The sequence below is a fragment of the Macaca mulatta genome, chromosome 12 (assembly GCF_049350105.2).
Source record: "Macaca mulatta isolate MMU2019108-1 chromosome 12, T2T-MMU8v2.0, whole genome shotgun sequence".
In the NCBI taxonomy this organism is placed as follows: Eukaryota; Metazoa; Chordata; class Mammalia; order Primates; family Cercopithecidae; genus Macaca; species Macaca mulatta.
Genome location: NC_133417.1, coordinates 6,161,835 through 6,306,013, shown reverse-complemented (window position 1 = coordinate 6,306,013; position 144,179 = coordinate 6,161,835). Strand labels below are relative to the sequence as shown.

General features: G+C 43.3%; 1 non-coding gene and 2 pseudogenes across 3 annotated transcripts; all 3 read left to right on the top strand.

The window, feature by feature from the left end:
• The first annotated feature begins 22,984 nt into the window (after positions 1–22,984).
• Positions 22,985–87,786, top strand: LOC100426142 (putative POTE ankyrin domain family member M; annotated as a pseudogene). The gene is made up of 12 exons (XR_013401924.1): positions 22,985–23,490; positions 27,827–27,941; positions 28,101–28,274; positions 31,107–31,213; positions 32,549–32,686; positions 35,172–35,241; positions 66,812–66,981; positions 68,189–68,325; positions 70,671–70,797; positions 74,768–74,887; positions 79,472–79,597; positions 81,813–87,786. The product of XR_013401924.1 is annotated as a putative POTE ankyrin domain family member M (transcript).
• On the top strand, positions 33,951–34,057 carry LOC114671562 (U6 spliceosomal RNA). The gene has a single exon (XR_003721602.1). It is a non-coding gene; the product is annotated as a U6 spliceosomal RNA (small nuclear RNA).
• Positions 87,787–99,890: 12,104 nt separating the features above from the next.
• On the top strand, positions 99,891–134,363 carry LOC114671292 (large ribosomal subunit protein uL23 pseudogene; annotated as a pseudogene). Its single transcript, XR_013401925.1, has 2 exons — positions 99,891–101,198; positions 126,842–134,363. The product of XR_013401925.1 is annotated as a large ribosomal subunit protein uL23 pseudogene (transcript).
• Positions 134,364–144,179: the final 9,816 nt, after the last annotated feature.

The following is a 144,179-nucleotide window of genomic DNA, read 5'->3' as shown; positions in this document are numbered from 1 at the left end:
TTTTCCATAATTAAATACTTAGAATCATTTTTGCCTACTTACTTCAGCCCTTAGTGATATGTTTTAAAAAACGCTTATTTTTTTTTTTTTTTTTTGAGAGGGAGTCTCGCTCTGTCTCCCAGGCTGGAGTGCAGTGGCGCGATCTCCGCTCACTGCAAGCTCCGTCGCCTCCTGGGTTCACGCCATTCTCCTGCCTCAGCCTCCCGAGAAGCTGGGACTACAGGTGCCCGCCGCCACGCCTGGCTAATTTTTCTGTATTTTTAGTAGAGATGGGGTTTCACTGTGTTCGCCAAGGTGATCTCGATCTCCTGACCTTGTGATCCGCACGCCTCGGCCTCCCGAAGTGTTGGGATTACAGGCGTGAAGCCACTGCACCTGGCCAAAAACACTTACAATGTGTTACAATATATTTAGCAAATGTAGGGAATGACATTTTTACTTTCGTCAGCATTTTCACTAGCATTTATGTAGTAATGCTATCTCAAGTATTTTTAGTCATTTAAACGTTATCTAATAGATAACGCTTTTGATTCATTTCTATGTAAATATACTTGAGATATTCAGTAAATAGTATTTAATATATGTTTCTTTTATGTAATATAAAATTTTGATTTTTTTTTTTAAACAGTGCATCATATTTACTTGTTGGCTTTTTGATAACTTAGAAATAATATTCTGGATTAACTGTGACTCATGAGAGAGTTCGTGCAACTATAATGTTTCCAAATTTACTTGATTTTCAAGACTTACACTAGAACTGTGAGAACAAGGTATTAAGCATATGTATTAATATCACCTTTGGTCAACTCTTGGGTGGCCCCAATGGTAGTGTAGGAATTAACATAATTTTTCCTACTAAAAGTATTGGATTTGTTTTGAGAGACCACAGTTTAAAGTCATTGACATACAAAGTTGTTGGATTAAAAATTTTTAATACATTTGAAGTGGTTTTATAGAAAAATAATTATCTAATCTGGTTTACATTGATAGGTTGTTTTCTTGGATAAGAACTAGACGAAGAGAAAGGGAGAGTAGTGATAAATGTCCAGGTTTTCAAGTTGAAAAATAACAATCAGTGTATTACAACGGATGTGATGTCAAATTACAAATGCTGAAAATGTTATATGTAATCACGTAACCAGAGTAATTATATAAGGTAAAGAACTGAAAGGCATCCAAATAGGAAAGAGGCTGGAGTGCAGTGGCACCATTTCAGCTCACTGCAACCTCTGCCTCCTGGGTTCAAGCGATTCTTCTGCCTCAGCCTCCCAAGTAGCTGGGATTACAGGCGCGTGCCAGCACACCTGGCTAATTTTTGTATTTTTTTTAGTAGAGACAGGGTTTCATCATATAGGCCAGGCTGGTGTCTAACCTCTGACCTCGTGATCCACCTGCCTCACCCTCCCAAAGTACTGGGATTAGAGGTATGAGCCGCCGCGCCCAGCCAACATAGAGATAATCTTTAAGATTCCATCAAAAAAAAAAAAAAAAAAAAAAAGCTGTTAGCTGATAAACACATTCAAAGTTGAGAGTTACAAAATTAACATATAAATAGTATTATTGTTTCTATACACCAATGACAAACTATTAACTGAAAAACAATAAAGTACTTCCATTTATAATAGCATAACAAATATATAAGTTAAAAGACTAATTTTGAAGAAGGATGTGAAACATTTGTAAACTGAAAATTTATAGCACTGTTGAAAGAAATTGAAAGTGACATAAATAGAAAAAATCTCGTATTTATGCATTTGAAAAAATTAATACTGTCAAGATTTCAGTGCTACCCAAAGCAGTCTACAGATTAAATGCAAGCACTATCAAAATCCAGTTCCATTCTTCACAGAAGGAGAAAAATTAGTCCCAAAATCTGAATGGAACCGCAGAAGATGCTGAAAAACCAAAGCAATCTTGAGCAAAAAGGACAAAGCTAGAGGCATCAGACTACTTGATTTCAAATGATATTAAAAAGTTATAGTACTTAAAACAGCACAGCACTGGCATAAAAACAGACACCTAGACCAGTGTGAGGGAATACAGAACCTATGAATAAATCCATGTGTCTGTGGCCAATTGATTTTTGATAAAAGGACAAAGAATACACAATGGGGAAAGAAAACTCTCTTCAATAGATAATGTAGAGAAAAACTGACTATTCACATACAGAAGAATAAAATTGGATCGTTGTTTCACTCTTTATACCAACATCAAATAGCAATGGATGAAAGACTGAAATATAAACCTGAAACCATAAACCCGATGCAAGCAAAGATAGGAGAAAACCGTATGACAATGGCCTGAGCTATGATTTTCTGCAGGTGACCCCAAAAGTACAGGCAACAAAAGCAAAAACATACAAATGAGATTCCATAAAACTAAGATGCTTCTCTGCACAGCAGAAGAAACAGTAATAAAGAGACAACCCACAAATGGGAAGAGAGAATTTTTAAACCATACATCAGGTAAGGGTTTATATCAATAATATGTAAGGAACTCAACCCAGAAATGAGAAAGCAGGCTTACTAAATAAGCAAAGGACTTGAGTAGACATTTTCTAAAAACAGACATACAAAAAGCCAGGTTTTTATCAAAAATGTTGATAAAAGACAGCATTCCTAATTATCAGAGAAATACAAGTCAAAACCACAAAGATACCTCACAGATGTTACTGAGGCTATTATCAAAAAGATGTGGCCGGAAACGGTGGCTCACACCTGAAATCCCAGCACTTTGGGAATCTGAGGCAGGTGGGTTGCCTGAGGTCAGGAGTTCGAGACCAGCCTGGCCAACATGGTGAATCCCCGTCTCTATTAAAAATACAAAAAATTAGCTGGGCGTGGTGGCACACACCTGTAATTCCAGCTACTCGGGAGGCTGAGGCAGAAGAATTGCTTGAACCTGGGAGGTTGCAGTGAGCCAAGATCGTGCCACTGTCCTCCAGCCTGGGTGACAGAGCAAGACTCCATCTCAATAAATAAATTAAAAAAATAAAAATTAAAAAATGATGGAAGATAATTGTTGATTAGAATGTGGAGAAAACCTTTGTATACTGTTGGTAGGAATTGAAATTAGTACCACCATCTTGGAAAACAGTATGAAGCTTTTTTAAGACATTATAAATATATTTGTATTATGATTCATCAATGCCACTTCTGGATATGTGTCTAAAGAACTTAAAATCAGTATGTTAAAGAGACATCTACAATTTCATGTTCATTGCAGCATTATTCATAATAGCTATGATTTAGAAACAACCTAAGTGTTCATCAACTGAAGAATGGATAAATAGGTGAAAAATTGAAACCCTTATACACTGCTGATGAGACTTGAAAACAGTCTGACAGTTCTTCAGAAGGATAAATACAGAATTACCACATGACTCAGTAAATTCACTCATATGTATACACCAAAAAAAAAAAAAATGCCTACACAAAAAGTAGCATACACGTATTTATAGCAACAAGAGGTAGGAAACAATAGAAGTGTACATGAATTGTGGAGTGGATTAATAAAATGTGGTGTGTCCATAAAATACAATAGTATTTGGCAATAAAAAAAAGGTATTAATACATGTTCCAAAAAGGGTGAACATGTTGAAAACATAAGTGAAAGCAGTGAGTCACATGTAACTATATATTACTATGATTCCATTTATATGAAATGTCTAGAATAGGCAAATCCTTCCAGAATAGGCAAATTCTTAGGAAGTAGATGGATGGTTGCCTAGGGCTGGGAGGAGTTTAAAGGAAGAGTGGGGAAAATGGGGGAAAGATTGCTAATGGGTGCAAAGTTTCTTTTAAGGAGCATAAAAATGTTCTAAAATTATATTGTGGTGATTGTTTATCCACCCAGTTAATACACTAAAAAATTGAAGTTTACACTTTAAATGAGTGAATTAAATAATATGTAAATTCAATGAACCTATGAAAAAAGTTAAAAATATGATATGCATACACACATACACAAAAAATTCTTTTCATTGTATTTTTTTATTTCCATAGGTATTTGGGGAACAGGTGGTGTTTGATTATATGAGTAAGTTCTTTAGAGGTGAGATTTTGGTGCACCCAACACCTGTGTAGCATATGCTGTATCCAGTTTGTAGTCTTTTATTCCTCACCCACCTCCCACTCTTTCCCCCAAGTCCCCAAAGTCGATTGTAGTATTCTAATGCCTTTGCATCCTCATAGCTTAGCTCCCACTTGCGAGTGACAGCATACTGTGCTTGGTTTTCCATTCTTAAGTTACTTCACTTAGAATAGTAGTCTCCGATCTCATCCAGGTTGCTGTGAATGCCATTATTTTTTTCTTTTTTATGGCTGAATAGTATTCCATGGTGTGTGTGTGTGTGTGTGTGTGTGTGATGTCTATTACACACACACACATATATAATAATTTCTTAATCTACTCTTTGATTGATGGGCATTTGGGGTGGTTACATATTTTTGCAGTTGTGAATGGTGCTGCTGTAAACATGCGTGTGCCAAGTATCTTTTTCATATATTGACTTCTTTTTCTCTGGGGAGATACCCAGTAATGGAATTGCTGGATTAAATGGTAGTTCTGCTTTGAGTTCTTTAAGAAATTTCCACACAGTTTACCATAGTGGTTGTACTAGTTCACGTTCCCACCAGCAGTGTAAAAGTCTTCTTTTTTTCACCATATCCCCACCCACATTTATTATTTTTTGATGTTTTGATTATGGTCATTCTTGCCAGGAGTAAGGTGGCTTGGCATTGTGGTTTTAATTTCCGTCCCTGATCGTTAGTGACGGATGAGCATGTTTTCATGTTTGTTGGCCATTTTTATATCTTCTTTTGAGTCGTTAGCCCATTATTTGAAGGGATTGGTTTTTTTTTTTTGCTGAGTTTTTTGTAGATTGTGGATATTAGTCCTTTGTCAGATGTATAGATGGTGAAGATTTTCTCCCTTTCTGTGCGTTGTCTGTTTACTCTGCTAATTGTTTCTTTTGTTGTGTGGAAACTCTTCGGCTTAATTAAGTCTCACCTGTTCATCTTCATTTTGTCGTCGCACTTGCGTTCGTTCTTGGTCATGAAGTGTCTCCCTAAGCCAATGTGTAGAAGGGTTTTCCAATGTTATTTTCTAGAATTTTTATGGTTTCAGGTCTTAGATTGAAGTTGACTTTTGTGTAAGGTAAGAGATGGGGTTCCAGTTTGATTTTTTGGCACGCGGCTTGCCAGTTATCCAAGCACCATATGTTGAATAGGGTGGCTTTTCCCCACTTTATGTTTTTGTTTACTTTATCAAAAATCAGTTGACTAAGTATTTGGGTTTATTTCTGGGTTCTCTATTCTGTTTCATTGGTCTATGTGCCTATTTTTATACCAGTATCATGCTGTTTTGCTGACTGTGGCCTTGTAGTAGAGATTGAAGCCAGGTAATGTAATGCCTCCAGATTTGTTCTTTCGGCTTAGTCTTGCTTTGGTTATGTGGGCACTTTTTTGGTTTCATAGGAATTTTTGAATTATCTTTTCTAGTTCTGTGAAGAATGATGGTGATATTTTGGTGGAAATTGCTTTGAATTTGTAAATCGCTTTTGGCATTATGGTCATTTTTACAATGTTGATTTTACCCATCCGTGAGCATGAGAGGTGTTTCCACTTGTTTGTGTCATCTGTGATTTCTTTCAGCAGAGTTTCGTAGTTTTCCTCGCGGAGGTCTTTTACTTCCTCGCTAGGTATATTCCTATGTATTGTATTTTATTCTTGCAGCTGTTGTAAAGGGGTGAGTTCTCGAGCTGATTCTCAGCTTGCACATTGTTGGTGTACGGCAGATCTATTGATTTGGATACATTAATTTTGTGTCCTGAAGTTTTGCTGCAATTATCAGTTTTAGGAGCTTTTTGGAGGAGTGTTTAGGGTTTTCTAGGTATACAATCATAATCAACAGCAAACAGTGATGATTTGACTTCCTCTTTACCGATCTGGATGCCCTTTATTTCTTTCTCTCATTTGATTGCTCTGGTGGGACTGTCAGTGCTGTGTTGAATAAAAGTGGTGAGAGTGGGCATCCTTGTACTTACTGTTTCAGTTCTCAGAGGAAATGTTTTTAACTTTTCCCCATTTAGTATTATGCTGGCTGTGGGTTTGTCATAGATGGTTTTTATTACCTTAAGGTATGTCCCTTCTATGCATGTTTTGCTGAGGGTTTTAATTATAAACGGATGCTGGATTTTGTCAAATGCCTTTTCTGTGTCTATTGAGATGATTATGTGACTTTGCTTTTAATTCTGTTTATGTGATGTGTCACATTTATTGACTTGCCTGTGTTAAACCCGAAGAGCTAGGGTGTTCTCAGGAGCCGCCGGGTGCCACAGCAGCTATGGGATAACTTGAGGCCGCATCCTGTGGAAGAGACACCTCCTGTCCTGGCGCGGACGGCTGAGGACAGAGCTTTGGTGTGGCTTCTCCGCGGCCAGCGTCTTTGGGGAGTTTGGCTTCTTCGGGCAGTTCTTCCTTCGTGGTGAGTACAGAAGCTTTCATTTTCTGGAATGTTCTGTGCATTCCTGCTGGGTTCTCCTTTTCTTTTTTCTCTCTTGTCATCTTAGTATGAAGTTGACAGTAGTGCTCATTCCCTGGGGCTGTCGAGGTTGGAAAGAGGAGGAGGCTTTAGGGCTGTTTCTGAGGGAGACTCCCCGTGTAGAGGGAGAGAGAGGAAACTCTGGCTGTGAGAGGAAGGGGAAGCCCGGCCCAGGTGGGGTTTTGGGGCCAGGCCTCAGGTGGAAGGAAAGGATCCCGGCCACCTCTAGGATTTGCTGATTTTTAAATTGTTTTTATTTTTTTGGAGATAGGGTCTGGCCCTGTTGCCCATGCTGGAGTGCAGTGGCAGATCTCAGTTCACTGCAGCCTCCACTTTCTGGGCTCAAGGGATTCTCCAGCCTCAGCCTCCCCAGTAGCTGGGCCTGTGCCACCATGCCCAGCTATTTTTTTTTTTTTTTGTATTTTTGGTAGCCACGGGGTTTTGCCATGTTGCCCAGGCTTGTCTCAAACTTCTGAGCTCAAAGCAATCCTCCCGCCTTGGCTTCCCTAAGTGCTGTGATTACAGGCATGAACTACTGTGCCCGGTCTGCAGAATTTTGTTTTTCTTGTATTTTTGGTAGAGACAGGGTTTCGCCATGTTGCCCAGGCTGGTCTCAATCTTCTGAGCTCAAAGCAATCCTCCTGCCTTGGCTTCCCTAAGTGCTGTGATTACAGGCATGAACTACTGTGCCTGGTCTGCAGAATTTTGTTTTTCTTGTATTTTTGGTAGAGACAGGGTTTCGTCATGCTGCCCAGGCTGGTCTCAAACTTCTGAGCTCAAAGCAATCCTCCCGCTTCGGCTTCCCAAAGTGCCGGGGTTGCAGGCATGAACTACTGCGGGTGGTCTGCTGAATTTTTACATTTGTTTCACAGCCGTTGGGACATAGGGTGACTTTTCTCAGTGTCCCCGCAGCGTATGCCTAATTCTGTCCCTGCCTGGGGGGAAGCTCCCTTCCGTGTGGTTTAATGTCGTCCCTGCGGAAATGTCTATTCAGGTTCCGTGCTCAGTTTTGGATGGATCATTTTTTTGTTGTTGCTACTTGGTACTGTTAATGTGTTGCATATTTTCCATAACAACCCCGTTAGCCGATGTGTGATTCCTCAAAACGTTCCCCCAGCCTTTTTCTTTGGGTTCATTGTTTCCTTTTCCTTGCAGAAACTTCTCACTTTGATGTAGCCTGCATGTTGTTTTTATGGCCAGGCATGATGGTTCATGCCTGTAATCCAAGCACTTTGGGAGGCCAAGGTGGGCAGATCACTTGAGCCAAAGAATTTGAGACCAGCCTAGGCGACATGGCAAAACTTCATCTCTACAAAAAATACAAAAAATTAGGCGTGATGGTGTGTGCTTGTAGCTCCAGCTATTCAGGAGGCAGAGGTGGGAGGATCATTGTGCCAGAGAGGTCAGGGCTGCAGTGAGCCATGATCATGCCGCTGCACTCCAGCCTCAGTGACAGAGTCCCTGTCTCAAAACAATTTTTTAAATCTTTTTAGTAACGTTCATTTCGGTAAGAGTGAAATGACACCTGAGTGTGGCTTTGAAGTACTTTTTTTTTGATGAATAGTGATGTTGAGGACCTTTTCTCTTCCCTGTTAATTTTATGTCATCTTTGCAGATATCTCTAAGTTCTTTGCTCAGTATGAGTTTGGATTTGTATTTTTATGCTACTTAGTATTCCTTTTTTCTGTGTACGTGTTTGGTAACAACAGTTTATCACTTCTATGATTCCCTCAAATTTTCTAACAATTTTTTTTGAGACAGAGTCTCATTGTCTACCCAGGCTGGAACATAGCAGCGTATCAGCGATTGTGAGTCCTCCCACTTAGTTTCTATTTCTCAGGGTTCCTTAGACACACAGGGCCATTTCCATGTGATCATTAGCGTTGTATATTCACATTTCTTAAATTTTTGTGCGTAAAAAAGTATATAATTAGAGAGTATGCTGGAACTGTTTTTCCTCTGGGACTTTTTGGTACATGTATATATTTAGTAATGATCAAATTGGGGTACTTGGTATATCTGTTCTCATACAGTTGTTATTTCTCTGTTGTTATATCATTCAAATTGCTACCTTCTAGCTTTTTTGGAAAATGTACTATTTTGTTAACCAGAGTCACCCAGTTGCGGCATAGAACACAAGAATGTTTTTCCCAACTAACTGCAACTTTGTTTACATAGCCAATCCTCCCATTTCCTCCTTCCCCTCTCCTCGGAAAACCACTACTGTGCCTTTTATTTACTGAAGGCAGAGTTTTTGGATTCCATATAAGTGAGATGAATCTGCTTGTTTTTCTATGCCTGGCTTATTTTATTTAACATTCTATTTTCCAGGTTCATCCATGTGGCTCCAAATGAAAATCACATTATTTTGTTATGGGTGAAGAGTATTGCGTTGTGCAGATACACTGCAGTGTCTTTATCTCTTCATGTGTGGTTGGATAGGTTGATTCCATTATCTTCTGTATTGTGAATAGCGCTTCATGAGGCATGGGAAGGCAGATTTTTTTTTTTTGAGACGGAGTCTTGCTCTGTTGACCAGCCTGGAGTTCAGTGGCGCGATCTTGGCTCGCTGCAAGCTCTGCCTCCCGGGTCCACGCCATTCTCCTGCCTCAGCCTCTGGAGTAGCTGGGACCACAGGCGCCCGCCACCTCACCTGGCTATTTTTTTGTGTGTGTATATTTAGTAGAGATGGGGTTTCACCGTGTTAGCCAGGATGGTCTCAATCTCCTGACCTCATGATCCACCCGCCTTGGCCTCCCAAAGTGCTGGATTACAGCCGTGAGCCATTGTGCCAATAAGTTGGCAGATAATTTTTATGGTACGAGTTTCCTTTGCCTTAAATGCGTACCCAGCGTGAGGAACATCCCAACTTTTTTTCACAGTATATACACGCATTTACATTGACATCAATAGCATAGACGAGCTTCCCTTTCTGTAAGTCTACCCTGGTTGCTGCCGTCCAAAATTTTTATTGCTGTTTTGGTGATACTCATTCTCAGTGGAGTTTGATGGTATCTGATATCGGGGTGTGATTCTGACTTACATGTTTGGAGTGATTAGTGATGTGGAGAATCTTTAGTTTCACCTGTGGATCAGTTTCATGTCCTTTGCAGAAGAGGTTGTGCAGGTCCTTTGCATATTTTTAGCTTGTGTATTTTTAAAAATCTTTTCTCCACTTAGCAGCTTTAGTATTTGAATATGTTAGATAACAACCCCTTCCAAAACTCTGTTTTTCCAGTTTTCCCCCAATCATCCTTTCCGCCAAGGTGTAGGATGCTTTCTCTTTGGGGTCATTGTTTTCTCCCCCATGCAGAAGCTCTAAAGTGTTGGTCTCACAGATTTATATTTGGTTTTGTCAGCAGGGATTTCTGTGTCTCATGAGAGAGAGAGAGAGAGAGAGATGGCAAAGTCATTGTATTTTCTATGGGTATTTTCCCCTAAGTGTGAGACCATGTGGTATTTGGTTTTCTGTTCTTTCCTTAGTTCGCTTAGCATAGTGGCCTGCAGGTTCATCCTTCTTGCTGCTAAGAGCATGAATATTTTTTTAAGCTGTGTATCATTTTGCGGTATCTTTGTACAGCACTTTAAAACATCGAATCAACTGTTAAAGGGAACATAGGTTAATTTTTATTTTTTCTTGTGAATAGCACTTCTAAGAACATACCCATGCCTGTGTCATTTTGAAAGAAGGATTTATTTTTCTTTTATGTGTAGATACCCAGTTATGCGATTGCTCATTTGGATGGTAGTTCTGAGTTCTTTGAGGAACCTCTAAACCACTTCTCATAGCGTGAGAACTAGTTTTTATTCCCACCAAGAGAGTAGCAGTGTTTGCTTTCCTCCGCTGCCTTGCCACCATGTAAATGTTTGGACTTAGGACAAGTGGCCATTCTGACCGATGTGAGATGGTATCTCCATGTGCATGTGAGTTACATTTCTCTGATGATGAGTGATGTTGAGTTTTTTTCTTGTCTATTGGTCACTTGTACATATTGTTTTTACAAGTACGTGTACGTGTTCATGTCTTTTTGCCCATTGTTTGGGTTATTTGTTTTTCTGCCTCTTGGTTTTTTTAAGGTCATGTTAGAGTCTGGCTATTAGACCTTGGTCAGAAGTGTAGTTTGGGAACATTTTCTCCCATTCCGTAGGCTGTGTGTTTACTGTGCTGGTGATTTATTTTGCTATCTGGCAGTGTTTTAGTTTCTTTGGCCCAACTTGTCCATTTTAGTTTTTCTTGTCATTGCTTTTAGCAACTAAGTCATCTAAATTCTTTACCAAAGCCCGTGCTGAGAAAGGTATTTCCTAGGTTTTCTTGTAGGACTTGTATAGTTTGAGGTCTTCTACTGAAATCTTTCATCATTCGCTTTGAGTTAGTTTTTACATCTTGTGAGAGGTAAGGCTCCAGTGTTATTCATCTGCAAGTGGCTAGACACTATCCCGGTGCCATTCATTGCATAGTGAGCCCTTTCTACATCTGAATGTTGGTGTTTCAAAGGTCAGATGGTTGCAGGTATGTGGGGTTACTTCTGGGTTTCCTATTCTGTCTAGGTGGAGGTGGGTCTGTAGCTTTTCTGTGAAATTTGAAATTGGAGAGTGTGGTCCATCTGACACGGTCTGGATCTCCCAGCATGGCTTTGGAGTTTCAGACCATTCTGTGGTCCCATGGGAATTTTAGCATTCATTGTTTCTTTACATCACTTTCAAAGAACAAAATTGACCCCATCCTAAAGGTGTACAAGTAGAAGGTAGAGTGGAACATTTGGGTCCATGCATGTATCACATAGTGATGAAATCAGGGAAATATAGTGTCATTTTTTGCCTTGTAGAATGTTCCTGTCTTTGAGTGGAGGAGTGCCAGAACCCTTCTTTCTGGCTGTCTTGAAAACTATCCTCTGGTAAAGTTTTTTCTAGTTACCCTGCTGAGGAATAGAACAGCAGGTTTCATTCCTCTTATGGAACGTGTCACTTCGTGCCTATTTCCTATCCCCACCCATGCCCAGTTTTCTCTTCCAACCCTGGCAAGCACTGGTGCTTTGTAGGTCTACATGAGATAAAGGGTCTTAGATTCCTCATCAGTGAGGTAATGTGAGGGTTGTCTTCTCTGCCTGATGTGTTTCCTTGACCATAACGTCCTCCACGTTCCACCATGTTGCCGCAGATGACGTGATTTCAGTACCTGTTCTGGCTGAAAAGTATTTGTTTGTGAATGGATATTGTGGTTTCTGGATCCCATCCTCTGTGGGTGGACAGGCAGGTTGGTTCCTTATCTCGGCTATTGCGACTGGTTGTACAGTCAGCATGGGAAGGCGATTATGTCTTCCGTGTACTGATTTCATATGATTCCAACAGCAGCACAGCTCAGTGAAATGGTCGTCGTATGTTTAGTTTTCAGAGGAACCTCCAGATGGCCTCTGTAGTGTGAGTACTAATTTACCTGTTAACAGTTTTGAATAAGAGAGCTCTCTCCTCTCTGGAAATTCACAGCAGCGTTTGTGGTTTCCCTTCTTTTAAGATACCTGAAGTTCTTTGTAATACTCCTTCCACCGAGAGGGTCACGGTAACTGAGTCTTGTTCTGATTTTCATTTTCACGATTAGTGATATTAACTAGGTGTTACCACGTACATTTGTTTTCAGTTTTACATGTTCTTTGCAGAAAAGACTCTTTGATTTCTTTGCCCAATTTTGGTTTGCTAATTATCTTCTCTTTCTGCTGTTTTCTGCTAGTTAGTAGGGTTAGTTATTTACACCTTTTCCAGAAAAAGTCTCCTCTGCCGTGTTTTCCCCAATACCTTTCTTACCATTCTTTGGATGTTTGTTTCTTTTCGTTCGTTGTTTTCACTCTTTCTTGCCCCCAGGCCTTACAGTCTGAAGCAGATTCAGGGGTGTGCAGTGTTCTGGTTTCCACTACGTTGGTTACTGATGAAGTAAAGGAAATTCACCAGCATACTCATCTGTTGTGAGTTTTGCTTGTTTGTTGTTTATAATCTTTTCTTTCCCCTATATTTTTTCATTTTCCTTTTTGCAGACTGTAAGCATAGATCCGGGTTGACCGAGGTATTTGCGCACCATAGTCTTTCTTCTCAGAGAGTGACAGTTTCAAGTTTTGAGTGTAGGTCTTTCATTCATGTTGAATAGGTTATTGTGAATTTCACACAGTAAGGACCCTTGGTGGTTATTTGCCTAGGGATATCCAGTTCTCAGAACGCTGTATTGGACAGACTCTCCCTTTCTGTGCTACCTTTGTGGTTCTATTTAAACACGTGCTTATGCTGTATCAATTTGAATTTACTCCTGGGCACCCTCATGGTGTCCATTGGCCTGTGTTTCTCTGCTAATGCCTATCACAAATCATCTGGGTAACTAAAGCTTTGGGAAGTAATTTAAAATGGAAGAGTGTGACGGCACTCCACCGACTTTGTGTGTGTAGGAACTGCTTTGGGAATGTGGGGCACTTCACTGTCCCACAGGACTTTCAGAAATCTGTTGTGATCCTGTTTGGAAACAGAAATTTCACATGGTCTATGCCTTTACTTTAAGGGTGCAAGGGACCTTTGGACATACGGATCAGTGCTATTGTGATCAAATTGCAGGACCTCGCGTCTCTGTTTCAGGCTATAGTGAGGATTTCTTGGTGGAGAGAGCATCCTGATCACTCCTTCCCGCTATGTTGAATATGATGCTAGAAAACTCTTAAGCCTAGGCACCCTGCTATGCCGTAGAACACCAGAATTCTTGCCATTCATCTGAGCGTCACTTTGTAGCTGTTTCCAAGCCTCCCCTCAGCCTCTGGTAGCCACCATTGACGTTGCTACTCTATGAGATTCACTTCGTTAGATTCCACGTGCGTGAGTTCGTGCTGTGTTTGCGTTTGTCTTCCTCTGCCTGACTCATTTCCTTTAACCTAATGTCCTTCAGGTTTCTCCATCTTGCTGGAAGTGACCTGATGTCCAGAAATTGGATGGCTGAGGAGTATACCATTGTGCACGCATCCTTCATTTACTGCATTTCTTCCTCTGTGGATGGACAGGTAGGTTCCCTCCATACCCTGGTTATTGTCCAGAGTACTTCCTCAAACATGGGAAGGCAAATATCTCCTTAAGGTCCAAGTTTCCTTGGCTTTGCCGGCATACCCAATGTTGGGATGGCTGGAGGAACTGGTGGTTGTACTGCTGTTTCAGAAACAACCTGCTGTCTCTCCCAGTGGGTATACATACAGATTTTCATTTCTACCAATAATGTGTGAGACTTTCTCTGTCTGCAAATCTACACTGCCCTTATCTTCAAAAAGTTGTATTGCTGTTCCTGGTCATACTCGTTCTCTGGGGAGTTTGACAGTATCTGAGTGTGGTTGGGATTTACATTTGGGGGATGATTACTGATGTGGAGAAACTTTTATTATCCATGAGTCTGTTTCAGGTCTTTTCAGAAACGTCTATGCCAGTCCTTTGGGCATTTCTAGCATGTGTATTGGTTTTTATGGTTTTTTCCACTTAGGAAACCATTAGTTTCTTGAATATGTTAGAGAAGAAGCCCTTCCAGATCCACAGTTTTCTATAATTTTCTCCCAGTCTGTGGGATGTTTTCTGTTGGGTTCACTATTTTCTCTCCTTTGTTGAAGCTGTGTGAAGCTCTGAAGTTGTCCTTAGTCTCACATGGTTACATTAGTTTTTGTTAGCACGGATTTCTGTGTCCCTTTGAGAAGAAAAGTGAGATGGCGAAGCCATTATATTCTATGGGTATTTGGTTCCTATGTCTTCCTTTTCTGTTTGTAGCTTAGGTTCACAGGTTCAAGTTTCCCCACAATAGACACGCAACCTATGTGTTTTCCTTGGAGATTTTGGTTTCAGAATTACCCTTTGGTGTTCCGTGGATTTTGTGTTGCTTTGTGTGTCTTGTGTAGAGGAAGGGTTTATTTCAGTCCTTTGCACGTGACCCCCCCGTTTCCTCAACCATTGCGCCTTTGGTGTGCTTTTAGGGGAAAAACAAGAATCCCATGGGTTCAGTGTTTATAACTTTGGGTTGATTATTTGACTCCTTCATTGTGTCCATTCGCTTATCTTTCTGTGTTCATGCCGCTAATGGGTGGATTGGGTCACTGTAGGCTTTTTGTTTTGTTTTGTGTGTTTTCTTGTATTGTATTCCTTTTTTTCTATTTGTTTCCAAAGCTGGGTTTTCTAGAATGATAGCTACTTGGATTGTGATCGAGGGGTACGCCTGCAGGTTCGCTTCCCTGCGTGGCATACAGCAGACTTGGGGTCCCAACGTATCGGTCACCCAGGAGGTGAACACAGCATCAGTTGGGTCTTTCTTCCTCCAAGGCTTCCTGTTTCCCTCCCGTTTCTGTCTGTTAGTACCCAGTGTCTTTTGATTTCATCTTTATGTTCATGTGTATTCAGTGTTGAGTTTCTGCTTACAAGTGAAAATCTGCAGTGTTTGGTCAATTCTGTTCTTGCCTGAGTTCACTTAGCAGAGTGGCCTGCAGTTCCATCCATGTTGCTGCTGCGAGCATGATTTTGTTTCTGCGTTTGATTTTCCTTGGTGTCTTTTTAGTATTCTGTGGTGTATAGGTATCATGTTTAAAAACCTCTCATTTTCTGTTGGTAGGCATTTAGGTCAGGTCCATGTCTTTATTCCTGTGATGAGCACTCCTGTGAACATGCAGATGTCTGTGTCTTTTTGATAGACACATGCATTTTTCCCTTGGGTCGATACATAGGGTTGGATTGCTGGGCTGAAGGGTAGTTCTGCTTCCTTTCCCTCCTTGTTGTTGTTGAGAAATCTTCAAATTGCTCTCCACAGTTTGAGACCTAGTTTGCATTACTGCCAAGAGTGTAGCCGTGTTCGCTTTTATCTGCTGCTACACAACAAGTATGTTTTGAGTTTGGACAGATGGCCATTCTGACTGGTGTGTGACAGCACTGGTACCCTCCTCTCTAATGATTAGTGATGTTGAGCATTTTCCTGTGTCTGTTGGTCTTAAAGGTCTTCTTTTTGCTAGTGTGTTTCTGTCATTTGCGCATTTTTTACTTGGGTTATTTTTCTGCTTCTTGATTTAGGTAAGGTCCTCTAGATTCTGGCTGTTAGAAGTTGGTCAGATGCTTGGTTTGGGGACGTTTTCTCCCATCATACAGGCTGTGTCTTTACGGTCTTGGCAGTTTCTTTGCTGTGCAGCAGGTCTGTAGTTTCTTAGGCCAGACTTGTACTTTTTGGTTTTTCTTGCATTTCTTTTGGGTACTAAATCATCTTTAAGTGGTTTGCAAAAGCCTATGTTGAGAAAGGTGTTTGATAGGTTGTCTCTTAGGACTTTTATATTTGAAGTCTTCTGTGTCAATCTTTGGTTCATCTTGAGTTAACTTTCCATATGATGAGAAGCAGGGCTGTAGGGTTAATTCTCCTGCACGTGGCTAGTCGTGTATTCCAGCGCCATTCATCGCATAGTGAACCTTTTCTTTATTTCTCATGTCTGTGGTTTTGTCAAAAGTCAGATGGTGGTAGCTGTGCCAGGCTGCTTCTGCATTTTCTATTTTGTCTAGGTGAAAGCTAGGTGGTTTTTTTCTGTTATGATCTGTTCTGATTTCTTGGGTTCAAGAGCTGTTAGATAAATTTTAGGAACTGAAGAACCCACTTATATCCTCAAGGTTAGAAACCATCACCATCATGCTATTCTGTGATGCTATGGACACTTTTCCCTCAAGTCTCTCCTCTGGATTTATTTTGTGAAATTAGATTCTGAATCACATTTTGTTGCATAAACTGCTTGGGCAAAAAAGTTTTTTCTTTAAAAGCATTCTTAGTATACATGGGTTGAAGAACAACAAACATGGCTCCTCTTTCCACTAGTCACACCATTACACTCCCTTCCAGCCTCTTTGCTGCTACGTATAGCCATTCAAATGAGCCCTGGCCAAGTACATGTGGGTAGAAGTTAATGTTTGGTCCTTGCAAGCCTGACCTGTGATTCTATGTCGTGATTTAGAACATAAAAAAGAAGTGAGACTTGCTGAATGAGACAAAAAGCACTCTTGAACGCTTCCTCTGACAAGCTCCAAGGCACACTAGTTGTCTTGCACTCTTTTGGACAGCTACTCATTTGTTGGACGATAATTTGCCAACATGGGGACAATCCATAGCATTTTCCACATGCATCTTCTGCTGCAGTTGCTCATGGTTTTGATCAAAGCTAGACAGTGACTGCTCCAGGAGGCTCAGACCCCAGGCCAGCATAGAGTCCTGTGGTTGAAGACAGGCTGGACCATCAGAGGAAGAAAACAAGTAGGCCTTTCTTCTGGATTTTTACCTTCTCTTTTTTCAGGAAACCTGAAGCTGGTTATATTATTCAGACATGATTGAAAAGAGATTATTTTGAGTTGTTTTGGTGGCACCAAGAAATGCGCCAATGTGACAGCCGAAAAAGCAGAGAGACCAAGGCATTGAGAGTGGGAAAGCCACTGATGATTCTGGGTCTGGTAGGGTTTTCGAGATTTCCCAGCCCCAAAACAGCCAAGCAGCTCTGTCCTGGGTTGTGAGTGGGCTCAGCCCCTGTGCACACCCATGCTTGGATTCCGGCACATATGGCACCCACAGGAGGCAGCGCCCCCTCCAAGAGATGGTTGGCAGGACCCTGTCTCCACATGCGAAGGCAGCACCCACACGTCCTCTACTGCTCCCAGTGCCAGTTGCCCACAGAGGTTCACGATGAGACCCAACCTGTAGGCAGAGTTGCCACCCCAGCCTGAGGCAAAGTGGACCTTTTTCTGCCAGAGGGGTCTGCTTTCCCATTGGCCAAAATGGCCTCAAATGACAGGGACAGAAGGCAGCACAAGTGCCCATTAGAGTGTCTGACCCGCCCGGTTCTGCTGCCACACATCTCCGGGGACGTCCCAGCAGGCACCCAGACCTGGGCCACAGCTCACCCTACACTCAGAGGTGGGTAGCACAGCTGCCCGTGCAGGCCTCAGGGAGGAAAGGGAGAAATAGAGATGACAAAAGCAAGACACAATAAATGCAGCAAAAGCACACAAACACACACTGACACTCATCTGGGGCAGGCCATCCTCTCACCCATGACCAGCAGTGCAGGCAGCCGAGAGCCGGGCAGGAGTTGGTGCCGCCATCCCCTGAGTTAGGGCCTGGATCTAGGGCAGAATATAGAGTCAAGGGCCACTGACCTCAGGACCTGCAGGTTGCGGGGAGGGGATGCTGTGAGGAGAACTGTCCAGGTCACAGCTAAGTATGTCTTACTTCAGGAAAATATTTCAAACCGAAGTACATTTATGGAAGACTCCTGATTATATAAAAAAGTATGGTTTAGAAAATGTGAAAGCAATCACCGAACATATTCATATATTTTCATCTAAATTTAGATACAGAGTTTTTCTAAAACTGGGATCAGGCCAGGTGTGGTGGCTCAGGCCTGTAATCCTAGCCCTTTGGGAGCCTGAGGCAGGAGGATCGTTTGAGGCCAGGAGTGGAAGACCAGGCTGGGCAACATGGTGAGACCCCTCATCTCTACCAAAAATACAGAACTTAGCCAGGCATGGCAGCGCACCCCTGTAGTCCCAGCTGCTCAGAAGGCTGAGGCGGGAGGATTGCTTGAGCCTGCAAAGTTGAGGCTGCAGTTAGCCAAGATTGCACTGCTGCATTCCAGCCTGGGTGATACACCATCTCAAAAAATAATAACAGTAATTCCCGATTTTAATAACTGTTCTGGAGTTGTGTAAAAGAATACCCTTATTCTTAGGAAATGCACACTTTGGGGTAATTATGTCTATAGTTTACACTGAAATCATTAAAAAACATATGTTAACGGACAAAGTAAATGGGACAAAATGGAAAAAATTTCTCCAAATTTTAGAAATTGGTAAGTCTTGGTTAAGAGAAGGAGTCTTGGTACTATTCCTGTGACAACGTTTGAAATTATATAAAAATTTTAAGTTCCTAAAACTGGCTGTAGAACTGTATGCTCTGAGTGAGCGTTTATTTTGTAAAAGAGCGATTAAGACCAAAACTTTAATCAGTTGAAAATCTGATGAAATAAAAGTAGTAATATATTAGTGTTTTTGACATCAAATCATGGTAGAAGGGTGGTAACCTTTACAAGTTTTTCTCCAAGCACAGTACATGTCTGTGGATTTTTTAAGAATTCAACTTCCTGTAATTCTTACCTTCCTCCACCTAAAGTGACAGTTTACCAAATACTTTTGAGTAATGGTTAGATTGGGTTAGATTCTCAAGGCTTCCTCTTTAAAAGTCATACATTTAATTCGGGTAGTGAATTACTTGGCTGCTTTGTTCCTGTGAAAGAAGTATATAAAAATGTGCCCTTAGTAACACACAATGGGTTTCTCCTGACAGTTATTTCTAGTTATGCAGTTGTCTTACTATCTCAGCAAAGTCATTCTTAACTTCCTCCATGTCTCAGGTTGGAAATAGGAGCCAATCCAAGATCGATTAAAGACTTTAGGGCCAGGCGCGGTGGCTCATACCTGTAATCCCAACACTTTGGGAGGCCAAGGTGAGTGGATCATGAGGTCAAGAGATCGAGACCATCCTGGCCAACATGGTGAAACCCCGTCTCTACTAAAAATACAAAAATTAGCCAGGCATGGTGGTGGGCGCCTGTAGTCCCAGCTACTCAGGAGGCAGGAGAACCACTTGAACCTGAGAGGCAGAGGTTGCAGTGAGCAGAGCTTGCCCCACTGCTCTCCAGCCTGGAGACAGAGCCAGACTCCGTCTCAAAGAAAGAAAAAAAGACTTAAACGTCAGACCAGAAACTATAGAACTGCCAGAAAAAACAGGAAAAAGTTTTGAGAATATTGGCTTAGGCAAATAATTTATGAATGAGATCTCAAAAGCATAGGCACCAAAAGCAAGAACAGATAAGTGGGCTATAACTTCTGCACAGCAAAAGAAACAACACAGTGAAGAGACAGCCCCTGGAGTGGGAGAAAATACTTGCAAATTACTCATCTGACAGGGAACTAATACGCAGAGTATACAAGGAGCTCAGACTCCTGAAAAGTTAACAAAACAATGCCATTAAAAATTGGCAAAGGACGGGAATAGAGACATACAAATGGCTAAGATGTATATGAGAAAATGCTCAACGTCATTGATCAGGGAAATGTAAATCAAAACCACAGCGAGATATTATTTCACCTCACTTAGAATGGGTATTATTAATAAAACAAAAAGTAACAGATGCTGGTGGGAATGCAGAGAAATGGAAACTGCTACACTGTCAGTAGGAATGCGAATCAGTACAAGCAGGATGGAAACCAGTGTAGAGAATTCTTAAAAAAAAAAAAAAAGAAAAATAGAGCTACTGTATGGTCCAGCAGTCTCACTAGGGGGGAGGTATTCATCCGAAAGAAAAAGTTCAGTGTAACAAAGGGTAACTTGCATGCTTGTGTTTATCACAGCATTATTCACAATAGCAAAGATACAGAGTCAATGCAAGTATTCATCAACTGATGAATGGATAAGATGTGCTCAATATACACAGTAGAATATTTGGCATAACAAATGATGAAATCATGTCATTTTCAGAAATGGGTAGCTCTGGAAGTCATTAAGTAAAATAAGCCGGGTACAGAAGGACAAATACTGCAGGTTCTCACATGTGGGAGCTAAAACTTGATCTCATGGACACAGAGAATATGATGGCAGTTACCAGAGGCCAGGAAGATGGGGTGTGGAAGGGAGAATGAAGAGAAGTTGGCAATTGGGTACAGACCTGCAGTTAGAAGAAATAAGCTATAATGTTTGACAGCAGACTATGGTGACTAACAATATGTGCAAATATTCAAAGTAACCAGAATACACATTTTATGCATGTAACAAGCATTTGTATGTACCCTACAAAGAGGTAAAATATGTGTCAAGAAGATGGAGAGGTTATGCCCCAGCCTCGAGAGGGGCTCCTTGGATCTGCACAGCACATCCTGCCCACCTGCATCCTCTGCTGCACTGTGCTGGTCGTATCTGGGCCTTCATGCTCCGGTCCCCAAGGCAGGTGGTGCTGACTCAGGTGGCCACACTGTGGATCTGGGTGTTGGTGGCCCAGAGGGTGGGTGCTAGAAGCTTCCTGCTCTTCTTGTTCCACTGGGACCAGGTGGAGCCAAGCAGTGACAGGGTACCACCCTCTTGACCAGATCCTGGAACACAGGAGTGTCACCTGGCCCCTCCTCATCCCAACTTAGTGCCCAAAGTACCCCTGGGCCCGGCATGGCTGGGCTGGAACTCGGGGATGCAGCTCAAGCCTTGTGGCATCTCTGGGTTCTCTGTCCACTGAGGGTGCCCTGGGACCCAAAGCTGCCGGGAAGAGATTGGCTTATCCTCATGCCTGGCACCCCAGACTGTGCTTCCTGGTCCATCGCCCTGGTCACATTCCCCAGGGCAGCTCAGGGCTTTGTTTAGGGATTTACCGTAGTCAGGTGCCTAATAAGTGCTGCGACCTGCAAGGCCATGTGGGCAGATGGGAGGTGCTCTTCGGTGAGCACCCCCAGCAGCCAGCAGGGCAGTCCCCCACGCAGGCGTCTCGTGCTCCGCTTGTGTTTGACTGTTACAGCACTTCATGTCAGGGACAGCACCTCCCGTCCCTCCTGTCAGGAAGGACACAGACAGCAGGTGCCTGAGGGCAAGGCATTTGCCAGGTAACACAGGCTGTGAGTGCTGGAGCCAGGATTTGAACCCGAATCATGGCACTCTGTATGGGGCAATGGAAGATGTGGGGATGTCCATGCAGGAAGGAAGGGCAGCCCGGTCCCACTGAGCCCAGCTGGAGGAAACTGCTCAGCCCGCAGCTGGGGAGAGATCCCAGGAGGTCAGGCTTCCCCTTGCTTCCTGGCTCGGGATCACAGAGGGACAAGGGAAAAATTGTGTGTGTGTCTTTTTTCTTTTTGTTTCGTTCAAAATTTAGTTTATTATCAAGCAAGAGGAGCTTAACCCTGCATGTTAGACAAGACTTCAGTTACAAAACAGTCTTTTTTTTTTTTCACTTGTGACTGGCTTCCCCTCTACTTTTTTTGGCAAGTGCAGGTTGGTGTCCGGGCTCAGAATCCATTTTTCCTCCCACACCAAAGCACCTACTGGTTTGGGTGAAGCAGCCTGGTTGGAGCCTGGCTGCATAAGCAGGAGGGTTGAGGTGCCACTGCCCTGGTCCAGCTCAGATGCCAGCACCAGGGAGGCTCAGTGTCCTGTTCCCAGGATCTGCACAGGGGGGGACTTTCTGCATCTCCCCATCAGTGGGAGGTGCTCCTCCAAGCCTCCTCTTGCCAGCCTGGACACAGCAGCCTGCACCTTGACCCTATTGCATGCCCCCCAGGAGCAGAGCCCCCCAGGCCAGAAGCCCCACAGCTGTTGGCTCTGGCTTGGACACCGGGCAGGAGGCACCGGGGCAGGAGCTGGCCGTGATCCTGTGACCACAAGTGCCCCCTCACTGATGGTCTCATGTTCTGGATGCGGACCAAAGAGGAGCAAGTGTGGAAGGCGTCTCAGGCAGGTGCTGGGCTCGGTGGGTGTTTTGTGGTCCGCAATTTTGAGGCTATTTGCAGCCAGCTCTCTCAGCCCGAGTTCCGAGCTGCAGCCGCTGCCACGCACAACGGCACGGCCGGGAGTGTCTTGGGGGTTTTCTTCATAGGAGGCTGTCAGCATCCTCAGGTTCCAGGCGCTCAGGCCCAGTCCTGCTTCGAGGCTTTTTTCCCCCCACCGGAGGCTTCTCAATGGCCTGAAAGCTCGGCTGACTCCCGCGAAGTTTGCTGGGAACACAAGGCTGTCAGCGACATTCGTGGCGCCAAGACTTAACCATGCGGTTTGCACGGATCCGCCACTGTCTGTGCCACGTGCACTGGTGCCACCTGAGATGCACGCGCACGCCGCACGCGCGTAACGGTTTGGCTGGCCTTTACCGGCTTGGCTGGCTTGTAGCGGTTTGCACACGCACGCCGCACGCGCGACTGGTAACTGGCTGGTTTGTAGCGGCTTGCACGCGCAGGGCACACGTGTAACTGCTTGGCTGGCCTGTAGCGGCTTGCACGCGCAGGGCACACGCGCGTAGCGGCTTGACTTGGCTTTGCGTTCTTGGCTTGGCGTCGATTGCTGGGCCTGCTGTTCCTCCTTGGACCTCCTTGGATTGACGTTTTCTCCTTTGGGTTGTCGTTTCCTCCCTAGTTCCTTTGCTGGGCTTGACCTTTTCTCTGCTGGGTTTGGCATTCCCTTGGGTGGGCTGGGTGTTTTATTGCGGGGGGGGGGTTGGCCCTTCCTGGGGTGGGCGTGGGGTCGCCCCGGGTGGATGTGGGTTTTCCCTGGGTGGGGTGGGCTGGGCTCCCCTGCTGGCGTTGGCAGGTTTTGGCTGGGATTGATCTTTCTCTTCAAACAGATCGGAAACCCGGAGTTAACTGCTAGTTGGTGAAACTGGTTGGTAGACGGGATCTGCTCGCTACCATCAGCCTCCCCTGGCTGTTAAAAGCAGATGGTGGCTGAAGTTGGTTCCATGCCGGCTGCGTCCTCTGTGAAGAAGCCATTTGGTTTCAGGAGCACGATGGCCAAGTGGTGCTGCCATTGCCTCGGCCCTGCCGCAGGGGGAGCGGCAAGAGCAACGTGGTCGCTTCTGGAGACCAGGACGACTCCGCTGTGAAGACATTCAGGAGCAAGATGGCCAAGTGGTGCTGCCACTGCTTCCCCTGCTGCAGGGGGAGCGGCAAGAGCAACCTGGGCGCTTCTGGAGACCAGGATGACTCCGCTGTGAAGACAGTCAGGAGCAGCAAGAGCAACGTGGGCGCTTGGGAAGAATACGACGACAGCGCCTTCATGGAGCCGAGGTACCACGTCCCTCGAGAAGATCTGGACAAGCTCCACAGAGCTGCCTGGTGGGGTAAAGTCCCCAGAAAGGATCTCATCGTCATGCTCAGGGACACTGACGTGAACAAGATGGACAAGCAAAAGAGGTAACCGGGCCTGGGCTGGGAGGAGGAGGGACGTGGGGGGGTGATGGGGACAAACCCTCCTGGCCGGGGAGGAGGGGGGCTGCTTTCTTGTCTCCGCAGGCCCCACACCACCCTGGGTGTGGAAACCTCAGCGAGGTCAGAGGTCAGGGCACAGGTCCCTTTGTGAGCAGCAACACAAAACAAAACTTGAGCTGATTTCCAATCCAATTATAATTTCCCTCACAGAACACTAATAGATTGTTTTAAAGTGATTTAACTCGAAAAATTAAGTTGATGCAGCAGATAATTTTTAATGTACACATTTTAAAGCAATGTTCTATATATTATAGAAAAGTATATTGAGAACTAAGAACGAAGCCCCATAACATATCAACTTCAAGGCTAAATATTCTTCAAATAAAATCCAGTATGGATTTTTTATCAATGTACCCTATGTAAGTATGTTCTTTACTGAGGAACCTTAGAAGGAAACTGAAATGGGAAGCAGGTTCGTGTGCTTGAAAAGGAAGATTGAATTTTCTGAAGATGTAAGCTTTTTCTATTTATCACTTTTACCTATGCCAAATAAAAATAGGAAAGTTTTAGAGTTTTTACACATGCTGTCTTTTATTATTGTGATAAATTATTTTTTTGTAACAGAATGGAAAAAGACTTGCTTTTCCAGATATCAAAATGTGCGTGTGCTATTTCCACAAATTGTTCACTAACAGCTGAAAAGATCAGTGAGTAGAACAGAATAGGAAATCCAGAAATACCCAAATATATGTAAGAATTTAGCACTTGATAATGGTGATGTTTTGTATTATTTAAAAAAGGTGGATTGTTCATAATTCATTTTTGGAGAAAACTAGCTAGATTTTTATGTCACAAAAATAAGAGTATAGATTAAAAATTTTAAATACACAAAAGGAGAAACATACCAGAAGAAAACACAAATGCTTATATGTATATGCAGATATATATATATATAATTTTTTTTTTTTTTATGGAGTCTCACTCTGTTGCCCAGGCTGGAGTGTAGTGGTACGATCTTGGCTCACTGCAGTCTCTGCCTGTTAGGTTCAAGCAATTCTCTGCTTCAGCCTACTAAGTAGTTGGGATTACAGGCGCCTGCCACCACGCCTGGCTAATTTTTTTTTTATTTTTAGTAGAGATGGGGTTTCACCATCTTGGCCAGGCTGGTCTTGATTCCTGTCCTTGTGATCCATGCACCTTGGCCTCCCAAAGTGCTGGGATTACAGGCGTGAGTCACCGTGCCCGGCCTATATATGCAGATATAATAAAATAAGCTCATTAAAATAAGCATTTTAAAATTGGGCATAGTACTTTTTAGCGTAGCTACCAGTGACCTGCGTATGTAGGAAAACAGTGTTCCTGGTAGGAGAAGGAATTTAAGTTAGAGAAATGAAATACTGTTTTCTACTTAAGTTAGAAGAGGAATGAAAGGCTGGGTGCAGTGGCTCACGCCTGTTATCCCAGCACTTTAGGAGACTGAGGCAGGCGGATCACAAAGTCAGGAGTTTGAGACCAGCCTGGCCAGTGTGGTGAAACCCCATCTCTACTAAAAATACAGAAAATTAGCTGGGCATGGTGGCATGCACCTGTAATCCCAGCTACTCAGGAGGCTGAAGCAAAAGAATTGCTTGAATCAGGGAGGTGGAGGTTGCAGTGAGTCGAGATCACGCCACTACACTCCAGCCTGGGCGATGGAGTGAGAGTCCATCTCAAAAAAAAAAAAAAAAAAAGGAATGAAATACTGTTTTCTATCCACAAAGTTTGTGAGGATGAAGAATAGTGGTACGTATATAGTTGTTCAAAGTTTAAGTTGCTGCAGCTTTTCAAACAGACACTTTAGTGATAAGAACTACATTTAAAAAATGTATATGCTTTTTACTTATCAATTTCATTATACTGAAATACCTTTATGAAATAGATACATCTGTTTTTCTTAGTATTGCTTAAAACAGCAGTGTATTTAGAAGAATTCATAGATTTTATGAACAAATTTCGGTGCATCCATAAGATGGAATAATAAGTAACTATTGAGGGCGTCAGTAGATACAGAGATATGTTGACATGCAAAGATGTACTTTGCTATATCAAGTGAGAAAAAAATCTGTTATACATATACACAAACAATCTGCTCTTGTGTTAGCTGAAAATATGTAGAAAATATAATCAGACTTATGTCTGGGGATTCGTAAGTGAAGTTTTTCCCTTTCTCTTATCTGTGATTTCTGCAATGAACATCTGAAGTTTAGTTAAGGTTCATTAGTAATGAAATAATCCTTGGGAAGAGAAGGAATATGCTGCTTGCATAGATACAACTAATTTCTCACATTCTATTATTTATTTTTATTTCTGTGGATGACTGTCTTCTGTGAACTTTTATCCTCTTCAGATATAGAGGGATTCTGTTTACCTGTTCCTGTAGATTTTACTGTATATACATTTTATTATATAATTATCTTTTCATTATATATAGGTTAACATGTGTAAAAAGTATGATATTTTAGTTGAGTTGTATACTTGTGAAAATTAAAATAGCAAATACAAATGATTATTACTATTGCACATGTATTCTCCTACTCTACAGCAGTTTTCTTTAAAAATACTGAACTCCCAAGCTGCGTTTATCCATTCTTTCAATCCATTTAGTCATCAGACATAAGCCAGACACCTATTATGTGGCAGACATATTCTACTATCTCTCAGGATCCTTCCATCTTTGAAAACTTCATGTTTACCTGCTGGCATGAGCAAGCTGAGAGATTTAAAGTTGGAGCATTAGGACTTAATCTCAATTGAAGCTTTTCCTCCCTCCTTTCAAACAAAAGCATTTCTGAAGGTAGAAAATAGTAAAAGATAACCTTTAATTGCCTTTTTGAACATTTATAAGTCTTGGATAAAGACTATTTTAGTTGTTTTAAGAACTAAAATGTGGTAGATAACCAGCAGGGAATACTATGCAGCCATAAAAGAAAGAACGAGAGCATGTCCTTTGCAGGGACATGATGGTGTTGAAAGCCATTATCTTCAGCAAACTAACATAGGAAGAGAAAACCAAATACTGCGTGTTCTCACTTATAAATGGGAGCTAAATGATAACACACAGATACCTAGAGGGAAGGAACACACGCCGGGCGGCCTATCAGAGGTGGAGGGTGGGAGGAGGGAGAGAAGCAGGAAATAGAGTGAACGGATACTGGCTTAACGCCTGGGTAATGAAATCATCTGTCCAACCAACCCCCTTGGCGCACATTTACCTGTGTAACAAACCGGCACATCTGCACCTGTACCCCTGAATGTAAACGTTGAAAAAAGCTTCGCAAATAGTTTCATAAATCCATTTTAAAAAAAGAAAATTTATAACAGTCTTAAATCCTAATATGAAAGATTGGAAATATCTGATGTACATACATTGATAAATCTAAATATTGAAAAAAATGAGCCCATGGTATTTATTTGAATTTCCAGGTATTCTTTGGCTTAAAGTTTTTTGAAAACCAAAGTAAGAATTAGTTTATTTTAGAAATTTGTTTTTGTTTTCACCTCAGCCCTCTTATTCCATAGGTTTTTTAAGAACTAAAATCTATTTAAATGCTGGTCATCTGACTGGAACTGCCCCAGACCTGTTATAACATATTCTACTTAATGTAAGGCACCAGGGGTTGTATGATGCCCCATTATTTTATGTCTCAATAAGAGAATTATTTAAATGCCGCCAATTATAGTAAATCATGAATTATAAGTGGTATTTCAGTGGAGACAACATGGAGACAATGATCATCTTAGAATCACTGAAATACAATGTTACCTGTAGTCTTTAAAACGTACCTGAAAGTGTAGGTATAATTGTATCATTTCACTTAATTCAAAGGTCTTTAGGGTATTAGTAAAAATTATAATATCTAACAATTATTGAGCTGTTCTTTGTGTTAGGAACTATTCTATATCTTTTGCGTAGAGTCTCATTTAAGCATTACAGTGGTTTCCTGTGAGAAAGCTACTATTTTCATTCCCATTTTATTGATGAGGAAACTGAGACACCAAAAGGCTAAGCAACAGCTGGGAAGTGACAGAGCTTCAAGTAGGGTTCCAGCCCAAGCTGAATGTCATCCAAGGGCTGTGCTGTTTCTATTCAAATAGGCTGCTCTTTCATTAATACAGCGAGTAATGAGAGGTAATAAACAATGTGCTTTCTTCATGGGAAAATTAAATGTTTGTTTTGAAGGCAGAGTAATAGCAGGCTATTCAGTGTTTGCAATTACACGAATCATTGATGTGCCTGTAGCTAGTGCACAAAATTTCCTAAAAAGTTTTCTCACTCTCCTAGGACTGCTCTACATCTGGCCTCTGCCAATGGGAATTCAGAAGTAGTAAAACTCCTGCTGGACAGACAATGTCAACTTAATGTCCTTGACAACAAAAACAGGACAGCTCTGACAGAGGTATGCAGTAGTCAACTGTATCAGCGTGAGATGGGTTTGATTTCAATACATAGCATAAAAATGAGTTTTCTGCTCTAAATGTAACTAGCTGGTGAAAGCTGTGGAATGTTACTTGGAATTCCTAGCATTTATAATTTGTTTTTGGTCTAACACTGACAGGCCGTACAATGCCAAGAAGATGAATGTGCGTTAATGTTGCTAGAACATGGCACTGATCCAAATATTCCAGATGAGTATGGAAATACCGCTCTACACTATGCTATCTACAATGAAGATAAATTAATGGCCAAAGCACTGCTTTTACATGGTGCTGCTATTGAATCAAAAAACAAGGTATAGATCCACCAGTTTTCTTTTCAAAATACTGAAATGCATTCATTTTAACAGTGACCTGTGTAAGGGCCAGTTTTCCGTATTTGGAAGCTCAAGCATAACCTGAATGAAAACATTTTGAAATGACTTAATTATCTAAGATTTTATTTTAAATGTTGTTACTTTCAAAGAAGCATTTGAGGGTACAGTTTTTTTTAATGCACTTGTGGTAAATACTTTTTTTGAAAACACTGAATTGGTAAAAGGTAATACTATTTTTCAATTTTTCCCTCCTAGGTTTTTTTTTTTCCCCCTAATGAATGTAAAATTGCAAAATTTGCCCTGAAATAGGTTTTACACGAAAACTCCAAGAACACTTAAACATGTTTCAGTGAATAGAAATCCTGCTGCTTTGGCAAATTCCTAAAAAACAGTAATAGATTTGAGGTGATGCACCTCTCAGTGGCAAGGCTTAAGATATTTCTGATTGCTCATGAGGCGGAAGTGGAAAGGGAAAAAGAGCAATCAGAAATACCAAGGCCAGTTTGGAAATTAGGTAATAGAGGGAAAAGACCATGAAGAGGTTGTGTGTGTGTGTGTGTCTGTGTCTGTGTGTGTGTCTATCTGTGTGTGGTTCATTTATTTGTTTCCTTTGTATGGTGAGACAAGGTTCTCTTCAATTTTAGAGAATGACAGTTTTCATTTTGGGAGGGGGGGTTAGTGAGTTGTGAACTGCCTAGAGATCAATTTTAGGAGGCCTCTGAAGAACCAGATTGGCAGTGAATTGGTGGTCATGTAATGGGAAACCCTTGAGCAGAGGGAATAACAAGTAATTAACTGACTTAGTATCCTATTCTGGTAGAAATGGCCAATTAGAGTCTCAACTCTGCTTTCAAATCTAGCATGTCTGGATGGGAAGGTGGGAGATAAGGAGCTTTCAGTAACAAGATCAAGTTGGATTTTGAGTTTACTAGACCTTGTTCTTCTCTTACCGGGGAAAATTATGTGGTATTTTCAGCAAATGAGTCTGTCTCCTACTCTTTCCTCTTTTTGGCCAAATCTTCAAATGAGAAAGGGAATTGGTCACGTGGGTGAGAAATGAGACTGAAGTAACTGTCTGTTGTATTAGCTTCCAGCTAGAATTTTGCATCCCAGTAACCTGAGGAAAATTTTTAAATAATCAATAAGTCTCGGCTTTTTCCTGAAGATTTTGATAGAGTAAGTCCAGTAAAGCCTAGATATGTATGTTTAAAAATGTTTCCTTGAAGCCAGGCATAGTGGTGCATGGCTGTAGTCCCAGCTGCTAGGGAGGCTGAGGGGGAGGATTGCTTGAGCTCAGGAGTTCGAGTCTAGCCTGGTTAACATAATGAGACCCTGTCTCTAACATCAACAATAACAACAACAAGAGTTTTCTCAAAATCTGGATACACAGCTGCTTAAGAACCACTGAATACATAAATGTAATATGTAAATTCTTATATCTCAGAAACTTAAGATATCTGTAGAAGAGTTGGAGTTGGATATGTGCTGATTTCTTTAAATCTTTCCTATCCAATTACATTAATCTGACTCTTTTTTTTTTTTTTTTTTTTTTTTGAGATGTGGTCTCACTCTGTTTCCCAGTCTGGAGTGCAGTGGTGCAATCACAGCTCACTGCAGCCCTGACCTCCCCAAACTCACTCAGATGGTCCTCCAACCTCAGTGTTTGTATTTCTTTTTTTTTTTTTTTTTAGTAGAGATGAGGTTTTTGCCATGTTTCTCAGGCTGGTCTTAAACTCCTGGGCTCAAGTGATTCACTTGCCTCAGCCTCCCAAAATGCTAGGATTATGGGTGTGAGCCACCATTCCTGGCCTAGTCTGACTTTTATCTCTGTGGTGAGACATTAAAATGAATATTATTGGCAGTATCTATCAGCTTACAGAGTAATACCCTTTCCTTCCTACCGTCAGTTATTCGCTGCCATTCAGAAGGTCTTTAGAAATGTGCAGTGAGTAGTCTTTGAGTCGGTAGAGGATGATCCTCTCGGGATTTTGTGTCTCTTTGTTATCATTCAAGTGCTTAGGTCAGTAAGCCGTTGTTAAGAGCAGAGTTTTCTCAATTAGAATTGTAGCAAATTGTAAACTGTTTTTTTGTCAATTGAAGCTGTATTATGGACTATCCAGTGTGTCTCATAAGTATGTAGAGCTTTGGCATAATCAGCATGGCAGTTTTAAACACTAGAAACCATGGAGTTATTAAGAATACAGATAGGAATTCTGTAATTTAGTTTCAGTAGTCCTATGAACTGATTATCTATTAACAATCTGGAAAAATTAAATACAGATAGATTTTAAATAAGTAAATGTTGGGAAATTTTTTCAAATGGGCAGTATGAGTATTAATAGCAATTTTTATTACCCGTTGGAGCTTGAACTTTTGGTAAAACGTGAAACTAAAGAAATTTTTTACATGCAAATTATTGCTTTATACACAACAATTTTTCTTAGGGTAGAGGATATAGAGACAAAAGATACAGCCCCTGCCCTCAAGAAGCTCTTTGTTTAGGTGGGAAAAATGTTATCATCCAATAATAGCATGCCGAATGCTGGGTTAGAAGCAAAGAGTCTTGGAAGCAGTGAATGTTGAAAGTGAGTTTTTGAGATGATCAGCGTTGATGTGGTGAGGCAGAGAAGGGGTGTTTCCAAGGGAAGGAGCAGCACGTGGGAAAGCACAGAAGATTGAGGAGGAAGCAGCTACATGTTACTTACTTTGTATGCGTGTAAGTCCGTAGGATCTTATATAAAGTTTCCGCTTCAGTTGAGGAGTATGTACTTTTTTGAATTGCATTCGTTTTTGCTTTATATTGTTTTACAGCATGACCTCACACCGCTGTTACTTGGCGTACATGAACAAAAACAGCAAGTGGTGAAATTTTTAATCAAGAAAAAAGCTAATTTAAATGCACTTGATGGATATGGAAGGTATAGTTATTAGTTTTAATCTGTGTGTTGTTAACTAGATTGATAGCAGTCACTCAAGTCATAAATATTAAATTAATAAGATTAATGTGTACTTATTGGGACATAGTGGTCAGTATCAACACAAATCTGTCAGGTAGAAAAACAGTTATTTGGACTGGGCAACATAAAGAACAGTTTTTGTAGGATTCATCTTCTCTTATTGTATTGACTGATGTTCTTTGTTGTATGATGTTTTGGTTACATGATCTTATGTTAGCTGGAGGGATTTTGTATTGATTTTATGAAGTGTGAACTTTAACTTTCAGTTTACTTTATGACTCAGTATTGAACTTCTTAACCCTTTCTACCAGTTTTTAACCTCTGTGTCTTATATGCTTTTCCACTAAATATGCTATATTAAACATAAGTAGGGGTTGAAAATTCTTTTGTCTTTTCAATGACTCTGCTTTAAGTTGCTTTCTTTGAAGAATATTAATGTTAGCTTATCCCTACATGACAATTAATTGCTATTCCCACATACTATGGGTTCAACAGCTTTCTTATTTTATTTCCAGTGTATTTTGATGTTTTTGTTTTTAATTGGTATGGAAAGAGGGAGTGAAAATAGTTTTAAGTGGATACACTTTTCCTTTCATGAAGGCAAGCTGTAGGTGGGTGATAAAAGAGAAAAGAGCTAGGCTTTGGATTCACACAAGACTGAGTTTAATTCCTAGCTTTCTTACCTGCTAGGTGTGTGACCTTGGGAATGTTACTTACCACCAAATATATTGTCATATATGAAAAGTAGGAGAATATATCCTTCAAAGTTGACTGTGCATAATAAGTAAGAGAGATATATATGGCACTTAATTCAGTGCCTAGTACATGCTTATTGGCATCATTAACTGACACTCCTGTGACTACTCTTCTTACTATTATTATTATTACTGCTTTCAGCATGCAGAGAGCTCTTGTTCATGTTACCCCCTAGCTGATTTTCTATTACAGCGTATCAGTCTAGGGAAGCTGTGATGAAATCTTCACTTAAATCTTTGTCCACTTCAGATAAGTGGTCCTAACATTGTTTCTTGCCCATCAAAGGACTTTAAATTAGTAGCTTCTACTATGCAACGCCCCAGTGAGATAAGAGGTTTCCTTTTTGTCCCTTCCTTTTAACCTTGGTGGTATTTTACAAAGATGAACACTTGAGCACCCAAGATGCTATGTCTTTTGGTACATGTAAATGTTTAATTCTGCACGGAGAGACAAGATGTTAAATTGGTAAAATATATCAAATTAGCTTTAAAAATAACTTTATTGCAGTTCCTAAGGGAGAAATTATCTCTGTCATTTTAGAACTGCTCTCATACTTGCTGTATGTTGTGGATCAGCAAGTCTAGTCAGCCTTCTACTTGAGCAAAATATTGATGTATCTTCTCAAGATCTGTCTGGACAGACGGCCAGAGAGTATGCTGTTTCTAGTCATCATAATGTGTAAGTGTTTACATTAAAAGGGGAGTTAATGCTAAATTGAGGTTTAAAATAATTGTAACAATTGCATCTTACGTATCAGGTGAGATGTCATAGTTCGGTTCAGATAGTTTTAGAATGACAGTGAGTTAGTTCCTTGCATCAGCCAGAACTCACAAAAAAAGCAAGACAAGTTAGAAGTACCAGTGGGTGGAGGATTCTTTATCTCAGGACTTTTAAGACCTTTATCCTTAGAGATCCCAACATTGTTCATTTCATCCAAGTATAACACCTATGCATGGGATAAAAAATGGTGTCACATCTTTGATTTTTCTGATTAGTTATTTGGGTCTTGAAATGTCCAGTTTAGCAGAAAGTCTTGTACTGTCTTCTGGGGACTGTCTCCTATATACTCCATGAATTTTTCAAGAACCGAAGGGGTTCACTAAATCCAAGGAAGACAGTCCCTTTTATCAAGTCAGAAGGAGGAGGAAAAAAAGGACATTCCAGTCATTCTGTTGTTTCCATTGTTTCTGTCGCTGCATTGTTGCCACTCAAACTGGTCCTGCTGCCTGGTAATGGTTGACCTTTGACACCAAGATGCCCTTACTGATTCAGATCCCTCAAGCCTTCCTGGAAATTCATACGGTGACTTTCAAGTTACAATGTATTTTAGTTCCCATACCTATGCTTATATGCTCAGCCATTGTTCCCAAAGCACCAGCACCCTGCTCTGGCTGCTGGGCATCCTGACTTTATCCGCAGACAAAGTGAGCAGATTGACCCTTCCCCCCATATTCAGAACCTAATGTGGAACCCACATCTTAGCCAAGAATTAGCTGAGACCTTCACGGTCAGAGATCCTTTGAGGCAGTTGTTGGTCTTTTCTCTAGCAGATATCAGGTGGGCTTGTTCTGAAGGGTCAGAGGGGTTCAAATAACGTCAGAGAAAGAGATCAGTGTTTGTTTCTTCTTCTTTGCTACCAGGTCTGTGCTGTGAGGCACCTTTATATCCTGTATAGAACCTTAGGCAGGAGAAAGTCTCATATGAACCTTCCACGAGCAGGGGCTCCCGGTTGTGGTTGGCCCTTGAGTGATCTGTTTTACATGATAATGAAAATCGTCCAAGTTACTTCTATCTCTAGCTCAAGATTTTAAAATATTTTCAAATTCTACCTCACAGGAAGCCATTGAAGAGAATTCTCAGAATCTCAAGTAGGTTAGTTGGACTTAACAGAGCCAAGCCTCGTCCATGACTCATCATTAATCATGTGTAAAAGTAGGGCTTTGTGCTTGCTTCGGTGGCACATATCCTAAAATTAGAACAATACAGAGAAAATTAGCGTGGCTTCTGCATAAGGAGGCAGCACAAATTTTTGAAGCATTCCATGTTCTGTGCAGTCACTGGAAGGTCATTTGACTATTTGCTGACTAGCTGTAAGGAAACACTGTGAAGCAAAGCAAAAGATGGGTGCCACCAAAATACTGAAATTGTGATTTGTGCTGCAAAAATAGTCATGTAAGATGGTCTATGAGATGACTTAGAGCTGAATAACATGTTCGGTGCAAAATTATATTGTTAGCATGTATGTCGAAAACTAGAAAATGTCAACTTGCAACTTCTTCATGGAAACTAAAAAAAATAAAAGAGTTTTGGTCTCCCCTGCCAGCTGGCATTGAACATCAATATAAAGCATTATCCTAACAAACATCTGGCTCAGAGTTGGAGTCTGTAGAGAAGGATCATTGGTCCAAGCCAGGTCTTAACATCCATTGGTTTTTCTGCCCTTGGTGTGATTGGTCAACTCCATAATAGTGGACAATCACATTAGCTACTTTAATGAGATATTTATGAATAAATTTAGTTACAAACTATGACATAGTTGAGATGCCCTGAATTATAAGCCATAAGGAGTAGGACAACTGAAAAGCAAAATTAGGACTTAATAACATTTTCTGAAAACTACATTTGCATATTAGAACCTATGAACAAAATACACATTGGGTTTTATTTGGGATTCCAAGATAATTTTAGTCATAAAGTTTAGGAACAGATTATTCCATTGCTTTACTATTTCTCTGAGCATTTAAAAAATATCTTGTTAAATCTTTATAACAACCTAGTAAAATATGAAATAAGGCAGCAAAGTCCTCACTTTGTTGAAGAAGGCATTGAGCCTAAGAGAAGCAAATTGTCCAAGAACAAATAGCTGTTCATTATGGAGCTAGGACTTATGCAGAGCTGGGACGCTTTCTATTATGTCATGATAATGTAAGCTAATTTACTGGGTCACCATGCCCTTGATTTCTGAGCATTTCACCTTACATTGTTTTCTTCTTTAATTAGAAACTTAAAGAGAAGTTTGTAGAATGTACTCATAAGTGAATGGGATGATACTGTTAAGTTCTGATATTATGATAATAGAAATACTCTAAGAATTTTACATTTGGTAAGTATTTTTTATATCAGTATTAAAATAGTAACTTGGTTTATTGCATTTTATACATAGAATTTGCCAATTATTTTCGACTACAAAGAAAAACGGATGCTAAAAATCTCTTCTGAAAACAGCAATCCAGGTAAGACTTGTGATAGTGAATTACTTTGGGTCAGTTGTCCCCAACCTTTTTGGCACCAGGGACTGGTTTTGTGGAAGACAATCTTTCCATGGGCTGAGGGAAGGTGGGAGTGGTTTCAGGATTATTCAATCATGTTACATTTATTGTGCTACTTTATTTATATTATTATTACATTGTAATATATAATGAAATAATTATACAACTTAGCATCATGTAGAATCCATGGAAGCTCTGAGCTTATTTTTCTGCAACTAGACGGTCTCATCTGGGGGCAAAGTGAGGCAGTGACAGATCATCAGGCATTAGATTCTCATACGAAGCACAGAATGTAGATCCCTCAGACGGGCAGTTCACAACAGGGTTCATGCTCCAATGAGTATCTAATTCTCTGACTGGTCTGACTGGTGGCAGAGTTCAGGCGGTAATATGAGCCTTGGGATGTGGCTATAAACACAGGCGAAGCTTCCCTGGCTTGCCTGCTGCTCACCTCCTCCTGTGTGGTGTGGCTCATAATAGTCCATGGATGGGTCCCAGTCTGTGGCCTGGGAGTTGTGGACCCTTGCTCTGGGTGGTCCTACCATAGATAAAAAAGTGAAAGTAAGCAATTTTTTTTTTTTTTTGAGACGGAGTCTTGCTCTGTCGCCCAAGCTGGAGTGCAGTGGCGCGATCCTGGCTCACTGCAAGCTCCGCCTCCTGGGTTCACGCCATTCTCCTGCCCCAGCAATTTTTGATCACAAGAATGCTGAAGCACAAGTCGTGTTACATACGCTTGTCCCAACAAGGTTTTACTGTTACTGACTTCGTTCCTCCTCATTTGAAGTTGGAAAGAGATACATTTACTTTGTTGGAACAAGATGTGTTCTACCTGCTGGTTAATTGTCGTGATAACAGTAATTTTGTTAGAACAAGATGCTCTGCTACCATTTGCCAAAAGATTGCCATAATAAATTTACAAATTGCCCCACTCTAGGCTCAGCAGATTATAATAAAAGTAGAAAAATGTTTCACAATAACAAAAATGCTAGTATGCTACTGGGTTGTGGACACCTGATACATTGTATAATCCAAACTGTAGGAGGACACCTTTAGCTATCTATTTATCACAGAGCTTCTGTAAGTTAGGTTTCATAAGTTGCAGGAGACAAAGATGGAACAGATGTAGTTTTGATCTTTAAGGTGCTCATGATAGAGCTGTCTCCATTTCTGTGCCTTTTCAACAGAATTTTCAAAGAACCCATTTCTATTTATGTTTTCACTTGTCCACTTAACAAATAACTATCAAATATCTTTTAGATACTAACCATTTTTGTAATGCTACAGAACACAAACAAAAATACAGACAGGAGCTTGTTATTATCATTGTCGTTTTTATTATTTTACTACTTTGTTCGGTGCTTACTGTGTGCTAGATGCCCACTGGAAGCTTATAATTATGATTTATTATATATTGATTATGTGCCAGACATATGTGATGAGGAATAAAAGTTTTGGGGAAAAAACAGGTGTGATTTAAGGTAAACATACAGAGTGAGAAGAATTTTTCTAGGTAAAGAAGCAGAAGAAGAATAATGTTTGGCAGAAGGAACATGCAACGAGTTGGTGTGTTTGCCAGAAGGAACGTCTAACGAGATTGCCTGTTTGGCAGGAAGAGCAGCAAGTGCAAAAGACAAGATGCTTGAGTGAACTTTGCAGGGTTTCTGAGCAGTTCACTTTTGCTAGTACCAAAAGTGTGAGATACCAGAGGTTGGGAATGAGGTGAATACTTAGCTAAGGCAAATTTATGGTAGACTTTTTAATACTGTAGAAATGAGTAGGGCTTATCCTGTGGGCCATGGGAAATTTACCAGATAGAATGCTTTGGACTGCAAATACTGATGAGCAGTGGCTAAAACAGTAGGAACCAGAGTTGTTTTGGTTGTTCGGTGATATCTTAGGTATCCCACTTGTTCCTCTTTCAGCTGTGCTGTTGGCAGTGTTTTATTCATGTCTCCTTTCAGGGTTGGCTAATCGCAGCAGCTCCAAACATCTTGTTCTCACGGCACAACATCACAAGAGCTGCTTTTCTTCACATGTGTCTTTTAAACAGGGAGAAAACTTAGAAGCATGCAAGGGGCTTCCTGTAACATTTCATTGGCTGGGTCACACCACATGCTCATTCCCAAATCAGGCACTGGGAAGGCAAATATGTGATTAGCTTAGAATAAACATTTCTGTTTCTGAGGCTGAGGAGGGGGATTGGGATAATAAATATCCCAATAGACTTGTGTTTCTTCTGCAAGAAAGAATAAGGCGTGGCTATTGCGAGGGAGCCCACAGTGTTTGCTGCAGAGGCTCATTGGAGACATTTGAGCAGGGGAATCGCAAGATTAAATTTGAGTACTAAGGCATTCTGGTCGTGGTATAAAATGGGTTAGCAAGCTTTTTCTGTAAAGGACCAGGTGGGTAATATTTGAGGTTATGTGGTCTCTGTCATATCTACTTACCCTGCTGTTGTTTGCTGTTGTAGTGTGAAAGCCATGATGATTCTATGTAAGCAAACAGGCATGATAGAGCTCCTATAAAACTTTATTTACAAAGCCATAAGGCAGATTATATTTGGCCTGTGGCCTATAGTTTGCTGGAATTGATGGAAGGGAACCAGGTAAAGAAACCAGGAGACAAAGGAAGCTTTTGCAGTAGTGAACTATAGTTTTCTTCTCACACATTCTTGGACTAGTATCAGTGTATTAGAAGGTTTTCACCCATCCATGGTGAAATAAATAAAGTTCAGAATCTCAGTTACTCATTTTAATATGTTGGCCTTTTTTTAGTGTTATGCTTTTTTCATTTGCTTAATTTTTTTCATGTAAAAAACGCATTAATAGTTGGCATTTTCTTTTAAATAAAAACCATTTTGTAAATGTTTATGTTCCCAGTGGTAGTGGGAATATAAAGCAGAGGCAGAAAAGAGGTATAGTCAATATGATTTAGTGATAATTGAATGAGAAAGGTTTGGGGCACAGAGAGAAGTGTTCACTTCTGATTTTCCAGTGACTAGCACAAGACAGTTTGAAACGTGATTTTTTTCTCTTGGGCGCCCCCCCCCCCAAAAAAAAAAAAAAGGCTTTTTTACCTTCTCATCCTTGGAGCCATTGGCATTAGCTATGGGCCTGATAGTTTAAGAAAACTTTATTCTCCAAAGTAACATTTTGATAAATAGTGTAATTCTTTATTACAGCAAAACCATTGCTTAAGTGGGCAAAACTCTAGAGGATAGGAAAAGACACTCTTGAAATAAGGTGGTGATGCCCTGAAATTCAGCAAACTGCAGGGGCACGTGTTGTTCTACTGTTATGCCCAGACTGTTTGTTCCCCAAAGAAGACCACCAGAGTCCAGAGTCAAAGCCAAGCGGCAAGGATCTTTACTACAAGTTCGAACCTGGTCCCTCCATTCCACAGTGTAAAAGAGGGCCTCGAACAATGCGAGCGTTTGCTTTTTATAGCCCGAGAGTTACAGGGTAACAAAGGAATTCTTTTGATTCCCGCGCTTTCAGTAAAACCTTGAACGGCCGTCTCCTTATCGGAGACTTTCCAGCTGGTGGTTGTACTGGGCTCAGGGAGTTTGAGAGATACATGGCGATATGTGGTGGGATGGGAGGATGGGATGTGTTTGTATTGGGCTCAGGAAGTTTGAGAGATACATGGCGATATGTGGTGGGATGGGAGGATGGGATGTGTTTGTACTGGGCTCAGGGAGTTTGAGAGATACATGGCGATATGTGGTGGGATGGGAGGATGGGATGTGTTTGTACTGGGCTCAGGGAGTTTGAGAGATACATGGCGATATGTGGTGGGATGGGAGGATGGGATGTGTTTGTACTGGGCTCAGGGAGTTTGAGAGATATATGGCGATATGTGGTGGGATGGGAGGATGGGATGTGTTTGTACTGGGCTCACGGAGTTTTCACCTGGGGCTGAGGAATGTGCCCAGCTCCTTTCATTCTCCCCTTCTTTTCAGGCATCTCTAGAGCCAATCTTGGGTCTTATAAGTCTGATTCTGTCTCAGTGTTTACAGGTTGGTATTGGGCTGTGAGAACCATGAGTTGTACGGTGTCAAATCTCTCTCTAACAAACTGTAAAATTCTGTTAACAACACAAGGTCCTACGGTAAGCAGAAATAGTAGACTTAGCAGGGGTCCAAGGAAGGGGGCTAACAGAGAAAACATAGAGGAATTCCACCATTGGTCTGCAGCTGAAGCAAACTGCTGTGTTTTTACTTCAGTGCTTAACTTGCGTAACTGTTGGACCCGGTCCTCTACAAGCCCTGATTCATTTATGTAGAAACAACAGTCTTCTTTTAGAAACATACAAGTACCACCTTTTTCTGCAGTGAGTAGGTCTAGGGCCCTCCGGTTCTGCAAGGTTACCTGTGCTAGGGACGTGAGCTGCCGCTGGAGGGAGGCAAGGGACTCAGCCGACTCCTCCATAGCAACGGCAAATTGTTGGTACAACTTGTTACTTTCTATGAGGGTGTGACCTAGGGCTCCCCCCGCCAGTCCGGCCGCAATGAAGGATGCGGTGAGGGAGATTCCTGCAATGAGGGGGAGAAATATGGCTCGTGCAGGTCTCGGTCTAGGGTCTGGGTGAATAACAGCACTAGTCCAGTTACCGGTATACCCTAGGAACTCGCCAGCAGTTAGTAGAGTCAACCGGGGAACTAATGTGACAGGGAGACACAGTAGGTTGTTAACAGAGGGACTAGGTAGGTTCTTAGATAATGTTCCATTACACCAGAAGAATATGCCTGACGGAGCCTTTAAGGTGATATTAGGGGGCGTTGCAGTGATGCTGCAGAGGCTGGAACTGGTTCCTGAGAAACAGTAGGGAAACTTCTCCTGACTGGGGTTTAGGTATAAGGGCACGTTAGGGATAGGGGCATATGAGAGGTTTCGGAGGTTGTTAGCTTGGGCAGAGGTAGAGGATTCTCATGGCAGAGGGACAGCGGTTAGCCGTGGATGCCCTAGAGTGGCACACAGAAAGCAGCCAGACAGGCTGTGAAGTCCTGTAAGGTTAGCAAGTTCTAGTCCTTCTTGTAATAACTTTTTTTTTTTTTTTTTTTGAGACGGAGTCTCGCTCTGTCGCCCAGGCTGGAGTGCAGTGGCCGGATCTCAGCTCACTGCAAGCTCCACCTCCTGGGTTTACGCCATTCTCCTGCCTCAGCCTCCCGAGTAGCTGGGACTACAGGCGCCCGCCACCTCACCCGGCTAGTTTTTTTGTATTTTTTAGTAGAGACGGGGTTTCTCCGTATTAGCCAGGATAGTCTCGATCTCCTGACCTAGTGATCCGCCCATCTCGGCCTCCCAAAGTGCTGGGATTACAGGCTTGAGCCACCATGCCCAGCCCTTCTTGTAATAACTTTAACCAGGAGAGAGGACGTAAGTCTTGTGTTAGTCTGTTTTCCTGTCGTTGGATATTCCCGTGGACCAGGGGCAGTACTTGCACTAGGCCTCGCCACAGATAGAGGTGACTGCTAGGCCATGTGGAGGAGGGGGAGTAGTATACAGCCCCATGTTGAGGCGTGGTGCAGCGGGAGTTCCAGAGGTCTCTAACTATCCATGTATATGAAAAGCCTCTATCCCGTCTACGATGGAAGGGCCACTTAGGGTCTAACTGTTTTCTCTCTCCCCAATAACGGGGTCTGTGGATGTTACAATAGTTATAAGGACAGCCGGCATTTTGGTGCCACCAGTAGTGTTTACAGTTGTATTTAGTCTGATCAAACTCAAAGCATATTATTGGTGTCATAGGTTTGGCTATTTGAAAACCATTAAAATTTAGTAGAATTGGGCTGTTGCACCCTGAGGAGGGGCAATCAGCACTGACCAATAATTTCCCGGGCTTATGAGGTTGCCCAGGGTGGGTTCGGTTTTCATAAAGCCAGAATCTCCAGACAAAGGGATTAAGAGCTGGTTTTGTGATTTCTCCAGCGGCCACTAGGGCGACTAACGTTAGGGTTAGACTACCTAACTGCATGTTTGTAGTGAGCTATGCTGCCGGCGCAGGGTGAGTTTTAAGGGGTTGTTTCTAGCTCTGTCCACAGTCCACGTGTCCGGTGCTTCAGCCGCCGCCGTGATTGGTCCCAGGAGGTCGGAGGTTGGGTCCACTGGCTTGACGTGGGTGTAGTGGATCCACGACGTGATGCCTTCTACCTTCAGGGCGGTGGGTGTGGTTAGGAGTACCTGGAGTGGTCCTTTCCACCTGGGTTCTAGGGTCTCTTGTTGGTGTCGCTTGACACCGACAGGACCCAGTCTCCCGGCTGGTACGGATGGGGTGTCGGCGGGGGACTGGTCTCATATAGTTCCTTCAGCTTGGGCCAGATTTCTTGATGAATTTTCTGCAAGGCTTGTAGGGAAAATAAGAGTTCAGAGACATTTTCTGTTTCAGACTTGAGCAGATCATCTTTTAGGCTGGGAACTAAGGGTGGGGGTCTGCCATACATAATTTCATAAGGGGTAAGGCCCAGTCTGTAAGGGGTATTACGGGCCCAGAACAGAGCATAGGGGAGAAGGACCACCTAATTAGCACCAGTCTCTATAGTTAATTTAGTTAAGGTTTCCTTTAAGGTCCGATTCATCCTTTCTACCTGTCCTGAACTCTGGGGCCTGTAAGCACAGTGTAGTTTCCAATTTGCCCCAAGGATGGAAGCCAAATCTTGACTTACCTTAGCGACGAAGGCCGGCCTATTATCTGACCTTATCTGGACGGGGAAGCCATACCTGGGGAGGATATCTTCCAGGATTTTCTTTGCTACAACCTGAGCAGTTTCCTTTTTGGTGGGGAATGCTTCAGTCTACCCTGAAAAAGTATCTACAAAGACAAGTAAGTACCGATACCCGTATTTTCCTGGCTTTATCTCAGTAAAATCTACTTCCCAGTAGATACCGGGCCTGGTTCCTCTGAGCCTTGTTCCCGTTGCGGCCTGGGATTGGGGGTAGGCGTTGTTAAGCTGGCAGACTTTGCAACTTGTCACGATGTTGCTGGCCATCTCGGCTGTATGTCTGAATTTGAGCTTAGAGCATCTGATCAGGTCTATCATCCGCCGAGCACCCAGGTGGGTGGTTCGGTGGATGTGTTGTAACACTTCGTTGTCCTAATTTTTCTGGTAGGATGGTTTGGTTATTAGTATCAGTCCACCACCTATTCTGGATCTGTTTTAGGGGAAGCTTGTCAATCCACTGGAGATCTTGTTCTGAATAATCAGGGAAATATGGCAAGTCCCGGGGACCCGGGTCAGGGAGCTGGAGTGCAAGGAGTTGGCTGGGAGCCTTCGCCACCTTTCTTGCAGTTTGGTCCGCCAGAAAGTTGCCTTGAGCAGTTGAAGTAGTTAGTTTCTGATGCCCTGGGCAATGCACAATGGCTAACTTTTCTGGCCTCCATAGGGCTGTTAGCAGGGCTAGGATTTCTTGCTTGTTTTTTATGTCTTTTCCTTCAGCTGTCAGTAACCCCTGCTCACTGTAAATGGCCCCATGTATATGCGCCGTTGCAAAAGCATATCGGTTGTCTGTATATACCGTCAGCTTCTTCCCCGCCCCTAAGGTAAGAGCTTGAGTGAGCGCTATCAGTTCGGCCTTCTGGGCCGATGTCCCCGGGGGCAGGGGTTCCGCCCAGATTACTTCAGTCTCTGAAGTTACTGCCGCTCCAGCGTACCTCTGGCCCTGATGCATGAAGCTGCTCCTATCAGTGAACCAAACGAGGTCGGTGTCAGGAAGTGGGCGGTCCTGCAGGTCTTCTCGAACTCTGTGCACCTGAGCTAGTATCTCGGTGCAGTCGTGGAGTGGGGCGTCCAGGTCCGGGTTGGGCAGCAGCGAGGCAGGGTTTAAGGTCGTTGGGGGCAGAAATGTTATCCTGAGAGGATTTAGTAGTAGTCCTTGGTAGTGGGTGAGTCGGGCGTTACTCATCCAGCGATTAGGTGGCTGTTTGAGTACACCTTCGATGGCATGTGGAGTAACGACCCGCAATTCTTGCCCCATGACAAGTTTATCAGCATCCTGCACCATCAGAGCCGTGGCTGCAATCATTCGGAGACAGGGAGGCCACCCGGCAGCCACTGGGTCTAACTTCTTTGACAGGTAGGCAACTGGCCTCCGCCAGGGGCCTAAGTTCTGTGTTATTACCGCCTTGGCAACACCTTTATTCTCATCTACGTATAAGTGGAAGGGCTTGGTAACATCAGGTAGTCCCAGTGCAGGTGCGGAGAGTTGGGCGGTTTTAATCTGTTGGAAAGCCGACTCGGCTTCGTCTGTCTACTTAAATGGCTGCTGCCCCTGTGTTGCCTGATATAAGGGTTTAGCCAGTTCCGCGAACCCAAGTATCCATAGTCTGCAAAACCCCGCCGACCCCAGGAATTCCCTCACTTGTTGGGTGGATTGCGGCCTGGGGATCTGCAGAACAGTTTGTTTCCGGGCGTCTGTTAACCAGCGCTGCCCTTCTTTAAGCAGGTACCCTAGATATGTTACCTCTGGCTTACAGATTTGAGCTTTCTTTGCCGAGGCTCGGTAGCCTAGATTTCCCAGAGCTTGTAAGAGACCCTTGGTCCCTTGGATGCAAGCTTCTTGGGTCTCAGCAGCAATCAGGAGGTCATCAACATACTGTAGTAAGGTTATTTCAGGGTGTTTGCGTTGGTACTCACCCAGGTCTTCATGGAGGGCCTCATCGAACAGGGTAGGAGAGTTTTTGAATCCTTGCGGCAGTCTGGTCCATGTCAGTTGGCCACTTATGCCCCTATCAGGGTCATTCCACTCGAAGGCGAAGAGCTTTTGGCTCTGAGGGGCTAAAGGCAAACTGAAGAAAGCATCTTTTAAATCTAAAACAGTGTACCATTGATGTTTAGGGTTTAGGATACTCAGGAGGGTATATGGGTTAGGCACAGTTGGATGTATGTCCACAACCCTCTTATTGATTTCTCTTAAGTCTTGTACAGGTCTGTATTCTCCACTATTAGGTTTTCGTACCGGCAACAATGGAGTATTCCAGGGTGAGTGACATGGGCGAAGGACCCCTTGGTCAAGGAGCCAGCGGATATGTGGGGCAATTCCTTTCTTGGCCTCTAGGGGCATCGGGTATTGGCGTACCCGCACGGGGTCTGCCCCAGGCTTAAGTTCAACAAATAAGGCAGGACGGTGTTTTGCTAGACCTAAGCCCCTCGTTTCTGCCCAAGCTTCTGGATATTGCTGGAGCCAGGTTGCTATGTCCTGGTCAGGGGCCGTTTGCTCCTGGTGGAGCCGGTACTCATCTTCTAGGGTTATAGTCAGGACGGACACGGGTCGATTGTGGGAGTTGGTCACGACGGGTCCCTCAGGGAGGAAATGGATCTGTGCTCCTATTTTAGTTAGCAGGTGTCTCCCTAATAGGGGACAGGGGCTCTCAGGGATGACCAGGAAAGAATGGGTTACATTCTTGGCTCCGAGGTTTACTGTTCTTTGTGTTGTCCATGGGTATGTATTAACTCCTGTGGCCCTTTGTACCCACGAGGACTTGGAGGATAATTTCCTATTAGTTTTAACTAAGACTGAGTGCTGTGCTCCTGTATCGACCAAGAACTGGACCGGGGACCCCTCCACTTGCAAAGTTACCCTAGGTTCGGGGAGGGGATCCGAACCCCGTCTTCCCTAGTCTTCATCTTGAGTGACTAGTACGGGTGTAGACCTAGGAGGTCCCTGTCCTCGTTGTTTCTTTTTGGGGCAGTCTCTTACCCAGTGGCCAGCCTCCTTGCAGTAGGCACATTGGTCTTTTTTCAGATTATCATGGCTGGGGGGCCGCCTGGGTTGGGTGTACTCTGGCTGTAGATGCTCTTTCTGTACCACTGCTGCCAGGACCTTGGTCATTTTTTCAGTGGCCTTAAATTGCCTTTCCTCTGGAGTATCTCTGTTATTGTAAACCCGCTGGGCTATCTGAAGGAGGTCTTGAATCAGCTTTCCTTCTAAGTCTTCTAATTTCTGGAGTTTTCTTTTAATATCTGGGGCTGCCTGATTTACGAAAGACATTACAACAGCTGCCTGACTTCCTGGAGCCTCTGGATCTATGGGGGTGTACTGTCTAAAGGCTTCCATTAATCTTTCTAAGTAGGTAGCTGGGCTCTCTGTCTTTCCCTGTAGAATAGAATATACTTTAGCCAAATTAGTGGGCTTGCGAGCAGCTGCCCGGAGACCTGCCATTAGAGTCTGGCGATAAAGGTGTAGCTGTCCCCTACCTTCTGCCGTGTTGTAGTCCCACGCTGGCCTGGTCAGAGGAAAGGTCGCGTTTATGAGGTCAGGGTTGGCAGTCGGTTGACCGTCGTCCCCCGGGACCAGCTTTCTAGCTTCTACCTGTATTCTCTCTCGCTCTTCTGTGGTAAACAAGATTCGGAGGAGCTGCTGACAATCATCCCAAGTGGGCTGGTGGGTGAACATGACACTATCCAGTAAAGCCAGTAAATCTTTGGGGTTGTCTGAAAACCGAGCACTCTGAGTCTTCTAGTTATACAGATCGCTGGTGGAGAATGGCCAGTACTGGAGCCTGGGGATTCCTGTGTCATCTGGGGGTCCTATTTCCCAAAGGGGTAAAGCCACCGTGGAGTCAGGGGGCTGGGGGGGGCTAGTCCGCGAAGTGCACCCTCGCGTCCGCCCCGCCGGCCCTTCAAAGTTACTTTCCCTTTCAGCGGACCCGTGAGTGCCAGCCGCCTTCCCTCCGCCTGCTCCTTCCCACGACACAGCCCGGGGGGCCAGGGCCTGGGGCCTGGAGGGATACGGAGGGGGTTCTGTGAACAGTGGGTCCCTGCTATCAGGTAGAACAGGATGGGGGCGGGCAGTTGGTTGCTTGGATTTTAGTGGTCGAGCAACCAGTGCCTTACAGGGTTCAGAGTCTAATTGGAAAGGGGACAGCCAAGGAGGCGGGTTTTCAACAAGGTCCTGCCATGTGAGGATGTATGGGATTTGATCTAAGTGGCCTGCATGCCCAGGTAGGAAAATCTTGGATTTTACCCTAGTTATGACAGCAAGCCGGAAGGTCCCTTCAGGTGGCCACCCCACATCAAAGGCAGGCCATTCGGAGCGACACAGAGTAATTAGCTTTCCTTTCCTGATTTCTATACCAAGATCATGGCCCCTTGCTCTAACTTCTTTGAAATTACTTGTAAGGAGAGATAGAGGAGTGCTCTGGGTATTACCCATCCTGTAATGATTTGTAGTCTTTTCCTGTAAAGGAATGTGGGTTAGAATCCCTGTAAAGGAAATCTGATCTGACTTATTAATGATATCTAGTCGCAGGCGCGCTTTGGCAGCCTGAAGCCGGAAGCCCGGGGACCGGGGCCGCTCAGATCGCGAGCGCGCGCCGGAAGCCGGGAGCCCGGGTCAGAGTTAGCTGCCCGGGTCGCGATTGCCCTCGGGTGACCCAGATCAAAGACAGCTTTCAGATCGCAAGCGCGCACCGGAAGCCCGGGTCAGAGTTAGCTGCCTGGGTCGCGATCGCGCTCGGGCGACCCAGATCAAAGACAGCTTTCAGATTGCAAGCGCGCACCGGAAGCCCGGGTCAGAGTCAGCTGCTGCCCGGATCGCAAACGCGCTCCCGCAGCTCAGATGGCAATTTAGATCAGAAGAGAGCCAGGGGACGTCTCCCACCGGTCTCCACTGGCCATCCTATAGTGCGTCCGCCAGGACTGTGCCAGCTCCAGTTTCAGACCTCGCGAGTCACAGATTCAGATTCAGAACAGACACACAGACACAGACAGACAAACGGAGACGAGCCAGCTCAGCTATCAGTAGATCGATCCTAGCAGATCCGTTGACCAGGGGTCTGGTGGGCTTGGGGAATCCCGGACGGGCCCGCAGATGTTATGCCCAGACTGTTTGTTCCCCAAAGAAGACCACCAGAGTCCAGAGTCAAAGCCAAGCGGCAAGGATCTTTACTACAAGTTCGAGCCTGGTCCCTCCATTCCACAGTATACAAGAGGGCCTCGAACAATGCGAGCGTTTGCTTTTTATAGCCCGAGAGTTACAGGGGAACAAAGGAATTCTTTTGATTCCCGCGCTTTCAGTAACCTTGAACGGCCGTCTCCTTATCGGAGACTTTCCAGGTGGTGTTTGTACTGGGCTCAGGGAGTTTGAAAGATACATGGCGATATGTGGTGGGATGGGAGGATGGGATGTGTTTGTACTGGGCTCAGGGAGTTTTCACCTGGGGCTGAGGAATGTGCCCAGCTCCTTTCACTACTACCCCAGGTCAGAGTGTGTCAGTCATTGCTCAATGCCACTCACAGACCACCAACTTCAGAATATCTAGGTGTAAAGGTCTGTACAATAGTCGTAACATAATAATGTAAACAATTTTACGTTATTAATTATTTATATTATACAGTTACACAATGTAAACACTATTAAAACATGTTTGTCTTCAAAGAATGGCCTTAGTTTCTGTGGGCAGTGTCTCCTCATGGAAAGGTAGTGCATTCCTGCTAAATCACGGACAAAACGGGCCCCCAGGAGCTCTCCAGGCTGCAGCAGCAGCTTCTCATCTATGTCCTTCACTGCATGATGTTGTTGTTGACTTTGAAAGCTCCTTTTCGTCTAGTTTTATCAACAGAGCTGGTATTTCATGAGGATCTACTGCATGCCAGGGCTCCTGTGGCACTGCGGTCTTGTTGGTTGCCAAAAGGCAGACCACAGGCCATCTTGAACATAAAGTGCAGAAAGCAGGCAGGATTACCACCCATGGGCCTCGGCCTTCTGTGGCCCTGGCCAGATTTAGAATTTGGGATAAAGCAGGACAAGCTCACTCGGAGCAGCGTGTCGGTGGCTGGGGCCTGTGCATTGCAGGCAAAGCCATGGTGGCTCAAGGAGCAACCAGCCACTTCTGCTAGGCTGGGCCTGGGGTCCGGAGGGTGGTGGCCCTCTGCATGGGGCCTGCAAGCCTGTATTTTCCTTCTGCAGTGCCCTAGCAGAGGTTTTCCAAGAGGCTCTGTGTTTAATTTAAGAGACCAGAATAACTAAAACACGAAACTGAATTGAATAAGAAAGTGGCAGCCTTTAATTGCAAATATGCACACACACACAGGCGAGGTTCTCCGGTCCTCAAGTGTGGGGCCAGAGAAGTCGCGCCGGCTCCTGCCGGTGGCGGACTTTTATGCGTTGCTACCGGAAAGGGGAGGGCAGTGGGCGGGATAGGGGCGTCTCCATAGGCGTGGTCGGATAAGTTTCGGTTTCTTCAGATTGATATCACGTGGCGCATGCTCAGTTGATCCGCACTTTCCCAGGCATGGGCAAGTTGGTGGTGAAGAACCTGGAAGCAACAGGGACTGCACCATTTTGCTCACCTTTTTCCATTTTGTCCCTTTTCCCTCACCCAAACACTCTGCCTCTGCAGCATGCTTCTTCCTGGGAATGGTGGGAGGTGGTTTTCCAGGGTGGACGCCTCACCAGTGGTTAAGCACTGTCTTCTTGATGCTGACCTCGTGATAGTGAGTTCTCATGAGATCTGGTTTTATAGCAGGGTGTGGCACCTTCTTCCTCTCAGTCTGCTCCTTCTCCTGCCACGTGAAACATCTCCTTGCCCCTTGGCCTTCTGGTGTGATCAGGAGGCACCTGAGTCCTCCCAGAAGCAGAAGCCACTGTGTTTCCTTTGCAGCCTGCAGAACCGTGAGCCCATTAAACTTTCTTTATGATCACACAGACAGTTAGTACTGTAAACTCAAGCCATGAAATGCCTTCAAGGCCTTTTCCCCATTGTCTTGGCAATCAGTGCTCAGCTTCTTTTCATGCAAATATCTGAAGCCTGCGTGAATTTTTTCCCTGAAATTGGACTTTTCTTTTACCACATTGCCAGGCTGTGACAAAGATAGCTGACAGTGTAGAAGCAGGCTCAGAAGCGGATAAAAGACAGAGGTCGGGAGAGTTGGGAGAGCTTAGAAGACAGCAAGGTGAGGAAAAGTTTGGAGCACTGTAGAGAATTGTGAAATGCTTGTGATGAGAAGGCTGACAGAAGGATGGACAGTGAAGGCCAGACTTAAAAGGTCTCAGATGAAAATGAGGAATTTCCTGTGAACAGGAGCCAAGGTTCCATTTGATTGGCCTGACAGAGAACATGGCTGCACAGTGACCCTGCCCTGGAGATCTGTGAAACTATGAACTTGCGGGTGATGATTTAGGATGTATCTTGTGGAATGAACATCTAGGCAGCATAGCTCAAGAGGTGTCCTGTCTGCATCGAACAGCCTGTGTTATGTGTGAGCCTAAGGAATGACCTCAAGTTGGAACTTCTATTTAAAGGAGAAGCGGAGCTCAAAAGTTTGGAAAATTTGCAGCCTGGCCAAGTGGTCAAAAAGAAAAGCTATTTTCTTTTTGAAAATAGGATAGCTAACAGCTAATAGCTAATAAAATAGAAAATAGCTAATGGGGAAAATTCAAGAAGGCTCAGGGTATTTGCATAAAAAGGAGCTTAGTGCAAGCAGCCAAGACAAAGGGTAAAAGGCCTTGAAGGCATTTCAGAGACCTTTGCAGTGGCCCTTGCTGTCACAGGTCCGGGGGCCTAGCAGAGATGAATGGTTTCCTGGGCCAGCTGCATGGCCCGGCTTCTGTGTGCATCCTCAGGACGCTGCTGTCTTCATCCCTGCAGCTCGAGCTCCAGCCATGACTGAAAGATGCACAGATAGAGCTTGGATCACTGCTTCAGAGGTGGCTCCAAGCCTTGATGGCTTCCACATAGTGTTAAGCCATTAGGTGCACAGAGCAAGAGACCAGAGGCTCGGGAGCCTCCATCTAGACTCCAGAGGATGTAGAGAAAAACCTGGGTGTGCAGGCAGGAGCTTTTCCAAGACCAGAGCCTCATGGAAAACCTCTACTAGGGCAGCAAAGAAGGGACATAGAGGGTTGAAGCCCCCACACAGGGAGGCTCCATTCTCCAAACCCCAGATTCATAGACCCACCAACAGCTTGCACCCTGAGTGTGGAAAAGGCACAGGCACTCAACATCAGCCCTGTCCATGAGAGGCAGCCTTGGGTGCTGAACACTGCAAAGCCACAGGCGCAGATCTGCCCAAGGCCTTGGGAGCCCAGCCCCAACACCCCTGTGCCCCGGATGTGGGACAAGGATTCAGAAAGGATGATTTTGGAGCTGTCGGATTGAGTGACTGGCCTCCTGGGTAATGGATGTTCATGTATCCTGTGAGTCCCATCTGTGTTTTGTTTTTCTTTCTGGCAATTTTTTTTTTTCTGTTGCCTGGAATGCTTATCCATTGGCTGTACAATCATTGTACCTTGGAGGTTAACTAACTTGCTTTATAATTCAGAAACTCAGGGGCAGAAAGGACTGTAGCCTTGTCTCAGATGAGACTTTGAGGTTTGGACATTTCAGTAAATGCTGGAATTATTTAAGATTTGGGGGACTGTAGGGAAGGCATCATTGTATTTTGCAGTGTGAGAAAGATAGGAGATTTGGGAGACCAGGGACAGAATAATATGATTTGGCTCTGTGTCCCTACCAAAACTCCTGTGGAATTGTAACGGGAAAAGTTAAATGTGGGGACTGGTGGATGGTGATTTAATCATGGTGGACAGTGGAGGTTGGAAGGTGGGGGTGGTCAGGAGCATTGCAGGGATTGTGGTGGGGTTTGGGGGAAAGGCAGGGGTGGGAGGCAGATCCTTCACAAATGGTTAAACACCATCTTTTTAATGCTGTCTGATAGTTTGCTTCATGATTTAGGGTCTTTGAGATTCAATGAATACTGGCCTGCTGGGTTTTGGATGTACATTGGGCCTGTGGTCCCATTTGTATTATTTTTCTGGGAAATTTCTTCCCTTTGGATTGAGAAAACTTACCCAATGTCTGTACCATCACTGTACCTTAAAAGAACTCCATTTGAAATTCAGGGACTCATAGGCAGAAGAGACTGTAGCCTTGTATCAGATAAGACTTTGAACTTTTTACATTTGAGTTAATGCTGGAATGAGTTAAGGCTTTTGGAAACATTTGAAGAGGCATGACTGTATTTTACTCTGTGAGAGTGACATGAGATTCAGGGGGAGAGGATCAAGGGCAGAATAATATGGTTTGGCTATATTTCCCTAGAAAAACTCATGTGGAATTGCAATCCAGAATGTTGGAGGTGGAGCCTGGTGGGAGGTGATTTAATCGTGGATGGGAGGGGGGTGGGATTGGAGGGAAAAAGGGGTGGGTAGGGTGGTGAGCAGTAAGCTGGCTGTAGGGTGGTGGGAGGGTGGGGTAGTAGGAAGGAGGAGTAGCCTGCTGCAGAGGCAGAGGCTCGTGGAAAACCTCTCCTAGGACAGTGCACCTGTGGCTTTGCAGGGTGAAGCCCCATGGCTGCTCTCATGGGCTGGGCTGATGTTGAGTGCCACTAGCTTTTCCATACTGAAGGTGTGAGCTGTTGGTGGGGCTATGAACCTGGGGTTTGGAGGATGGTGGCCTCCTGCATAGGGGTTCCAAGCCCATGTTTTTCTTCTGCACTGGCATAGTACAGGTTTTCCAAGAGGCTCTGCCTCTGCCTCAGGCTTCTGCCTGGAAACAGTAGGGGGTGGAGGTGGGTTGGGGGTCGGATCCTTCACCAGTGATTAAGCACCATCTTCTTGATGCTCACCTTGTGATAGTGAGTTGTCATGAACTTCCTCATGGTGTTAAGCCACTGGTTGGATGGAGCATGAGACTAGAGGGTTGGGAGCCTCTGCATAGACATTGGAGGATGTATGGATATGTCTGGGTGTCCAGGCAGAAGCCTTCCAAAAAGGCAGCACCTCATAAGAAACCTCCACCAGGGCAGTGCAGAAGGAAAATACGGAGTTGGAGCCCCCACACTGGAGGCCACCATCATGCAGACCCCAGATTCATAGACCCCACAACAGCTTGTACCGTCAGTGGGGAAAAGCTACAGGCACTCAACACCAGCCCAGCCCATGAAGGCAGCCCTGGGGCATAAACCCTGCAAAGCCACAGGTGCAGAGCTGCCCAAGGCCTTGGGAGCCCAGCCCTTACTTCCGTGTGCCCTGGATGTGGGACAAGGTTTCAAAAAGGGTAATTTTGGAGTTGTAGGATTGAATGACTGGCCTTCCGGGTTTGGAGTTTCATGGGGCCTGTAAGTCCTTTCTGTGTTTTGTTCTTACTGGCAAAATTACTGCTTTTGGCTGGGAATGCTTACGCATTGCCTGTATAAGCATTGTACCTTGGAAGTAGTTAACTTGCTTTATATTTCAGAGGTTCATGAGTCTAAAGATCTGCAGCCTTGTGTTGGATAAGACTTTAAGCTTTGAACATTTGTATAAATGATGAAATGATGTAAGACTTTGGGGGATTGTAGGGAAGGTGTTATTGTAGTTGGCAATGTGAGAAGGACATGAGATTTGGGCCAAGGACAGAATAATAAAATTTAGCTCTGTGTCCCTACCAAAACTCATGTGGAATTGTAATGGGGAATGTTAAAGGTGGGGCCTGGTGGAAGATGATTAAATCATGGTGGAGAGTGGGGGTTGGAAGGTGGGGGATAGGGAGAATGGGGGGATTATGTTGGGGGTGAGGGGTGAAAAATGATGGTGGCAGGTGGATCCTTCACAAATGATTAAACACAATCTCCTTATTTCTGTCCTTGTGATAATGAGTTCTCTTCATGATTTTGGAGCTGTGAGACTGAATGGATACTGGCCTCTTGGGTTTTGGACTTGCATTGGGCCTGTGGTCCCATCTGTGTTATTTTGCTGGGAAGTTTCTTCCCGTTGGATTGAGAAAGCTTACCCAATGGTTGTACCATCTTGTATCTTGAAAGAAAAGAATACCCTTTTAAATTCAGGGACTCATAGGCAAATGGGACTGTAGGCTTGTCTCAGATGAGACATTGAACTTTTTACATTTGAGTTAATGCTGGAATGAGTTAGGACTTTTGGCAACTTTTGAAAAGGTATGATTGTATTTTGCTCTGTAAGAAGGACATGAGATTCGGAGGCTTCAGGGTCAGAATAATATGGATTGGCTGTGTTTCCCTACAAAATCTCATGTGAATTGTAATCCTGAATGTTGGAGATGGGGCTTGGCGGTAGGTGATTTAATCGTGGATGGAAGGGGGTTGGGGTTGGAAGGAAAAAATGTGAGTAGTATCAGTAGGAGTGGGTTGTCGGTAGGGTGGTGAGAGGGTGGTGGGTAGTAGGAAGGGGGAGTAGCCTGCTGCAGAGGCACAGCCTCATGGAAAACCTCTACTAGGGCAGTGCTGGCTTTGCAGGCTTTAGCCCCCATGGCTGCTCTCATGGGCTGAGCTGGTGTTGAGTGCCTGTAGCTTTTCCATACTGAGGGTGCAGACTGTTGGTGGGCTTATGAGTCTGGGGTCTGGAAGATGGTGGCCTCCTGTGTGGGGGCTCCAAGCCCATATTTTCCTTCCGCACTGCCATAGTAGAAGTTTCCCAAGAGGCTCTGCCTCTGCAGGAGGCTTCTGCCTGGAAACAGTAGGCGGTGGTGTGCGTGGTGGATCCTTCACCAATGGTTAATCTTCTTGGTGCTGATCTCCTGATAGTGAGTTCTCATGTGATCCGGTTGTATAACGGGCTGTGGCACCTCTTTCCTCTCTCTGTCTTGCTCGTACTTCTGCCATATGAAACAGTTCATTGCCGCTTGGCCTTCTGGTGTGGTTAGGAGGGTCCTGATGAGCGTGCACCTGCTCAGTGGACCTAGTCAGTTGGGACTTGGTCAGTGAGGCTTATTTAGTGGCAGCGTGGTCAGCAGGGGTCTGCTTACAGAGGGTCTCAGGGGGATCTAGTAGTGGGGGTTTTGGTGAGTGGGGACCTATTGACAGCCAGTTGTTTGGTGTCTGGTCAGTGCAAACCTGGGCTGTGGGGCTTGACCAGTGGAGACCTGATTAGCTGGGGCTTAGTGGTAGCCTGGTCAGCATGGGCTGGGTCACTTGTGAGCAGGTCAAGGGGTGCTATTCAGTGGAGGACTGGTCACATGGGACCTAGTCAGCAGGGCCTGGGGGGTGTGTCCTCATCAGTGAGGCCCTTGCCAGTGGGGCCCTGGTCAGGGCAACCTGGTCAGTGGGACCTAATCAGAGGGGGCCTGGTCAGAGAGGACTTGGTCAGTGGTGGCTTTTGTAGCACCGGTCTATGGGGTGACCTGGTCATCAGGGACCTGAGAAGTCAGTGCCTGTTTGTGGGGCCTACTTATTAGGGTTCCAGTCGGGGCATCTGGTCACCTCAAGCCTGGTTAGGAGGGGCCTGATCAGTGGCAGCCTGTTCCCTAGAGGCCTGGTCAGTGGGGCCTCATCTGTGGGGTCAGGTAGTGGGGTCATGATCGGTGGAACCTGGTAAGTGAGGCCTTGTCAGTAATGACCTAGTCAGTGAGAACTTGTCAGTGAGGACCTGGTCAGTGAGGCCTTGTCAGTAATGACCTAGTCAGTGAGAACTTGTCAGTGAGGACCTGGTCAGTGAGGCTTTGTCAGTAAGGAGTTTGTCAGTGAGGCCTGGTCAGTAAGGACCCAGTCAGTGAGGCCTTGTCAGTGAGGCCTTATCAGTAAGGTCCTGGTCAGTGAGGCCTTGTCAGTGAGGTCCTGGTCAGTGGGGTCCTGGTCATTGTGTGCCTGGTAGCAGGGGTATGGTTAGTGGGGCCTGGTGATGGGGGGTCTAATCAGTGAGGTTGTGGTCAGGGAAGACCTGATGTGTGGAGTCTAGTTAGCAGGAACCTGGTCAGTGGGGACTGCTGAGCACTGCTTGGAGAAGCCAGGTGTATTGTGTGTTATCAAGGGCCCTGTGGACAGCTGGGATGGTCCAGTGGTGCCCAACAGCCCAGTCAAAAGTGGACAAAGAAGGTGTGCGGATGGACCTGGGAGATCTTGCTCAGAGATTCTGACAGGACAAAGGTAAAGAAAGGGCCAGAGTGGCCGGAGAGATGGTCACAGTCTATGGGCTGCACAGGATGACGGAAGCCAGGGAACAGGCAGTGTGGGCAGCTGGGGTGCAGGGAGAGGCAGGTGCATGCTGGGAGGTCAGACCCTGTGAGGGCTGTGAGGGGTCAGGTGGGGTGGGCTCCAGGTGCACCCTCAGTGCACTGGGTGGGTCTCACCCCAGGCTCCCTGAACCCCAGCCAGGTGATATGGTCACTCCCTGGGGGACTGCTCTCAGGCCCCGGCTACCCACCCTGGGCAGTGCTGTCCCATGTCAGGACTGTCAGGACTGGACTTTCTCAGATCCTGTGGAGAGCACAGCCTCCAGCCTAGGAGGGGCGGCCCCATGGTGCAGCCTGAGCTCTCCATGGGCCTGGAGCATCCCCTGCCAGCCTTGTGCTCCCTCTTCTCCCAGATCTCACTTTTCCAGTGTCAGCCAGCAGGGAGGCCCCATCCTCCCTTCCCTGTGTGTCTCCTGGGCTGAAACTTGTGGCAGATTGGGTCAGGGATGGGCTTCCCTCAGGCCTATTTGGGGAGGGGACTGGCTCCCAGCCTGGTGCAGGTCCTCAGCTCTGCCTTGGTTGCCTTAGAGTAAGATGGACCAGTCAGTGCCCTGAAGGTGAAGATAAGCGACTGTGCTGCTGTTGGGAGGCTGGTCTAGGGATGGAGGACTTAACAGGTCCTCCCAGTCTGTCAGGCCTGGGCAGCACTGTCTTGTCTTAGGACTCAGGCCAGTCCTGAGATGAGGCAGTGCTGCCCAGGGTGGGTGGCCGGGACCTGACAGAAGTCTCCCAGGGAGTGACCACATCACACATCCAGGGTCCAGGGAGCCTGGACTGTGACATGCCCAGTGCACTGAAGGTGCACCTGGAGCCCACTCCACCTGATGCCTCCACAGCCCTCACAGGGTCTGACCTCCCAGCATGTTCTTGCCTCTTCCTGCACCCCAGCTGCCCACCTTGCCTGTTCCCTGAGTTCTTCCATCCTGTCCAGCAGGATGGGATGGACAGGGGGACAGCCTGTGTGCACATTTCATGGCAAGTGGGAATGGCACACCATCTCTGGGAGGCACCATGGTTCCTGCCAAATCTGACCCCAGGACTCTGTCCTTGAGGTGGTTTTACCAAACTCCAAACCCAGAACTGTGGTTGTGGCTCAGGGGTCAGCATCTGCTAGTGCCAAGACACTACTGGGAGGCTGGGACTTGACCAAAGCCCATGGTGTCTCTGACCTGAGGACAGGGTGTCTTGGGACTATAAGGCCAGGCAACCAATGGCCATTGGGTCATAGGGGTTCAGCCCCAATGTTTGTCCTTCCCTGGCTCCTTCTGATTCAGTGCCATCAGGGCCCTGGAGCCCAAGACTCAGCATCCAAGGTCCCCTCCAGGAATCCTGTTGGCTCAGCATACTTTATCGCGTGTCATCTGAGAGCAAACGTGTAAAATCGGATGCACAGAAAAATGACTCAAAGTGCTTACTGACTAGAAGAAATCTAGGAGCAGCAAGGTGGTAATGGGGAAAGGGAGGGACCTCCATGACCAGTGTCTGCAGAGCCAGGGGTACAGGCGCCCAGTGCTGTGGCCTGGCACCAGCTGCCTCTCAGAGGGTGGGTGGCACACTGTCCTTACCCAGAGGACAGCAGGCCTGGTCACCAGCTTTTCTACCTGTTCCTGTAAGCATCACATTGCTGGAGGACAATTTCATCCCAGAGCTTGGACCATCCCTAACTCAGGGGTTAGGGGTTGTCTCTTGGTGACGTAAATGAAAAACCAGGTCCAGATCAGAGTTCCTGACGTTGAACACTCATCCATTCTTTGAATCATGGGAGGGGAGGCCTGGTACTAGGTAGACCTAACCTCTTTGAGGAACCACAGAGCCCAAGGCTGGAAACCTCCAGCATCCTCCATCCCCGATCCTCCCTGGGACCCCTGTGGCCTGTCTCACTGAGCACTCTTCCGTCCGTAGATGTCTCGGCTGCTCTATGAGGGAGTTCCTTTTCAGGTGTGGGGCTGGGCATGGCCACTCCTGCTGGATGTCCAGATGGTGGAAACCAAGGACCTAGGGAAATACTAGGTACAGCCTTTCCACGCTCATCCAGCGCAGGACAGACAGGCCAGGCGGTGTCAGGAGCCCAGGTCTCCAGCTGGAGGGAACGTCAACCCTGCAGTGGGAACAGGGGCCCATTGTACATCCTAGGCACAGACACCACATGTAAGCTGGGCTTGGTACCTACTCCTCAGATTCAGAAAGAAGCCAAACAAGGAGCTTTGTGCAGAATGAAGCCTCCTTCCTTCCAGAAGCACTGCTGACTGTTTGGCGGTTGCCATTTGTGGCAGTGAGCCTTTTGTTTATTCTGAGGTTGGGCTAGTTTCTCCTCTTGGCCCTGACCTACAGATTATAAAGCAGAACAGCAAGAGGTCCGCAGGAAACATCCACAGATGGCATTGGAAATAAGTCACCTTCTGAGAAGCATGTCATGTTTTGGGAGGGCTAAGGCATCAAGTAAGGCCTATGGGGTTGGAGGATCCCTGGGCAGGTGGGGCAATCCACAGCCTTGGGGTCTTCGCATGGGAATCGGGAGGTCCCGAGGCAGAGGCAGTGGTCCCACAGGAGGAGTCACAGAGCCACCAAGGGCTCTCCTGGCCCAGGGAGCAGTCAATACCATGAACTGAACACCTGCTGAGCTCAAAGTCCTGGTCCAGACTGGGGCATGTGGGGCCAGGAGGGAACTCGGAGTGGGAGACAGAGAGACAAGTGTGCTCAGAGGGCACCCGTTTCTGGAAGTAGTGTGGTCCAGAGATTTTGGCTGGGAAGGGCTTCCAGGGTTTCATATGTGTTGTGGAGCTGCTTCCTCTCTCCAGCCTCACCCTGCAGGAATGCCAGTGAATATGTTGCCGCCATCTTGGAGCTCAGTGCCCTCATAGCGTAATGACACCAGCAGATCTGCCTGTGCACGGACTTCGTATACTATCTCATTCCTTAGGAGCAGTGCTTCTGTAGGGCCTCTGACTTAGTGCACAACTTCAGACACCATCATCCTGGAGCAGCACTGCACCCTCACTAGCCATGGTGTTGATGACTTCCTGAAGGCCAAGGCCACGTTCAAGGCTTCGGACTTCATTGATGCACTTGTGCTGAGCAGGGCGGGCTTCTCCGGGACCTTAATTCAGGAGGTAGAATGGAGCTTGGGATCAAGCATCTGGTGAAAGAACTTGCACGTGATCTGGAAGGCTCTGAGGAGCCATGGAAGGTGCTGGATAAAGGAGTGACAGATTGGTTTTAGAGATGACTGTAGAAGGCTGCTTAGGAGTGAACAAAAGCCAGGAGACCAGGGAGGGAGCTTGTGGGGCAGGTCTGGAGATGGCAAGGGAGGGATCCTGCTTGGATGAAAGGTCTTCAGGCACTGTCTCAGGTTACACTCAGGTGCCCTCAGAGCTAGTATGTTCAGAGTCTTGCCTCCAGGATGAAAATGGGAAGGAGTTGTCAGACGGGGACATAGAAATGGAGGCTGGCATATTCATGAGTGCCGGTGGTGGTCCCGGTGCGGGACTACTGTGGCAACAAGGATCTTTCCTTTCAGGGATGATGTGGATGGACCCTACATCACTCCATTCTGCCCTTCCTTTCGCTCCTCCCATTCTCCCAAAAGCCTCAGTGCATGGGCGCTGTTCATCCTGTGGTGCTGAAGCAGCCAAGAGTCACAAGCCTGCCTGGCTGCCTCTGGGTATGACAGCAGAGCCAGTGGCCTCTACTGGATCCTGTACAACTTCACAAAACACCCAGACACCGGGAGTGCTGCCAGCACGTGGTGCAACAGTTCTGAGGGATCACAGTCTTGAAGACATTGAATGGTGGGTGCAGGGCCTCATGGCCTGTTCCCCAGTCCGTCTCATTGGCTCTGGTCCAGGTGGTGAAGGGGGAACATGTTTTTGTCCGTTCTGCCATGATTGCCCGGGAGGAAAAGGAGCAGAGCCCAGAAGCAGTAAAATGAATTAGTAAAGTCAGTTTTCTTTTCTGAACTACATCTCTGCCATCTGTAAGTTGAAGGGAATTCCTTCTACCCCACGAGGCTGCTTGGGGAATGACTGACAGTGTGTGTAGAGCAGGTGCCACCCAGCAGGCATTTGGTGTCCAGACCACTCCTCTTCCCTCTTGATTTTCTGACTGCATTTGCATTTTGTTCCCAAGACCTTCACTCCCCTTAATTTTGCTCTTCCGTCTGATTCCCACCTTATCTTCTATCCCATGGATTCACCAGGATCTAAGTGAGTAACAGTCATGTATGCATGTATGTGTATGTACATATTCCCTGTGCTGGTGTTGGAGTGTGGTGTGTGTGTGTGTGTGTGAGAGAGAGAGAAAGAATGTGTGTGTGTGAGAAAGAATGTGTGTGTGCGTGAGAGAGAGAGGGAGAGAGCAAGAGAGGGAGAAAGAGTGTGTGTGTGTGTGTGTGTTTGTGTGTGTGTGTGTTGGAGTCACTGAGGGACTGAAATTCTCCACACCAGGCTGTAGTCCTGCTCATTGCTGGAGGTGCTGTCAGGGCCCTTGCCACTGACCCTCCAGGTCTCATTCTTGCAGTGCAGGCAGGGTATTCTGGAGGAATCATGCCCTTGGAAGAAGCCCTGAGAAGTGACTGGTAGGTATGAGTGGATAAATACCCGAACTCCCTTGCTCCGGGTGGGATGACTCTGAGACACATGTTCTATGCTGTGTCTCAGAGGTACCCGGCAGGGCTGAGTCCTGACTGCCCACGGTGGAAACATTCTTGATGAAGGTCCCTTTAACTGCTGCATTCCATTCCTGTCTCAGTTCCCCACTCCTGTACTGGTGTTTCCTGCAATTAGTACCGGAAGAACTGGCAGTATAATTGCTGTCCTAGAGTCACCTCCAGATAAAATTTTTATACTTGAATCTTTGCCTCAGGATCTACTTCCAGGAAACTCAAACTAAGATACACATTTTTATTTTGGCTCCTCCAATCTTCATAGACCTGTCATTGTGCTGTTTTTACCAAAAATGATCATGAGGATCAGAGAGGGAAAGTCACTTGGCCAAAGTCACACAGCTGAACAGTGGTGGAGTTCAACTTTGACAATGGACTGTCTGACCCCAAGTTGTATACTTGCTTCTCTCCCAAGAGACTCCTCTCTTATCAGGCTCAAATGAATGAAAGGAGGATGTTAAAGGTAGGATCTCTGAAGCCTGTGCCAGAAGAACCCCAGCTCATTGCTGGCACCTGTGTTCTCATTCTTACTTCATTAAGAGTAAAGTTAAGTTTATTGAGTTCATTAAGTATCTTTAGTGAGAACTGGGACCAAACAGATTTTCTGACTCTAAAAGAGGTATTTTTACAGGAACAGATGTATACCTACAAGTATAAAGACAAGCATACACATATTTCTTTACTGCTCATAATTCATGTCAGTTAGTCCTTATTAGAATGTGGGATGTATAAATGTAAGAGAATTTTCATGTTAAAATTGACAGATACATATTTAAATAGTCCTAAAGGAATTTAATTACTTTTCTTTTATATGAGAAACTATATAACTTCATTGATAATACATACAATAACCCTTTGTTTTTCACGTTGAAAATACAATGTATTCTGCAAATAACTAAAGCCTAATTTTGTATTAGCATTTTAAATTCTCAATCTTTATTATTATTATTATACTTTTAAGTTCTGGGACACGTGGAGAATGTGCAGGTTTGTTACATAGGTATACACAGAACAGGGTAGTTTGCTGCACCCATCAACCTGTCATCGACATTCGGTGCTACATTAGGATGTGGAGAAATAGGAACGCTTTCATGCTGTTGGTGGGAGTGTGAATGAGTTCAACCATTGTGGAAGACAGTGTGGCGATTCCTCAAGGATCTAGAACCAGAAATACAATTTGACCCAGCAATCCCATTACTGGGTATATACCCAAAGGATTATAAATCATTCTACTAAAAGACACATGTACACGTATGTTTACTGCAGCACTATTCACAATAGCAAAGACTGGGAACCAACCCAAATGCCCATCAGTGATAAAGTGGATAAAGAAAATGTGGCACATATACACCATGGAATACTCTGCAGCCATACAAAAGCATGAGTTCATGTCCTTTGCAGGGACATGGATGAAGCTGGAAACCATCATTCTCAGCAAACTAACACAGGAACAGAAAACCAAACACCACATGTTCTCACTCATAAGTGGGAGTTGAACAATGAGAACAAATGGACACAGGGAGGGGAACATCACACACTAACCTGTCAGTGGGTGGGGCGCTAGGGGAGGGATAGCATTAGGCGATTTAATAATTTTAAAATTCAATTCTGTTGAAATGTTTACTCCAAGAAGCCATGTGTTTTTGAGAGCTAATCCTGATATGTTCAAATCTTAATGACTTAAGTTGATGGAGCGAACTTCTTTTTAATTAGTAATTCCCTAATTTGCCTGACTGTTGGAATTCCCAGGGCATGTTGAAAACACAGATTATCCAGACTCTTATCTCTGCAGATGTATTTAGTGGTTCTAAAATGGCACCAAGGGACCTGGATTTTTCCCAGGGTCGCTGTGTAATTCACACTCACGAACAGGCAAGTTTGGGAAATAGTGCCTTAAGGAGATTTTTCACTGAGCAGTCTTCATTTGAAGTGAAGATCATTTATCTTCTAATACCCATGATTCCTCTTTGTGGTGCTGTCTTTATCGCCTGCTGTCTTTCAGTTCCTAGAAGCTTTAATTGAATGACAGATCCTAGTATATCTGTACCTACTAAAAACCACACTTCTGAAGCGACATGGCCACCAGAAGGCACAGCTAGTCTGCCATGTAAAAAAGGAAAGGTCCATGTGCCCTGATGGTGCAGGGGTGAGAGGCAGGGGAATGGAGACCCCCACAGCCAGCAGCAGTGGCCCTCATCACAGCCCTCTGGGAGATATGAAAGGAGGTCAGACGGTGGACAGTAGTCTTGCCTTCGTGCTATAGAACACGTTGTTAACACCAAAAAAAGCTGATCTCCTCCAGGGGAATGTTGAAAGCTGATGCTAGCACTTGTGCTCTTTGGTTGTTTGTTTGAGATTGAGTCTTACTCTTGTTGCCCAGGCTGTAGTGCAATGCATGATCTCGGCTCACTGCAACCTCTGCCTCCTGGGTTCAAGCAATTCTCCTGCCTCAGCTGGGATTACAGGTGCCCACCACCATGCATGACTAATTTTTTATTTTTAGTAGAGATGGGATTTCGCCATGTTGGCCAGGCTGGTCTCCATCTCCTGACCTCGGCCAAAGTGTTGGGATTACAGGCGTGAGCCATTGTGCCCGGCCTGTGATTTAATTTAATCATTGCACAGCTTCAAAATGACAGCTAAGTAGCTGACATAAAAATGAAAATTCTGCGTACTTTGATGTTAGCAGGCTTCATATACAAACCAGAATGTGATTAAATTTTTTCTTAAACTGAATAATTTTCACATTGGCAGGCCATTCAGCATCTGGCTTATGTTTGGGCCAGGCTGGGTGCTTCATAAAAGTCTGGAGGGAAATACAGAGGCCAATTCTTCATAAGCATTAGACTCAGAAATACCTTGCTTCCCAGTGAAAAGTTTAAATTGACTTTCACGCCACCTTCATCAAACTGAGGTTGGTCAACACTTACCACCACTGCCACTGGACACTTCGACTTCCAATTTTGCTACCTGCTCTACAAAGTTACCCCCTTCCTTCCTTTCCCGCATTCTCCCTACAACCTCTTCTTTTGAGTTCATCCACTCTCTCTCATCATTGTCCATCTCTGCTTCCCAAAACCTTATATAGTACAGAAATTGACCAATCAAGATTACCATGTCAAAGAGCATCCATTTACTGAATAAGGCAGCTGGCTCCTGGGGGCAGAAAAGTGATTAGACACAGATAAAAATCATAATCCCTACTCTCCTGGACTCACTGTCCAATGGGGAGACAGACACATAAGCAAATGCAACTTGATAACTACAAGAGTCAAGTGAATTACATAATCCCGACTGGAGAAAGAGCTAATGTTATTATAAGACAGTGTGTCCAGTATTTACTCTATAACAGATTTCCTGATTAACGTCTAGGCTTGCCAACTTGTTGCGTAAGAAAATTGGAACGTGGGGGAGGGGAAATACGTATGCTTGTTAGTATTTCAATCCGTAAATGCATAAATAATGTAACTATTAATGATATCATGTTGATTCAATAAGTTTGAACCAAAATTGAGAGTCATCTTTAGAAGAAACTGTGTATGTGTCTATGTGTGTACACATGTAGATATACACATATTGCTTTCTGAAATTTTCAATGACTTTATGCTTCTTCTGAAGCAATTCAAGTTTAGAATTTGAGACCCATGGGTCATAGTATCTTCCTGAGTGTACTGAAGAACATTTAGATTAATTTCAGACGTGTATTTTGGTTTACATAGTGTTTTTTATCCCTGCAAATTTATTTACTGTTTTTAAAATAAATTGAGAATAACAGCAGCAACCCTGAATTGAGTGAAAGTCGTGAGAAGGGCATTGTCCAACCAGTGCATGTGCATGTTTACACTAATCTCCTGTCTGAACCTCGGAAGTGGCTGAATGAGCCTAGCAGATGATCTCTTTGGCTGTATTACAAATGATAATTTATTTTTATTTGTTTCATTCATTCATTCATTCACTCATTCATTTTGAGACGGTCTCACTCTTGTCACCCGGGCTGGAGTATGGTGACATAATTATGGCTCCCTGCAGCCTTCAACTCCCAGGCTTAAGCAATCCTCCTGCCTCAGCCTCCTGAGTAACTGGGACTACAGGTGCATACCACCATGCCCAGCTAATTTTTAAAACTTTTTTTGTAGAGACTGGGTATTATGCTTCCCAGGCAGGTCTCAAACTCTTGGACTCAAGCGATCCTCCTTCCTTGGCCTCTCAAACTGCTGGGATTACAGGTTTGAGCTACTACATGTGGCCAGAAATGACATTTTAAAGCCAACTATTACCTATGCAGATATATGATGCTCTCCGGTTGTTTTATTTAAAAATAGGAATGCCTTAGGTTTATTGGCTCATTTTGTTTTATCAAAGAGTTTAAATGCAGTTGTGAATATTTCTGTTTACCCTCATAATAGCCTGAGAATTTACAATGAATATAATTATTGCCATTTTCACAAGTAGAATTAGAATGAAAAGATAAAACAGTGGAATACAGGTGTAGCTAAGAGTAGCAGAGGTAAGCCATCTATAGAATATTAAAATTTCTTCCATGTGCATTGTTGGAAATCTATAAAACCAAAATTTTTTCGTGCCTGTAATCCCAGCACTTTGGGAGGCCAAGGTGGGCAGCTTACCTAAGGTCAGGAGTTCGAGACTAGCCTGGCCAACATGGTGAAACCCCGTCTCTACTAAAAGTACAAAAATTAGCTGGGTGTGCTGGTGGGCGCCTGTAATCCCAGCTACTCAGGAGGCTGAGGCAGGAGAATTGCTTGAACATGGGAAGTGGAGATCGCAGTGAGACGAGATTTTACCACTGTGCTCCAGCCTGGGCGACAAGACTGAGGCTTCGTTTCAAAACAGCAACAACAACAACAACAAACAACAAGAACAACAACAACAAAATCCAACATTTGCTAATACAAGCCAACTCACTAAGCTTTATGAGGCTCTCGTCCCTGCAAGTATTATCCTTTCCATGTACCCCAACATTAATGACAGCAACTGATACTAGCCATGTGACATACAATCCCAGCACATTGTTGGGCTCTGATGTTTTCTAGAAATTTTTTCTTTAAAGCTGTATTGAAATGAAGCTGTATTCCCTCAAGACCTGGTTTTTATAAACTCTTTTTGCAGTTGAGGGAAAACAGTCTTAGGTCAGTCAATCCACTGTTGACCTAGAAATGGATTGAGGTAGGATTATTGTGAAGATGGAGAGGTGTCTGCAGCATCCTACACTCTTCCCCAGCCACTAGGTGACCATATAATTAAAATATCCTTGATATTTCTGTGTAGTTTAAGTTGTTCTTAATTCTAGAACCTCTCAATCTTCCTCTCTCCAATTTAAATGAAAAGGCATTGGAGTATCCAGAACACACTCAGCACTCAGAAGCAAAGCAAGAACAATGGAAACATAACGGTCAATGCCCAGGTTCTCCCCCAGGATCAAATGAGGATTAATATTGAGAGTTGATTCTGAATAAGTCTTAACCTCATGAACATCTTAGTTGTTCAAAAATTTGTCATGTCAGCAAGGTGGTAACACTGAAGATTTTGTAGAGTCGAAATAGTATAGTTATGTTCTGTTGTATAAAATAGAAATGTACCACATTGATCAGAAAAAGCACACTAGCATATTCCAACAGCTTAATTTTTAAAAAGCTATGTTATATTAATAATTTAACCACATAGATCTGAGCTAGGATAAATGTTACATATTTAATTGACAATAGTTGTTTTGCACTCTCAGAGAGCTGTAGATAGATTTTGGGATTATCAATGAAATGGTTCTGACTTTTTTTTTTTTTTGAGATGGAGTCTTGCTCTGTCACCAGGCTGGAGTGCAGTGGCACAATCTCAGCTCACTGCAACCTCTGTTCCCTGGTTCAAGTGATTCTCCTGCCTCAGCCTCCTGAATAGCTGGGATTACGGGCGCACACCACCATGCCCAGCTAATTTTTGTATTTTTAATAGAGAAGGGGTTTAACCATGTTGGCTAGAATGGTCTCAATCTTCTGACCTCGTGATCTGCCCGCCGCGGCCTCCCAAAGTGCTGGGATTACAGGTGTGAGCCACTGTGCCCAGCTGGTTCTGACATATTTTTAAGAAAGATTAGGCTGATGCTATGGTAACTCAAGTTATTCATGATACATGTCATCTTGTAAGTAGGAGTATTCAATATTCATGATTTTGAAGCTGTTCCAGAGTGCTATAATCACCCCACTTGACAGACTTCAGAATTCGCTGAAAACCTCTGGAAATAATTAGCAAGTTATTATCATAGGCTGTAAACAGACCTTCAAAATGCATTACATAGTATTGGTAAAACAGATTGTCAGTCTGCCAAAAGTAGTCACTTTGATTTGATTTGCCTTGAATGAAATTTTTAAAATGTAAAGCTAAAGTCTTCAGGATCACTGCACTGGGTTTCTGTGGGATAACACTGAACAGGGCTGCCGCTGAAACACCTTGGATGAGAGCCTCAAGCTCCCTGAACACAGCATCCAGCACACTACTGGGAGAATGACTGGGACTCAAAAATGTGTGCAATGAATGTACTTATGAGCTTGTTGGAGAGGAAGTAAAGAGGTTGTATGTAATTACCTCAAATTAGTACTACTACAGAATAATCAGTACTGGTAAAGTAAAAGCGCTAAAGTAGTACTAATAAAGTAGTACTAATAGCCCTACACTAGTAGTAGTAATAAAGTGGCATTGCTATTGAATCTATCCGTCTACCTACCTACCTGTCTGGATGGGAGGACACAGGATTTGACTGATAAGATTGGGCTTAGCAGTGAAAAGAGCTCATGCATACTTTGAGCAGGTATGCACTCAAACTTGGTATCATGTGACTGTTCTGAATTCGAGAACCATGGCTAAAGGGTGGAAGTTTTGTTTGACTGTGTCTCACATTTTCCTTTTGGTCTATTGTCTAACACATGTTGCTAGAATTCTTTTTACTCTACCTTTTATGTACAGACAATGCTGTTACTGACGAGATCACACCCAAGCAGATCGGAGATTGGCCCAATACTTACACCTACACCAAGGCCTTGGGAGAAATGATGGTGCAGCAGGAGAGCAGGAGCCTAACCATCGCCATCATAAGGCCCTCCATTGTGGGAGCAACGTGGCATAAGCCTTTCCCAGTAAGCCCACTTACCTGGATTCTGTGTTTTGCTTTCAAACTAAGGTTTTTCTAGCCCAATTATTTTCTGATGTCTTTCTTCTTCTTCTCCTCAGGATTTATAGCTAAGTGCAGCCAATCAAATATGAACCCATTATACTAGGGCAAAATTCGGCTTTGGGATCATGAGGGTCTTCTGGCAGTTACCCTGACTATCTTAGAGTTGGATGGAGATCTTAAATTAGCTTCTAACTACTCTAGTCTCAAAATTCCCATGGGTGATGTTTTTATATCTTGGCTTTCCCACTATAGCTTAAACAGACCAGAATGTTCTTGATGGCCAACTTGATAGTATTGCAACTAACTGCCAGGGTAAACAAGAGTTACAAAGCTCACAGAAGGATCTCAGTTTGGGAATAGTAATTTTTTTTAACCTCAGTATACTGCTGTGTCCTTCTGAAAGTACTTTGGGGGCAGATAAATTCCAGCTCCACCACTTACTGGCAATGCAACATTTTTGAGTTGTTCTTTCCATAAAACAGGACAGATAATACTTTGGAGAGTTGGTTTAATGAGACAATGTATGAGGAGAGGAGTGCTCAGACTCTAGTAAAAGGCGGGTCCCTACTAAAAAGGCTCAATTAATATTAGTCCCTTCTTCTCCTCCCATATCTCTTGTCTCCCATTATACACATTTTGACTTTTATACTGTAAGGTAAAGGGACATAATAAGGTCAGCTGAATGGCTTGGGGCTTAGGAAACAAACTCAAAAAGACATTTCCCTCTAACTACTCTTAAGCATAATCTTTCCTGTAACATCTTTAAGCAAGTCAACACACATTACTACCAATCATGTTTTCAATGTTCTCCTAAGGAGGCTAAAATCAGGACTGAGGTGGAGAAGTATGGTTGGTGAATTGCTTAGCAGATCATGATATAAGGACAAAGTCCACTGTAGCCCTTAAGATGTCACAAAACGCTGCAAAACCATTCATGGCTCCTGCTATGAACAACAATCCTGGCCAAATTTTAATTATTGGACAAAATGCAGAAAATAGCCAATGCTTTGGCATTGATCTTTGGGATCTTAATAATACTGAATTAGATAGTTCTATTAGCTGGGGTCTCAGTGCCCTTGTTTGAAATTTATTGAGATTAGACTGCAGATGTTCCAAGATAACAACAATTTTCTAAAATGTGTAACCAATGGAAATCATCTTTCTTTTAGGGTTGAGTTGATAATCTAAATGGACCGAGCCGAGTCATTATTGCGGTATGTATAGGGATGAAGAAATAACTCTGAAACGTAGTGGAGGAATAGTAACAGAATTCTTAGTGCTGGCTTAGCTTCATTGATCCAAAAAGGTAAATGCTACTTTACTATCAATTGAAGCATATTATTTCAACGATTCTGGTTATAATATGAAAGCAGGATGAAACTATTTTTTTTCTTTTAGAATTTTTTTTATCACGAAAACATGTAAAGTGCTATCAATTACTATTTGAGAGTTCTATTTTGAAAAGTCTTTGAGAATTAAGGATTTCTCTTTTGTTTTAAAAAAAGAACTTTTTTAAACTTAAAAATAAAACCAGCAAAAGTCTTATAAAAATGAAGCAAGTAGCCCAAAAAATGGTTAGGGTTAGGGTTAGGGTTAGGGCTAGGGTTAGGGTTAGGGCTAGGGGCGAGGACTAGGGCTAGGGGCGAGGACTAGGGCTAGGGGCTAGGGTGATTGCAGATTCGGCTGCTCAGGGTATATAGTGTTGTGTTTATTAGCTTTCAACAATGCTAATCCCGAGTGCCAGGCTGCTCTGCGACCTTTTAGAGGGAAAGCACATTTAGTTGATGATTATATCAAGGCCTTTGATGGTATCAGAGGTAATCTGCTTAAAACTACTTTGTTGGCACAGACAATGGCAGGACTGAGAGTGGATAAAGGAAATATTCTTTTTCCCGGAGCTTATATTAACTGTGGGAAGCATGGTCATACTAAAACAGAATGTAGAAAAAATCAGCCCACCAGATAGGGGAAGAAAGAAAACTGCTGATACTGAAATATGTCCAGATTGTGAAAAAGGAAAACATTGGGCTAATCAGTGTCACAAGATAGGAACCCGATTTTGGGAGGTGCTATGAGGAGACCGTCCCAGGCCCCATTCCAAACGAGGGCATTTCCAGCTCAGACCATTCCCTCATCGCTGTACAATGTCTGTCCCCCACCACAGCCGGTAGTGCCGCAGTAGATTTATGCTGCACAAAAGCTCTGAGCCTTGTGCATGGGGAACTCCCGCAAAAAGTTCCAATAGGGTTCTGTGGACCCTTGCGACTGGGGATGATAGGATTACTTCTAGGAAGGTCTAGTTTAAATTTAAAAGGAGTACAAATACATACAGGAGTCATTGATTTAGGTTACAGTGGGGAAATTCGAACTGTTATATCTACGTCTGTTCCCTGGAAACAGAGCCAGGAGAGCGTATAGCACAGCTCCTGATTATGCCATATGTGGAAGTGGGGAAAAGTGAAATTAAATGAACAGGAAGATTTGGAAGCACAAATAAACAAGGCACAGCAGCTTATTGGGTGAATCAAATTACTGTTAAATGTCTTACCTGTGAAATAACTATTCAGGGAAAGAAATTTAAAGATGTGGTAGATACAGGAGCAGACACTTCAATCATTTCTCTGTAACATTGGTGATCCGCGTGGCCAATTCAATTTAACATAGTTTAATTTAACATAGTTGGAGTCAGTAAATCCCCTGAAGTATATCGAAGTAGTTACGTTTTGCATTGTGAAGGGTCTGATGTACAACTTGGGACTATTCAGCCGGTTATAACTTCTATACCTATAAATTTATGGGGGAGAGATTTATTACAACAATAGGGAGCACAAGTTCTAATTCCAGAACAATTATATAGCCCCCAAAGTCAACATATGATGCATTAAATAGGGTATGTCCCTGGTATGGGACTAGGAAAAAATTTGCAAGGTTTGAAAGAACTGCTTCAGTGGAAAGACAAAGTTCCCGTCAAGGTTTAGGATATCATTTTTGATGGTGCCCATCATTAAGCCTCCAGAACCTATACCTTTAAAATGCTATCTATCCAAATTGGCTAGAACAATGGCTGCTGAGTAAAGAGAAACTGCAGGCTTTAGAGGACTTGGTTACTAAACAATTTTCGATAATCATTTTCCTAAAACAAAACTGTTTCGATTTTTGAAATTAACGAATTGGATTCTCACTAAAATAACTAAATTTAAACCAATTGAAGGTGTGAGAATGTTTTTACAGATGGGTCTAGTAATGTTAAAGCTTCTTATTCTGGCTCAAAATGTAAAGATTTTCAGACGCTCTATACTTCAGCTCAAAAAGCAGAGCTTTTAGCTGTAATTGAGGTATTGAATGATTTTGATATGCCTATTAATGTGGTTTCTGTTCTTCATATGTGGTTCATTCCACAGAATTAAATGAAAATGCTCAGTTACAATTTCATACAGATGAACAACTGATGACTTTATTTATCCAATTGCAAACAGCAGTTAGGAGTAGAATGCCCCCTTTTTACATCACTCACATTAGGGCTCATACACCTCTTCTAGGACCTTTGATTGCAGGGAATCAAATGGCTGATCGCCTAGTTGCTACTGCCATATCTAATGCTAGACAGTTTCACAATTTAACCCATGTTAATACCTCTGGTCTCAAATGCAGATGCAGCATTACGTGGAAAGAAGCTAAAGCTGGGCGGTTCCAAGATGGCCGAATAGGAATAGCTCTAGGCTACAACTCCCAGTGTGAGCGACACAGAAGACGGGTGATTTCTGCATTTCCAACTGAGGTACTGGGTTCATCTCACTGGGGCGCATTGGATAGTGGATGCTGGACAGTGGGTGCAGTCTACCGAGCGAGAGCCAAAGCAGGGTGAGGTGTTGCCTCACCCAGGAAGTGCAAGGGGTAAGGGAATTCCCTTTTCTAGCCAAGGGAAACCCTGACACACAACACCTGGAAATTTGGGTCACTCCCACCCTAATACTGTGCTTTTCCAAGGGTTTTAACAAGCTGCACACTAGGAGATTATATCCCGCACCTATCTTGGAGGGTTCCATGCCCACAGAGCTTCGCTCATTGATAGCACAGCAGTCTGAGATCTAACTGCAAGATGGCAGTGAGGCTGGGGGAACAGTGCCCACCATTGCTGAGGCTTGAGTAGGTAAACAAAGCGACCGGGGAGCTCGAACTGGGTGGAGCCCACTGTAGCTCAAGAAGGCCTGTCTGCCTCTGTAGACTCCACCTCTGGGGATAGGGTATAGCCAAACAAAAGTCTACAGAAAGCTCTGCAGATTTAAATGTCCCTGTCTGACAGCTTTGAAGAGAGTAGTGGTTCTCCCAGCACGGAGTTTGAAATCTGAGAACGGACAGACTGCTTCCTCAAGTGGGTCCTTGACCCCGAGTAGCCTCACTGGGAGGCATTCCCCAGTAGGGGCCGACTGACTCCTCACACAGCCAGGTGCCCCCCTGAGATGAAGCATCCAGAGGAGCGATCAGGTAGCAACATTTGCTGTTCAGCAATATTCACCATTCTGCAGCCTCCGTGGCTGATACCCAGGCAAACAGGGTCTGGAGTGGACCTCCAGCAAACTCCAACAGACCTGCAGCTGAGGATCCTGTTAGAAGGAAAACTAACAAACAGAAAGGACATCCACACCAAAGCCCCATCTGTACATCACCATCATCAAAGACCAAAGGTAGATAAAACCGCCAAGATGGGGGAAAAACAGAGCAGAAAAGCTGAAAATTCTAAAAATCAGAGCACCTCTCCCCCTCCAAAGGATTGCAGCTCCTCACCAGCAATGGAACAAAGCTAGATGGAGAATGACTTTGATGAGTTGAGAGAAGAAGGCTTCAGATGATCAAACTTCTCCGAGCTAAAGGAGGAAGTTCGAACCCATTGCAAAGAAGCTTAAAACCTTGAAAAAAGATTAAACGAATGGTTAACTAGAATAACCAATGTAGAGAAGTCCTTAAATGACCTGATAGAGCTGAAAACCATGGCATGAGAACTACGTGACAAATGCACAAACTTCAATAACCGATTCGATCAACTGGAAGAAAGGGTATCAGTGATTGAAGATCAAATGAATGAAATGAAGTGAGAAGAGAAGTTTAGAGGAAAAAGAGTAAAAAGAAATGAATAAAGCCTCCAAGAAATATGGGAGTATATGAAAAGACCAAATCTATGTCTGATTGGTATACCTGAAAGTGACGGGGAGAATGGAACCAAGTTGGAAAGCACTTTGCAGGATATTATCCAGGAGAACCTCCCCAACCTAGCAAGGCAGGCCAACATTCAAATTCAGGAAATACAGAGAACGCCACAAAGATACTCCTCAAGAAGAGCAACTCCAAGACACATAATTGTCAGATTCACCAGAGTTGAAATGAAGGAAAAAATGTTAAGGGCAGCCAGAGAGCAAGGTCGGGTTACCCACAAAGGGAAGCCCATCAGACTAACAGCGGATCTCTCAGCAGAAACTCTACAAGCCAGAAGAGAGTGGGGGCCAATATTTAACATTCTTTTTTTTTTTTTTTTGAGACGGAGTCTCACTCTGTCACCCAGGCTGGAGTGTAATGGCCGGATCTCAGCTCACTGCAGCTCCGCCTCCCGGGTTCACGCCATTCTCCTGCCTCAGCCTCCTGAGTAGCTGGGACTACAGGCGCCTGCCACCTCGCCCGGCTAGTTTTTTGTATTTTTTAGTAGAGACGGGGTTTCACCGTGTTAACCAGGCTGGTCTCAAACTCCTGACCTGGTGATCCACCCGTCTCGGCCTCCCAAAGTGCTGGGATTACAGGCTTGAGCCACCGCGCCCGGCCAACATTCTTAAAGAAAAGAATTTTCAACCCAGAATTTCATATCCAGCCAAGCTAAGTTTTAAGTGAAGGAGAAATAAAATCCTTTACAGACAAATGCTGAGAGATTTTGTCACCACCAGGCCTGCCCTACAAGAGCTCCTGAAGGAAGCACTAAACATGAAAAGGAACAACTGGTACCACCCCCTGTAAAAACATGCCAAAATGTAAAGACTGTCAATGCTAGGAAGAAATTGCATCAACTAATGAGCAAAATAACCAGCTAACATCATAATGACAGCATCAAATTCACACAACAATATTAACCTTCAATGTAAATGGGTTTAATGCTCCAATTAAAAGACACAGACTGGCAAATTGGATAAAGTGTCAAGACCCATCAGTATGCTCTATTCAGGAGACCCATCTTATGTGCAGAGACACACATAGGCTCAGAATAAAGGGATGGAGGAAGATCTATCAAGCAAAAGAAAAACAAAAAAAGGGGTTGCAATCCTAGTCTCTGATAAAACAAACTTTAAACCAACAAAGATCAAAAGAGACAAGGCCATTACATATGGTAAAAGGAACAATTCAATAAGAAGAGCTAACTCTCCTAAATATATATGCACCCAATACAGGAACATCCAGATTCATAATTCCTAAACAGTATAATTGTGAATTAGTGATGAACATATTTTTGAAAGTTATTTAAGAGATTCAAGCAAGCACCCAGGTTTGAGAGCCATTGACACAAGGCAATCCTGTCACTCACAGATGAAGCTGTTAAGACATCCAGATCAGTCAGACCTGACAGTCACTGCACACTGGCGGATGTGCCAGGGGTACTGCTGGTTGTTATGACCACCATCTTTTCTCATTGGTCAGTGGCCATCCTTTGTCCATAATGATGGTTAGTGTCTATGATCAAAATTTCAAATACAATTATATTTTGCAGCTAATAAGTGGTAACATTGAATTAGCACTAAGAATCTTCCTGCCATGAAGTCAGTTGTGTGTTGTCTGCGTTCCCTGACCCTCACCTTTTGTGTAAAGTTTTCTTTATTACCTGATGAATAGAACAAAACTTGTTTGTGCTCATTAAACAGGTAATTCATGTTTTTAAAAGATAAGCATTATCTTTCCTTTATCACTTCTAATAATTCAACTCTGTAGTCCTGATCAGTGTGGCTTACAAACTGGAAGACAAAAGACATTTTTAAAAACCTAATAGCTAAGTTACTTTTTGAAGCTATTAATATTGCTAAAATTATTGCTATAGAAAAGAGAAAAAAACATGCTGAACAGAACTCTGTGCTTAGAGATTTCTCCTGAAAAAATCACATGTTATTTCTTCTCACCTCCATATGCAAAAAAAAAGAGAGAGGAAAAAAAAAAAAGCTATGTGCTCATGCGAAAATTTTAGTAGGTGGGTTAGAATAGTCAGAGTGCATTCATAAAAACTGAACTGAAAATATTTGGACAACAGCACCAATGACTATCGTGAATGCCAACATGCATCCCTAACAACCCCGTGCTGTTACTCTCCAAACTTTCTATGTCTTGCAAAGTATTAGAACTTCCTATCTGAAGCCATACCACTCAGAGGGACTGCAAAATATATAAAGACATCTCCTTTAGGATGTCCTTAGAGAATTCAAGGGAAAAAAGTTAAATAATTTAATAAGTGCTTTTGGGTACATCTATTTAGCAGTAGGGGGTAAGATTAGAGATAGATCGTAAAGATAATAGTACGGTTAGGGTTAGGAGTAGGGTCTGGGTCAGAGTCAGGGCCGGAAGTATGGTTAGAGGTGGGGTCATGGTCAGGGTCAAGATCAGAGTCAGGGTCAAAGTCAGGGTCAGAATTAGGGACCAGGGTAGGGATCAGGGTTTAGGGTCAGGGTTAAAGTCTAGAGACAGGATTGGGGTTAGGATTAGAACCAGAGCTTTGTTCTCCTCAGGACCCACCCAAGAAGAGGCCGTGGCTTTGGAGCACCTGTTAGTGTGTTCACAGTGAAGACCAGAGTTTTGTTGTCCTCAAGACTGACCTGGGGAGATGTGGCTGCGGGCTAGTGAGGAAGGTGAGGCAAAAGCTTCCTGTCTGTTACCCGGGTGCTAAAGGGAGATCTGCCATGGGCTTTACTTCACACGTTATATTCTGCAAGTCTTGTTTTACAAAAGCATCCCTTCCTCGAGGCTTTGGTTGCTCATCATCACAGCGTGTCATAACACATTATAAGATTTGGTTGTGCTTCAGCAGGGAGATCTTGGTATAGAGAAAGGAGAAATGCTTAGAGCCACTATCAGGACAGTTGGGATAAAAGCTGGAGATGGGCAGAGGCTGGAGGAAACATGTGCACCCCCTGTAAACACTTTTATTCATGTTTTCATTGCTCATTTTTCTTACAGTGTTAAATTAGTAAAAATAGTATTGAAAAATTGAAAAGTAGGCATATTAAAACTTGCAACATTATTATTATTATTATTATTATTATTATTATTATTATTTTGAGATGGAGTCTCGCTCTGTCGCCTGGGCTGAAGTGCAGTGGCCGGATCTCAGCTCACTGCAAGTTTTGCCTTCCGGGTTTACGCCATTCTCCTGCCTCAGCCTCCCGAGTAGCTGGGACTACAGGCGCCTGCCACCTCGCCCGGCTAGTTTTTTTTTTGTATTTTTTAGTAGAGATGGGGTTTCACCGTGTTAGCCAGGATGGTCTCGATCTCCTGACCTCGTGATCCGCCTGTCTCGGCCTTCCAAAGTGCTGGGATTACAGGCTTGAGCCACCGCGCCCGGCCAACTTGCAACATTATTTAAGTTTAAATATGTTATTTGTACCTCATCAACATTTTTTATTTTGTTGAGAAAGTCTAAGGTTAATTGGCAGCATATTTTTAATAGTATATAGAATAATATCTGTTTTATAAACATTGATATCCTACATTACATGTGTGAACCCTGAAAATCTGAGACCGGTCTGAGATTTTTTAGGAAGTTCATTTTGCCAAGTTTGAGGATGCGCCCCTGATGCCTCCGCAGGAGGTCCCGACAACATGGGCCCAAGGTGGTCGGGGCCCAGCTTGGTTTTACACACTTTAGGGAGACATGAAACATCAATCAGTATGTGAAAGATGTACCTTGGTTCAGTCCAGAAAGGTGAGACAACTTGAAGAGAAGGCCAGACAGGGAGCTTCCAGGTCATAGGTAGGTAAGAGACAAATGGTTTCATTCTTTTGAGTTGCTGGTTACCCTCTCCCGATGAGGCACTCAGATACGCATTTCTCTCGGTGAGCAGACGGGTGACTTTGGACAGATTGGGAGGCAGGTTTGCCCCCAGCAGCCCCAGCTTGACTTTTCGTTTTAGCTTAGTGATTTTGGGTCCCCAAGGTTGATTTTCCTTTCATAAGGTCTTACATGTTTTCCTATGAGCATTGAGTATTCATTGTGTATTTTATTACACAAGGCACGGATTTTTAAAAAATCATCAACTTCATGACTAGCTCTATAGACATAACTACATAGAGGTTCAACTAAATTTGGAAACATTCCAGAGTTTTGGTTTCTAATACTTCTTTGTGATTCTTTAAAAGGTAAAGTATTTTTTTTCCCATAAAGCATAGTAACATCTGAAATCACCCGTAGAGTGTCCTGCCATTTTTTTTCTCTAGTTTCCCCATTTTCTGCAAAGCCTCATTGAGGAAATTGACTTTGAATATCCTTTTACACTCTTCTGTTTTAGAAAGCTTTGTGGTAAAACATTGAATCTTCATGGTCACAAGTTCTGCTCACATTCTTTCTTTCTTTGAATATTTTTTTTCCCAGTGGCCAATATTTGATTCTGTTGTATTACGGCTAAAAGGTAGGCATGGAACAAAATAAAGACAAGAAGTCTTTGGAAGAAGTGATCCAGTCACAATGAATCAATTTGCCTTTGGAACATATATTTAGAAAGTCACTCTTTTGAAAATTATTTAGTCATGAATTGAAACAGAGTCTGGTAGGTTTGTTTTTTTTCCTGGTCTAAGGTGAACAGCATTTTAGAGAATGAACCCAGGACATAACCACAGCACAAGAAAAAAAATGATAAGTTTACACATATGTGTTACCACTGTAACAGAAAACATGTAAAGAACATTTATTTTGATTTATATATCAGTCTGCATTATTTAAATTTTTTTGTGTCGCAAATGCTCTTATTTAAAAAACAGGACTAGTTAACAGTGTCAATTACTAGCAATTCATGGTATAAATAATTAAAGAAGTGTTTGAAAAATATAACAATGTTTTAAATACAGTTGTATTTTATAGCAGTTTTTGACTTACACAGAAATTGCAAAAAAGAAAAATTGCAGAGATTTCCCTTGTAGCTTCAACCTACTTTCCTCTCTTATTAACATCTTCTGTCAGTGTGTCTCACATGGCTTATTCATATCTTACATAATGTCTCACAGTTAATGAGCAAATACTGATAGACTAGCATTAACTAAAATTCATATTTCATTTGGATTCCCTTAGTTCCATCTTACCCTGACCCATCCAGGACCCCTCATGACATGTAGTCATCACGTAGGTGGCTCCTGGATGTGACAGTGTGTCCGGCTTTCCATCTCATGATGACCTTGACAGTATTGAGGAGGATTGGTCAGGAATTTTGTAGAATGTGTCCCCCATTGTGATTAAACATGGAATTTTTCTTATAATTATACTGAGATTCTGGGTCTGGAAGAAGTAGATCACAGAGGTGAAGTGCTACTCTTGTCACTTCATTTTCTCAAGGTGAACTGTTGCCTTTGATGTTCACTTGGATTGTTCGGCAGAGCTAGATTTCTCCACTGTGCATTATTTTTCCTCCTTGTCCCTACTACTGCACGTGTTCTTTCAGAGCAAGTCACTATGCGGAGCCCACACAGAGTGAGGAGCTCCACCTTCTTGATGGCTGTCTACCTCAATTATTTGGAATTCTTTTGCAAAGGAGATTTCTATTCAACTCCATTTGCTTATTCACCTATGTATACAAACACAGACACCTAGATAATTACTTAAAGCTTTAGTTACTATTCAGCACTACAGCATTATGTTGCACAATTCATTCCTGTGTTGGTCATGGGTAGCTCTTTTTATTGGCTCCTGTTTTCTTTTAATAAAAGAATTAATTTTTATTTATTTTTATTACGTATTTTAATTTTTTTCGTACATACTTTCTGATACTTCAAGATTATCCTGGCTCATATATTTACTGTCCCATTTCCAGTACCAGACATTTCTTCAAAGAGCCTGATTCCTTTGAAAATGGTAGGAAAACTTACATCTGACTGCTGAATGAGCACATTGTATCTTGTCCATCCTTAGCAATGCTAGGAAGTATATGTGTGCATCTAACAGACCTATACACCCCTAATTTTAAAGGTTTCTATGTAGAACTGTATGTATCTATATTAAACCAAGTGTAAGTTTATGTTGATGTTTCAACCTCTGATCTACTATCACATGAATCATTCTAGCCTTCTCCCCTTGCTAATTTGTAACCTCCCATTTCAACAGTGAGAGACCTGGTTCCTACCATCTGCAACTTATGTAAGTCATTCTTTTATTCCAGATACAGATACTGTGGTTTTACAATTGTTCACAATTACTCCTGTTGGAAAGAACTTTATAAAATGGAATCCAGTGATGAAGTGTAGTCCATTTGCCTTCAGCCTACAGAATCTATTCATTTTTGAAGTGATTAGGTCAACACCATTTTCCCTACGCCTTCATCGAGTTTTTTCCTACATTTGTGTCTTAGTCCGTTTTGTGCTTCTGTAACAGAATACCTGAGGCTGGGTAATTTATAAGTAAAAAAGGTCCATTTGGCTCACAATACTGGTGGCTGGAATGTCTGAGATTGGGCAGTTGCATCTGGTGGAGTCTCAGTCTTTTTCACCTCATGGTGGAAAGTGGAAGGGGAGCAAGGGGTGCACCAGAGATCACATAGCAAGAGCGACAGCAAGAGAGACGCCAAGGAACCCAGACTCTTGTTAACTACCTACTCCTGCAGGAATTAATCCATTCCTGTGAGAGCAGAACTCACTCATCCCCATGGAGGACATTAACCTATTCATGAGGGATCCATCCTCATGACCCAAACACCTTCCACTAGGCCCCACCGCCCCACACTGCCACATTGGGGGTCAAATTTCAACACGAGTTTTTGCAGGGACAAACCACATCCAAACCATAGTAATTTGTAGCATAGTTAAATTATTTTTCACATAATGTATTCTGTCCTGGGATACTCCACATCCTGAATAATTTTATTTAATTTGAATAGAGTTTGGCTTACCCATTTGGCTGTAAAATTCTGCGTGTTTTGACAAATGCGTAGTGGCAGGTATCCACTATTAAAGTATCATACGGAGTGCTTCAAATCCCCACCCCATGGAGCACATGGCTTCCCATCTGTGTAGTTTGCCTTCTCCAGAATCTCATTAAATGAAGTCACACTGTGTGTATTCTCCTCAGATTGTCTTCTTCCAGTTAGCAATGTGCATGCAAGATTCACTCATGTCTTTGTGTGAGTTGATAGCTTGTTCCTTTCTACGGCTAAATAATATTCCATTGCATGAATGTACCACAGTTGGTTATGCATTTTGGGGAGCAAAACCTTCCTCTTCTAACTTTGTTCCAGGGTTGGAGACCTTCAAATTAACTGACAATAGATACATTAATAGGAGAGGCAGTATTTGGCTTCTTATTCCACAAGTATCATTGTGGGACAAAATTCATCAGATGGCAGGATCCAGTTTACAAACAGGTAAAACTAGCCCAAAGACAAGAAACTAGACTAGAATCTGATAACCCACAAGGGATATAGATTTCTTTTTATTTAAATTTTTTATTATACTTTAAGTTCTAGGGTACATGTGCACAACGTGCAGGTTTGTTACGTAGGTATACATGTGCCATCTTGGTTTGCTGCACCCATCTACTTGCCATTTACGTTACGTATAGTTTTCCTCAAAAAAGTTTTTTTTGAGACAGGGTCTGGCTCTGGGCCCAGGCTGGAGTGCAAAGGTGTAATCTCAGCTCACTGCAACTTCTACCTCCTGGGTGCAAGCCATCTTCCCTCCTCAGCCTCCTGATTAGCTGGGACTACAGGCACCTGCCATCATGCCCATCTAATTTTTCTATTTTTAGTAGACATGAGGTTTCACCATGTTGCCCAGGCTAGTCTTGAACTCCTGGCCTCCCAAAGTGCTGGAATTATAGGCATGTGCCCCCACGCCTGTCCGACTTAGTTTTCCATTGAAACATAAAATTTATCTCTGTAGTAACCATCTATTTTTGATCATAGATAATCAAAGTAAGATTATTCTTGTTTCAAAAATAAGTCTAGCCTTGTTAGATTGTGCCTGATCATTTATGTAAGTTTAGTAAGAACAAGAGCTGACCACGTAGATACTTAGAAGCTTCCTTGCTGCAAGTTTTCATACAGAATCTCAGATTGGACTTTTAAAGGCCTTATTGAGGCTAAAAGCCAAGCCAAGAACGTACTATCAAATTTCAGCTGCAGACTTTATAGCTTTGTGTGAATTCCTCTCTACTTGAGGCCCTCAAAATAGCCCCAAATTCCTGGGCCTACAAGGAAATGACCTTCCTTACTAATCTGTAAGGCTGTGAACCCCATAATCTAGGTATCAGACTGGCTTTTTTCAGAGTGCTTTGTAAGCGTTGACTCCATAAAAGTCAACCTTAGTTCCTTACAATTGCTGGTCATAACCGGTCTGAGGTACATTTCCTAAATATGGTATTTCAGTAAAAGCCTTGATAATATAGCCAAAGTTTCCAATTATGTCCTGTTACAAGGTGAACAGATTCTTTTTTTTTTTTTTTTTTTTTTTTTTGAGCCGGAGTCTCACTCTGTAGCCCAGGCTGGAGTGCAGTGGCCGGATCTCAGCTCACTGCAAGCTCCGCCTCCCGAGTTCAGGCCATTCTCCTGCCTCAGCCTCCCGAGTACCTGGGAATACAGGCGCCCACCACCTCGCCCGGCTAGTTTTTTGTATTTTTTTTTAGTAGAGACGGGGTTTCACCGTATTAGCCAGGATGGTCTCGATCTCCTGACCTCGTGATCCGCCCGTCTCGGCCTCCCAAAGTGCTGGGATTCAGGCTTGAGCCACCGTGCCCGGCCAAGATGAACAGATTCTTACTGGACTTTTGCTAACAACTATATTGTCATGAAAGTAAGAGTATTCAGTAAGAATTTCAAAATTCTAGAGAAATCAGGTGGGGAAAAAAAGATAAATGCTCCTTTTCTGTTTACAAAAGCATAATCTACTAAAATTGTTGTGAGTTAGCTTGAGAGTGGCCAGGTGTGGTGTGTAATCCCTGCACTTTGGGAGTCCGAGATAGGCGGATCACGAGGTCAGGAGATCAAGACCATCCTGGCTAACAAGGTGAAACCCCGTCTCTACTAAAAAATACAAGAAATTAGCCGGCGTGGTGGCAGGCGCCTATAGTCCCAGCTACTCGGGAGGCTGAGGCAGGAGAATGGTGTAAACCCGGGAGGCGGAGCTTGCAGTGAGCTGAGAACGGGCCTCTGCACTCCAGCCTGGGCGACAGAGCGAGACTCCGTCTCAAAAACAAAAACAAAAACAAAAAAAAAACAAAAAAACGAGTTAACTTAAGAGAAAGAGATTTCTTTTTTTTCTTTTTCTTTTTTTTTGAGACTGAGTGTTGCTCCGTCTCAATTTCTCAGTGTGGTAGGCAAAAACATGTTTATTAACAGGCCAGAATACCTAGTTTCTCTGTAAAAATAAGAAGCCAAAAGTATATAAACTTGGATTACTTATGTTCAGTAATTAATTTTGTAGTACTGTATCTTATTTATAAATGATTAGATATTTAATGGAAATATTTTACTTAGCTTAACTTTAAGGTTAAAAATTACCAAAAGTATTTTGGAAACTACTATTAGGCAGATTTACTGTAAAAAACTTATTATTGAAATAATGTTTTTCGCTTTTCACAAGATGGCACCAAAAATTAAGGAAGCTCCTGCCCCTCCTAAAGCCCAAGCCAAAACAGAGGCTTTAAAGGCCAAGAAGGCAGTGTTGAAATGTGTCCACAGCCTCCCAAAAAAAGAAGATCTGCACCTCACCCACTTTCCAGCGTCGCAAGACACTGCGACTCCGGAGGCAGCTCAGATATCCTGGGAAGAGCGCCCCCAGAGTAACAAGCTTGACCACCATGCTATCATCAAGTTTCCACTGACCACTGAGTCAGCCATGAAGAAGATAGAAGACAACAACATGCTTGTGTTCACTGTCGATGTTAAAGCCAACAAGCATCGGATCAAACAGACTGTGAAGAATCTCTGGGATGTGGATGTGGCCATGGTCAACATCCTGATTCGGACTGATGGAGAGAAGGAGGCATATGTTCAACTGGCTTCTGATTACGATGCTTTGGATGTTGCCAACAAACTTGGGATCATCTAAACTGAGTCCAGCTGGCTCATTCTAAGTAGATGTATATCTTTTCACCATAAAGGAAATAATGTTTTTCATAAGAATGACAACTTAAAATCTTAAAGCTTGTAGATTTGATTCTAATTATCTAGTAAGTATAATATTAGCTTCTTGTAAGCACTCAAGCAGAATAGAAACTTGTTTGTTGGCCGGGCATGGTGACTCACACCTGTAATCCCAGCACTTTGGGAGGCCGAGGCAGGCGGATCACGAGGTCAGGAGATCAAGACCATCCTGGCTAACACTGTGGAACCCTGTCTCTACTAAAAATACAAAATTAGCTGGGCGTGGTGGCAGGTGCCTGTAGTCCTGGTTACTCGGGAGGCTGAGGCAGGAGAATGGCCTGAACCCAGGAGGCGGAACTTGCAGTGAGCCGAGATCGCACCACTGTACCCCAGCCTGGGTGACAGAGACTACATCTCAAAAAAAAAAAAAAAAAAACTTGTTTTATATTTAATGTAACTCCTCTGAAGACATAGTTGTTTTATTACACAAAAAATGTGAAATATATCTTATTTAACTAAGTTGTATCCAAATCGTGTTAACTTGAAAAACATTTGGATCGGTTCTTACATTTCTAGGAGTTTGGGGAATATTTATTTATCAATGATTATTTTTTTTCCAATCTAAGTTAGAATAGAACACTTTTAGAGGATTTTATAAATGAATTTTGCAGTGCTAGAGTTAAGAAAAGTCACATATACAGAACATACATTAATAGACATACAAACACAAATAGAGATCTCATAGCTTTCATCTTGAAATTTTAGCCACGAATCAGGCATAAATATTCTGATGGTTAATTTTAGGTGTCTGCTTGATTGGATTAAGAAATACTGACATAGCTGGTAAAGCACAGTTTCTGGGCATAAGTGTGAGGGTGTTTCTGGAAGACACTGAGATATTATGGAAGATCCACCCTGACCCAATGTGGATGGGCACTGATATGGTTTGACTGTGTCGCCAGCCAGATCTCATCTTGAATTGTAGTTCCTATAATCCTTACATGTTGTGGGAGGGACCTGGTGGGGATGATTGAATCATGGTGGTGGTTACTGCCATGCTGCTCTCATGATAGTGAGCGAGTTCTCATGATCTGATGGTTTTATAAGAGGGCTTAGAACTTCTTGCTGCAGCCATGTGAAGAAAGACATCTTTGCTTCCCCTTCCGTCATGATTGTGAGGCCCCTCCAGCCATGTGGAACTCTCAGTCCATTAAACCTCTTTGTTCTTTATAAATTGCTCAAAGTCAGGTACTTCTTCATAGCAGTATAAAAATAGACTAATACAGGCACCATCCAACTGCTTGAGAGCCCAGATAGAACAAAAAGGAAGAGGAAAGGTGAATTACCTCTTTCTGAAACTGAAACATCCTTCTCTTGCCTTTGACATCAGAACTTCAGGATCTCAGGCCTTTGGCCTCAGAATGAGAGTTACACCATTGGCTTAACTGATTCTGAGTCCTTTGGACATGGACTGAGCAATGCTACCAGCTTTCCTGGTTCCCCAACTTGGAGACAGCCTATCGTGGACTTTCTCAGCCTTCATAATTATGTGAACCTTCTCTCATCTGTCTGTCTACATATATCCTACGGATTGTACCTTTCTGGGGAACCCTGATTAATGTGATGACAATAATACAAAATTTACTAGTTTATGTAGAAGACTTGGTTTTTGTCTTTACAAACATTTTATGTTTGTATTATAACTGTGTTTCTGGAAAATGGAACAAGTTTTTATCTTCTTCATATGAGGGCTAAAGCTTTTTTTCACCAATGTTTTTGGAGATTTTTAAGATATTCAAGATTTTCTTTTGACATACAATCTTATGAAGCTGAGAATTAAATTTTATTTTTTCTATTTTATTTTTCAGCCTCAAGTGTTTGCTTTTGCAGATCCCTGAGCACATTGAGAGCCTCCAAGGCATGGAGTGGGGTGCCTAAAGTTTCCGTGATTATAGGGAGTTGAGAGACTCAATTAGGAAAGGCAAGGTCTAAAGGAGGCAATTTGGAAGATCAAAATTTTCTCAAAAGAACTATTAAAGTTGTAAATAATTCTTGGTAAAGTCATGCAAACAGGAAAGGAAGTAGAATTAGTTCCATATTGGTGGAACACACAGCAGAGGTTTGAGAAGGGAGAATTTAGTCAACTGAGAAGTTCCCATGAAAGGAGCAAGACCAAGATCACAGAGACACCATGAAACAAAAAGCCAGGAATAACTTCCAACCCAGGAGGAGAACACAGAGGCCTCAAAACCAAAGCTAGGATAAGAAACTTCTAGCCTAAGAGTTACCTTTCAGACAAAGAAGCCTGAGATTTCAACCCAGCTTCAGAGTACTCAAAATGTTACTGAAACTGTAGGCTTTTTAATGACTTAGCCATGCATGCAAAAGGCATTCCCTACGGTGGCACAGAAGATGGAGCCCCCATATCCAAAGATAGCCAAAGAGAAAGAAAGACCCCTGTTGTCAGAGTCAGTGGGCAAAGGCAACAGAGAAAGAGACAGGGGTCCTTATGGGATGAGAGCCTTGCAGATTTAGACTTATACAAACTCCTGAGAACTGGCAGCATGACAACCATAAATGGGGTACCAACATTTCTACTCATTGGATTACAAGTTCTCAGGCATCCAAAATGATTAACAAAATGGAGATATCTAGGGCTTCTGTGGGAGAGTATGGAAGGTCTTTTTGAACTTTTTAATACTGTCAACTGGAGAATGATGAGCTTCATAAATTCGGAAAGCAGAGATTTCATTGTGTTTTTTTTTTTTTTTTTTTTTTTTTGAGTCGGAGTTTCACTCTTGTTGCCAAGGCTGGAGTGCAGTGGAGTGATCTTGGCTCACTGCAGGCTGCACCTCCCAAGTTCAAGCGATTATCCTGCCTCATCCTCCCAAGTAGCTGGGACTACAGGCATGCACCACCATGCCCAGCTAATTTTTGTATCTTTAGTAGAGACGGAGTTTCACCATGTTGGCCAGGATGATCTTGATCTCTTGGTCTCAGGTGATCCTGCTTCCCAAAGTGCTTTGATTACAGGCATGAGCCACTGCACCCAGTGAGAGATTTATTTCCTGTAAAGGGTTGCAGCCTGCAGGATAGTCCTGACAGGCTAGGAAGCATAGCCTCCAGCCAGAAATCAGAAACAGACACTTCAAGGGAGAGGTAAAGGAAATAGTAATTTATACTGAGTGGCATGGCCAAATACACATATTTAATAAGCTCTAGGAGGAGTCATGCATATTTATGAAAGGAGAAATGCATGCATGCGCAGTTTAGCTTCTTGCTCCTTCATGGGTCTAATGTACAAAAAAATGGCAGTGTTAACATGATCCCAGGGTGGAGTGTTCAGCCCTCTGACATTAAAAGTTGAAGCAGAGGATATGAAAACTCGCTCTGTGCATCCTGTGTACGCTGTCCAGAACCTCTCCGTCATGGGTGGTCTCTTATTAGGCAAGAGAGGAGAGGCAGCTTCAGGCACTTGGTTGAAATCAGTGGTGGAGTCTTTTGAAAGGCTTGTTTCTGTTAAATCCTTAGGGAAGAAAGCCTTATCATGGTTAGCAAAGGAGGGAATATAATGAGGTATATCTGACTCCTGTCATCCTATCCTGCCCAACTTGTAAGAGGGGAGGAAAAGTAATTTTCTCTCTACCTTTACGGAATTCTAAGATGGGACCCTCTGTAAATCCGAGAACTCAGTTTTGAAAGTCACTCTGGGATCCCCTCAGCCAAGACTGGGTCTGTTCAGTCAGTTGGGAGCTTAGGATTTCATTTTCAATTGTCAGTGCTAATGGGAATGTGTAGGCTGTCTTCCCGGCAGCTGAATTTGAAAGAAACTTCTTGGATGGGGTTAATGGCAGCTGTATTTTCTGGGAGCTCTGCTTTAGATAAAGTAAGTTCCGGTAAGGTTTCTTTATCTTCAGTATCTCAAATGTTTTCATTTAAATAATCTTTATAACAACTTTGTTTTGTTTTGTTTTGTTTTTTGAGACAGAGTCTTGCTCTGTTACCCAGCCTGGAGTGCAGTGGTGCGATCTTGGCTCACTGCAAGCTCCGCCTCCCAGGTTTATGCCATTCTCCTGCCTCAGCCTCCTGAGTAGCTGGGACTACAGGTGCTCGCCACCAAACCTGGCTAATTTTTTTTTTGTATTTTTTTTTTAGTAGAGATGAGGTTTCACCATGTTAGCCAGTATGGTCTCGATCTCCTGACCTTGTGATCCACCTGCCTTGGCCTCCCAAAGTGCTGGGATTACAAGCATGAGCTACCGTGCCTGGTCCCTGTGACAACTCTTGGTGTCTGAGTGGGTTCCCACACAGTCATCTGCTGTCAGACTTTCTGATTCCTTTTTTTCCTTTGGTCATTATGAATAGGGCTTCTGTACATAATTGCATGGTAGCTTTTGTTTGGAAATAATATCAAATTAGCTGTCAAAATAGTTTTGAATGTGATTTTTGGATTGTAAGGTGAGACTTGTTTAGCTTTGGGAAAAACTGCCCAACTTGTAATAGGAGAGGAAAAATAATTTTCTCTCTACCTTTACGGAATTCTTAGATGGGACCCTCTGTAACAAATTACAGATTAAAATGAGAAAAATGTAGACAAGTTTAAAAACATGTATACCTTATGGATACATGGGAGATATTCAAGGAAAAATGAGTAAATCCCCAACAGGTGGCTTTCAATTCAAGTGTAAATGCTATCTTCAACTTAAAGAAAGAAGAGTTGAGGCTCAGTAGTGGGGAGGTAACAAGCAAAAGCACAGTAGACAAGGGTAAGCTTTCTTATACAGATTTAACTCCATGCATTCTCTGTTGATAAGACTCTTTAGTGATTTAGTCATCTTTCCCTTCTCGGTTGGTGCCGAGAGAGAGAGAGAGAGAGATCTTTTAAATGGAGATTTCATTTATAGATGTAAATTTTCCTTACACAAGGGTAACTTCTACTCTGTTTTCAGAACTTCCTTTTTTAGCATTTTTTCAGAGTAATCAGCTCAGAATAGTTCTTAAGCCAAAGGGGCATATTTTGGGGTGGCATATTCTGGTTTCCTACCATCACATTTTGGGGTGGCATATTCTGGTCTTACACACTGTCTTCCACCAGCAATGAAAAGAGTTCTTGTTTTCCCTCCAACAATTTGTCATTTTTTTAGAGTTTAGCAGTTCTTACAGATATAGACCAGCTGTGCTATCTCATTGTGGTTTTCAGTTCTCTAATATGTTGAGCATCTTTTTGTATGTTTACTTGCCATCTGTAGATCATCTTTGGTGAGGTGTCTGTTCAGAACTGTGTGCATTTTTAGTTGAGCTGTTTAACTTATTGCTTAGTTTTAAGAATTTTGTATATATTTTGAATACAAATTCTTAGATTTGTATTTTGCAAATTTTTTTTTCAATATGTGGCTTGTCTTTTTGTTCCATTAACAAGGTCTTTTCCAGAGTATAAACTTTATATATTTAAAAATCCACATTGTCATTTCTTCTGCGTATATCAACCTTTTGTGTCATTTGTTAAAATTCATTACCAAACCCAAAGGCACATAGCTTTTCTTCCATAGTTTCTTCTAGAAATTGTATAGTTTTGCATTTTTAGTGTAAGGATGATTTTGAGTGATTATTTGTGTAAGTTGTAAAGTTTTCATCTCCATGCATATCATTTCCTATGGTTTCCAATAATCGTTCCCTCACTATTTTTGGGAAAGACACAGGATAGTGGGCTCTGTTAGAGCAGATAGATGGCTAGACATGAACAGGAGGGGAAGCTCCTGGAAAAGGGAAAGTCTGGGAAGGCTCACCTGGAGGGACCACCAAAAATTCACATTTAGTGGCATCTGTAATGCTAGAGTGGATAGCCACTTGTCAATTGTGGGTAGGAGGGAGAAGAGGTACCTATGCAGAAAGAAACACCCTAGAACTCCTCTTAAGATGTCCCAGTCATCATTCACTCTGCAGTAAAAATGTCACAATATTGGTAGCTACATGCTGATAAGGACAAAGGGGACATTCTTATAAGAAACCTGGCACCGTTAAGTACAGATTAGGGCAGAGAAGTACATTCAAAAGAGATAGGCGCAGTAGGTACAAATGTGACTGCTGTCAGCCTGCCTGGGATGGCAGGAAGGAGCCTGGTGCCAGAGTGAGTTCTGATTGATCACCACACATGTGCCTCAACCAACAGCGAGGAGGTCCCACAAGCCTAAGTAGCGCAAGTTGGGGACCTAAGGCAGTAGCAGGAAAACCAGAGAAAACTGGCGAGACTTGAGACAGAGGCAGGAATGTGAAGAAGTCCAAAATAAAATTCCCTGCACAGGACTCTTACGCTGCCTTCCTGCGCGATCAGCCTACTCCTATTTTTCTACAATAAGCTCTTCACACTATATTTTTTTCAGTGAAGTTATCTGCCATCTTTGTACTGCCTCTTGGTGAAAATCTTTCTTCCAAGTTAGACAAGAACTGAGACATCAGCTCTCCCCAGTAATAGCTCCGTTTCAGTTTGAATTTCCAGAGCTGATGGCGCTTAATAACTGGCGCTCCAACTTTAAGTGGTGCAGAAGGTGGCCTTTAGGGGGCGCCAGCCGTGACACCTGGAGCAAGAGGGCCCTGCATAGCCCCCATCTGCCTGCAGGTGTGCTGCGACGACACTGCCAGCAAGAGGGCCCGGCAGTGTCCCCAGCTGCCAGCAGGGGGCGTACGACGACTACATTGTGAGCAAGTGGATCCTGCAGTGTACTTAGCTGCCAGCAGGTGGCGCACGGGCACCACACCATGAGCAAGAGGACCCTGCAGCGTCCTGGTTGGCAGCAGGGGGCGTGCTGCCACCACACTGTGAGCAAGAGCATCGTGTAGTACCCCCAGCGGCCAGAAGGGGGCGTGCCCCCACTACAAGGCAAGCAAGAGGGCCCAGCAGTGTCCCCAGCTGCCAGCTGGGGAGCCAGCCGCCACTTCACTTGGAGCAAGAGGGCCGGGCAGTGTCCCCAGCTGCCAGCATCGGGAGTGCTGCCACTACACTGGGAGCAAGAGAGCCCTGCAACGTCCCCAACTGCCAGCAGGTGGCGTGCCATCACTATACTGCGAGCAAGAGGGCCCTGCAGTGCCCCGGCGCCAGCAGGGGGCGCTGGCCACAACTGTAAGAAAGAGGGCCCTGCAGTTGCTCTAGTCACCAGTAGGGGGCGCACTGGCACAGCAGCGTGAGCAAGAGGGCCCTGTAGTGCGCGGCTGCAAGCAGGCGGCACCCGAGCCCGGCTTTTCAGATTACTGATGTTTCGCCCCTGTCCGCGGCTCCCCTCGCGGCGTGCGTCTCTGCGCCTGCGCCGCGACCCTTCCCCTACCCCCCCACACCGCGCGGGCATGCTACTCTGCGCTTGCGCGACGCCGTCCTGCGACTCTGCACCTGCGCCGGCCTGCGCTGGGGCCTGGCCCACGACTCTGCGCCTGTGCGGCGCTGGCGTCTGACTCTGCGCCTGCGCCGGCCTGCGCTGCGCCTGGCGTGCGACTCTGCGCCTGCTGCGCGGGCGTGCGACTCTGCGCCAGCGCCAGCGCTGTACATTTGTGAGGGCGGAGCTGCATTCTCCTCAGCCCAGACACTGAGAGTATCGCGAGGGCGGAGCTGTGTTCTCCTCTGCACCGTCCTCGGGGTACCGTGAAGGCGGAGCAGCGTTCTACTCAGCCCAGACCCTGGCGTGGATGGCACCGCGAGGGCAGAGGTGCGTTGTGCTCAGCACAGACGTTGGCGGCACCGCTTCGCTTTGGGACAACTCGGGGCCGCATCCACAGTGAATAAAATACTTCCTGTTTCTAGCCCTGAATAACGAAGGTCAGAGACTACTTAGAATGGTTCAGTGTGGAAAACGGGAAGCCGAAATCCCCTCTGAATCCTGCGCACAGAGGTTCTCTCCACCCAAGGGTTAGGGTTAGGATTTTAGGGTTAGGGTTTTAAGGCTAGGGTTAGGGCTAGGACGAGGGCGAGGGTTAGAGGGTTAGAGGGTAGAGGATTAGAGGGTTAGGGTTAGGGTTAGGGTTGTGAGGGTTAGGGGTTAGGGTTAGGTTTCGGGTTTCGGGTTTAGGGTCGGGGTCGGGGTCAGGGTCAGGGCTAGGGTTAAGGGTTAGGGTTAGGGCTAGTGTTAGGGCTTAGGGTTGGGGTTAGGGTTAGGAGTTAGGAGTTGGATTTGGGGTTGGGTTTGGGGTTAGGGATGAGGGTTAGGGTCAGGGTTAGAGGTTACGGTCAGGATTAGGCGTCAGGGTCGGGTTCGAGGTCGGGGTCAAGGTTAGGGTTTAGGGTTGGGGTGGATTAGGGTTGGGTTAGCTGTAGGGTTAGTGTTAGGGTTGGGTTAGGGTTAGTGTTAGGGCTAAGGCTAGGGTTAGTGGTTAGGGTTAGGGTTGGGTTAGGTTAGGGTTTGGTTCTATGTTAGGGTTAAGATTTGAGTTAGCGTTCAGGTTCTGTTTTGGGTTAGGTTTAGAGTTAGGGTTCGGGTTCGGGTTAGGGTTCGTGTTTGGTTTCAGGTTAGGGTTCAAGCCATTCTCCTGCCTCAGCCTCCCGAGTAGCTGGGATTATAGACACACACCACCATGCCCAGCTATTTTTTTTATTTTTGGTAGCAACAGGGCTTCACCATGTTTTCCAGGCTTCTCTCAAACTCCTGACATCGAGTAATCCACCTGCCTCCGCCTCCCAAAGTGCTGGGTTACAGGCATGAGCCACTGTGCCCAGCCTTCACTTTCTTCTCTGAGTTAGAGATCTCTAGTAAGATAGCCTTTTCACAACTTTTATTACAACGGAAGTATTTCAGAACTTTGTCAGGTTAAACTGTTAAGGGTATGTCTGTTTTTCTGTGATACACTGAATTTAGGAATTTATGAGTCAGTAATGAAAGTTGATCTGGCATCACCCTTGGCATTTGAGTTCCTAGATGGAGAAGGGTCTGTTTTTCTGGCATGATCATGGCTTACAGGAATGCAGCACCCCAAGAGGACCCTAGCAATTGGGAGAATTTTGTTTACATGACACTAAGCCCCAAATGACCTTAAATTCTAAATAAAAGTTCCAAGGGTAATTTGTATAAGGGTCTTGTTTTTTGTTTTTTGTTTTGAGATGGAGTCTCACTCTGTCACCCAGGCCGAAGTGCTGTGGCATGATCTTGGCTCACTGCAACCTCCACCTCCCGAGTTCAAGTGATTCTCCTGCCTTAGCCTCCAAAGTAGCTGAAATTACAGGTGCCTGCCACTATGCCCAGCTAATTTTTTGTATTTTTAGTAGAGACGGGGTTTCACCATGTTGGCCAGGCTGGTCTCGAACTCCTGACCTCGTGATTTGCCCGCCCCAGCCTCCCAAAGTGCTGGGATTACAGGCGTGAGCCACCGCACCCAGCCAGGGCCTTGTTTTTAAAGAAAATAAATTATATGACAGGTTTGTTTCATATACATATATATATATATATGTTTATATATATATATTTGTTTCATATACATATATATATGTTTGTTTCATATACATATATATATATATATATAAACTATACTCGTGAACATTTTACTCAACATTTAAAAATCCTTAAGACCTTTCAGTACATAAAGCTTACATAAGAAAATCTAGCAAAAGTGTATAAAATCTAAACACATTTCTAAAAGAAAGGGTGAGGCTTTCAGGGTGGCTATGCTGTGTTGGACGTGGGCAGTGTTCTCTCTCTCTTGTGATTTTGCTTATATGGCAGTTCCAGCTCACAAGAGCCCTCGGAGCCTGTCTGTCGGCCTGCATCCTGTGGCATTTGGCAAGTGAGATCTGTTTAATATAAGGTGTCCATAAAGCCAAGGTTATGATATCTAAAAATAATCAACACTAATTCCCCAGAAATTTTGTCTTTTTTTACCAAGCCACTGGTGCAATGTGGAGTCACTGCATTATATGCAAAAAGAATAATGCCCTCACTCCAGAGTCTGAACCAGAACTGACCCTCAGTCGTGACTCCCCCTTTATTCTAGGAGGTGTTAACATTAGCTATGGCAATGTAAAAACGGTGTTTCTGGAGGCAGTGGGGGCCGAGAATGGAAAGTCCTCTGCAGCCGTCAACATGGAGAGTGAGACAATGCAGGTGTTGACTCACGGAACTAGACAAGAATCTACTACTCCTTCTCTAGTGAGAGTCTCTGTCATTTGCATAGAAGGCTTAAACGCAGGGAGGGCATGGGGATTCCGTGTAAACTTCAGTAAGCTGCATAAACAGAGGCCGTGATGTGTTTTGTCTCTGACTTTTCCAGGTAGATCTGACCCCAGGGTTGCAGCGTGATGCTCACTAACAGAAGCTGACTCAATTGTGTTATGTCTCTGATCTTTTCCAAGGACATCTGGACCCAGGGTCGCAGTGTGATGCTCACTAACAGAAACTGACTCAATTGTGTTTCCTGGTTTTGGGGAATATCTTTAATTACTGCATGAATGTTTGTAAACTGTTGGGGCTAAATACGAAAGTTGCTCTTCAGGTGCCGTCTCCACCGAGCCACTGTGTACATTTTCTTTCTCTCTCTTGCAGCTGTTCTCTTCCTACAAACTGAACGAAAATGAAAAGGAAGTCATTTCTGCATGTGTCACAGAGGCATCCTTTGGTTCTAAAGGGAGCTGAGTTGGATTCCACAAGCATATGGTCCTTGTAGCATGTGAATAGGATTCAGTCACGGACGAGAAGGAAGGGTTCGGGGGAGACTGTCATCGCCCTGTCCAGGCTAACCCTCGAGCTGCCCAGGTGACAGGCTGGCCTGTGTTTGTGTTGTGTAAGTGTGTACAGCTGCTAATGTAGGGTCCAGAAACATCTTACAAAGTAAGCCTATCCCTACATGTAGTTTTATGTGGGTATAAATTCATTTCAGTTCTTAACATGAACATTTGTACAGTGCTTCCAAGTGAGAGTTTGACTGCCTCACATCTGGAATCCTTCAAGTTTATCCTTCTTGGAGTCAGTGTCGTGAACGTTTTCCTCTAGGTCAAGAGTCTGCCGTCAACATGATGTTCTCTAATTACACGGCTTCATACAACTCCCAACTTTGTGGACATATATTTTAGTATTTAAGGTGTTCCTTCTTTTACTTCTGTTTATAGTTCATCCTTGACAGTGCTCTTTTCCCACTGCCTTTATCTCAGGTCCTTCCCAAGCTTTCATCCTGGCTGACTTCTTTTAAGTAATGGAAGGAGAGGACGTGGGGTCAGTCAGCCTGACTTCCGATCCCTTCTCCACCCATTACTTGGCAAATTAAAGCTGTGTTTAGGCTTCATTTATGTCATCCTGGATTTCTCAAGAGTTACAATTTTCTGATATATTAATTACAATTATAGGATTGTTTAAAGATCAAACAAGACAATGTATATTGATGTGTTTTGTAATCTTTGTTGTTGTTGTTTGTTTGTTTGAGACTGAGTCTCACTCTGTCACGAGGCTGGGGTTCAGTGGCGTGAGTGACCTTGGCTCACTGCAACCTCCGCCTCCTGGGTTCAAGCGATTTTCCCGTCTCAACCTCCCAAGTAGCTGGGACTACAGGTGCCTGCCACCACACTTGGCTAATTTTTGTATTTTTAGTAGAGATGGGGTTTCACCATATTGACCAGGCTGGTATTGAACTCCTGGCCTTGTGATTCACCCAACTCGGCCTCCCAAAGTGCTGGAATTACAGATGTGAACCACCGCGCCTGGACTGTAATCTTCAAAGCTCAATAGAAACGTAAGATCTTGCTATTATTATGCGATGATAAAATCTTTCATTCTTTGCTTTTTCCTTGGTTGCTGGCCTAGAAATTGAATCAATTCTGTTCTCTCTTTTTTTTAAAAAAAACACTTGCACGTGTGAAATTGCTGGTATTTTAATATGTTGCTGATGTTTGATCTATTTGAATGGTAGCTTCCTATGGTTTCTTCTAATAGTTAAAACTCTATCAGGCCAGGCATGGTGGCTCATGCCTATAGTGCCAGCACTTTGGGAGGCCAAGGTGGGCAGATCCCCTGAGGTCAGGAGTTTGAGACCAGCCTGGCCAACATGGTGAAATCCTGTCTCTACTTAAAATACAAAAATTGGCAGGAGAACCACTTGAACCCGGGAGACGAAGGTTGCAGTGAGCTGAGATTGCATCACTGTACTCCAGTCTGGGCAACAGAGTGAGACTCTGACAAAAAACAAAAACAAAAACGAAAACAAAAAACTATATCAAAGTGATATATTTGTATAGTGAAACCCCAGACAGTGCCGCTAAGTGAATGATGATATAATACTCTTATTTCTTATTTTGCTACGATGTTAGTTTCTCAACAATCACTCCACCTGCCGGGTTGGTCTTTTTTCCCATTGGGATTGGTTTCCCTTAAATGTCTGGTGATTCTTCATTGTTCACATTTAATAGTGACACAGGAAGAAGAAGAAAGGAGTCTGTTATCATTAGTAAAAGGCTCGTCTAGAGGGTTTTTTTTCTGGGAGTCGATAGGGTTTCCACATGTTAGTAAGTGATGTCTTTGGTTTAGATGGTTTCCTTTCTCTGGAGAAAAACTTCTCTCCTCTCTGGAAGGCAGGTGCTTGCTGTTGGTTGTCGGTGTTCTACTCACTGGTTACCTGAGGGGTGGGGTGCAGGCATCAGTGAGAGAGGATAATAAGAGTTGACTGTTAATGTACAGATTTTAATCAACCCTCCTGTTTTCTGATGCCTGCCTCACTTCTCCGCCCCTCACCCCCAGGAAGGTCCACAGATGATGCTCCTTCTCAAGGCTGCGAGGCCATCAAATCACTTTTTTGTCTCTGCTGCTCTCTCTACGTGATGGATAACCATCATGGTTTCTTGGGAGGGAAAGGAAACAACTGGGTCAGTATTTGGTCTACCATCTTTAAGTTGGAAGCTGCTTCTTCCAACTGAAGCTAAAATAACAAAGCTTCAGAGAGGGTTTTAAAAATATCTAGTATCTCAACTTTTGGGGACAATTTGAACATCTTAAGGCACTAAGTTACTGAGTTTTATGAAAAGGGTGATGGGGGAACCATTAATTAATTAATTAATCTCTGCTTTGTTTTAAATATATTGCACCAGATTTGTGTATTATAATTCACACTCAAAAAGTACAGATTTAATTTTGATATATTTTCTTTGAAGAAATAGCTTAACTACTCTTCAGTGCTGCATTTACGATGTGGCCAAATCTTTGAGACAAAATTATTTCTCTCTATGTAAATTAAGATGTTGTACTTTGAAAAGTCATTCCTTTCAGCATTTTTAGATCTTTCTCAGTTTTCTTGAACCTTTTGTGCAAGAGTAATGACCTTATATTTCCACATTATTCCTATTAAACACTTAGCTGTGGGCCTGAAATAAATGTGCAGCTGTGTTAGAAAAAAGGTGGAGAAGGTAGTATCACTATTCCTCTTTCATGAATGGGCAAACAGGTTCAGGAATTTTCCAGAACTGAGATTTTCTATCTTATAATTGGGTGTTCTTTGTCTCACAATGTGCACTTCATCCTTCTGTATGGATTTCTTTGCTGAGGCTGACTGTGAATTTCGGCTCTCACATGCTAAGTACACATTAATTTCTCTTATCCTTTGTTCCCACATAGTGTACGAGTGATTTTGAGAGGGTCCTGTATGGCATGGTCCTCAGGTGCTTGGCAAAATGGATCCACTCTCTCCCAGGTAACCCTGGCTCTAGGCCCTTTTCCATGTCCTGGCCTTCCCCAGCAGTCCCTGGAGCCCTCTGCTGACCAAAACTCCACAGTGAAGCACCACACTAATGGTGACCTGTAAAGGGTTCCCAGTTTGGGACACGTTATTCCTCTTCTGTAAAAACTGCACCACTTTCAGATAGACTCTCAGGCAAAGGCACAGAAAATTATGATTAGATTAATGATCTTTCAGAGGTTTCCTATCGCTGAGGTTGTCTGAGCCAGTAGTTTTCAAAATGAGTTGCGGGCTTCATATCCTCAAATGTTGCATTTAAATTCTAGTTAAAATTAGTTTCACCACCGTATTTTTCCATTCTAAGACAGATTTTTTTTCCATGCTTTACTTATTCTGGAGTTAGCCTGCATCTTACAATTGATCCACTGCATTTCATATGATGAGATCTCTTCTGTTCTAAAAAATTATCAATAGTTTTGTGATGGATGTTGATTTAATAGCATCTCAGATTGTAAAACATCCAGGTTACAATCATTAACTCTTCTACAATATTTACATGCAAGAAGGCAATATTTCTTTCTTTTTATAAGCCAAATTATATCTAGCAGAAACTCCCATGTATCGAGATGTGGAAGATTCCAGTTCACGGAAGTTCCTTGTCATATTCTGTGCCAGACACTGGAGGCTGGGATGGTGGCACTTCATGCTCCTCACCATCCTGTCTCACTACTTTTCCTGTGACTGCTGACTGCTGGCTCTGAAGGGGGTGAGAGGACCACTGCCCTGGCAGTGGGGAGGGGATGCTCCTCTCAGCACAAGAAGTGCCAGGAAGGCAGCCATCACATGCCGGAACCTTGGCCACACCAACCACATCTGGGGAACTGCATGTGACTAGGGCCTAGCCCATTAGGAATGCTGCTGTTCTGGGAACATCTCCCCGGCATCCTCATTTTGTTTTCCCATTGGCTAGTCCAGCTTAACTTAACCCTTAGATGATTCTAGATCTCCCTAGAAAATACCTAGGTGAAAGTTATCCAGGCAAATTCTCTTTTCCTCCTTTAAACCCCTAAAGGCTATATTGTGTGAGTTTGTGTGTGTGTGTGTGTGTGTGTGTGTGTGTGTGTTACAGAAAGACCTAATCTGCAAAAGCACAGCTTGGCCTTCAGGAAATAGATGGGAAAAGGGCTGCTTTATGATTTCCTGGTGCCTCCAAAGCACACACAAAGAGGATATAAGTTAGTACTTTCTCTAATAATTCCATCTGTAACATTGAGCATTTGAAAGTTTTAATAATACATTTAAATACCATGCCCATACAAGTGCATCATCAAAGGTAGCATTAATGAAACAGTTAAATGTCTCAACTTAACCTGTCTTCTTGTAAGCCTTGAAATAAATTTCTCTCATTATCTCTATGTATATGTTTACCATTTGTGCAAATATACCACTGAATAGAGATTGTAGACAATTTTTATTTTGACAACAGTCCACTCATGTAAAATTACACACAAAAATAGTACAGTAACCCAGGTGCATTGCCAGATCCAAGTAAATGTGAGCCAAGGCCCATTTGTTCATGCATGTGTTTTATGATTTTGTCTGTTTCCTTTGTGACTTACATGTTTATAATATGGGATGTGAGAAGAGTTAGCTCTTTGTAGTTATTTAGCTTTAAGACATAGAAAAGTGTTCTAGAATCTTTAAAAAGTAATTGCAAGAATTTTTTGAAAGCTTCTTGAAATTACAAGTCAAGATTTGTTAAAAATTATTATTCTTTGAAACTACATTTCTGTATACATCAAGATTTATCAATAACATATAAAATAAATCAATAGCAACAAAATAAAATGGGAAAGGATGGTAATGGCCACCTCATATTGCTTATTTCTTTCTTTTTTTTTTTTTTTTGAGACGGAGTCTCGCTCTGTCGCCCAGGCTGAAGTGCAGTGGCCCCATCTCTGCTCACGGCAAGCTCCACCTCCCGGGTTCACCCCATTCTCCTACCTCAGCCTCCCGAGTAGCTGGGACTACAGGCGCCCGCCACCTCGTCCGGCTAGTTTTTTTGTACTTTTTTAGTAGAGACGGGGTTTCACCGTGTTAGCCAGGATGGTCTCGAGCTCCTGACCTCATGATCCGCCCGTCTCGGCCTCCCAAAGTGCTGGGATTACAGGCTTGAGCCACCGCGCCTGGCCTTGCTTATTTCTTTTATAATAACTAAGTCATATAAATTGAGGTCACAAAAATATTTATATTAATAAAATTATAATTTATCATTGGTAATGTTTGAGTTTTTCTTGTACATTTTTATGTAGCAAGAAAAACAGTTTTTACTGTTAAAAATGGTTTTTAAAAAATCAGAGCAAGCCTAAGCCCCTTCATTTTATAAATACAATAACCTGAGGCTCATCAGTGCTGGTGACTCACACAGGCACACACTCAGCATTGCTGGATGTCAGCTCAGGATCCAGAATGCATTTGAACAATTCGTGCTAAATTAATAAATGCACTTTAAAATAGGCCCATATTAATCCCAAAATAACTAAACCTGTGGAATTTGTAAAATAAGATGTTTATGAATGAGGACATGGCATTTTGACTTAGTTCTGATTCCCCCCTTTCTGAAAGCAGAACCTACAGTCTATTTTCCCATTGCTAGATTTCAGAGGAGAGCCTGGTGTCACTTACAGCAGACATTGCAGATGCCTCAGCATTTCAGATGAAGACGGTAAAGACCTTCTTTGTTTCAAAAAAACCTTTTTTTCCAGGGGAGAAAACACAGGTTGGATCTAAACTCAATCCTCCTATTGAAATATTTTAATGACACTGAAAGAGGTTGTTGCATTTGGCAGGTGCAAGTGGAGCCGTGCGGTCCTGCACTGAAGCCCTGCAGTCCTGACTTCTGAGTGGAGCTAGAGGAGAATTATATTAATGTGTTTGCACTACTTGCTCAATTGTAAAGCATAACAAATATATTTAAGGCATGTTTTTAAAATGAGAATAAAATAGTTTAACAATGTTTACACACCTATTTTAGTTATTACATTCTCTAATCTATTTTTATCCTCACAACCATGGAAGCACTCCACCATCTCCATTTCAGAAAGTAGACAGTAACTGAACAACACTATCTTCTTTTAAAAAACATTTATTTCATTATGAAAGTTTATGGTTTATGTAATTAATACCTTTTTGTGGTCTGCATTCAATGGGTGTGGGCATTTGCACACTGTCGTGGGTCCACCGTTGTGAAATCGCACACAGTGGTCTCACTGCCCTAAACAGCCAAGGCTCTCTGCCCATCCATCCTTTCCTCTCCCCAACCCCTGTCAACCACTGATCATTTTGCTATCTATGTAATTTTCCCTTTTCCAAAATGTCACATAATGCCCACAGCAATGAATGCGAGTTTCTTTTGCTCCACATCCTCACCAGCATTTGGCGTTTTTGGTCTTGTGGATTTTGGCCATTCTAATAGGTGTGTAGTGGTATCTTACTGTTGTCTTAATTGGCAATTCCTAATAACACATTATACAGAGCATCTTTTCATATGCTTAATTTCCATCTGCATATCTGTTCAGCTTTTGCCCATTTTTAATTGAGTTGTTTGTTTTCTTATTGAGTTTTAAGGGTTCTTTGCATATTTCAGATATGAATCCTTAGATATATTTTGCAAATATTTTCTCACAGTCTCTGATTTGTCTTTTTATTCTCTTAACAGTATCTTTCACAAAACTAAAGTTTTTTTATGTTAAAAGTCAACTTCCCAATATTTTTCTTCGTGGATAATGCTTTTGGTGTTGTATCGAAAAGAATCTCCAAATCCAAAGTTATCTAGAGTTTTTCCTTATGTTATCTTCTAGGAGTTTGAAAATTTTGCATTTCATATATTGATCTAATATCTACTTTGCATTAACTTTTGTAAAAGGTGTAAGGTCTGTTTATAGATTCTTTTTTTTTTTTTTTTTTTTTTTTGCACATGGATGTCCATTTGTTCCAGCACCATTTGTTAAAAAGACTCTCCTCTCTCCATTGAATTGCCTTTGCTCCTTTGTCAGAGATCAGCTGGCTGTATTTCAGTCTGTTTCTGGGCTCTCTGTTTTGTTTCACTGATGTATGTGTATATGTCTTCTGTTTTGCCTTCAGTTAAAAAATATGTAATTGCTCCCTCAATTTACTTATGAATTCTCATTTGTAAACAGAAAAGCATAAATTAATGCCGGAGTATATTTTAGAGTAGATGTTGCCTTGAATACAATGAGCAGAATGAGTTATAATTTTAAAGTGAATATAAAAATTTGACCATAGTGGTAACAGATTTGCAAACTAGTGATATCAATGACAGAGTCCATTGCAATATTGCTTCATCCTTTGGCTCAGCTCTGCTTCACACCAGGTAACTACCAATCCCTTTTGTGATTCGTTCAAGGATTTCTGTGGGGTGGAAAGTAGAAATATGATATCAGTGGAGGGAGAGAAGGCAGTTTCCCAGACTGGGAGCAGTCAGATCTCCAGTGGGTCCCAACACTGCTCTGTGGCAATACCTAGAGGGTGATGGAAACAGAGACAGGGTGCAAATGAGGTGGGTGCTGGCCCTAGGGTTCCCAGTGTTTCCTGGTTCCCATGGTCTATAAGACGTCCGAAATGAGACCTTCCGGGCTTTGGGGGGCCCCTGTGGAATTGGAAAATGAGGAAGTGAGCAGTGACAATCTAGACTGATTATTAGAGGTACGTCTCTCATTTTTCAGCAACCAAGGAGCCTTTGATTAGTAGTGAAATTGTGGCACCCCAACAATGGTGGAGTGGAATGTCCTGCCACTCTGGAGGGGTGATGGCTCAGGGTCAATACTGAACTAATTAGAAAAAAAAATGCACTCCAGGAATATCAAGTCCAAAACGAAGCTCTTCAAACTATCTGGGAAGAGAAAACAACATGACAAGGAAAGGTATATTTGTCTGATCCCAGGAATCAATATAAACATCCATGATAACCCCACCTATTTTTTACATATATGATTTGGATGAAACAAGAGAAAGAGACTGATTGTTGCTGAGTCCCTGCTGCAGTCCTGACACAGCTGGAGATGCCCTGCTCCCCTGCTCCCCTGCTTCCCCGCTCTCCTGCTCTCCTGCTCTCCTGATCTCTTTATTTTGTTGATGCTCATGAGGATCCTGATGTCTGAGGAAGAAGGTTCCTGTCCAGCTCTGCCCCTGGTGTGTCACGTGCCGGCCTTGTCAACGCACACGAGAACCTGACAGGGTGAGTGTTACAACCCCAATCATAGAAAAGGAAACGTCTCTAAAGTCTTTAACATCTTGCCTGAGTTCGGACACTTAGCAGAGGCCTGAGTTTAGATGCAGCCCCGTCTTGCTCTTTGACAGCCTCAGCACCACGTGCCCTGGGTGACCCACGCAGTGAGTCACTGACAACCCTCGTGGTTGGCTCATGGCACAGCGTGGAGCGAAATGGCCCACTGACCTTTCCAGACACTTGGATAATTCGTGATATAGTTTATGCGGTCACTCCCAGTGAGTTCTATTGTTCAGTTTAATAGAACACCTAATTCTGTGTTTATTATGAATAAAGGGAGATTTCTTGTGTTTTTTAAGAATATGAAGCATATCTATTTTGTATACAAGTTGGAAGTTCCAATACTATAGGAAGCATAAGTGCAGGTTATAATGATGGGTCTTCTATAAGACTGAATTCACATCAAACTGAATCAGTAACTCCGGCTGTATGAACAGGGTGAGACATTAAACATTTAATGAAAAGAATTCCTTTCTTAGGTCACAGCAAGGACTAAATATGTTTAATTATCATGCCCGCTAAGAAGATTTATTGTGATATTTGCAGTTAATCACTCAGTTCCAAGGGTATTTATTAATTGTCGCTCTGGGCATAACAACAATTGGAAGCAGTATGTTCACATGAAAAAAAACTTACCTGAGGCTCTAAGTCACAACTTTCCATGACCAGCACACATTTCTGATTTGAAATACATATCTAAAGCTTCAAATGCATAAATAGATATCCCAATCTAGAACTAAGTTAATAGTTGCTTAGAATTAATTGTTTAAATTATCCTGGGAATCAGAAAGATATGTCTACACGAAAAAATAAAGGTTATATTAGAATTAATAAACTTTAGAAGACCATTTTTATCTTAATATATAAGCATACTACCTAGGCACACTGTTTAAATACATCTGCAACCTACTATTTTTAGATTTAGGTAAATCATTAATCCTTAAATTTGGAAGATTCCAGTGTTAGAGCTCTAGACTATGAAACTTGGATGTTTTTCTAAAATTTTTGAGTTTTTATCCAGAAATATATATTTTCCTGGCACTGAGAACTGCAAGAAATTTCACTTGGAGTCTCCAAATAGTCAGCCATGTGTGATATCAACATCAGTGTAATAGATACTATCACAAACATCCTGTGACTTTTATTTTATTTTTTTTATACTTTAAGTTCTGGGATACATGAGCAGAACGTGCAGGTTTGTTACACAGGTATACACGTGCCATGGTGGTTTGCTGCACCTGTCAACCCGTCATTTATGTTAGGTATTTCTCCTAATGCCATCCTTCCCCTAGGCCCCGACCCTGCAACAGGCCCACGTGTGTGATATTCCCCTCCCTGTGTCCATGTGTTCTCATTGTTCAACTCCCACTTATGAGTGAGAACATGCGGTGTTTGCTTTTCTGTTCCTGTGTTAGTTTGCCAAGAATGATGGTTTCCAGCTTCATCATGTCCCTGCAAAGGACGTGAACTCATCCTTTTTTATGACTGCATAGTATTCCATGATGTATATGTGCCACATTTTCTTTATTCAGTCTATCATTGATGGGCATTTGGGTTGGTTCCCAGTCTTTGCTATTGTGAATAGTGCTGCAGTAAACATACGTGTGCATGTGTCTTTATAGTAGAATGATTTATAATCCTTTGGGTATATACCCAGTAATGGGATTGCTGGATCAAATGGTATTTCTGGTTCTAGATCCTTGAGGAATTGCCACACTGTCTTCCACAGTGGTTGAAGTAATTTACACTCTGACCAACAGTGTAAAAGCGTTCCTATTTCTCCACATGCTCTCCAGCATCTGTTGTTTCCTGACTTTTTAATGATCGCCATTCTAACTAGCATGAGTAGGTATCTCATTGTGGTTTTGATTTGCATTTCTCTAATGACCAGTAATGATGAGCTTTTGTTCATATGTTTGTTGGCCACATAAATGTCTTCTTTTGAGAAGTGTCTGTTCATATCCTTCACCCACTTCTTGATGTATTTTTTTTCTCCTTGTAAATTTGTTTAAGTTCCTTGTAGATTCTGGATATTAGCCCTTTGTCCGATGGATAGATTGCAAACATTTTCTCCCATTCTGTAGGTTGCCTGTTCACTCTGATGAGAGTTTCTTTTGCTGTACAGACGCTCCTCAGTTTAATTAGATCCCATTTCTAAATTTTGGCTTTTGTTGTCGTTGCTTTTGGCGTTTTAGTCATGAAGTCTTTGGCCATGCCTATGTCCTGAATGATATTGCCTAGGTTTTCTTCTGGGGTTTTTATGGTTTTAGGTCTTATGTTTAAGTCTTTAATCCATCTTGAGTTAATTTTTGTATAAGGTATAAGGAAGGGGTCTAGTTTCAGTTTTCTGCATATGGCTAGCCAGTTTTCCCAACACCATTTATTAAATAGGAAATCCTTTCCCCATTGCTTGTTTTTGTCAGGGTAGTCAGACATCCTAAACTTTAAAATTTAAGAATTTACATTTTTTTAAAGTAACTGACAACTGACAATCATTTGAAAATCCATAACTTAAAAAAATAATAATTCCTCCTACGTTTTCAACCAAGAGAAGTGAAAATCTGTTGACACAAAGGCCTGAATATAAGTATTCATAACAACTTTCTTCTTAATAGCCAAATATTTTTAAAATAGCCTACCACTGAAGAATAGATAAGCTGTAATATATTCCTACAATGGTTACTGCCCAACATAAGAATGACATACACTGGAAACCACATGGACATATCTCAAAGGCATTAGAATACATGAAAGAAACTAGGTATAAGAGAATATTCTATATGATTCCATTTATATCAAATACTTCTTTTTTGAGATAACATCTCACTCTATCACCAAGGCTGGAGTGCTGTGATGTGATCACAGATCACCACAGCCTTGACCTCCCAGGCTCAGGTGATTCTTCAGCCTCCTGAGTATCTGGGACCAAAGGGGTTGGGACCAAAGGGGTGTGCCACCACACCTGGCTAATTTGTGTGTGTGTGTATTTTTTTTTTTTTTTTAGAGATGGGGTTTTTCCATGTTGCCCAGGCTGGTCTCAAGTTCCTGGGCTCAAGTGATCCTCGCTTCTTAATCTAGTGCTAGGATTACAGACTTGAGTCATTGCACGTGGCCTGTATCATATTCTAAGACAGACAAAACTAGAGTAAAAGAAGGCAACTGCCGGGAGCTGTGGTGTGGGGCAGGGGTCACTGACTACAGCAGCTTGCAAGGGAATTTTGGGGGTAATGAAATGTATTTTAATGGTAGTGTTGTGTACATGACAATATGTATATTTGTCAAAACGCATTGATTTGTACACTTAAAATTACTAAATTTTATTATATGTAAATTAAACTCAATTAGATAATAAAAAATAAACTTTTGATCCTGAAAAAATACCTACATACATACAAACTACCTCTGAAACAAACTACTTTTTCAGAATTTCTAATTTAAATATTCAGAAATATGAATGATGATGATGAATTTTAACAAGGCTTACATAATTCAGTTCTATTTTGGATCACGTCTGAGAGGCATATTAGCTGCTGGACTTATTTGGATTTCCTTACCTCCTTTGCATATGAAAAAATAAGAGGTTGAGACAGAAACAAGGTATGTAATTTATGTACAATGAAACTTTCTACTGCCCAGGAGATGAGGCTTTCTATTTTCCAATGAATTGTGCCTGGCAGCACAATTCACTGCTTCACAATTGATCGTTCTTTTTACCCTCAGAGCATCCTTGAAATGATTGACTCAACCATGAGAGAAACACTGTAAATATTCTCAGATGCAAACTCACAGTACCAGCGTCACAGAACACCTGCAGCTGCAAGTAACTAAAAATCCAGCTCAATTTGACTTTAAATACAAGGGAATTTATTGACTTAGGTGGGTAGTTCAGAAGCAGGCCAGGCTTCAGCGTGAATCTGAGCACAGAAGCTCATGGATGCTACCAGGACTCAGTCTCTTCCCAATTTTCTGCTCTGCCTTCAGTGAAGTCAGAATCATTCTGCGTGTGGCAAAATCTCCAGGAACAATTTCTAAGGTTGCTTTCTTCACCAAAGAGGGAGCATGAACAAGCACATTCTTGTTCCTAACAACCTAGCACAACTTGTATTTGACTCTAATTGGAACAACTCAGACCCTTGCCCATCCCCAAGTCCATTGGGGGACCAAGGGAGTGTGTGTGGCACCTGGCATGAGCCTCAGTTATGCACCCACTTTGGAACCAATAACTGTGACACAGGGTGAGACAGTGCTGGTTAAGTCAACCAGGACCCACCGCATGTTTCAAACCACGTGACTGAATAATTCAGGGCGCTGTTAGGAAGGAGAAAGGGGGATGCTTCTTAAATAGCACCCAACACTCAACTACAATTTAATTTGACAGGAACCCGGAGGCCCTGCCATAGAAATCTCTCACAGTTGCTTGGAATGAGAGCACTCAATACAAAAATCCTATGGCAGCAACCTTATGGCCTTAAGGGCACCACGCATTTGGTGTGGAGGGTGGGGCAAGGAGGGTAGGGAAGGGCTCAGGGTCTTCTGAAGATGAAGCCAAAGAACAGATGGCACTGACTTAGCAGAGTGGAAAATGTTTAACCCCAAGAGATGCCTACAGAGGCAGCTAAGCCACACCACAGACTCCTAGAAGGGCTTGTGTTAGGGTTCCCAAGTGTCTAGGTAAGCAGAGGAGATGCTGAGGCAGACACAGAGGGTCGGTTCAAAGCACATTGGGAAGACTGTGATCCCAAGACCCCTCAGTCCACACTGGTAGTCAAATGCTCCTCCCTGACATTGGGAAAAGAAACAATTTATTTTCTTCAGATATTGAAACAGAACTTTTCTAACCTCCAGGACACTGGATAATGCTGCTTATGCAAAGACAGTATTTAGTGAAAGCCAATTTACTGAGCAGGGAGATCTTCAGACTCTTTCTCCCTCTTGGCTCCCAGAATGCTGGGGTCAGCTTGCAGTCTTAGGAGATTGGCGACCTCTTTTTGGAGAGGATCTGCAGATACCAACATTTTCAGGGTTTCCTCAGGTCCAGGAGTGCCAGGCTCCTGTGGACTCTTCCTTTGGGGAAGCAAAAGAAGGCTCCATCTGTGTACACAGAATGCATTAATTGTATTTTCTTATTTTCTGTTTTCTTGACGCTCTAGCATCTGGTGTTTACTGGGAAAAGATTGTCTTTCCCAGGGCCAGCCAATTAAACTACCAATTCAGAACCCATACTCCTAACCACCTACTTTATCTGGCTCTGATACTGTAGGAGACAATACCGCCCTTCCTTAATCACCACAGGGTGAGGTACTAGGCAACTAGAAATGGCCCCTATGCCCCAGAGCCTGATGAAGGTATTCACGCTGGACAGCCTAAGCCTACCTGCCCTGCCTGCCCTTGCTGTCCCACAGAGACCACAGCAGAGGATCCTGCCCATGTCTTTCCCTCTCCTGTCTCTGCTTGGGGCGTCCCTGTGCCTCCTATTTCTAGGGATCTGTGAGTATGAATGGGACAGTCACTTCCATGTCTGCAGGTCTTAACATCCCTGATTGAAACAAAATCTGAGTACATTTTAAAACATAAGGCTTCCAATGGAATTTTTAAAACCCTTATATGGAGAATTTTAAACATATATGTAAATAAACATGAATATAACAAACCCCTGTATATCTATAACCCTTCAGAACAACAAGAAACACATGGGCAATTCTGTTCTGTCTATATTCCCAAATAAAATTCATACATTGTGATTAGCTGATGTGTTTTTAAGTCTATATAATTTATACATTTCCCTTGTATCTCCTGTATATCATTTTCTTGTAATTTGTTGAAGAAGCTGCGTTGATTTTCCTGATTCATCTTCAGAGTTTAAAATAGAATTTCGCAAAAAGGAAAAAATAAAAGCAGACGGAAAGAATAAAAATGTCAGAAAAGAAATCAATGGGATTTAAATGGTACAGCTGCTTTGGAAAACAATCTGGCAGTTCCTCAAAAAGTAAGACATAGAATTACTCTTTCATCCATCAATTCTATTCAAGTCTTCATACTGAAGAGAATTAAAAACATGTCCACACAAAAACTTGTAGAGCAGCATTATCCATAATAGCCAAAAAGTAGAAACAACCCAAACGTCCACCAACTGATGAGCGAATAAATAACATGAAGTATTTCCACACAATGGAATATTAGCCTCAAAAAGGAATGATTGCCAGAGGCTGGAGGAGGAAAAAATGGAAAATGTAGTTTCTCTCTTGGGTGCTGAAAATATGTTAGAATTAAATAGTGGTGAAGTCTGTGCTACTTCCAGAAAGTGCTAAATTGAACACTTTACATGAGTAAAATGTAGTATGTGAATTATATCTCAACTTAAAAATCAAGAACATTTTCCAGAAATAAAGTTTATGATTTTCAGATTTAAAAGATCTATTGAGTTCCCCTCAAAATGAATTTCAAAGTTCTTCTACACTAAGCACATTATTGTGAAATTTGATAACATCAGAGATAAAGATCTGAAACTTCCAGAGAGGTGAAAGAAAAAGATCACCTGCAAAGAGTCAAGAACGAAAATAGCACTGAAGTTTTTCACTGAAATTCTAGATATAATAAGAAAATGAAATTTGGCCTTCACATTCTGAGAGAAATATATATATTTTAAACCCAACTAAACCGTCAACCCAGTGTGAGAATAGTGCACAGACATTTTGGGACATGCACAGCATCAAAGCTTTACCTTAGGTCAGGAAGCTACAGTAAAGTGGCAACCTAAGAAATGGGAGAAAGGAATTCTAGGAACAGATGATCCATGCAGGAGAGAGGAGCAGCATTGCTGAGAGCCAGGGGTGAAGCAATTCAAGCTGGAGACACTGAGACAAACACAGGAGCGCCTGGCATTCTCTGAGAGGCAGTGCAGTGGTTCTGCACTGTGTGCAGAACTAAATGTGGCATTTACCTCTTATTGGTTACAATGTGCCTTCCCAGGCCTGCCAGCAGAGATTCTAAATCCTAATGCAAATGATATGGCAACACTTGTGATTATAGACATGAGTGTTTGAATTACAGATCCAGATCCAAACCCAAATCCTCTCAGTAATTAACTGTATGCTGTCATTTAATTACTCAATCTCTCCAGCATGCCACTTCCTCAGATCAATTCGTATGGGAATATAAATTCATAGGAGTGTTATAAAGGGTAGTTTGTACAATGAGCTCGTGACTATGAAATGCTTAACATGGCATCCAAAAAGTCCTCAATAAGTGGTGCAACAATACCTTTTTATTACAGGAAATACACCCAAATTAGAAAACAGCGTTCATGGAGGATTAAGAGAAGTAACTACAGTCGGGTGAGCAGAGGGAGCCAGCGTGGGGAGGGCCTTTCCTAGGTGAGGCATCCACCACATTTGAAAGTGGGATGCAGGGCCAGAGCTGAACATCAACCAGGACGGGCAGGAATGAAGTAAACAGCTCATACCTATTCCTTCATGGGTCAGTTCCTTTCATTTTCACTTTTGACTCTGATGCAAAATTAGAACTGTTCTCTGCTCAAATGTCACTATTCTTAATAAAGTAAATAAGTAGGATCCAAAAACTTCAATTGCGTAAAATACATGCTCTTGTTATTGCAAGGCAAATGGGAAATATTTTGCAGTTGGTCATCGCCATCACAATAACACAAATTCTAAAACTTACACTGTTTACAACAGAACCACACCCTCAAATAATCAAAAAATGGTCCCTCCCTAACCTCTCTCCCCAGCAAGAGAAGGTCTTTGGCCGCCCCAACCTGAGCAGGAGAGGAGGAGATTGGGAGCCCACAGTTGCAGTGGCAAGAAGCCTGAGGGTGATGGCTTTGACCAAATAACAGGGAATTGGGTTGACTTGTTTGAATCATTTTCCAAAAACTGATTTATAAAACAGATCAGACTCATTGAAGGAGCTGGGGAATGGGAGCCCACCCCTCAGTCTCCAGCCTCCCCAAACTGTGTGTTTCTCCAGAGTAACCTTGAGCCTCTCCCAGCATGGATTAAAACCCATGGCTCTTCCAGATCTAAAATCTGAGGCTCTACAATTTAAGTCATAGTTAGGCACTTCCATACCTGTGATGGTAACATGCTTACATACTCAGTCTATCATTGTTTAATATTGAATGAAAGACACACATTTTGTTTACTTCTTATGCAGCAGGTTGGCTGTGTTCACCTGTGTTGTCTCAGGGTCAGCTCTTTTTTTTTTTTTTTTTTTTTTTTTTTTTTTTTTTTTTTGAGATGGAGTCTCGCCTGTGGCCCAGGCTGGAGTGCAGTGGCGCAATCTCCGCTCACTGCAAGCTCCGCCTCCCCGGGTCATACCATTCTCCCGCCTCAGCCTCCCGAGTAGCTGGGACTACAGGCGTCCGCCACCACGCCTGGCTAATTTTTTGTATTTTTAGTAGAGACAGGGTTTCACCGTTCACAGGATGGTCTCAATGTCCTGACCTTGTGATCCGCCTGCCTCAGCCTCCCAAAGTGCTGGGATTACAGGCAAGAGCCACCACGTCTGGCCAGGTCAGCTCTTTATTTCCAAGAATCCTGTCCCATTTCCTGGAGCCTATTGACTGGGGAAAAGATGTGTCAAAAGTTAAAAGTATGTTGAGCAAAGCCTTAGAAACACAGCTTTTCTGACAAAAGCAATGGGGATAAGACTCCCTCTTCAATTAATGATGCTGGGATAACTGGCTAGCCATGTGCTGAAGATTGAGGCTGGACCCCTTTCTTACACCATACACAAAAATCAACTCAGGATGGATTAAAGACTTAAGTGGAAAACCCAAAAATATAAAAACCCTGGAAGACAACCTAGGCAATACCATCCTGGACATAAGAACAGGCAAAGATTTCATGACAACGACACCAAAAGCAATCGCAAGGAAAGCAAAAATTGACAAGTGGGATCTAATTAAACTAAAGAGCTTCTGTACAGCAAAAGAAACTACCAACAAAGTAAACAGGCAACTTACAGAATAGGAGAAAATATTTACAAACTATGCATCTGACAAAGGTCTAATACAGCATCTATAAGGAACTTAAACAAATTTATAAGAGAAAAACAACTCCAATAAAAAGTGGGCCAAGGACATGAAGAGGCACTTCTTAAAAGAAGACAAACATGTGGGCCAGGTGTGGTGGATCAAGAGGCTGGGCCCCCACCAGCTCTAAGGTACACAATCTCAAAGTAATCCCAGCACTTTGGGAGGCCAAGGTGGACAGATCAAGAGGACAGGAGATCGAGACCATCCTGGCTAACACGGTGAAACCCCGTCTCTACTAAAAATATCAAAAATTAGCTGGGCATGGTGGCAGGCACCTGTAGTCCCAGGTACTTGGGAGGCTGAGGCAGGAGAATGGCATGAACCCAGGAGATAGAGCTTGTAGGGAGCCAACATCCTGCCTCAGCTTTCCGAGTAACTGAGACTACAGGTGTCCGCCACCACACCAGGCTAATTTTTTATATTTTTAGTAGAAACGGTTTCACCATGTTAGCCAGGATGGTCTCGATCTCCTGACCTCATGTTCTGCCCACCTCGGCCTCCCAAAGTGCTGGGATTCCAGGCGTGAGCCACTGCGCCCAGCTGGAAAATCTTTTCTTCTAAGGTGAGATGCAGCCCCCACTGGAGAGGAAAACACCAGATAGTTTTAAAAAGGAAAACCATGGTAAACTGAGGAGCTTCTTGACAGGAGACACAGCAGAATCCACCCAACTGGGGTGAATCTCTGCAGTTCCCCAACAGGACAGTGAGCAGGATCCCCAAGTCACTGGTCCCTGCAGCGTGCGAGCAGCATGAGCCATCTGTGGTCACATTGTCTCCTCTAGCAGCAGCCTCCAACCAGAAATCCATCTCGGGGTCTTTCCTCACAGGAACCTGATGCCAGAGCTGTGAACTGAAAGGATTTGGACACAGGTATTTTGTGGAACTGAGCATTTTCCAGGTCTTACTGGAGGTCATTCTGTGTGAACTTGATGAAGCTCTTTCTCATGGGCTTTTTTTCTAAGTGTGGGAGAGCATGGCCTGCATGACTGCTGGCTTCCAGCACGTAGTGTGCAAACCCAAGCCAGGGTGTGTAATTCACTGTAGCCCTTGACAAAATAGCAGGGGATAAAAGTCATTTCTTAATCTTCTGTTTATTACTCTCAGCCAATTAACTTCTATCTATAGTAGAAGATATTTTACCATTTTTTTTCAAAATGGAGAAATACCATGCTCTTTAAAAATTCTTTTACAGGCACAGACTTCTCAATTTCATTACTTTAAAATCACTAAAAGATAGAAAAAAGTGAAATTTACGTATCAAAGACATTTTCTTTTGGCAAAATATTCTATTTTGTGTTTTTGTGTTTGTGAATTTTCCATGCATGTGTCCATATGCATAAGGAGTTTATTCATTCAATTAAGTTAAAACATTAGATAACATGGTACATTCAAAAAGTAGTGAGGACACATTTTGTTTCTGTCCCTTTAACTGAGAAAACTGGCTGATGCCTCCTGTGTGCGAGCACTGTGTAGCTGACGCAGATATGGAAAGCGAGGTTTTCTTACTTGCTGCCGCTGGCCTGGGCACCGGAAGTTGACTCCAGGAGGGCAGGGTGTCTGTTTTTATTACCACTCAGCAGTGTCACACAAATACACACAGGTGTGTCTGTCCTATAGTGGATGCTGGCAGGCACTGTTCTTATTACCACTCAGCAAGTGTCACACAAATACACACGCGTGTGCCTGCCCTCTAGTGGATGCTGGCAGGCACTGTTCTTATTACCACTCGGCAAGTGCCGCACAAATACACACGGGTGTGTCTGCCCTCTAGTGGATGCTGGCAGGCACTGTTGTTATTACCACTTGGCAAGCACCGCACAAATACACAGGGGTGTGTCTCCCCTCCAGTGGATGCTGGCAGGCACTGTTCTTATTACCACTTGGCAAGCACCGCACAAATACACAGGGGTGTGTCTCCCCTCCAGTGGATGCTGGCAGGCACTCTTCTTATTACCACTTGGCAAGCTCCGCACAAATACATGCGGGTGTCTCTGCCCTGTAGTGGATGCTGGCAGGCGCTGTTCTTATTACCACTCAGCCTGTGCCACACAAATACACCCGAGTGTCTCTGCCCTCTAGTGGATGCTGGCAGGCACTGTTCTTACCACTCAGCATGTGCCACACAAATACACAGGGGTGTGTCTGCCCTCTGGTGGATGCCGGCAGGCACTGTTATTACCATTCAGCAAGTGCCACACAAATACAAACGGGTGTGTCTGCCCTCTAGTGGATGCTGGCAGGCACTGTTATTACCACTCGGCAAGTGCCACACAAATACACGCGGGTGTGTCTGCCCTGTAGTGGATGCTGGCAGGCACTGTTATTGCCACTCAGCAAGCACCACACAAATACACGCTGGTGTCTCTGTCCCCTAGTGGATGCTGGCAGGCACTGTTCTTATTACCACTCAGCATGTGCCGCACAAATACACGGGGGTGTCTCTGTCCCCTAGTGGATCCTGGCCGGCACTGTTCTTATTACCACTCAGCCAGTGCCACACAAATACACACGGGTGTGTCTGCCCTCTAGTGGATCCTGGCCGGCACTGGGAGCAAATGTGACTATAAACAAAATTAAAGGTTTTAAAAATATCCATTATCTCCAGAAGGGATTTAATTCTAACAGGAGGCTTTTTTTGTTTTCTTTTTCAAATGGGCTGATGTGTAAAAATAATACAGGACTGGAGATGATGGAAAAAAGCACACTGCGTTTGCCTTTCAGCATCTATGATGACTGAATCCTTCCTCAGCGCTGCCACAGGGAGCACATTCACACTTGTGTCACACAAATACCAGGGTTAGGTCAAAAAACCAAGTGTTACCTGGAGGAAGCCACAAAGGCTATGAGACTAAGCCTTCACCTAGAAGACACTTGACAGTTCAGAAGCTGAGATCCTGCAAGGTGTCTCGGAGAACTCAGCTGTGACCCTGCACTGTATGGAAGGGTGGGCAGTGGGGCCCAGGCAGGTGAAGAGAATTGTCTACTGTTGAGCATCATCAGCCTAAAACCCACGTACAATGCTGTTGCTGCAAAACCACCAACTGTTGAAGACACAAACCACAGAAACAGAACCCCTTTATGGTCTCACTGTGCACCTGGTGACTTTTCAGAAGATGAAGATTAAACATATTAATCAGAAATTCAAAGTATCACAAGAAACACTAGGAGATTTTCTAACCTCTGCTACCATGACTTTTTTTTTTGCAAGATTCTTGAATTATTGTAAATAAGCTCACATAGGCCAAAGTGCTCCCCTGAACTCATCCAGAAAGAGGCAAGCTACTAATCCCCATGTCTGACACATCTGTGTTTTCTTAGGATAATACAAAAATTAAAGATAAGGGAGAGAGAGAGGGACAGAAAGAGACAGAGAGAATTGGAGCTAAGAGAAAACACTTTCATGTTTTGACCCCCAAAATTCCCATTGAACATTCCTGTTGCCAGTGGGTGAAATCCAAGGCCCTGGCTCCAGGATCCTGCTCTTTCCTATGTTGATTCCTGTTCAAATTTGGCATAGAAAAAATATGGAACTTGTTACGCTTCTCTGGACAAGTCATTATGCTTTTGGCTCATAGGCTCCACTTCCCCAGACACTCCTTTGTCCTAAACTTCAAGTAATTCAGCTTCACCCTTCAGAGAACAGCTCAGCTGTCACTTCTTCTAAGGACCCTCCCTAGCTGCCTCTCCAACAGAAGGGCCCCCACCTTGTTCTTTGCACCTCTGTCCCTCGAAGTGCTGCTGTTGTCTGTGGAGGGTGGGACCCCAGGGACTAGAGCCCCTCTCATTCTGGAGACACTCAGCACTCAGTAAGTGTGTGCTGAGCGGATACAAGTGCAGCAAGCTTGCATAGTCTTACAATGTGTACTCTCTTGTCTGGAATAGAGCCCCATTTTCATTCTTTGTAAAATGAGTAAGTGGGGCTGGGTGACCCATACTCTCTTTTCAACTCAGAAGTCCACTATGAGCCTGACATCAAATAGCTTCCCAGCCAGCACCAGACCAGGACCGAGGTTATTCAATGTGCCTGTGTCCCCCACAGCATGGGGAAAGCATGGAGAAATGGGACCAGCTCTGCTGCCTGCTGCCCAGTACCAGCCAGCAACTCCAGGCTCACAAAGCCAAGGCACCTGCAGGAGATCTTGGTTATTTAGTAGCTGTGATTGGGCTGGGAGGGGAGTGTGTTCGCTTCTAATTTTCCAGTGACTAGCACGAGACAGTTTGAAATGTGATTTTTTCTCTTGGCTCCACCCCCCCAAAAAATAAAAGGCTTTTTTACCTTCTCATCCTTGGAGCCATTGGCATTAGCTATGGGCCTGATAGTTTAAGAAAACTTTATTCTCCAAAGTAACATTTTGATAAATAGTGTAATTCTTTATTACAGCAAAACCATTGCTTCAGTGGGCAAAACTCTAGAGGATAGGAAAAGACACTCTTGAAAAAAGGTGGTGATGCCCTGAAATTCAGCAAACTGCAGGGGCACGTGTTGTTCTACCCCAGGTCAGAGTGTGTCAGTCATCACTCAATGCCACTCACAGACCACCAACTTCAGAATATCTAGGTGTAAAGGTCTGTACAATAGTCGTAACATAATAATGTGAACAATTTTACGTTATTAATAATTATTATTTATATTATACAATTACACAATGTAAACACTATTAAAACATGTTTGTCTTCAAAGAATGGCCTTAGTTTCTGTGGGCAGTGTCTCCTCATGGAAAGGTAGTGCATTCCTGCTAAATCACGGACAAAACGGGCCCCCAGGAGCTCCAGGCTGCAGCAGCAGCTTCTCATCTATGTCCTTCACTGCATGATGTTGTTGTTGACTTTGAAAGCTCCTTTTCGTCTAGTTTTATCAACAGAGCTGGTATTTCATGAGGATCTACTACATGCCAGGTTCCAGAAAGCTAAGTGCTTTTTGTTTGTTATTATTCACTAAATACAAATAACAACTCTCTTCTCATTATTCACACAACACAATTTAGCGGAGGGAGATGGAGCGACTTTCCCAGGGTCACACAGCTACTAAGAGCAGAGTTGTGTTTAGATTCATGTCTGAATACTGAACACAGAAATGAACCAGAGGAAAAATCATACGTTTCAAAAGGCTATTCAAGCCATTTGTTCTTAATTTAAGGAAAATATTTCTGCTAATTTTAAACTCCAAATACTTATGAATGGCAGAGATCTACAGATTTGATTCTGATGTAAGAGACGATGCTCCCCGGCTGGTTACTGATACTATCCCACAACCCTGAGCATACTGGACAAATGTCTAAGCCTGGTGGTTAGTGGGGACAATGCTGGTGGAGTCTGAAGTTGTCATGCAGTGACTCATGAAAGCTTAGGCAGATTTGGTGATATATGACACAGATATGCAAAGAAATGCAGTAGCTGACAGACACGGGATGGCTCTGGGAGATGCAGAAGGAGCATGGCACCCAAAATAGAGCCAAACGGGTATCCTTAAGGAAGGAGCAAAGGGGCTGAAGAAGGGATTTGTCATGAGAGATGGGACAGGAAGTTCTCTAGAGGCAGAGGGACAGCATGAGAATGTCAGGAAGGGACGAGACATTCTCGCACATCTGAGAAGCTGAGAATCCATCAGCATGGCCACGAGGAAAATAAGGAGAAGCAGAAATAATAGATGAGGCTGGATAGAGAAGCAGAGTTCAAGCTGGGTCTATCGTGGTAAAGAGTTGTGATTCTATCCAGAAGGCAATAGGTAGCTTTCTAAACAAAGATCTTTTAAAACAAGAGTCAGAAAATATTTTCTGCAAAGGGCTAAATGTTAAACATTTTAAGTTTTCCAAGCCATATGGTCTCTCTGTTAATGATTTAGCTCTTCCATTGTACCATGAAAACAGCCAGAGATGTCATATAGCACGTGTATGTGGCTGTGTCCCAGTACAACTTTACTTACAAATGCAGACTGCGTCAGACATGGCCCATGCATGGTAGTTTGCCACACCCTGTTTTAGAAAGCTCAGGTTTGTGATATGATGGAGAATGCCTATGAGAGCTCTTGTTTTAAATGGTAGAGTGAACATACACTGCAATTCTATCCTGCTTGACCCAAGCTTTTGATAGTGAAAGGTAGAAAAGATAGATAGCAAATAGATAGATGATAGGCAGGTAGATAGATGATAGATAAAGAAAATACATAGCTGTTCCAGAAAACAGAAAGGGATAACTTCATGAACCAAAAAGAAAGTAATATACTTTAGAAAGGAAACAGGCTAGAAAACCCACAGTTGCAAAGCAAATAAAATTTCCAATTGCCTCTTTGAGTCCCTTCCTGGAAGTAGTCACAGCTGACTTCCTTCTCTGTTTTTTGTTTTTTTGTTGTTTGCTTTTTTGTGGGGTTTTTGTTGTTGTTTGCTTTTTTTTTTTTTTTTTAAAAATCCCTTTCCCTGCTTTTTTGTCACAGCAGCCTTTGTCACTTCAAACACTGCAAGTGTTCTTTTAAAAAAATTATATCAACCTTTCAATTAAAATGCAACATGTCTGCAACCTGGTATCTAGAGAGGTGAGATGGACAAAGGAGCCCTTGTTACTGCACGTTTTCTTGCCCCAGCCTTCACCTTGCACATAGCAAGAGACAATGCACAAAGCCACTTCCTTATTGACTGAAATTCTGATCCTTTTATGACCGGCCTTTCCATCTTTCACCTTGCCGTCTCCCATGCTGTGAATGATTGTATTGGACATTTTTGCTTTAATCTCAGTTACAGGGGAACACAGGTAGCTCTAATATAACTGTGACCCAGATGCTTCTGTTTCTAGCATGTATTTATTTTGTAGCAAACATTTACATCCATCATTTTTCACTGTCTTTTGAAAATAATTAGGCAATATCTCATCTGAGGTAGAATGTTTCTAGTGGTTGTGTTCTGAGGGAAAAAAACCTAATCTGTTCTCTATCCACTGCATTCCAGGAACAGTAAGAGGACCTTTTGCTTGAATAATTTTTATCCACACTACAGAGTGGGTAATGAGCAGATTATGTAAAAACAATTCCGCTTCACTTCAGTAACAGCCTCCTCAACTCATTTCTTCTCAACAAACTTATTTTTCCACCAGAAGAATCCCAGGCTTCTTAGAGAACCCAGTGACTTTTTGCACCTTAAATCGGTGAAATCATCGTGTTTTCTTCTGTCGTATCCATAGTTCAAACAAAGATGAGGCAAAGCCAGACTCATTCCTGAAGGAACCCAAGAAATTCCTCCTTTCTCTCTCTGGAATGAAATGAATTCTCTAGACCATCAGTTCTAACCTTCAAAAACCAAACCTGTTATTGAGATCTCCTTCAAATACTACTGTAGACCCCAGTGTTTATTCATTAAATTTTTTGAATATTTGTTTTATTTTGAATCAATTTATTTGTAAGTTTAGTATTTGTATTAGTATAAGGGAGAAATGTTTAAATCTGTCTATGTCATATGTGCCTCTGGCTTATTGCCCAATTAATTTTAGCCTCAGGCTAAACTTTGGTTTCTGTCTTTAATTTTTGTCAGAACAAATATAAGTGATCTCAAAACATCTGCTTTTATTGTAGGGACTCATGCTGCCATCTCCATTCCTCTCTCTTTTCTTGCAATCTGGGTGGAAATTCTTTAATGTGAACATTTCAACCACCTTCACTCTCCCATGTCCGCTATCAGCACATTCAAACTTATCTGGCCAAGGCTGTCACCTTAGGCCAGGGATTTTTTAGGAATCTATTTTGCTGTGATACGGCTGGCACCCCTTTGACTAATTTTATCACCCCAGGGTTCTTTTCATTTTAGGAGGCCAAGAGGGCAGAAAAAGAAGTAGGCGAGCAATTAAACCCTCTGAGTCAGGAGCGTCTCCCCTTGTGTTAAGCAACGTTGTAGAATATCGTATTTAGTAAGCACCTAGCAGATGAGCCACGTGACTGCTGAGCACACATGCCTGCTTGCTGCTGTGAGCTCAGACACCATCATCATTAGTCTTTTCCACCTCTGGAGGGAATTATAAGGGCCACTTAATAACCTGTAAATCATAGAGAGTTAAAGGTGTTTCCCCAAAATGCTGATGACAGAATGAAAGGTGAGGAGTGTTAGCCACAGGTCAAAAGTGCAGGAAAGTCTGTCAGTGTGGGTTGTTGAAGAAATGTAGGTCTTTTTTCTTTTGGAAGTCTCACTAGAATAGGGTCAAGGACTCTGCCGATTCTAGGATGAAAAATTGGGATATTAGACACCCTCAGATATTTATCCCATGTCTTCATTTAGGGCTTTTAATTAGTTTGTTCGACCATCACAATCTCAAATGCTAAGCAGGGCATTTGAATCTCTCCACAGTCCAAATCAGCACCGTCTTTTAAAGTTGAATTTCTCATTATTCTCACCTGATATACCTTATTTATCCCACACCCATCCAATAACATATCGTGCTCACTGTTATCTTGAGACAACACTTGAATTTTACTCAAACTGGAGTGCTCTTCACATGTCTTGTCCAGATCCAGTTTGGACTCATTCTTCAGCCCTGCATCAGCCAATGGGGGCTAGGTTAAACTGTGGTGACAGACAACCTCCAAATTTCAGTGGCTCAAAAATCTTCTTCCTCATTTATATACATCTCATCATGGGTCAGGTGAGAGGTAGCTCTGTGCTGTATCATCCTAACACAGGAATCCAGACGGAAGGAGGGACCATCAATAAGATCCCCATTGCTATAGAAAAGAGAAAAAAGCATGTGGAATAGAACTCTGTTTCTTGGAAATCTCTCCTGAAAAAGTCACATGTTATTTTTTTCTCACCTCCATTGGCAAAGAAAAAAAAACCAGTCACGTGGCCATGTGAAAATTTAAGTAGGTGGGATGGAACAGTCAGAATGCATTCATAAAAAGTGAACTGAAAATATTTGGAGAACAGCACCAATGACTATCATGAATGCCAACATGCATCCCAAAAAACCCAGTGCTGTCACTCTCTAAACCTTTTATGTCTTGCAAAGTATTAGAACTTATCTGAAGCCATGCCACTCAGAAGGACTACAAAATACATAATGACATTTCCTTTAGGATGTCCTTAGAGAATTCAAGGAAAAGAAGTTAAATAATTTAAAAGTGCGTATGGGTACAGCTATTTACCACTAGAAGGTAAGACTAGAGATAGATCGTAAACATAGTAACAGGGATTATGCTCAGAGTCAGGGCCAGAAGTATGGTTTGAGGTGGGGTCATGGTCAGGGTCAAGATCAAAGTTAGGGTCAAAGTAAGGATCAGAATTAGGGACCAGGGTAGGGATCAGGGTTTAGGTTCAGGGTCGAAGTCTTGGACAGGGTTAGGGTTAGGATTAGAACCAGAGCTTTGTTCTCCTCGGGACCCACCCGAGAGTGGGTCACCATGGCTTTGGAGCACCTAGTAGCGTGTCCACTTTGAAGACCAGAGTTTTGTTGTCCTTAAGACTGACCTAGGGAGATGTGGCTGCAGGCCATTGAGGAAGGTGAGGCAAAAGCTTCCTGTCTGCTCCCCATGTGCTGAGGAGGGAGCTCTGCTATGGGCTTTACTTTCACATGTTACATTCTACAAGTCTTGTTTTAGAAAAGCCTCCCTGCCTTGAGGCTTTGGCTGCTCGTCGCTGCTCATCATCACAGCGTGCCATAACATATGGTAAGATTTAAGTTTGTTTCTGGGGAGAGATCTTGGTACAGAGAAAGGAGCAATGCTTAGAGCCACCATCAGGACAGTTGGGATGAAAGCTGGGGATGGGCAGAGGCTGGAGGAAACATGTGCACACTGCTGTAAACACTTTTATTCATGTTTTAATTACTAATTTTTCTTACAGTGTTAAAGTAGTAAAAAATAGTATTGAAAAATTGAAAAGTAGCCATACTATGTACATTGGTTCAGTCCAGAAAATTGAGAAGGCCAGACAGGGGCCTTCCAGGTCATATGTAGGTAAGAGACAAATGGTTTCATCTTTTTGCGTTGCTGATTACTCTCTTCAAATGAGACAATCAGATATGCATTTCTCTCGGTGAGCAGATGGGTGAGTTTGCATAGAATGGGAGGCAGATTTGCCCTCAGCAGTTCCCAGCTTGACTTTTCCCTTTAGTTTAGTGATTTTGGGTCCCCAAGATTGATTTTCCTTTCACAAGGTCTAACATGTTTTCCTATGAGCATTAATTATTCATTGTGTATTTTATTACACAAATAAGGCACAGATTTTTAAAAAATCATCAACTTTGTGGCTAGCTATATAGACATAATTACACGGAAGCTCAATTAAATTTGCAAACATTCCAGAGTTTGGGTTTCCAATAATTTTTTGTGATTCTTTAAAAGGTAAAAGTATTTTTTCCCGTAAAGCATAGCAGCATCTAAAATCACCTGTAGAATGTCCTGCCATTTTTGTTTCTCTAGTTTCCTCATTTTCTACAAAGCCTCACTGAGGAAATTGACTTTGAATATCCTTTTACACTCTTCTGTTTTAGAAAACATTGTGGTAAAACATTGAATCATCATGGTCATAAGTTCTCTCCACATACTTTCTTTCTTTGAATATTTTTTCCCAGTGGCTAATATTTGATTCTGTTGTATTATGGCTAAAAGGTAGGCATGGGCATGAAATAAAGACAAGAAGTCTTTGGAATAAGTGATCCCATCACAATGAATCAATTTTCCATTGGAACATATTTTTACAAAGTCACTGTTTTGAAAATATTTAGCCATGAATTGAAACAGAGTCTGTAAGGTTATTTTTTTTTTTCCTGGTCTAAGGCAAACAACATTTTAGAGAATGAACCCAGGACACAACCACAGCACAAGAAAAAAATATGATAATTAAGTTTACACGTATGTGTGACTACTCTAACAGAAAACACGTAAAGAGCATTTGTTTTGATTTATATATCAATCTGCACTGTTTAATTTTTTGTGTCATAAATGTTCTTATTTAAAAAAAACAGGACTAGTTAACAGTGTCAATTACTAGTAATTCGTGGTATAAATAATTAAACAAGGAAGTGTTCAAAAAATATAACTGTTTTCAATAACGTTTTATTTTACATCATTTTTTTTACTTACTCAGAAATTGCCCCCCCAAAAATGCAGAGATTTCCCATGTAGCTGCAACCTAGTTTCATCTCTTATTAACATCTTCTATCAGTGTGTCTCACATGGCTTATTAATATCTTACATAATTTGTCATAGTTAATGAACCAATACTGATAGACTATTATTAACTAAAGTTCATATTTCATTTGGATGCCCTTGGTTCTGTCTTACTCTGACCCAGGATCCCATCCAGGATCCCGCATGACATGTAGTCATCACGTCCCTGTGGGCTCTTCCTGGCTGTGACAGTGTGTCAGGCTTTCCATGTCATGATGACCTTGATAGTACTGAGGAGGATTGGTCAGGAATTTTGTAGAATGTCCCCCATTGTCACTGCATATTCTCAAGGTGAACTGTCACCTTTGATGTTCACTTGGATCATTTGGAAGAGCTACTGTTTGTCAGGTTTCTCCACTGTGAAGTTATTTTTCCTCCTTGCCCATACTGCATGTGTTCTTTTGGAGCAAGTCACTGTGCGAAGCCCACATTTACGGAGTGAGGAGTTGGCTCCACATTATTGATGGCTGAGTGTCTACGTCAATTACTTGGAATCTTTTTGCAAAGGAGATTTCTATGCAACTTATTCACCTGTGTATACAAATACAGACACCTAGATAATTACTTTCAGCTTTAGTTATTATTCAACACTACAATTCATTCCTGTGTTGGCCATCAGTAGCTGTTTTTATTGGCTATTATTTTTCTTTGATATATTTTAATTTTTTTTAGTACTTACTTACTTTCTGATACTTCAAGATTATCCCGACTCCTATACTTACTGTCCCAGTTCTAGTATCAGACATTTCTTCAAAGAGCCTGATTCCTTTCAGAATGGTAGGAAAACTTACATCTGGCTGCCGAATGAGCACATGGTTGAATGAGCACTTGTTCCTCATTAGCAATGCTAGGAAGTATATGTGTGTGTGTAACCTACCTATACACACCTAATCATAAAGTTTTCTATGTAGAACTGTGTGTATCTATATTAAACTAAACATAAGTTTACGTTCATGTCTCCACCTCTGATCTACTATCACATGAATCATTCTAGCCTTCTCCCCTTGCTAATTTGTAACCTCCCACTTCAACAGTGAGAGACCTGGTTCCTACCATCTGCAACTTATGTAAGTCATTCTTTTATTCCAGATACAGATATTGTGGTTTTACAATTGTTCACAATTGCTTCTGTTGGAAAGAACTTTATAAAATAGAATCCAGTGATGAAGTATAGTTCGTTTGCCTTCAGCATATGGATTCTATTCATTTTCAAAGTGACTTAGGTCAACACCATTTTCCCTACACCTTCAGTGAGTTTTTTCCTACATTTGTGTATTAGTCTGTTTTGTGCTTCTGTAACAGAATACCTGAGGCTGGGTAATTTATAAGTAAAAAAGGTCCTTTTGGCTCACAATACTGGTGGCTGGAATGTCTGAGATTGGGCAGTTGCATCTGGTGGAGTCTCAGTCTTTTTCACCTCATGGTGGAAAGTGGAAGGGGAGCAAGGGGTGCACCAGAGATCACATAGCAAGAACGAAAGCAAGAGGGAAGCCAAGGAACCCAGACTCTTGTTAACTACCTACTCCTGCAGGAATTAATCCATTCCTGTGAGAGCAGAACTCACTCATCCCCATGGAGGACATTAACCTATTCATGAGAGATCCATCACCATGACCCAAACATCTTCCACTTGGCCCCACCGCCCCACACTGCCACATTGGGTGTCAAATTTCAACACGAGTTTTTGCAGGGACAAACCACATCCAAACCATAGTAATTTGTAGCATAGTTAAATTATTTTTCACATAATGTATTCTGTCCTGGGATACTCCACATCCTGAGTAATTTTATTTAATTTGAATAGAGTTTGATTTACCCATTTGGTTGTAAAATTCTGCGTATTTTGACCAATGCATTGTGGTAGGTATCCCACTATTAAAGTATCATATGGAATGCTTCAAACCCCTATCCCATGGAGCCAATGGTTTCCTATCTGTGTAGTTTGCCTTCTGCAGTGTCTCATTAAATGAGGTCACACTGTGTGTATTCTCCTCAGACTGTCTTCTTCCACTTAGCAATGTGCATACAAGATTCACTCATGTCTTTGTGTGAGTTGATAGCTTGTTCCTTTCTATGGCTAAATAGTATTCCATTGCATGAATGTACCACAGTTTGGTTATGCATTTTGGGGAGCAAAACCTTCCTCTTCTAATTTTGTTCCAGGGTTGGAGACCTTCAAATTAACTGACAATAGATATATTAGTAGGAGACACAATACTTGGCTTCTTATTCCACAAGTATCATTGTGGGACAAAATTCATCAGATGGCAGGATCCAGTTTACAAAGAGGTAAAAATAGCCCAAAAACAAGAAACAAGACTAGAATCTGATAACCCAGAATAGCTATAGCTTTCCTTAAAAAAATTTTTTTTTCGAGACAGGGTCTGGCTCTGTCACCCAGGCTGGAGTGCAAACGTGCAACAATCTCAGCTCACTGTAACCTCTACCTCCTTGGTGCAAGTGATCTTCCCTCCTCAGCCTCCTGATTAGCTGGGACTACAGGCACATATCATATCTAATTTTTATATTTTTGGTAGAGACGGGGTTTCAACATGTTGCCCAGGCTGATCTTGAACTCCTGGCCTCCCAAAGTGCTGGAATTATAGGCATGTGCCACCATGCCCGGCCAAGTTATAGTTTTCCATTGAAATATAAAATTTCTCTCTGTAGTAACCATCATTTTTGATGATAATCAAAGTAAGACTATTCTTGTTTTAAAATTAAGTATAGTTTTGTTAGATTTTGCTTGATTATTTACGTAAGTGCAGCAAGAACAGGAGATGACCACATAGGTGCTTTCAAGTTTCTTTGCTGGAAGTTTTCATACAGAATCTCAGATTTGACTTTTAAAGGCCTTATTCAGGCTAAAAACCAAGCTAAGAACATACTATCAAATTTCAGCTGCAGTACTTATAGCTTTGTGTGAATTCCTCTCTTCTTGAGGCCCCCAAAATATCCCTAAATTCCTGGGCCTACCAGGAAATGACCTTCTTTACTAACCTGTAAGGCTGTGAACCCTGTAATGTAAGTATCAGGCTGACTTTTCTCAGAGTGCTGTTGGGAGTGAAGTTTTGGTGTTCCAAAAAACAAAAAAAAGAATTAACATGGGAACAAATAATCTCTTAGCAAGGCGAGCTTTACTTTCTGCAGAAAGGGTGCTACTCAGTAGCTGTCCAGCCACAAGAGCACACCAAACAAAGGAGACAGAGTTACTTGTAACCTGATGTGTCTACCCTACTGCTGTGTCCAGTTACCATTGGCTGAAATAGGACCTCACATTTTACACTTTACCCAGTTGGCTATTAGTTTAAAACTTTCTTAATTAGGTAAAGGGAATAGAACAAAGAAGGAAAAGGAAGTTGCCAGGGATAGTTAAGGAAGCATCTCCAAATAAGGAATGGCATATACTATGGGTTGGGGCTTGTCTAGTTCTGTCCAGGCATGCCGGAGCAAGCTAGGACAACTGATTTGGAACACACACACACACACACATAAAAATAGTGGATAGCAATCTTATAGTAAGAAATTGTGACTTTTTACAATCTTTGAAGAAGAACTTTCCCATTTCTCACAGTACTTTGTAAGCATTGTCTCCATAATAGTCAACCTTACTTCCTTAAAATTGCTGGTCATAACTGATCTTGGGTACACTCCCAAAATATGATATTCCACTAAAAACTTTGATAATATAACCAAATTTTCCAATTATTTCCTGTTATAAGATGAACAGATTATTACTGGACTTTTACCAATAACTATATCATCATGAAAATAAGAGTATTCAGTAAGAATTTCAAAATTCTGGAGAGATTAGGCAGGGAGAAAAAGATAAATGCTTCATTTCTGTTTACAAAAGTATAATCTACTAAATTGTAAGTTACAGTTAGATTAAGAGAAAGAGATTTCTTAAATTCAGAAACTAGAACACTAAAGAACCAGCAATGCTCTAAAAAGCTATAAAATTATAATCCATTTTCATCAGTTCATTCAGTGCCATGTAATCAATTCCAATCTTGCTGGATCTTGGGTTACCAGTCTCGTGACCCCATCAATTTCTCCACCAGGCTTCTGGAGATCTTCATTGAGTCAAGTGTATGGTCTTAAAGTTATTTAAGCAATATCATCAGAAGTCTTTAACCAGAGTACCTGTCATACTCTTTTCCGTGAGCCTCAGAGGGAGTCCTGTATTGGAGATGAACATTCTGACCTGTAGCTGATCGCAGGAGCTTTCAGGAAAGCATCAGGGGGAAATAATATCTAAATGACAAAGAGTATGACATGGCTGTGATTATACCACAGTTGACAAGGATATTTGATTTTTTCTGTGGCATACAATATTTGTTTGTTTGTTTATTTATTTATTTATTTGGAAACAGAGTCTCGCTCTGTCACCCAGGCTTGAGTACAGTGGTGTGATCTCGGCTCACTGCAAGCTCCGCCTCCCAGGTTCATGCCATTCTCCTCCCTTAGCCTCCCGAGTAGCTGTGACTACAGGTGCCCACCACCATGCCCAGCTGATTTTTTTGTATTTTTAGTAGAGATGGGGTTTCACCGTGTCAGCCAGGATGGTCTTGATCTCCTGACCTTGTGATCCACCCACCTCGGCCTCCCAAAGTGCTGGGATTACAGGCATGAGCCACTGCACCCGGCACAACATTTAAAATAATAATTGGAATTATGACTCGTAACTCTATACTGGCACATAGCATGGATAAGGAGGACATTGACAAATTTCCAGGAATTTTACATAATTTCTGAAAACATAACATTTTAGCCATACAAATATAACACAGGGAAGGTTAGATATCTCTTTTTATTTGTATCTTTTGTAAGGTTTTGCTTATAAAAAATACATCCTACTTGTGAAACATGCCCTACTTTTCTTGCATGCTTTCCATAGATTTGTTTCTAGTTATTCTATTGCTTCTAGTAGTTTTATTTACACATATTGATTATAATTTTAATACTTAGTAATCTTTTATTTTCCAGAGAAAACTAACAAGTAAACAGTTATAAACTGTCATATATTAGCATTCCATAGTAGGTTAGAAAATGTATGAGTATACCATCTCCCAACATCTACAGGGATGTGTTTCCTCATCATACAATTTCTCATTGTGGTAGTCAAAAGCATGTTTATTAATGGTCCAAAATATCTTTAGTCTCTCTGTAAAAATAAGAAGCGAAAAGTATATAAACTTGAATTATTTATGTTCAGTAATTAATGTTTTAGTACTGTATCTTATTTATAAATGGTCTAGATATTTAACGCAAAACTTTTACTTAGCTTAACTTTAAGGTTAAAAATTACCAAAAAGTATTTTGGAAACTATTATTAAGCAGATTTACAGTAAACAAATTATTTTGCAATAATGTTTTTTCGCTTTTCACAAGATGGCACCGAAAGTGAAGAAGGAAGTTCCTGCCCCTCCTAAAGCCAAAGCCAAAGCTAAAGCTTTAAAGGCCAAGAAGGCAGTGTTGAAAGGTGTCCACAGCAACACATAGAAAAGAAGATCCACATGTCACTCACTTTGAGGTGGCCCAAGACTCTGCGACTCCGGAGGCTGCCCAAATATCCTCAGAAGATCACCCCCAGGAGAAACAAGCTTGACCACTATGCTATCATCAAGTTTCCGCTGACCACTGAGTCGGCCTTGAAGAAGATAGAAGAAAACAACATGCTTGTGTTCACTGTGGATGTTAAAGCCAACAAGCACCAGATCAAACAGGCTGTGAAGAAGCTCTGGGACATGGACGTGGCTACAGTCAACATCCTGATTCGACCTGATAAAGAGAAGAAGGCATATGTTCGACTGGCTCCTGATTATGATGCTTTGGATGTTGCAACAAAATCAGGATCATCTAAACCGAGTCCAGCTGGCTAACTCTAAATATATGTATATCTTTTCCCCATAAAAAAGAAATAATGTTTTTCATAAGAATGACAACTTAATTAGAATCAAATTTATAAGCTTTAAGATTTTACGTTTCTAGTAAGTATAATATTAGCTTATTTGAGTAGAACTCAAGCGGAATAGGAATTTATGTTTGTTTTATATTCAATAGTGGTAACTTTGAAGACATAGTTGTTTTATTACACCAAAAATATTATGTTAACCTTATTTAACTAAGTTGTATCCAAATCGTGTTAACTTAAAAAACATTTGATCAGTTCCTATATTTCTAGGAGTTTGGTGAATATTTATTTATAAATGCTTATTTTTTTCCAAGCCAAGTTAGAATAGAGCACTTTTAAAGGATTTTAAAAATGAATTTTGCAACGCTATCCTGAGTTAAGAAAATATCACATATACATAACACACATTAATAGACATACCAACACAAATAGAGATTTCATAGCTTTTATCCTGAAATTTCAACCATGAATCAGGCATAAATATTCTGACGGTTAATTTTAGACATCTACTTGATTGGATTAAGAGACACACATAGCTGGTAAAACACAATTTCTGGACATATGTGTGAGGGTGTTTCTGGAAGACACTGCGGTAACCCTGACCCAATGTAGATGGGCACAGATATGATTTGGCTGTGTCCCCACTCAGATCTCACCTTGAGTTGTAGTTCCTATAATTCTTACATGTCGTGGGAGGGACCCAGTGGGAGGTGATTGAATCATGGTGGTGGTTACTGCCATGCTGTTCTCATGATAGTGACTGAGTTCTCATGATCTGATGTTTTTATAAGGAGCTTTTCCCGTTTGGCTCAGCACTTCTCCTTGTTGCTGCCATGTGAAGAAGGACGTCTTTGCTTCCCCTTCCACCATGATTGTGAGGCCCCTCCAGCCATGTGGAACTGTCAGCCCATTAAACCTCTTTGTCTTTATAAATTGCTCAGACTCAGGTATTTCTTCATAGCAGTGTATAAATGGATGAATACAGGCACCATCCAATTTGTTGAGAACCCAGATAGAACAAAAAGAAAGAGGAAAGGGGAATTATCTCATTCTGAAATGGAAACATCCTTCTTCTCCTGCCCTTGACATCAGAACTTCAGGGTCTCAGGCCTTTGGCCTCAGAATGAGAGTTACACCATTGGCTTCCCGCATTCTGAGTCCTTTTGACCTGGACTGAGCCATGCTATGCTTTCCTGGTTCTCTAACTTGGCGCTTTCCTGGTTCTCCAACTTGTAGACAGGCTATCGTGGAACTTCTCAGCCTCCATAATTATGTGAACCAATTCCCCTAATGAGTCTTCTCTCATCTATCTATCTACATATATCACATTGATTCTGCCATTCTGGAGAACCCTGACTAATGTGATTACAATAATACAAAATTCACTAGTTTATATAGAAGACTTGTTTTTTGTCTTTGCCCCATTTTATATTTGTATTATAACTGTGTTTCTGGAAAATGTAACAAGTTTTTACCTTCTTCATATGAGGGCTAAAGCTTTTTTCTCGCTAATACTTTTGGAGATTTGTAAGATTTTCTTTTGTTTTGACATACAATCTTACGGAGGCTGAGAAATAATTTTTTTTTCTGTTTTATTTTTCAGCCCCAGGTGTTTGCTTTTGCAGATTCTTGAGCATGTTGAGAGCCTCCAAGGCATGGAGCAGAGTGCCTAAAGTTTCAGTGATTATAGGGAGTTGAGAGACTCAAATGGGAAGGGAAAGGTCTAAAAGGCGGCAGTTTGGAAGGTAAAAATTTTCTCAAAGGAGCCATTAAAGTTCTAAATAATTCTTATTCTTAGTAAAGTAATGCAAACAGGAAAGGAAGTAGACAGAATTAGCTCCATATTGGTGGAATACATAGTCAGCAGAGGTTTGAGAAGGGAGAACTTAGTCAACTGAGAAGTTCCCATGAAAGGAGCAAGATCAAGATCACAGAGACACCATGAAACAAAAAGCCAGGAATAACTTCCAACCCAGGAGGAGAACACAGAGACCTCAAAACCAAAGCTAGGATAAGAAACTTGTAGCCTAAGAGTTACCTTCCAGACAAAGAAGCCTGATATTCCAACCCAGCTTCACAGAGTACTCACTCAAAATGTTAGTGAAACTGTAGGCTTTTCAATGACTTAGACATGCATGCAAAAGGCATTCCTTAAGGTGGTACAGAAGATGGAGCCCCCATATCCAAAGATAGCCAAGGAGAAAGAAAGACCCCTGTTGGTAGAGCCTGTGGGCAAAGGCAACAGAAAAGGAGACAAGAATCCTAATGGGATGAGATCCTTTCAGATTTAGGCTTATACAAACTCTTGAGAATTGGCAGGTTGACAGCCATAAATGGGGTACCAACTTTTCTACTCATTGGACTACAAGTTCTTCAGCATCCAAAATGATTAACAAAATGACAATTTCTAGGGCTTTTGTGGGAGAGTATGGAAGGTCTTTTTGAACCTTTTAATGCTGTCAACAGAAGAATGATGACATTCATAAATTTGGAAAGGAGACATTTACTTATTTTTATTTTTTTTGAGATGGAGTTTCACTCTTGTTGCCCAGGCTGGAGTGGGCAACCGAGATGCCCCCTGCTGGCAGCTGGGGACACTTCCAGATGTGTCAAGCCGAGATGGTGTGATCTCGGCTCACTGCAACCTCCACCTTCTGGGTTCAAGCGATTCTCCTGCCTCAGCCTCCCAATTAGCTGGGATTACAGATGCCTACTACCAAGCCTGGCTAATTGTTTGTATTTTTAGTAGAGACAGGGTTTCATCATGTTGGCCAGGCTGGTCTCAAATGCCTGACCTCAGGTGATCCACCTGTCTTGGCCTCCCAAAGTGCTGGGATTACAGATATGAGCCACCACACCCAGTGAGAGATTTATTTCCTAGAAAGAGTTGCAGCCTGCAGGATTGTCCTTCTCACAGACTGGGAAGCATAGCCTCCAGCCAGAAGCCAGAAACAGATGCTTCAAGGGAGATGTAAAGGAAATAGTAATTTATGCTGAGTGGAATTGGCAAAAACATATATTTAATAAACTCTAGGAGGAGTCATGAATATTTATGAAAGGAGAAATGCATGCTTGTGCAATTCAGTTTCTTGCTTCTTCATGGGTCCCATGTACAAAAAATGGCAGTGTTAGCACGATCCCAGGGTAGAGTTTTCAGCCCTCTGACCTTAAAAGGTGAAGCAGAGGACATGAAAACTCGCTCTGTGCATCCTCTGTACACAGGCCAGAACCTCTCCGTCATGGGTGGTCTCTTATTAGGCAAGAAAGGAGAGGTTGATATCAGTGGCAGTGCCTTTGAAAGGGCTGGTTTCTGTTTAATCCATAGGGAAGAAAGCCTCATCATGGTTAGCAAACGAGGGAGTACAACAAGGTGTATCTGACCCCCATTATCCCATCCTGGCTAAGGTAAGAACTCAGTTTTGAAAGTTACTCTGGGGTTCCCTCAGCCAACAGTTGGTCTGTTCAGTCAGTTGGGAGCTTAGGATTTCATTTTCATTTATCAATGCTAATGGGAAAGAGTACACTGTCTTCATGGCAGCTGAATTTGCAAGAAACTCCTTGGATGGAGTTAATGGCAGCTGTATTTTTCTGGGAGCTCTGCTTTAATTGGATAAAGTAAGTTCTGGTAAGATTTCTTCCTTTATTTTCAGTATCTCAAATGTTTTCATTTAAATAATCCTTATAAGAACTCTTGATGTCTGAGTGGATTCCCACACAGTCATCTACTATAAGACTTGCTGATTCTTTTTTTCGTTTGGTCATTATGAATAGAGCTTCTGTAAATAATTGCATGGTAGCTTTTATTTAGAAATAACATCAAAGTAGTTGTCAAAATACTTAGGAATGTGATTTTTGGATTGTAAGGTGAGACTTGTTTAGCTTTGGAAAAAACTGCCCAACTTGTAATAGGGGAGGACAAATAATTTTCTGTGTTTTTGGAATTCTTAGATGGGACCCTCTGTAACAAATGACAGATTAAAATGAGAAAAACAGAAAAGTTTAAAAACTTGTATACCTTATTGATAAGACTCTTTAGTGATATAGTTATCCTTCTGTTCTTGGTGCTGAGAGAGAGAGGTAGCTTTTAAATGGGAATTTCCTTTATAGATGTAAATTTTCCTTACACAAGGGTAACTTCTACTCTGTTTTCAGAACTTCCTTTGTTGGCATTTTTTCCAAAATAATTAACTTGGAATAATTCTTAAGCCAAAGGGACATATTTTTGGGTGGCATATTCTGGTTTCCTGCCATTATATTTTAGGGTGGCATATTTTGGTGTTATACACTGTGTTCCACCAGCAATGAAAACAATTCTTGTTTTTCCTCCAGCAATTTGTCATTTTTTAAAGAGTTTAGCAGTTCTAACAGATATAGACCAGCTGTGCTATCTCATTGTGGTTTTCAGTTATCTACTATGTTGAGCATCTTTTGGTATGTTTACTTGCCTTCTGTAGATCATCTTTGGTGAGGTGTCCGTTCATATATGTGCATTTTTAATTGGGCTGCTTAACTTATTGTTCAGTTTTAAGAATTTTGTATGTATTTTGAATACAAATTCTTTCTCAGATCTGTATTTTGCAAATATTTTCTTTCAATACGTGACTTATCCTTTTGTTCCCTTCCCAAGGTATTTTCCAGAGTATTAACTTTAAATATTAAGAAATCCACATTGTCATTTCTTCTGTGTATATCAACCTTTTGTGCCATTTGTTAAAATTGATTACCAAACCCAAAGGCACATAGCTTTTCTTCTCTAGTTTCTTCTAGAAATTGTATAGTTTTGCACTTTTAGTGTAAGGATGATTTTGAGTGATTATTTCTGTAAGTTGTAAAGTTTTCATCTCCATGCATATCATTTGCTATGGTTTCCAATTCATTGTTCCCTCACTATTTCTGGGAAAGACACAGGATAGTGGGCTCTGTTAGAGTAGATAGACAGCTAGACATGAACAGGAGGTTGAGCTCCTGGAAAAGGGGATGTCTGGGAAGGCTCACCTGGAGGGACCACCAAAAATTCACATATTAGTAGCATCTCTAATGCCGGAGTGGACGGGCACTTGTCAATTGTGGGTAGGAGGGAGAAGAGGTACCTATGCAGAAAGAAACACCCTAGAACTCCTCTTAAGATGCCCCAGTCATCATTCACTCTGCAGTAAAAATGTCACAATATTGGTAGCTACATGCTGATAAGGACAAAGGGGACATTCTTAAAAGAAACCTGGCACCATAAGTACAGATTAGGGCAGAGAAGGACATTCAAAAGAGATGGGCGCAGTAGGTACAAATGTGACTGCTGTCAGCCTGCCTGGGATGGTGGGAAGGAGCCTGGTGCCAGAGTGGATTCGGATGGATGACCACACATGTGCCTGAACCAACAGTGAGGAAGTCCCACAAGCCTAAGTGGGGCAAGTTGGGGACCTAAGGCAGTAGCAGGAAAACCAAAGAAAACAGGGGCAGACCTGAGACCAAGGCAGGAATGTGAAGAAGTCCAAAATAAAATTCCCTGCACAGGACTCCTAGGCTGCTTTCCTGCATGATCAGCCTACTCCTCCCTATTTTTCTACAATAAGCTCTTCACACTGTATTTTTTTCAATGAAGTTGTCTGCCATCTTCGTACTGCCTCTTGGTGAAAATCTTTCTTCCAAGTTAGAAAAGAACTGGGACATGAGCTCTCCCCAGTAATAGCTCCGTTTCAGTTTGAATTTCCAGAACTGGTGGCACTTAATAACTGGCGCTCTGACTTTAAGTGGTGCAGGAGGCGGCCAGTATGGGGCGCCAGCCGTCACACCTGGAGCAAGAGGGCCCTGCATAGCCCCCATCTGCCTGCAGGTGTTGTGCTGCCATGACACTGCCAGCAAGAGGGCCGGGCAGTGTCCCCAGCATCCAGCAGGGGGCGTACGACGACTACACTGTGAGCAAGAGGATCCTGCAGTGTTCTTAGCTGCCAGCAGGTGGCACACGGGCACCACACCATGAGCAAGAGGAGCCTGCAGTGTCCTGGTTGGCAGCAGGGGGCGTGCTGCCACTCCACTGTGAGCAAGAGGATCGTGTAGTGCCCCCAGCGGCCAGAAGGGGGCGTGCCCCCACTACAAGGCAAGCAAGAGGGCCCGGCAGTGTCCCCAGCTGCCAGCTGGGGAGCCAGCTGCCACTTCACTTGGAGCAAGAGGGCCGGGCAGTGGCCCCAGCTGCCAGCATCGGGAGTGCTGCCACTACACTGTGAGCAAGAGAGCCCTGCAACGTCCCCAACTGCCAGCAGGCGGCGTGCCGTCACTATACTGCGAGCAAGAGGGCTCTGCAGTGCCCCGGCGCCAGCAGGGGGCGCTGGCCACAACTGTAAGAAAGAGGGCCCTGCAGTTGCTCTAGTCACCAGTAGGGGGCGCACTGGCACAGCACCGTGAGCAAGAGGACCCTGTAGTGCGCGGCTGCAAGCAGGGGGCACCCGAGCCCGGCTTCTCCGATTACTGATGTTCCGCCTGTCTCTGCACCGCTCTTCCAGCGGCGTGCGTCTCTGCGCCTGCACCGCGCCCCCTGAAGCCCACGCGGCTTGAGTCTATGCGCCTGCACCGCGACACCCCCCAACGACGCGCGGGCGTGGGACTCTGCGCCTACGCCGCGCAGGCCTGCGGCTCTATGCCTGCGACTCTGTACCTGCGCCAGCCTGCGCCGAGCCAGCCTTTGACGCTACGCCTGCGCCGGCCTGAGCCGAGCCGTGCGCAGCCCAGGCCTGCGACTCTGCGCCTGCGCCGTGCAGGCACTGTGCCTCTGCGAGGGTGGAGCTGTATTTTCTCAGCACAGTCCCGGAGAGCATCACGAGGGCGGAGATGTGTTCTCCTTTGTGCAGACCTCGGGGGTACCGCGAAGGCGGAGCAGCGTTCTACTCAGCCCAGGTCCGGATGTGGGGTGCACCGCGAGGGCGGAGCTGCATTCTGCTCAGCACAGACACGGGGTACACCGCGAAGGCGGAGCAGCGTTCTCAGCCTCGCTTTGGGGCAACTCGGGGCCGCATCCACGGCGAATAAAATCCTTTCTGTTTGTAGCCTTGAGTAATGGTTCAGTGTGGAAAACGGGAAACCAAAAGCCTCTCTGAATCCTGCTCACCGAGGTTCTCCCCACCCCGGGCTAGGCGGCCTCAGTGCAAGGTCCACACCATAGCCCGGAACACAAATACAGCATATGCAGACATGACACCCCAAATACGACACCCGCAGTGCTCACGGAACAAGCACCTGTAATGCTAATGCACTGCCTCAATAGAAAAGTTAATGTAAGATCTGCATTCCCCATGCCGCCCTGGAGTGCTAAGACAGTGATCATAATAAAACTGACATAGTCAATGCAAACGTAGCAAAGAACTTAGCAATAGGGTTAGGGTTAGGGGTTAGGGTTAGAGTTAGGGGTTGGAGATAGGGGTTAGGGTCAGAGTTAGGGATAGGGCTAGGGTTAGGGTTTAGGGTTAGGGTTTAGGGTTAGGGTTAGAGGTTAGGGTTAGGGTTAGGGTTAGGGGTTAGGGGTTATGGTTAGGGTTGGGGTTAGGGTTTAGGATTAGGGTTTAGGGTAGGGGTAGGGGTTAGGGTTAGGGGTTAGGGTTAGGTGTTAGGGTTTGGGTTCGGGTTAGGGGTTAGGGTTAGGGTTAGGGGTTAGGGTTAGGCGTTAGGGTTAGTGTCAGGGTCAGCTTCAGGGTTAAGTGTAGGGGTAGGGTTAGGGGTTAGTGTCAGGGTCAGGGTCAGGGTTTTGGGTTATGGCAGTTAGGGTTAGGGTTCGGGTTAGGGTTGGTTAGGGTTAGGGTTAGGGATTAGGGTTAGTGTAAGGAATTAGGGTTAGGGTTAGGGTTTTAAGGTTAGGGTTAGTGTTAGAGGTTAGGGTTAGGGTTAGAGTTTGGGTTAGGGTTTGGGTTTGGGTTTGGGTTAGGGTTAGGGTTAGGGGTGGGACAGGGCGTCATTCCTCAGCTCACCTGCGACAAATACCTATATGGTTGCTTCCTCTGCCCTGTGTAAAATGCAGCTTCACTTAGCCACACTAAGTTGTAAGTCACTATTCTTCTACCCCTACTCACAAGTCAATTGTGTATTCACCGAAAGGCTTATGAAAGACTCAGAACTATGCAATCTTTTGTCTCTTGTCCACCTATAACCTGGAAGCCCCCCACCTTTGTGTTTACTGCCTTTTCAGATGGAACTCTGTTTCTGAAAAACAAACAAACAAACAAACAAACAAATTTGGTTTTGAGACATTTGGATGTGGGAGTTCTTCTTGCAGGCCAGATGTCAGACCCTTGCCTGAGGCAGCGGTGGGGCCACCAAGGAGATGGTGGCCCTCATGCTGCCCCAGTCTTACTCCTACAGGCTCACCCCCAATCTGGCCCACGATGCAATGCGACTACAGAGAAGTGGGACATACTCACTGTAGGTACTGCTGATACTCATGCGCATTCTTCCCATGAACAGCATGAACGTTGACCAACTCCAGCGTAATGAGGAACAAGATCAGGCTGAGCACAGGGGACAGTAGTCTGAAACTAAAAACAAATGAAAGTAAATTCAAACGTGAGGAACGTTGGTATTTTCCACCTTCATCAGGAAAATGATGTTTCACCTCATCAACATCCTTAAGTCCCAACTTCTCAAAAAATAATTTTCCTAATCCTGAGAGCCCAATGCCTGCTTCCAGCCCCCAGGCCCGTGGCTGGCGGGAGTGCCCAGTGTAGCCCTTGCTCCCGGCCCATCCTGCACGTCCGCATTCCTTGCTCATCAGTCATCGTCTGAGACTCTCAGACATCTGACGGTCTATGTCAGGGCTGCCAGGGGCTCTGCACACTCACGGGGCACCAGAAAGGCCCAGTCTGTGCCCAGCAGCCCCCCTGCTCCCTGCCCTCTGACATCTAGGGAGGGACTCTCACCAGAGGAAAACAAATGGCTTCAATATGAAAGCAGGCTCAATGCCACCAGATTAAAGAAATCCCAACTAAAGTAAGATCTTATTTTTCCCATGAAACTAGTTGAGACATTTAAAAATATTCTGGTTTTGGAGAGTGGTAATAAGAGAATGACCTTGTCTTATAAACTGCTGGTAAGAGTGTAAATTAAGTAACACCCTTCTGGAGGGGAATCCAGTGATATCTATTTAAAGCTTTAAAAACACAGATACCACTCAACCCAAAAGTTCTAGAAATGTATCCAAAATGGTCATTTTTAAAGGATGTAGCACATTCTAAAATATACACTGTAAGTGAAGGAACCATAATGCTGTTAATCTGCTATTAAGTTAATCTGCTGTTATATTTTAAATCCAAATCCAGTTAATCTGCTGTTATACTTTAAATCCAAATATTCATTTAGGTAGATGGAACCCACATTTCCATAGGCCAAATTACAAACACTATTTAAAATAGTATGTACTATAACTTTCTATGAAAATCAGCATGGGGAGTCCTCACAGTCCTCAGATAACATCATTTCATTCAACACCGTTTCATCACAACATCAGTGAGAAAAGAAATCGATACACCGTGAGGGCCCGGTCTGTGTGGAGAAGCACGTTCTGCATGGGTTTTCTCCCATCCCCCAGTTTCCTCCCACATCCCAGAGCCGTGCACATTAGGTGAACTGGCACATCTCCATGGTCCCAGAGTGAGTGTGGGTGTGTGACTGGCCCTGCGAAGGAACCACGTCCTGTCCAGGGTGGGTCCTGCCTTGTACCCGGAGCTGCCGGGATAGGCTCCAGCCACCCACAACTCTGAATTGGAATGAACAGGTTGGAAAATGAATGAATGAATGAATGAATGAATACAAATTATAAGAACTTGTAAAGTCTACCATCATCATACAAGTGCTCGACAGTGCGTGTCGGTACAAAAGTGCTCAGTGACCCACACATTTGTTCCTGTTGGTGCTGGAGCTGTGGGTGGGGGGAAGGGGGCGGGCCTGGGGAGGTCTCGCTCTGCAAACATTTACTGCCTCATTTAACCACCACAGGACTGCCGGACTGCCGTCACTCACTGCCTCGCCAAACAGTGAGTAGTTCTCACTTGTTTTTATTCATCTTTCTTAAATGTCCATAGAGCTCATATGTACCTCAATGTTTAACACTGTAAGTGTTTTGGGTCTTTCTTTAGAAGTTTGGTAATATTTTTATGACCAGAATCATGCTGTGGGAACTTAACTTTTGTTTCCACTGTGCAAGGAAAATAAATCTCAGTACCCCAAACTCACTAAGCCAAAGGGAAAAGTCAAGCTAGGAACTGCCTCAGGCAAACCTGCCTCCCATTTTATTCCTAAATAAGGTGGCTACAAGAGAAAAAAGCTACATACAGACCTCCCTCACAGTTTGTCCACAAGGAAATGCCTCGTGGGCCTCAAGATCTCTACCCGGAAAGACTTCTGCTGAATTTCACCCTGGCAATGCAGTTGCCAGCTGATCTTCCCAGGGGTGGGACAGGGCGTCATCCCTCAGCTCACCTGACACAAATACCTATATGATTGCTTCCTCTGCCCTGTGTAAAATGCAGCTTCACTGAGCCACACTAAGGTGTAAGTCACTATTCCTCTACCCCCACTCACAAGTCAATTGTGTATTCACCGAAAGGCCTATGAAAGACTCAAAACAATGCAATCCTTTGTCTCTTGTCCACCTATAACCTGGAAAGCCCCCACCTTTGTGTTTTCCTGCCTTTCCCCAAGTACCTGGGGCACATGTTGTCAGGATCTCCTGAGGCTGTCACAGCACGTCCTTAACCCTGGGAAAGTAAACTTTCTAAAAGGATTGAGACCTGTCTCAGATACTTTGGGTTCATACTATCAGTTGTGAACTCCAAGTATATCAACACCTGTTGATGGGTTTAGTGAGGGGCCTACTGTGTGTGTCTTCAGTGGGGACTGGAACTGCATCTGTGACGACTTCCTGCCCCACAGTGCCCCTCCAAAACAGGAAAGTGAGCACACACCTACTCCATATACGCAGGTAGTTCTGCCGCTGGCAAGACCGCAACATCCTCTCCACCCCCTGCCTGTGTCTCAGCTCCGAGGCAATGGTGACCTGGCCAGACACGTGGTGACACTGCTTGCCGATGCTTTGGAGCACAACCAGCACTTCCAGCACAATCCTGGGGCAGAAGAGGGTAGGAAAGGGTGTGCTGCAGAGCTCACGGAGCAGCTGGGGCCACCTGCAAACAGAGCCAGACTTGGAGCAGGCATTGTGATCCTCACCTGTACCTCACTCTCCTTCTGTACCTGCAAGGCTGCGGCTTTCTGGGAGCCAGGGCTAGCTGCGTATCACTGGTGGGTCTGCAGGGACAACCGTGACATGCGGCAAGTGTTAATTAAATACACTGAATTGTGGCAACAGAATGTGACATTCACAGCCTCATCAGCTGTGCCACGCTTGCACAGAGATTGTCAAAACTGATCTCATAATTCCTCTTGGAGCAGTAACAGTGGGATTCTAAGACTACTTTATAAAATCTAAAACATAGAAAATGTCTAAGTTTGCTATGCCAATCTGCAGAATCAATGTTTCAACAGTTGTCAGGATGTCCTGGAACTTACGTCTCAGTAGGAAGATGATCCAAGTCCTTTAAAACACAATGATTCTCAGGCACATGGTGATACAGCTCATCCGTCATTTTTGTAATTAAAGAGTGGCTGACATTTGTTTCAGAATTATCTTCTAATCTGAAAAATAGAAAATATTTAAAGATACATGACAATTAAAATGCCCACATTAGTGCCCATGCACAATAATGGTTAATGGTTCACTGAGCAGCAACCTGACTGTGAATCTTAGTTTCCCCAAATATAAAATGTAAAAAGCCACCATCACGGGACAGTGGAGAAAGAAACGATGCCCTATGCCAAAAGCAAAGTCCAATGATGACTGATGACGAGACGATGAACCACCTGCATATTCCTCCTGCTGAACAAGTATGTCTGCTGTTGTCTACGATTCCAGAATGCATGCCTCCATCCCCACTTCTCTCCTGAGCTTCAGACCCATCTTTCTTCCTGCCTACTCAGTAGTTCTCATGGACGCCATTGTCTACCCACAAAACCTGCCTCTCGTTCCATGTTCAGTCTCCACCAGGGCCCCAGGCCAGCTGGAAGATCGCATTCAGCATCACTTGCAGCTCCTCACAGCCACCAAGGCCCAGAAATTCCTCCTTCCCCTTTTATCTTCCAACAGCCTCGCTAAAGAAGAAATGCTGCTGAAACTAACAGTACCAGACAAGCTTGAGGTCAGCCAGCCCCAGGATGCCACGTACCTGACTGCTTCCCAACTGAGTTCTTTGGGGAAAGGCAGCAGAGCCCAAACCCTGATACTCTCCTCACAGCTCAGCACCTGGGATGAAATGTTTTATTGACTTTGTAGATTTCACGGTAACTTCCTAGAAAATCTGTTTTTAGATTATTATGGATGTTACATCACTCTCTAGAAAATACGTATCTATAAAATTATTACAAATTCTAAACATTTTAAAACCAGAGGGCGGGTGTCAGTTCTTCACTACAGATGGGGGAAGGCTGGGGAAACCACCAGGGGATTGGTAGGGAGTGAACGTCTGGGGTGGCTATGACCATATTCACAGGTTCTTTCGACACCTGCCATTGAGAGGGAGGACTCCACCAAATCTGCACGAGCTCTGGTGACTGGCCTGGAACCAGCAGAACACAGCAGGTGTGAAGATGCTGCACGTTATGCAAAGCCATGTCAGAGGTGCAGGTGTCTCTCCAGTTCAGGCCGCGCTCGGGGTGCAGCCGCTGTCACCTTGAGACTGTCCCTGCAGGACCCCCATGAGGCCTCTGGCCAACTTCCAGTCTTCTCAGACGCAACATCCACGAAGCCCTGGGGGAGCACAGCCGTCCACACCCAGGCCAGGCCACACGACAGATCCCTCGGCAGATGCTCCCCATTTCTAACCCACTAGCACATGAGCAAGTCAAACGTGGCTGCTGACACCATGGAGCGTGAGTGGTCTCAACAGCAGGAATAACCGAAGCTCAGGATGCAAAGCTGCCTGAATACCTGTGAGACGCCAGGAGGGGGACAGGAAGTGGTAAGGACCCAAATAGCCACCGTGGGGCACGGGAGAGGATGGTCTGGAGCCTCAGCAGCTCTGGTTGGAAGACAAAGGCTGCCTTCTTGAAGCTCCTCTTCCTTCCTAAATCTTCCCTCCTCCACCTTCCTAAGGGCTTGCACTTGGAAAGCATGGCAATCCCCACTGGTAAAGCTGATCTGCGGCGCCAACGGGGAATGGCATCCGACCAGTGCAGCCCGATGCTCTGCCTCCAAGCCACACCTCCAGGAGGCTGTTTTCCCAACTTCACTGCTGACAACCCCCTTCTGACAGTATTTTCCTGAAGGCATTCTCAAAGAGGCCTCCGACTTCTCAAGGCACCATTTCCTTAAAGCGCCTTTGCAAATCTCTCCTGACCCGCTGTGTGTTGATTTTACAGCTTCCTTTTAGAGGTAGTCTCATTTGTGAATTTTCACCTGCACAGCTGTCACGATGCTTATATTCTTGGGGACTGTCTCTTTCATCCCCTTGCACTACCCTTGTATCCTCCCGTATGTAGAATAAAACACCTTTGCTGATTGCCAAATTGGAACTTCCTGGCAGAAATGCTTAAAAAACTGTTTGTTTCAGTAAGTTAACAAAAGCTAGTCCGTGTAGGAGAAGAAAAACTGACATTACTCACCACTGACAAATAAAAACTGCTCCCAGCTCTGCGTTACTGCCTACAGCAATAAAAGCCTGCCAGGGGATTCAGCAAAAACACTTCCCGGTGCTCATCCATTTAACACTAAAAACCTCAGTGCCATCAGCACTGCATTACTTTCAACAGTGAGACACGGAACTTGAGGCTCAGAAGACTGAGCAACCAGGCCAGGGCCACAGCAAGCACCACGCTGGCTAGAAAGCTGGATCTGCCCAACTCAAAGTCTGACTCAGCAGGCAAACTGCACCCTTCCAGCATCTCTGCAAAAGACAGGTGGTTTCAGAGACGTACACAGCCCTCCCAGCACCCTGCATTCAGCATACCTGTTTTTTAGGCTGAAAAACCGGATGGCAGCGAGAACTATAGTATTCTTCAAGACTAATCAACAATTCTACTGCTGCTTTTTCCTAGTTTAGAGAAAACAGTGGCTACTATCGTGTTTGGGTAGACTTAGTTTTCTTCTATCGAACTGTAGGCCAATTAGAGTCCCCATTTCTCATTATCTTTCTTCAAACAATTTTTTGCAGCTAGAAAAGTAAACGCTTCACTAAAATAGGTTTCACATGGCAAGGAAATCACAGCCAATAAAATGATTTTAAATGGAGGCCATTAACAATAATAGATCACAAATGCCACACCCACCCTCTGTGCACAAAACTGGAGATGAATAAGAAAAAAAGGATTCCAAACAATTGGAAATTTAACTAGGAAATAGTTACTTAAACACTAAAAAACAATACAACTAAAAAACAATACAACTAAAAAAAATCACATAATCATTTAATTGCTAAGCACATACATATTTTTACAAGTATAAAATTACATCATTTGAAGCTGATATAACCACATAACTTAAAAATCCAAGTCAGTCAACTGAAACCTATGAGAAACAAAGTCAGTGAATTGATAGTTGACAAATTAAAAAATCTGTAACTACCTACAATTCTTTTTTCTTTTCTTTTTTCTTTTTCTTTTTTTTTTTTTTGAGACACAGTCTTACTCTTTTTGCCCAGGCTGGAGTGCGCTGGTGCGATCTCAGCTCACTGCAACCTCTGCCTCCCAGGTTCAAGTGATTCTCCAGCTTCAGCCTCCTGAGTAGCTGGGATTACAGGCACCCACCATCACGTCTGGGTAATTTTTTTGTATTTTTATTAGAGACGAGGTTTCACCACGTTTGGCCACACTGGTCTTGAACTCCTGACCTCAGGTGGACCACCTGCCTCGGCCTCCCAAAGTGCTGGGATTACAGGTGTTAGCCACTGCACCCGGCCCGCTACTACAATTCTTAAAAGCACAAAACAAACAACTCAAGTAGCTAGATGTTAACTATGGAAGAAATGTGCTGGCCTTCCCTTCACTCAGATGTGTGAGAGCCTGGAGTGCACTAGGGAGTGTGCTGGGCGGAACACGGGAGGCACACACATGTGCCTGCACGGGTGATGTCCCCACAGGGCAGACCCACACGCAGCATATGTGTGCCACTGCAGAGCAGCGTATGTATCCCACTGCAGAGCGGCATATGTGTGCCACTGCAGAGCAGCGTATGTATCCCACTGCAGAGCGGCATATGTGTGCCACTGCAGAGCAGCGTATGTATCCCACTGCAGAGCGGCATATGTGTGCCACTGCAGAGCAGCGTATGTATCCCACTGCAGAGCGGCATATGTGTGCCACTGCAGAGCAGTATATGTATCCCACTACAGAGCGGCATACGTGTGCCACTGCAGAGCAGCCTATGTATCCCACTGCAGAGTGGTGTATGTGTGCCACTGCAGAGCAGCCTACATATCCCACTGCAGAGCAGTGTATGTGTGCCACTGCAGAGCAGCGTATATATCCCACTGCAGAGCGGCGTATGTGTGCCACTGCAGAGCACCTGGCTTCTGTTCCAAGACATGAACCCATCTGAGGGCTTCTGAGGAGAGGATGACATGTTGGGGAAGGATCAGTCTGGCTGCCGTGTTATGACAAGGGGAAGGGCTCGCAGAAGTCGGTGGGCAGACCAGTCAGTACCAGCGACATTCCAGGGAGGGACCAAGGCGGTATGGCCAGGTGGTGGCACAGGAGGGACAGAAAGAAGCAGATGTGGAACATATTTCTTTTTTTTTCTTTTTCTTTTTTTGAGACGGAGTCTTGCTCTGTCATTCAGGCTGGAAAGCAGTGGCACAATCTCGGTTCACTATAACATCTGCCTTATGTGTTCAAGCTATTCTCAGGACTACAGGCACCCACCACCATGCCCAGCAAGTTTTTGTATTTTTAGTAGAGACAGGGTTTCACCATGTTGGCCAGGCTGGTCTCGAACTTCTGACCTCAGGTGATCCACCTGCCTTGACCTCCCAAAGTGCTGGGATTACAGTCATGAGCCACCGTGCCTGGACTGTGGAACATATTTCTAAAACCTGTTCCAAGGACGGAGTATGAAGAGAGGAGAGGAATCTGAGGCTTCCAACTTGAGCAGCCACCTGGGAGGCTGGAGGTGCCACGTAGATGGAAGGACTTGAGGAACGAAGATGCAGAGACACTGTGTCCCTGAATAAGCTTCAATATTGTGAAAAATGTCAATTATCCCTAACTCAATCCATGAGGTGTTCTTATTTGTTTTTGGGGTTTTATGTTTGTCCAAGTTTACACAGAATAATAACTATTAATTTTTTTTAAAGTAAAGCTAGACTCTGTACCTTACTCTCAAGATGAAATAAATTCCAGTTGGATCCAAAGACGTAAATGGAAAATAAAGAAAAAATAGGTAGGGCACGTTGGCTCATGCCTGTAATCCCAGCACTTTGGGAGGCTGAGGCGGGTGGAACATAAGGTCAGGAGTTCAAGACCAGTCTGACCAACATGATGATACCCCGCCTCTATTAAAAATACAAAAAAACTAGCCGGGCATGGTGGCAGGCACCTGTAATCCCAGCTACTCGGGAGGCTGAGGCAGAGAACTGCTTGAACCCAGGAGGCAGAGGTTGCAGTGAGCTGAGATTGTGCTACTGCACTCCAGCCTGGGTGACAGAGTGAGACTTTGTCTCAAAAAAAAAAAAAAAAAAAAAAGAAAAAGAAAAAATAGAAGTACCAAGGAAAATGTACACCTATATTTTTAATTTT